At 40.7% G+C, this 112,244-nt stretch overlaps 2 protein-coding genes across 2 annotated transcripts; both read right to left on the reverse strand.

The window, feature by feature from the left end:
- Nucleotides 1-4,591: 4,591 nt before the first annotated feature.
- On the reverse strand, nt 4,592-31,377 carry LOC117511584 (peptidase inhibitor 16-like). The gene is made up of 6 exons (XM_034171568.1): nt 31,116-31,377; nt 28,251-28,401; nt 14,977-15,044; nt 14,718-14,827; nt 10,010-10,101; nt 4,592-6,038 (listed from the first exon to the last, which is right to left on the reverse strand). Exons 1-6 carry the CDS (start codon nt 31,350-31,352, stop codon nt 5,632-5,634), a joined length of 1,065 nt encoding a protein of 354 aa, XP_034027459.1. The 5' UTR covers nt 31,353-31,377; the 3' UTR covers nt 4,592-5,631.
- Nucleotides 31,378-52,467: 21,090 nt separating this feature from the next.
- On the reverse strand, nt 52,468-92,760 carry rfc2 (replication factor C (activator 1) 2). The gene is made up of 6 exons (XM_034171888.1): nt 92,514-92,760; nt 59,740-59,845; nt 58,722-58,823; nt 58,356-58,614; nt 58,029-58,289; nt 52,468-52,669 (listed from the first exon to the last, which is right to left on the reverse strand). The coding sequence occupies exons 1-6, from the start codon at nt 92,734-92,736 to the stop codon at nt 52,559-52,561; spliced, it is 1,062 nt and encodes a 353-aa protein (XP_034027779.1). The 5' UTR covers nt 92,737-92,760; the 3' UTR covers nt 52,468-52,558.
- Nucleotides 92,761-112,244: the final 19,484 nt, after the last annotated feature.

A 112,244-nucleotide genomic window follows, 5' to 3' on the forward strand; every position in this document is an offset into this window, starting at 1 on the left:
TACTCGGCTCAATAGAGCTCTGACTCTTTGTCAGCCTGGCTACAGTGCTGAAAAGAAACCTGGGGTTGTTCTTATTTTCTTCAATTAGTGATGAGTAGTAAGATGTCCTAGCTTTACGGAGGGCTTTTTTATAGAGCAACAGACTCTTTTTCCAGGCTAAGTGAAGATCTTCTAAATTAGTGAGACGCCATTTCCTCTCCAACTTACGGGTTATCTGCTTTAAGCTGCGAGTTTGTGAGTTATGCCACGGAGTCAGGCACTTCTGATTTAAAGCTCTCTTTTTCAGAGGAGCTACAGCATCCAAAGTTGTCTTCAATGAGGATGTAAAACTATTGACGAGATACTCTATCTCACTTACAGAGTTTAGGTAGCTACTCTGCACTGTGTTGGTATATGGCATTAGAGAACATAAAGAAGGAATCATATCCTTAAACGTATGATGTCATAGGGTCACGTTCAGAATAAACCACCAGTTCTATTCCGCTCATGACAGAGATTCCTGAATTCCTCTGTACCTTTAAGAAACAGATTCCTGAGTTTGTCTGCACCTTTAAGAAACAGATTCCTGAGTTTGTCTGTACCTTTAAGAAACAGATTCCTGAGTTTGTCTGCACCTTTAAGAAACAGATTCCTGAGTTTGTCTGTACCTTTAAGATACACTCTCATGAGCACCGCTAGCTTAGCTTATGACAAGCTAAAAGTGGACGCTCTTGTTTTGGCCGAACAACTTTCTACAGTTTCTGGGGATTCTGTGTTAATACGCGCCCGCGGTCGATGTGCTTGATGAATTCCTGCGCAAAAAGTAGTTACCAGATAATTGTGATACATTCCTGTGAGATAATGAGTATATCTCATCTAAATCAATTCTAAAATTTTCCAGTAATAAAATTATGAAGAGAACTGAAGTTTTAAGAGTGGTCATAATAAATATTTAAGAAACTTAAAAGTTTATGAGCATTGTAAACACTGACACGATGGAGTTTGATGCGGAAGAGTTCAGAAAGATTTGATTGGAATGTTTTGATTATCATTTACAGTTGGCGATGAAAGAGTTGGGCATTAACTTTGTGTTAAAGTCAGAACAAGAAGCTGCACTGAAACAGATCTATCTGGGAAGAGACACAATCTGTGTGTTGTCGCTCCAACGAGAGCAGAACACTGAGCAGGGTGGCGAAAGTAGTCCGGTGAGCTCAATCTGTGGGCGCGAAAATCTGTGGGCCATGCAGTCCAATGCCAAAATAGCAGAGATGTCGGTTCAATGAGAGCGGCACACTGAGCACGGTGCCTTTAAGAAACACACTCCAGAGTTCCTCTGCACCTTTAATTTTTTCCTGAGTTTCTCTGCACTTTTAAGAGATTTCTGAGGTCTTCTGCACCTTTTGAAGAGGCTTCAGTTAACTCTCGTCTGCACCCGTATTGACAGAGAAACAGTCTCTCTCTGTCACACACACAAACGCACACATAGAAACAGCATCTCTGTCACACGCACACGCATATGTAGAAACAGTCTCGCACACAGTGGTGGGCACAGCTAACCAAAACGTAGCTTTGATAACCATTAATCACATAACTGAAAAGTTATCTTTTGTGATGCTAAACCAATAAACTGCTAAAAAATTGATCTTTATTACAGATAACCGATAACTGATAACTTTTAGTATTGATTTGGACGTGGCCACATCAGATTACAGTCGGCTTCTGATAAACCATTTTCACTTTAAGCGCTGCAGGGGCTTCTGGGTAAATTCAAGGATCACAAACACAGAAAGAATGCACGAAAAACTAAGGAGTAGAAGTCAGTCCCTTTGGCTGCTCCCTTATTTGCACTCGGGGTCGCCACAGCAAATCCAAGGTGGATCTGCATGTTGAATTGGCACAGGTTTTATGCCGGATGCCCTTCCTGACACAACTCCACATTACATGGAGAAATGTGGCGGGGGTGGGATTTGAACCCGGAACCTTCTGAACTGAAACCAAGCACATTAACCACTTGGCCACCACCCCTGCTACGAAAAACTAATGAGTAAAAAAATACAACTCCAAACACTGTCATCATCTTTCAAAAGCAGTAAAACAGTATTTTAAGTCCCAGTTTATCTCGGTATTAGATACACCATCATTTACAAACTAAAAAGCTGCTGCTTTTTTTCACATGCTTTGATCGTGCAGCTTAAACAACCAAAATACGTCCATTAATGCATTGATTTGCAGAGTAAAATATATGTAGTAAATATAAATTCTTACCTGTTAGTTTCAGTGGGATTCATCTGAAAAAATAATCCACGTAAAGCATCCTGATTATCTAAAACGGTGAAGAGAAGTCCCTCTGTAACACAGCTACACCTTGAGAGCTCCTCTCTCCCACCGAGTCTTGGTGATTAAATTATCCCGTCAGCCACAAAGAAATAACATGCACGCACAGAAACATGATTTTTCCTCTCTCTCTCTCTCTCTCACACACAAACACACAAACACAGTCTCTCTCTCTCTCTCTCTCACACACACACACACAAAAACAGTCTCTCTCTGTCTCTCTCTCTCTCTCTCTCTCTCTCACACACACACACACAAAAACAGTCTCTCTCTGTCTCTCTCTCTCTCTCTCTCTCTCTCTCTCTCTCTCTCTCTCACACACACACACACAAACACAGTCTCTCTCTCTCTCTCTCTCACACACACACACACAAAAACAGTCTCTCTCTGTCTCTCTCTCTCTCTCTCTCTCTCTCTCTCTCTCACACACACACACACAAAAACAGTCTCTCTCTGTCTCTCTCTCTCTCTCTCACACACACACAAACACAGTCTCTCTCTCTCTCTCTCTCTCTCTCTCTCACACACACACACACAAACACAGTCTCTCTCTCTCTCTCTCTCTCTGTCTCTCTCTCTCTCTCTTTCTCTCTCTCTCACACACACACACAGAAACAGTCTCTCTCTTTCTCTCTCACACACACACAGGAGAGAAGCGTCAGTTGTTTTACTTTATTTTGAAATCATTTAAGGAGGACAGCACCATCAGAACTCATTCCTCTACCAACATGCTTTATTGTGAAACATACAGTATATTTAAATGAGGTTTGTTTTTTAAAAACATACATTTCAGTGAAAAATTGAATGTTTATTTTCACTTATTTATAAAGACTAGTTTGGACTCAGTGTCCCATAATGCTGTGGGACAGCTTTGCTTAGTTTAGTTACATTTAAGATAGTACCAAACGTCTACAGTGGTGATGGTGGCTCCACCTACATTTACTCATTGGCTGAATTCAGATCATCCTTTCTGTTTCAGAAAGTTTTTAAATGAATAAATGTTTCCACGGAAGTCGTGACAAGAGATTCAGTGTTTTCTTTCCTGTACCCTTCAACAAAGGAAAGGAGACAAGTCGAGCTCCTCAGTTTTTTGTGAGGTCACCATTTATGGTGAGGCATTGTTCACAAGCTCAAACGATTCAACCCGAAGAAGACGCAGCTGACTGTGTAAATGATTAATTGTGGAACATTTATCTTCCTTGATTCATTTGGGTTTATATCAATAAATCTGATTGGACATTAACTGTTTTTTCTGTCTCCTTTATTTTACCTCCACAGTCGGTGTGATTTGTTTGTTTTTTTTAACCTTTATAAACTGCCTGGAGGGAGCAGTGGGCGGGGCCAATCCTACTTCACGGTGGTTGACCAATGTCACATCGTAACGTACTGGAGGCCAACCTGAGCCACGACCACTTGTCCTTAGTCCTCATGTCTTCATCAGGGCTGAGCAGACGTGGCTTAGGGCCCCTTCACACATAACATGTTGTTGGCTGAAAGACGCAGCAACCGGAAGAACATCTGCGAACAAAAAATGAAATGGGGAACCATGAATCATTCCACCTGCTGTCAGGAGGGACACACAGTCAGACAGGCATGCACAATACCGCGGTGATGATTTTGTACACACTCGTGTTCATATGCATGAACATATTGCGAGCATGTGGAAAGTCGTGCACACAGCAGCGGAGCACAAAATGTAAAAAACACCACAATTTATAATACTTAATTCCTGTTATAAAGAGCGGAATCAGCCTCCGCCTCGACGTACACCAGGAAAAGACGCGGATTACTGTTCTCCCTTTCATGTTTTATATGAATTACCTGATGTGCTCCTCTCACAAAGACATCATCAACAAGGGCTTCAAGATGTACAGATTCCCTTCACATCCGAACAGAAGAAAAATTTGGGAAAATAAAGTCAGCTGTGTGGGATGGAATTGACTTCATCGTGAAAGCTTTGAGATGTAAATTTACCTAAATTGTTGTCATATAAACCAGATATTCAGTCACCAGACAAAATAATCCCAACGTTTTTGTATTGTTTTCCATGTAATAAACACCGATTTTGTACAACGGATTTTTCGCTCACATCAGATAAAATGTCACATCCAATCACAGTGTATTTCCATTAAAAATCCCTAGCAATCTGGACGTGCACAGTAACAGAGGTACAAATTAAAGTTCAGCTCTGACACTCGCCAATTTCAGGAAAGTGGGACCAGAGTCATTTCTGTGATTAAAAGTCCGACCATTTACGATTTTTTCACACCGTGTTCAGACTTGGACCTGCAGCCTGACGTGCGCCTGTTAAATCAGACACAAAAGGCTGTGATTTGACACTTTTCTGCTTTCAGTCCTTCGTCTGCCATCATATTATAATAGTTTTTGCAGCGCGCACACTGATAAATGGATCAAAAAAGTCCTCAACTTTACAGCACAAAATTGGTAAAAGATGAATTTGTACATCTTCCCTTTGATTTGGAGGTGATGATTGTAAAAAGAAAAGCTTGTTGAGGGTCAAATTAGTTCAGAATAAAGTAGAATCCAGAGACGGAGAACTTTAAAACTGCCACACACGTTATTGCATGACACGGAGTTACAAAGCTACAGCTGCATAAATCAGGCTTTAAATTAATTAAATAAATCATCATAAATTGTAAATTCCTGTCAATTTGATAGTTTAACTATTTTTTATATTTATTTTGATACCACCTGCACCTGGATGTGTTGCTGTATGTGGTTAAATTATTTAAAAAATGTTGAAAACAAAAAGGTTCATTCAGTAGTTCAGCGCAGTTGGAACCAAAATGGCGCCATGTTAGCTCCGCCTTTTCTATGTGCCCAGTGAGAGGTGTTGAATGTGTGGCACCTGGAATTTGGCCGACACCTGCCGAGAGGGGGTCGAATGGGCATTTTCTGGGCACTCTCTATCTTTCAGACACTGCACTGTGCGAATGGTTGTGGCAACAGCTGTACGAGGCGTTTGAGGCGGCTCTGATTTTTCACGAATGGCATGCAATTCCTCCTTCATACGCCAGCCGGCTTCAGTCGTGTTATGTGTGAAGGGGTTCTTAGGAAAGGACATAGGAGGTAATTTTTGGGACAATGTAAAGTCAGCCATGGCCTCACGGTCACGGCAGTCATAAGACATAGAATTCTAATTTCAGCCCACAGAGGAAGCACTCGGTCCTCGAACCCGTCCCCAGACACGATGCAGCACTTCCTATCAATTAATGAAAACCTCCACATTTTTACATTTTTAGAAAATGAGTCCCTCAAAAGTCTGAAGGCCTAGAAACCAGTCTGTCCTCATCCTCCTCAAAGCCTCAGGATCAGGACTCCAGTCATTCCAGCTAAAACAAGGGAAGAGGACAACACTGAACCACAACTGGTTTGGAGTTTTTCATCCTGGTTCATTTTTGCTGGCATCTCCCATGCTGCCTCCTTCTCAATCTTCTTCCAGGACAGGGTGGGGAGGTTTGGACGCGGTCTTCCCGGCACAGGCTGTGCTGTGGGTGGAGACGTCTCAGACTTCCCTGAGGAAGAGGAGATGGTGAGAACATTGGGCGCGGCGCTGGGAACATGCTGCAGGAGGGGTTGAGATGGATCAGCTTTGTCCTCCTCCTCCTTCTCCTCAGGCTGGAAGGAGGTGCTGAATGTTGAAGCAGTAACAGTCCCTCCCTCCTCCTCCTCCTCCTCCTCCTCTTCCCCCACAGTGTCAGCCACTAAAATACAGCAGCAGGACATTAAAAGTGTTTCTTTGACATCATGGCACAAAGACACACATGTTGTTCTCACATCATCATAACATCCAGCAGAAACATCCTTCTGAAATCTGTATTCATGACTTCTTCAGCGATGGACACCACCACATACAGATTACTTCATGTCTTTTGAAGGACCTCATTGAGGGGATGCCCTTTATTTCATGTCAAAAGAGGTAGAAAAATGTATGGGGTCATTATTGTAGCAAAGTATTTGCACGTTTATTTTGATCTGTCTGTGTGTGTGTGTGTGTGTGTGTGTGTGTGTGTGTGTGTGTGTGTAACCAGATCCACAAATGTGTAAAAAAAAGAAAAAAAAAATCAGTTTGTGTGTAACCATATCCACAAATGTGCCCCCAAACCGAATCAACGGATGTTCTTTGAGGGTCCAGCCAGACTTAAAATGGAAGGTGTGTCTCCACACATGCTGCACGCACCACTGCGCATATTTGTGGATCTTCCGTGGCAGCAGTGTAGCAAAAGTCATGTGTAAGAACACATCCAATACACACAAACACTGATTTATTTTTTTTTACACATTTGTGGATCTAGTTACACACAAACGGATTGAAATATACATTTGCAAATATTTTTGCATCAGTAATGACCCCATAAACATTCACGCTTTTATCAGCTCGAGGATCGATTAGTGCAGTGCACTTTATGTTGGGATTTCCCAGTCGTCTCTCAAACGGCTTCAGTTGGTTCAAAATGCAGCTGCACGTTTTTTAACAAACACTTCCCGTCGCCAACATATCACTCCAGTTCTTTATTCTCTTCATTGGCTCCCTGTTTCTTTTAGAATTGATTTTAAAATTTTGCTCTTTGTTTTTAAAGCTCTTAACGGTCTTGCCCCTTCTTACTTTTCTGAACTGTTGTGTATTCGTAACACAACCAGGGCCTTAAGGTCTACAGACCAGCTTTTACTGGATGTCCCAAGAACCAGGTGTAAGCACTTGGGTGCTCGAGCTTTTTCTGTTGCTGGGCCTAGACTCTGGAACAAACTTCCCCCTGACATGAGAACCATGACAGACTTTGATCTTTTTAAAGCTCGACTCAAAACTCGTTTGTTCAGACTGGCTTTTGATACTTATTAAGCAGTGATGGTGTTTTTTTTTTTCACTTTATTTTTTGAATGTTAACTGTTTATGTATACTGTCTTTTCCTTGTTTGATTTTAATGGAAAGCACTTTGTGCACCTTGTGTGTTGTAAAAGGGCTTTATAAATAAAATTTGATTGATTGATTTGATAAACGTGACTCAGAGAAGCTGCATAAAGAATCTTGGATCTTGATGATCTTGAGAAAGGACTGGGCCAAGGTTACGAGACTCTTAAGGGCACAGGACAAACAACATGCTGGAAAAAAGTAAGAAAAAAGTAATTATATATATATATATATATATCACCGGCCTCGGAGGATGTTCATTCAGTTGTTTAATTTTGTAGAAAAAAAGCAGATCACAGACATGACACAAAACTAAAGTCATTTCAAATGGCAACTTTCTGGCTTTAAGAAACACTGTAAGAAATCAGGAAAAAAAATTGTGGCAGTCAGTAACGGTTACTTTTTAGACCAAGCAGAGGAAAAAAAAATATGGAATCACTCAATTCTGAGGAAAAAAATTATGGAATCATGAAAAACAAAAGAACGCTCCAACACATCACTAGTATTTTGTTGCACCACCTCTGGCTTTTATAACAGCTTGCAGTCTCTGAGGCATGGACTTAATGAGTGACAAACAGTACTCTTCATCAATCTGGCTCCAACTTTCTCTGATTGCTGTTGCCAGATCAGCTTTGCAGGTTGGAGCCTTGTCATGGACCATTTTCTTCAACTTCCACCAAAGATTTTCAATAGGATTAAGATCCGGACTATTTGCAGGCCATGACATTGACCCTATGTATCTTTTTGCAAGGAATGTTTTCACAGTTTTTGCTCTATGGCAAGATGCATTATCATCTTGAAAAATGATTTCATCATCCCCAAACATCCTTTCAATTGATGGGATAAGAAAAGTGTCCAAAATATCAACGTAAACTTGTGCAATTATTGATGATGTAATGACAGCCATCTCCCCAGTGCCTTTACCTGACATGCAACCCCATATCATCAATTTTTCAAAATTTACATGTTCTCTTCAGGCAGTCATCTTTATAAATCTCATTGGAACGGCACCAAACAAAAGTTCCAGCTTCATCACCTTGCCCAATGCAGATTCGAGATTCATCACTGAATATGACTTTCTTCCAGTCATCCACAGTCCACGATTGCTTTTCCTTAGCCCATTGTAACCTTGTTTTTTTCTGTTTAGGTGTTAATGATGGCTTTCGTTTAGCTTTTCTGTATGTAAATCCAATTTCCTTTAGGCGGTTTCTTACAGTTCGGTCACAGACGTTGACTCCAGTTTCCTTCCATTCGTTCCTCATTTGTTTTGTTGTGCATTTTTGATTTTTGAGACATATTGCTTTAAATTTTCTGTCTTGACGCTTTGATGTCTTCCTTGGTATGTTTGCCTTTAACAACCTTCCCATGTTGTTTGTATTTGATCCAGAATTTAGACACAGCTGACTGTGAACAACCAACATCTTTTGCAACATTGCGTGATGATTTACCCTCTTTTAAGAGTTTGATAATCCTCTCCTTTGTTTCAATTGACATCTCTCATGTTGGAGCCATGATTCATGTCAGTCCACTTGGTGCAACAGCTCTCCAAGGTGTGATCACTCCTTTTTAGATGCAGACTAACGAGCAGATCTGATTTGATGCAGGTGTTAGTTTTGGGGATGAAAATTTACAGGGTGATTCCATAATTCTTTCCTCAGAATTGAGTGATTCCAGATTTTTTCCCTCTGCTTGGTCTAAAAAAATAACCGTTACTGACTGCCACAATTTTTTTTCTTGATTTCTTATAGTGTTTCTTAAAGCCAGAAAGTTGCCATTTGAAATGACTTTAGTTTTGTGTCATGTCTGTGATCTGCTTTTTTTCTACAAAATTAAACAACTGAATGAACATCCTCCGAGGCCGGTGATTCCATAATTTTTGTCAGGGGTTGTATATGAAGCTGAGTATGTCTGCCTGTGATTCGCCTGTTAGTCCTAGAGTGCTTTAATAGAGAGAGTGATTACATGAGGAGTCAAGAAAAAAAAAAAAATGGTCACGTGACTCATGGTGCCATCTTGGGTTCAAAATAGAGTTTGCTGTCAATCTGTTGGCATCTAAATTAGCTATTTTATTTATTTATTTATTCACTGAAAATGTCAGGTTGTTGTGTGTTTGGAGGCACAAAGAGACACAACAAGTGCTTCAAGATGTACAGATTCCCTTCAGATCCGAACAGAAGAAACATGTGGGAAAATAAAGTCAGCCGTGTGGGATGGAAGCGACTTCATCATCAAAGCTTTGAGAAGTAAATTTATTGTTCAGTCCCATGTAGAGTAAAACTCACCTAAACCGTCATCGTATAAACCAGATATTCAGTCACCGGACAAAAAAAGTCCCAAAGTTATTGTATTGTTTTCCATGTAATAAACACCGCATATAACAGATTTTGCATAATGGATTTTTCACACACATCGGATAAAATGTCCCGTCTGATCACAATGTATTTCCATTAAACCCCTCGCATGTGGGACTGGAGACATTTACGTTATTAAAAGTCCGACCATTTATTTTTTTCACACCGTACTCAGACTCGGACCTGCAGCCTGACGCAGCCTGTCAGGCTGCTTCTGCAGTGAAAGCAGCAAAGTTTGCTCTGAGAACTCTGACACAGATAACTGTAGAATCTGGATTTGAATCTGGAACTGGTTTAAAATGGTTTTGATGATACTGGATGGTGGTCATGGCGACGGCAGCCGTCCAATCAAAGATTTGTTTAACTCTGAACATGTGACCATCATAGAGCGATGGAGGGAAAGTGAGTGACGCACCACACAAGTTGTTTTCGCATTTCTGCATGTCCTCAGGACACCTGGAACACGAGTCTCCTTCTTCATACGGCCGTTCACCTTCATAATTCCCCCTGAGCACAGAAGACCATCAACACTCAATGCGACCAAGACTTCACTTCAAGACCTTTCCCTCAGACAACATGGGTCACATGTTGGTCATGTACAACCAAAATCAGAAACAGGCAGGACACTATGGAAAAGCCCCCCCCCCCCAAAAAAGTCAGTGAATCTTACATTTTACTTTGATTATTGTATGGCCTTGCCTTACAATATAAAGCGCCTTGGGGCAACTGTTTGTTGTGATTTGGCGCTATATAAAAAAATTGATTGATTGATTGATTGATTGATGTTTCAAAGTGTTTGATGTTTCACTGCAGACAGAATGAACTCAAGATGTTTCATTTTTTTCTGTTCACCTTCATTTCTTCATCATTTCAGGCCTGAAACACATTTCAGTAAACAGCTGGGACACTAAAACATTTCCCCACAAGACCTCAAAGACGTCTGGACAATGAAGTTATTTTGTCCCGTTCTTCCTGCACACAAGTCTTATGTTGTCCAACAGTACGGGGTTGTCATTATTTTTGTCTCAAAATTCTCCACACAGTTTCTATGGGGACAGGTCAGGACTTTAGTCCAGGACCTGCACCCTCTTCTTCTGCAGCCGTGTCTTTGGAATGTGTACAGAATGTGGTTTTTCATTGTCTTCTTGTAAACATCGTCTTTTCTGCATTAATGCTGCATCACAGAGTGGAAACTAGAGCAATGCGCAGGAGAAGCACAAACCTCCACCAACACTAGTTTCCAATTTCACAAAATTTGACCTTGGAAAATGTTTAAGGTCAAAGTCCTGTTTGAAGTGACTTTTCATAAGATAAATTAGATGTGTTCAAATGTCAGGAGGATGTATTTAGTTCATGCACTTGAATCAAAGCTTTTTTTTTCCTTTCTGGTGTTGTCGGGTTTTCTTTTCTCAAGTTGTTCAGTTTCTGAATTCTTTTTCAGTTAATTTTCACAGAACATTGTTATCTCTGCTGTGCACAATGTGTCGTTGCTTTTTGGCACTTGGTTTCTGATTGATAACTGGAAGACAAACAGGCATAAAACTGGAACCTCCATCCAGTTTTGGTGGTGTAGGTAAATCCAGAACAGAAAAAATGAGAGTGATTGAGGCACTTTTGACTGAGATATAATGCAAAATGTACAATAAATGGGCTTTTCAAGATTAAATTCAAATGTCCACAAAATCCACAATCTGGATCAGATCTGGATCAAAATTTGTCAGGTGATAGTGAGTGTCAGTCTGCACCTCACCTTCAAATATGAGAGTGATTGAGTGATCCAGTAAACAGCATGTGTCTCAAGATGAATCGCTGAGTCATGTGACCAACCTCCAGACTTTGCGTTTGGCTCCTGCCAACTGTTTGGTCACTTGTTTAGTCCCTTCATCTTGTGCAGTTGTCACTTTGGTATTCCCACTTTGCTTGTTGTTGGTGTCCTCCTCCCTGCTCCCTCCCTGGTTGTGGCTTTTTTTTTTTTGGATGCCTGGGTGGGGGGGGTTGTTTCACTTTTGGGGTTTCTTGTCCTTGTCTTGCTGCCTATACTGTTGTTGTTTTCTCCAGTTTGTGTTGGGGGGGCCCTCGATGGGTGCCCCTGTTGTAGTGTGTTCTTCGTCCATGTCTGTGTTCTGTTATTTGTGTTCTTGGTGTTCTGTCCCCTGCCTGTATGTGTGTTCAGCCCTTCATCTATGTTCGTGTGTTTATTGTCATTGTCTTTTGTATGTGCCCTGTTTGTATCATTGTGTTCTCTCCCATGTCTATGTGTCTGTCATCTGTGGGTGTCATCCTGGTGGTCTGTCCCCTGTCAATGTCTGCGGCTGTTTAGTCATCGTCTTTGTGATCTCTCCATTGTCCGTGTTCCTGTGGTTCTTATCATTTATGTTTTTATGTTATGTTCTTTAGTTCATCGGGTTGCATTTGCACTTTGTACACTTTTGAATTTCATGGTTGTTCTTGCCTTTGTGTACTTGGTTTTGTGATTACCTTCTTCGGTTGTGTTGGTTATCTTTGTGTTTTGGTTTTACTCTTCTCCCAGTTTTCTCTTTTGTCACCTTTGGTTTATTCAGTTTAGCATGTGTTTTTTGACCCGATCTCCCCTATTTTCATTCTCACTCCACACCTGACGCTTGTTTGTTGTTGGTTTCCCTGTCTATTTAAGCGCACACCTTTTCCTTGTTTGTTTTGATTTCTCCTGTGTCTCGTGATTGTAAGTACCTCGAGAACCTTTGTCACCTCTAGTTTTGTACCTGAATTGAGGCAGGAGCTCTCAAGACGGCAGCTATTTGGTCTAATTCTCTAATGACACTGTACCACTGTCCCGTCTCCACAGTTCAGAATCAGACCACGGAGCTGCTTTATCAGATTTCATTTGGTGTGATAACAACTTTTTGGATTTTAATGTGTCCAAAACTAAAGAAATGATCATTGACTTCAGACGTAACAGGGATGTGGCCCAGGAGTGTATTATACACAATGAAAAAGTGGAACTTGTCACATCATATAAGTATTTGAGGACTATTTTTGATGACAACCTGAAGTTTGATGTAAACACGGACACCACTGTGAAGTGAGGACAGCAGAGAATTTATCTTCTCTGTAAACTGAATTCTTTGTCTGTCATCCTTTGTCATTTTATCAGTCTTTTATTGAGTCTTTTGTGCTTTTCATTTAGAATAGAATAGAATAGAATAATTCTTTATTGTCCACCGATGTGGAAAATTGTCTTCGGCTCACCAGCACAAAAAAGACAAAAAAAAAAACAAAACACAGTCATAAAACATTCATACAAACACACGAATAAAACAAAAATAAGATACATAAAATACATGGAAGTAAAAGAAGAAATAGAATAAGACCTAGTAAGATAAATAAAACGTACAGTAAGATCTAATAAAATCAAATATCTATCTTCTGGTTTCACAACCTCTCAGTGAAAGACACAAAGAGTCTGAACAACATTGTCAAAATCAAAGATTATCGGAGTGAAACAAAGAGATTTAAACTCTTTCTAGAATCAACATTTCCCGCGGAAGGCTGAAAGCATCTCGTCTTTGTCAGGTCGTGTTCCTTCAGGGGAGTTTTCTTTGCCTCCTTCAGGATGCCGTTATGCTTCACCAGTTTGTAAAACCAGTCGTTTTTTAAAGTCGCTTATCCCTTTGGCAATTCGACTTTAAATTAAATGCTCCGTAGGTCTGGCGTGTTTTTATTTATTGATTTATTTATTCTGGCTACCCATTTTAACTCCTTAAGTCCATTTTAATTTGTTTGTATTAGTTCTATTGTTCTTATATGTTGTTATATGTTATTGTGGTTTTTATGGGCTGCTCAAACTTAATTGCACCTTGTGGGATTAATAAAGTTGTTTGATTGTTTGATTGGCCTCTCTTCACCCTGTACACCTCTGTGTCACATCTAGAAATTCACAGATGGCACAGCCATTGTTGGATACATCAGGGATGACAGAGAGGAGGAGAAGAGGAGCCTAGTGAAGGACTTTGCTGTTTTGTGCCACACAAACCATCTATAGCTCAACACCTCAAAGACAAAGGAGCTGGTCATTAACTTTGGGAAGTCCAGACCAAGTCTGTGACCAGTTCTGATAGAGCAAGCTGAGGTGGAGGCTGTGGATTCCTACAAGCACCTCAGGCTGTGGCTGGACAGTAAACTGGACTAGACAACCCACACCAACCACCTGTACAGGAAGGGACAGAGCAGGCTGGACTTTCTGAGGAGGCTGTAGTTGTTTAACATCTGCGGGAAGCTCCTGTGGATGTTCTACCAGTCTGTAGTGGCCAGCGTCCTCTTTTCCAACGTGGTGTGCTGGGGGGCAGCACATTCAAAAAGGACACATCCAGGCTGGACAAACTGATCAGGCGGGCTGGCTCTGTGGTTGGCATGAAGTTGGACTCTCTGGTGATGGTGGCAGAGCCGAGAACACTGGACAAACTGCAGGACATTATGGACGATGCCAGTCACCGTCTGCACACTGTCATCAGCAACCAGTGGAGCCTCTTCAGCCACAGACTGCTCCTTCCCAAGTGCAGGACCAACAGACTGAAAAACTCCTTTGTCCCTCAGGGCAATCAGACTGGACAACGCCTCACTCACGGGGAGGAGGAGTAACAGGAAGACAGAGGACGGGAAGGAGAGGAACAGTAGTAGCCAGTAATCAGTAGCGATCAGTATGTCTGGTATTTATATTTGCAAACTTTTTCTTTTTTTACTTTCACTTTTGATACTCTGTGTGCTTCTTACCCTGTGTGCTGCTATACAATGCTGCTGGAACCTCAATTTCCCCGAGGGAGTCTTGCCAATGGATCAATAAAGTTCTGTCTAATCTAATCTAACCTGTGCCATCCTTTGGGAATTATTCTGATGTCATCACATGTCCGTTTCACTACCTCTGATGCTCCGTGCACTGTTGTTTATTTATGCACCTCAAAACCGCAGCACTCTGCATTCACGCCCCACAGTCTACGGTCGATGTCACAAGCAACCGCACAGGGCACGTCATCAATGATGTCAGCATAGACAGATCTATAGCCACCACAGTAAAGGAGTACGACCAATACTACAACTAGCATTAGTAGTAGCAGTATTTGTAGTATTACAGCAGCAGTAGTACTTACGCTGGATAGTAGTTGCAGACCAGGAATGAGGTTTTGTCCCAGTCCAACCCTTCCATACTGTTACAGTCATGGGAGGCACAGCCCACTCGGTGTGACCCTGCCCACACCATCTGATACAGAGACGGACCTCAGAAGACACATTCTACTCATCCACGATCTATGAGTGGTATTGATGAGTGTGTGCGTTTGTGTGTGTGTACAAATGTGCATGTGTGGATGTGTGTGTGCATTTGTTTGTGTTTGTGTGTGTGTGTGAGACCTGTGTGTAGTGGCCACACATTCGGTCGTCATCACAGCTGTTGTTGTGGTATTCATAGTCCAGACGTTCTATAAAAAAAAAGAAAAAAGAATAATGAATTAATTAATATAAAACTACAAATGAAACAAAACAAAAAATTCATTCATATAAAAGAGTGTGAAAAGGTTTATTTTAGTGCAGATCACACTTTATATAGTTTCAGGTATTCAAACAAAATGTAAAAAAAAACAAAACTACAAATGTAAACACAAAATATTGTTTGTTTTTTTCTTTTGTTTTCTTAATAAACAAAATAATTATCGATACCAAACTGGCCAGCTGGAAAAAGTACCAAACTGGTACCCGAGTACAGATGGACTCAAGCACGACTCGGTCGGATCATCATTTAAAAAGCAGAGCGACAAGTTCCAAATGACAGAAAGGAGGTCACTCAAACATCCATCTGGGAAGATTTACAAAGTTATTTCTAAGACCCTGGGAGTCCAAATAAAAGCTGAGGGAAGGCTTATCTTGAAACACTGAACCTTTGCAGAAGCGGCCAATCTCCAAAAATCTCTCAGTCTTTAGAATTGAAGAGCCCTGTCTCAGACTTTGACCATCTTAAAACAAACATCTTTGACCATCTTTAAACAAAGACCTTAGAGCATCTTAAAACAAACACCTTAAAACAAACATATTAGACCATCTTAAAAGATTTTAAACATCTCATAGAACATCTTAGAACAAACATCTTAGACCATCTTAAAAGAAACACCCTAGAACATCTTAAAACATCTTAGAACAAGCATCTTAAATCATCTTAAATATCTCAGAACAAACATCGTAAAACAAACATCTTAGACCATCTTAAAACAAACACCTTAGAACAAACGTCTTAGTCAATCGTAGAAAACACACAGGGGTGGGCAACTTGTACCAGAAAGGACCAAGAGGGTGCAGGTTTTCTTTGCAGCCACTGACTACACCAAGTGATTTAGCTGATTAACTGATTCCATCTGCTCAAAGTAATATTAATCAGTGAAATCACCTGGTGGAGTCAGTGGCTGCTAAGAAAACCTGCACTGTAATGGTAAATGGTAAATGGACTGCATTTATATAGCGCTTTTCCATCTGTATCAGACGCTCAAAGCGCTTTACAATAATGCCTCACATTCACCCTGATGTCAGGGTGCTGCCATACAAGGCGCTCACTACACACCGGGAGGAATAGGGGATTAAAGTCCTTGCCCAAGGGCCCTTAGTGATTTACAGTCAGGCGGGGATTTGAACCCATGATCTTCTGGACTCAAGCCCAACACCTTAACCACTAGACCATCACCTCCCCTCCCACTGTCTTGGCCCTTTCTGGAACAAGTTGCCCACCCCTGCCTGAGAACATCTTAAAACAAACACCTTAGAACAAATATCTCGGATCATCTTAACACATCTTAAAACAAACACCTTAGACCATCTTAAACATCTTAGAACATCTAAAAACAAACATGTTAGACCATCTTAAAACAAACATCTTAAACATCACATAGAACATCTTAAAAGAAACATCTTAACCATCTTAGAACAAATATCTTAAAACATCTCATAGACCATCTTAAAACAAGCATGTTAAAACATCATAAACATCTTAGAACAAAACATCTTAAAACATCTAAGAAACAAACAAACACCTTTAAACAAACACCTTAGACCATCTTAAAACAAACATCTTCGACCATCTTAAAACAAACATCTTAGACCATCTAAAAACAAACATCTTAGACCATGTTAAAATAAAAATGTTAGACCATCCTAAACAACTTAGAACATCTTAAACATCTTAGACCATCTTAAAACAAACACCTTAGACCATTTTAGAACAAACACCTTAGATCATCTAAAACAAACATCTTAAACATCTTAGACCGTCTTAAAACAAACACCTTACCTTGAAACAAACATTTTAGGCCATCTTAATACAAACATCTTAGACCATCTTAAACATCTTAAAACCATCTTAAAACAAACATGTTTGACCATCTTAAAACAAACATCTTAAAACATCTTAAGCATTGCATAGAACATCTTAAAACATCTTAAACATCTTAGAACAAACATCTTAAAACATCTCATAGAACATCTTAAAAGAAGCGGCTTAAAACGTCATAAACATCTTATAACAAACATCTTAAAACATCTTAAACATCTCACATAACATCTTAAAACAAACACCTTAAACATCTTAAAATAAAAAACCTTAGAGCATCTTAAAACAAACATCTTAAAACAAACATGTTAGACCATCTAAAACAAATATCTTAAACATTTTAGACCATCTTAATGGTCCCTTCACACATAGTGCAAAGTTTGGACGCGTTTGGACGAAAATGGTGAAACACCGCAAAACAGTTTGAAATAGCACAAAACATTGCACCGACGGGCAGGCGTGCACGAACCCGGTGTGAGAGTTTGTGCACGCACCGGTGTCTTTCGAGCAGGATCAGTGCCAGGTGCAGCACATGGCGCTGCTTATGTGGTATAAATAAATAAAAAAAATATAAACCAGCCAGTACTTGTGGAACCACATCGCGCCGCTTATGTGGTATAAATTAAAAAAAAGAAGAAGAGAAAAACACACCACCCACTGAACGCAAACTTGCACCTTTCAAGAGCTCTGGATTACCAGTCAGCGACATTACCACTGAGCCACGGAGCTGTTCTTTGAAAGCTGTGGGAATCTGCCTCATATCAGGAAGGACATGGAAGTATTCCAAAAAGAATTAAATCCTACACCATATAAAAACACCGCATTTATCAAGCGAGCAATACAAATATGATCAGTCTGTTGGTCGTGATTTGGCGCTATATAAATGAATAAATTATTATTATAAATTATTATTATGACCCTTGGTCACAGACATACAGTTATGAAATGACATGAATGAGAAGCAGTGGGCTCTGATCATGTCCACATGTACTAGTCAGGTGTGTCCAGTTGGCCGCACGTGTGTTCTGCCCGACATGTGTGTCTTGTGGACGGCACGCCACAGCACAGACACAGCGTCATGTGGAACAGAGCTCATGTGGGTGACGTGACGGTCAGACCGCCCGCTGCGTGTTCTGATCTGACGGCCCGTTTCAACCTGGGGGGCTGTCAGTGTCCACTTCGTGCGCACGCTCGCTTGCTGCAGCTTGTCACCACCAAGGTGATATATGTTTTTATTTATGTCCACGTAAATAACAGCAATCAGAGACACGCGCTTCACAGTGGACAGTTGTTAGTCCATAACTGTCCAAACACAGTAGGTCTTGTGTCGCTGGAATGCCCAGAATGACAGATCACCACAGCTGCTTCTCTCGGAAGCCACACCTCCTGTGAGTGGAGTGCACATACCCACGTGTCAGTGTGTGTGTTTGCAAAGTCACACTTGTGGGGAACTTAGACAAATTTTATAGCAGTACGACAGTGATTATCTGCAGTCTGTTGTCGTGCCAAGAGTGGGACTGGTCACACATTTTCTAAGTGCCATGCGAGTGGTGTTAGGTGTTTGTGTGTGTCACCTGGAATTTGGCCGGCATATGCTGCGAGAGGGTGCGATGGGTTCGCACAGCGCACACTTTGTCTTTCAGGCGCTTGTGTGCGCAAATAGTTGTAGCAACAGGTGTATGAGGCGTTGGTGACAGGGATGACATTACATGGTTTGCACACAATTCCTGCATCATGCGCACTAAGTGTGCACTTTATTCGAACTTCGTACTATGTGTGAAGGGGCCCTAAAACAAACATTGTAGACCATGTTAAAACAAACATCTTAAACCATCTAAAACAAACATCTTAAAACAAACATTTTAGACCATCTTAAAAAAAAAACTTCTCAGACAATCTTAAAAATAACATCTTAAACATTTCATAGAACAAACATCTTAAAACATCTTAAACATTTTAGAACAAACATCCTAAAGCAAACATCTTAGACCATGTTAATACAAACATATTAGACCATCTAAAACAAACATCTTAAAACAAACACCTTAGAACAAACACCTTAGAGTATCTTAAAACAAAGACCTTAGAGTATCTTAAAACAAAGACCTTACAACATCTTAAAACAAACATCTTAGACCAGGAGTGGGCAACTTGTTCCAGAAAGGGCCAAGAGGGTGCAGATTTTATTTGCAGCCACTGACTCCACCAGGTGATTTCACTGATTAACTGAACCCCATCTGTTCAAAGTGATATTAATTAACAGATGGGGTTCAGTTAATCAGTGAAATCACCTGGTGGAGTCAGTGGCTGCAAAGAAAACCTGTACCCTCTTGGCCCTTTCTGAAACAAACTGCCCACTCCTGTATTAGACCATCTTAAAACAAACATTTTAGACCATCTTAGAACAAACACCTTAGAACATCTTACTTAGAACAAACATCTTAGACCATCTTAAATTCTATAAACAAGAGTTTTATAAACAAGAAATTATTTGATGTTAAGGCATCTTATCCTAAGAAGTTTTATAATTATATAAGGAAACAGAACACAGTTTGTTCACTTATACCATGTATGAAGGGAACTGATAACTCATTAGCAACTTCTTATCAGGAAAAGGCTGAATTGTTCTCTGGATATTTTGCATCTGTCTTTGTTCAAGATAATGGTGTAATACCAGAATGTAACATAGATTATGATTCAAGATTTGACAAATTCCATTGTGAAGTTAAACCCATGATTAAGATAGTCAAGAAGTTAAAATCCAAGGCCTCACCTGGACTCAATAAGGTCACACCACTTTTCTTGAAAAATATAATAGCAAATATTGCCAAACCATTATGTAATTTGTACAATAAATGTTTAGATCAAGGATATGTACCATCCAACTGGAAGGTTGCTCATATTATACCGATATATAAGAAGGGTGACACCCAGCTGCCTAGTAACTACAGGCCAGTGAATTTAACCTCAGTGTTATGTAAAGTACTTGAAAAGGTGGTTCGACAACAAATGTTAAATTATTTATATGCAAATGGTATTGTCTCGAGTAACCAGCATGGGTTTCTCCCGAAAAAGTCAACTGTTACAAATTTGCTTGAATGCTTCAATGACTGGACTTCAAATTTTGATAAGGAGATCCAAACTGATGTGGTGTATTTGGACTGTTCCAAATGTTTTGATACTGTTGTGCATTCCAAGCTTCTTTTTAAACTTAATAAGTATGGTTTTCATGGATCTGCTCTTAAGTGGATTGACAACTTTCTATCAGATAGAGTTCAACGAATTAAAGATGGTAGTGCATTGTCAGCTTGTAAAAATGTCATTTCTGGAGTGCCCCAAGGCGCGGTCCTTGGGCCATTGCTTTTTTGTTTTTTCAACTGACATAAATTCTGTTATTTTGAATTCTACAGTCAGCATGTATGCTGGTGATACAAAGGTGTATATGCCTGTTGTCTCTGCTTGTGACTGTGAAATGCAATAGGCTGATTTATTGAAAATATTTGAATGGGCCAATGTTTGGCAACTAAAATTGAATGCCAGTAAAACTAAGCATCTTAGAATTGGCAAAGCCAGACATATGTACTCTTACTAGATGGATGGTTGTGTAATTGATACTGTTGAGAGCATCTCTGATGTTGGTGTTACAATACAGTCTGATTTAAAATTTACCAGTCACTGTAGTTCAATTGTTAAAAAAGCACATTTTGAAATAATAAATATTTTTAATACATTCAAGGGCCATGACTACATAAAAGTTATGTCCATTCAATAATGGAATCTTCTAATTGTGCTCTGGTCATCTAGGCTGAAGACCAATGTTGAATTTGTAGAATCTGTTCAATGTTATTCTACGAGAAGATTAGATATTTGTAAAGGGCTTTCATACCCTGAGAGACTTAGTTTGCTTAGTTTAGAATCGCTAGAGTGCAGACGCATGAAAGCGAATTTGTTATTTTACTATAAGGTGCTACATGGGATAACTTATTTAAATATCAGTAACTATATTAAGACGTATCATCGTAGTAGAGGTCATGCCCATAATGTGTACCATTTTTATAGCAGAACTGAAACAAGAAAAAACTTCTGGGCAAATAGACTTGTTGAACTCTGGAATTCTCTAGATAGTAATGTTGTTAGCTGCTTTACTTTTAAGATGTTTAAAAATACTATAAACAAAGTTACATTTTAATGTAGGGGGAGTTACATTTTATATACACCCCTGTTTTTATGTTCCATTTTTATTTAGTTATGGTGGTGAATAAAATGAAATGAATGAATAAAACAAACACCTTAGAACAAACATCTTAGACCATCTTAAAACAAACATCTTCAAAAAAAAAAAAAAAATCTTAGACCATCTTAAAACAAACATCTGAGACCATCTTAGAACAAACACCTCAGAAAATCTAAACACAACCACCTTAGAGCAAACATCTTAGACTATCTTAAAACAAACACCTTAGAACATCTTAAAACAAACATTTCAGACCATCTTAGAACATCTTAAAGGAATATCTTAAGACATCTTAAACATCTCATAGAACATCTTAAAACAAACATCTTAAAACATCTTCAACATTTTAGAACAAACATCTTAGACCATCTTAAAACAAACATCTTAGGCCATGTTAATACAAACATATTAGACCATCTAAAACATCTTAAAACAAACATGTTAGACCATCTCAAAACAAACTTCTTAGAGCATCTTAAAACAAACATCTTAGAACATCTTAAAACAAACATCTTAAGCATCCCATAGAACATCTTAAAACAAACATCTTAAAACATCTTAGAACAAACATCTTAAAACAAATATATTCAACTATCTTAAAAGAAACATCTTAGAACATCTTAAAACAAACACCTTCAAACAAAAATGTTAGACCAGCTTAAAACAAACATCTTAGATCATCTTAAAACAAACATCTTCAAAGAAATATCTTAGACCATCTTAAAACAAACACCTTAGAACATCTTAAAACAAACATTTCAGACCATCTTAGAACATCTTAAAAGGAATATCTTAAGACATCTTAAACATCTCATAGAACATCTTAAAACAAACATCTTAAAACATCTTCAACATTTTAGAACAAACATCTTAGACCATCTTAAAACAAACATCTTAGGCCATGTTAATACAAACATATTAGACCATCTAAAACATCTTAAAACAAACATGTTAGACCATCTCAAAACAAACTTCTTAGAGCATCTTAAAACAAACATCTTAGAACATCTTAAAACAAACATCTTAAGCATCCCATAGAACATCTTAAAACAAACATCTTAAAACATCTTAGAACAAACATCTTAAAACAAATATATTCAACTATCTTAAAAGAAACATCTTAGAACATCTTAAAACAAACACCTTCAAACAAAAATGTTAGACCAGCTTAAAACAAACATCTTAGATCATCTTAAAACAAACATCTTCAAAGAAATATCTTAGACCATCTTAAAACAAACCCCTTAGAACATCTTAAAACAAGCATATTAAAACATCTTCAACATTTTAGAACAAACATCTTACACCATCTTAAAACAAACATCTTAGGCCATGTTAATACAAACATATTAGACCATCTAAACAAACATCTTAAAACAAACATCTTACACCATCTTAAAACAAACATCTTAGGCCATGTTAATACAAACATATTAGACCATCTAAACAAACATCTTAAAACAAACATCTTAGAACATCTTAAAACAAACATATTAGACCATCTAAACAAACATCTTAAAACAAACATCTTAGAACATCTTAAAACAAACATATTAGACCATCTAAACAAACATCTTAAAACAAACATCTTAGAACATCTTAAAACAAACATCTTAAGCATCCCATAGAACATCTTAAAACAAACATCTTAAACACCTCATAGAACATCTTAAAACAAATATCTTCGACTATCTTAAAAGAAACATCTTAGAACATCTTAAAACAAACACCTTCAAACAAAAATGTTAGACAAGCTTAAAACAAACATCTTAGATCATCTTAAAACAAACATCTTCAAAGAAATATCTTAGACCATCTTAAAACAAACCCCTTAGAACATCTTAAAACAAGCATCTTAGAACAACATATTGAAACAAACATGTTAGGCCATCTTAATACAACCCCAATTCCAATGAAGTTGGGACGTTGTGTAAAATGTAAATAAAAACAGAATACAATGATTTGCAAATCCTCTTCAACCTATAGTCTATTGAATACACCACAAAGACAAGCTATTCAATGTTCAAACTGGTAAACTTTATTGTTTTTGTGCAAATATTTGATTATTTTGAAATGGATACCTGTGACACATTTTAAAAAAGCTGGTACAGTGTTATGTTTACCACTGTGTTACATCACCTTTCCTTCTAACAACACTCAATAAGCGTTTGGGAACTGAGAACACTAATTGTTGAAGCTTTGTAGGTGGAATTCTTTCCCATTCTTGCTTGATGTACGACTTCAGTTGTTCAACAGTCCGGGGTCTCTGTTGTCGTATTTTACGCGTCATAATGCACCACACATTTTCAATGGGCAACAGGTCTGGACTGCAGGTGGGCCAGTCTAGTACCCACACTCTTTTACTACAAAGCCACACTTTTGTGACACATGCAGAATTTGGCTTGGCATTGTCTTGCTGAAATAAGCAGGGGCATCCTTGAAAAAGACGTTGCTTGGATGGCAGCACATGTTGCTCCAAAACTTGGATGTACCTTTCAGCATTGATGGTGCCATCACAGATGTGTAAGTTGCCCGTGCCATGGGCAATATCACACCCCCATACCATCACAGATGCTGGCTTTTGAACTTTGCGCTGGTAACAATCTGGATGGTCATTTTCCTCTTTTGTCCAGAGGACGCAACGTCCATGATTTCCAAAAACAATTTGAAATGTGGACTCATCAGACCACAGCACACTTTTCCACTTTGCATCTGCCCATTTCAAATGAGCTGGAGCCCAGAGAAGGTGGCGGTGTTTCTGGACGTTGTTGATGTATGGCTTAAGCTTTGCATGGTAGAGTTTTAACTTACACTTGTAGATGCAGCGACGAACTGTGTTAACTGACGATGGTTTTCTGAAGTGTTCCTGAGCCCACGCAGTAAGATCCTTGACACAATGATATTGGTTTCTAATGCAGTGCCGCTTGAGGGATCGAAGGTCATGGGCATTCAGTGTTGGTTTTCGGCTTTGCCGCTTATGTGTAGAAAGTTCTCCAGATTCTCTGAATTTTCTGATTATATTATGGACTGTAGATGATGAAATCCCTAAATTCCTTGCAACTGAATGTTGAAAAACATTGTTCTTAAACTGCTGGACTATTTCTTCATGCAGTTGTTCACAAAGTGGTGATCCCCATTTTTGCTCATGAACGGCTGAGCCTTTCGGGGATGCTCCTTTTACCTGTTTCCAAGTAGGTGTTCTTTGAGCAGTCATCAACTTTCCAAGTCTTTTGTTGCCCTGTCCCAACTTTTTTGAAATCACGTTTTATGCCTCTTTTTTTTCAGGACAACCTGTACTTTCAAAATATATATGCTATAGTTGTGTTTTCTAAGTTTAATAAAGGTTTACAATCAGAAATAAGAAAGGAAAAAGTAAAGAGGAAATAATTTTCCACACACATTTATTCAAAACACACAGTAAACTATAATAAACTAGTAACATATCACTCCTTAAAACAATCTTTGGTGTGTTACGTGAGATGAATCTGCCCTACGATTGGATTTTGGAAAACCATGTGATGGTGAACCAATTCCCATTGGACACTCGCATTGCTCATGCCATCACACAGCTTCTATGAGGAGTACAAAGATGGTGGATGGTGGCTCGAAAGTCCGTGGAGTTAAGTTTTCAGCAAAAAAGTAAGTTTCTATCTCATATCATGAAAAAGTTATTCATAATTTAGTAAAGCTTGGTCTCAGCCATTGTATCCAGAGGGTTAAACCTTAGATCTTCAGCAAATGTATTTATAAAGAGAAACTGCATGAACTACACAAGTTTTTTTTAGTTTTCTAATACGTTTATTCAATAAGGAGAAACAAATGCTAAATTAAATTATTGTTGTGTCGTAACTTAAATTTTGTTCAGCCTTTGTGACCTGTCTTGATGAAGTTAGATGCAAAAATGTTGAAATTGGCCCTATCCTGCAATGATAAAGAATCCTTTAAAAAATTACTGGATCCGGATCGTGTTCCGGATCATTACCAAAATTTAATGACTTCTAAGTTAGGCCAAGATACACCCCTGGTAAAAATTTCATTTAAATCCATTGAGGATTTTTTGAGTAATCCTACTAACCAACCAACCAACCAACCAACCAACAAACGGACGTGACTGAAAACATAACCTCATTGGCGGAGGTAACAATCATCTTAAAACAAACATCTTAGACCATCTTAAAAAACAAACATCTTAAAGCAGACATCTTAAAGCAAACATGTTAGACCATCTTAAAACAAACATCTTAAAACAAACATCTAAGACATCTTAAAAAACAATCTTAAAGCAGACATCTTAAACATCTTAGGACAAACATCTTAAAACATATTAGAACATCTTAGAGAAAACATCTTAGAACCTTAAAAACACCATAAAACAATTATCTTCAAACATCTTTAAACAAACATCTTAAAACATATGAGAACATCATCGAGTAAACATCTTAGGACACCTTAAAACAAACATCTTAAACATCTTAGTCTTAAACATCTTCAAACATTTCATCCACTGCCACTGAAAAACAGCAACAGAAAATAGATTTGTTTAGTTGTTTTTCATTTTGTTTTAATTAAATCGCAGCATCTCGGTCTGTGTGTGTGTGTTTGTGTGCATCTCTCTGTGTCTGTGTGTATATCTCTGTGTGCTTCTCCATCTGTGTGTGTTTGTGTGCATCTCCGTCTCTGTGTGTCTGTGTGCGTGTTCGTCTATGTGTGTCTCTGTCTGCATCTTTGTCTGTGTGTGTGTGCATCTCCATCTGTGTGTCTCTGCATGCATCTCCGTTTCTGTGTGTCTGTGTGCATCTCCGTCTCTATGTGCATCTCCGTCTCTGTGTGTATCTCCATCTCTGTGTGCGTCTCTGTCTCTGTGTATCTCTGTGTGCGTCTTCGTGTCTGTGTGTCTCTGTCTCTGTGTGCATCTCCATCTCTGTGTCTCTGTGCATCTCCATCTCTGTGTCTCTGTTTGCATCTCCGTCTCTTTGTGTCTCTGCGTGCGTCTGTGTGTCTCTGTGTGCATCTCTGTCTCTGTGTATCTCTGTGTGCGTCTCCGTCTCTTTGTGTCAATGTGTGCATCTACGTCTCTGTGTGCATCTCCATCTTTGTGTGTCTCTGTGTGCGTACCCGTCTCTATGTGTCACTGTGTGTGTCTCCGTCTCTATGTGTCACTGTGTGTGTCTCTGTGTACATCTCCGTCTCTGTGTGTCTCTGTGTGCATCTCTGTCTCTGTGTGTCTCTGCGTGCGTCTGTGTGTCTCTGTGTGCATCTCTGTCTCTGTGTATCTCTGTGTGCGTCTCCGTCTCTTTGTGTCAATGTGTGCATCTACGTCTCTGTGTGCATCTCCATCTTTGTGTGTCTCTGTGTGCGTACCCGTCTCTATGTGTCACTGTGTGTGTCTCCGTCTCTATGTGTCACTGTGTGTGTCTCTGTGTACATCTCCGTCTCTGTGTGTCTCTGTGTGCATCTCTGTCTCTGTGTGTCACTGCGTGTGTCTCCGTCTCTGTGTGTCACTGTGTGTGTCTCTGTGTACATCTCCGTCTCTATGTGTCTCTGTGTACATCTCTGTCTCTATGTGTCACTGTGTGTGTCTCCATCTCTGTGTGTCTCTGTGTGCATCTCTGTCTCTGTGAATCACTGAGCGTCTCTGTGTGCTTCTCCGTCTCTGTGTGCTTCTCCGTCTCTGTGTGTCTCTGTGTGTCTCTGTGTGCTTCTCCGTCTCTGTGTGTCTCTGTGTGCTTCTCCGTCTCTGTGTGTCTCTGTGTGCATATCCGTCTCTATGTGTCACTGTGTGTGTCTCCGTCTCTGTGTGTCACTGTGTGTGTCTCTGTGTACATCTCCGTCTCTGTGTGTCTCTGTGTGCGTCTGTCTCTGTGTGCGTCTGTCTCTGTGTGCGTCTCTGTTTCTTTGTGTCTGTGTGCATCTTTGGCTGTGTGTGCGTCTCCATCTCTGTGTGCATCTCCACCTGTGTGTGTGTTTGTGTACGTCTCAGTCTCTGTGTGTCTCTGTGCTGTGTCTCTGTCTCTGTGTGTCTCTGTGCTGTGTCTCTATTTCTGTGTGTGTCTCCATCTCTGTGTGTCTCCGTCTCTGTGTCTGTATGTCTTTGGCTGTGTGTTTGTGTGCGTCTCTGTCTCTGTCTGTCTCTGTGTGCGTCTCTGTCTCTGTGTCACTGTGTGCGTCTCCGTCTCTGTGTGTCTCTGTGTGCATCTCTGTCTCTGTGTATCACTGTGCGTCTCTGTCTCTGTGCGCTTCTCCGTCTCTGTGCGTCACTGTGTGCATCTCCGTCTCTGTGTGCGTCTGTCTCTGTGTGCATCTCCGTCTCTGTGTGCGTCTCTGTCTCTTTGTGTCTGTGTGCATCTTTGGCTGTGTGTGCATCTCCATCTCTGTGTGCGTCTCCATCTGTGTGTGTGTTTGTGTACGTCTCAGTCTCTGTGTGTCTCTGTGCTGTGTCTCCGTCTCTGTGTGTCTCTGTGCTGTGTCTCCGTCTCTGTGTGTCTCTGTGCTGTGTCTCTATTTCTGTGTGTGTCTCCATCTCTGTGTGTCTCCGTCTCTGTGTGTGTCTCTGTGTCTGTGTGTCTTTGGCTGTGTGTTTGTGTGCGTCTCTGTCTCTGTCTGTCTCTGTGTGTGTCTCTGTCTCTGTGTCACTGTGTGCGTCTCCATCTCTGTGTGTCTCTGTGTGTCTCTGTGTGTCACTGTGTGCCTCTGTGTGTCACTGTGTGTCACTGTGTGTCACTGTGTGCGTCTCCATCTCTGTGTGTCTCTGTGTGTCTCTGTGTGTCTCTGTGTCTCACTGTGTGTCACTGTGTGTCTCTGTGTGTCACTGTGTGCCTCTGTGTGTCACTGTGTGCGTCTCCATCTCTGTGTGTCTGTGTGTCACTGTGTGCCTCTGTGTGTCACTGTGTGCGTCTCTATCTCTGTGTGTCTCTGTGTGTCTCTGTGTGTCACTGTGTGCCTCTGTGTGTCACTGTGTGCGTCTCCATCTCTGTGTGTCTCTGTGTGTCACTGTGTGCATCTCCGTCTCTGTGTGTCACTGTGTGCGTCTTTGTCTCTGTGTGTCTCTGTCGACCCTCCACTGAGGTAAAACAAACTTACCCAGAAACCATTTCTCAAGAGCTTCTCGGAGGTCGAGAGGTCCGGTGCTGGCAAACAGATTTTCTCCAATTTCCTCCAGTTCTGGGTTGTGGTTCCAGATACATTTGGCTGCGTAGCCTTCAGCAATCAGTTTCAGAGCCGGATCCCATTTCTGCAGAGAACCGGAGTGTAAATTAAACACTGTCTCATCACAGGCACTGTATCAGTCCTTTGGGAACCTTCCACAGTAAATACAACAGTTATCTACAAAGTGGACTGGAGGCTGGGATTTATGATGTCACATAGAGCTGGAGGATTTATGATGTCATATACAGCTGGAGGATTTATGATGTCATACACAGAGTTTCAGTCACTGCAGAACACTACACCTATGTTCCGGAGGCTCAAGACCTATTTGTACAGACTTGTTTTTAAATAGTTTTATGTTACTGGTGTTTTTAGTTTCTGTATTTTTTATTTCTGTGTTAAATTCCTGTGCAGCACTTTGCGATTTTATCTTGAAAGGTGCTATACAAATAAACTTTACTTATAAGTACTTACTAGATTTACTATATAGAGCCGTGATGTCAACATACCAGAAATTTAGTACTCTGTACCAAAGCCAGTGAATGATGTGATTCTCGAAACCGAATGCAATATCATGGTGTTAAAAGGGGGAGAGGAGCTTAACCCAACGGTCACAGGGCGTGAGGCGGAGTACACAATGGACAGGACGCCAGTCTGTCACAGGTGAAATTTCAATAAAATTATAGTTTATTTTCAGTTTCAACTGGACATTCATAAACAATATGTGCTCTTTAATCGTGTTTCAGTACCTACAATAAAATCTGAATTCTGCAGATGTGCATTTTCTGTATTTCCTGTGTTTCCTGTTTTTGGGTTTCCTACATTTCCTCATTATTACACAGTAAAATCACTAGTGTTAAATTAACTCTGACAGCGAACATGTGATCCCACTCTGACCACAGTAGGACCATACGTATGTACACTGGCAGTGTTAGTTTTACACTGGTGATTTTACTGTGTACCTCCGCCAACAAAAACTTGAAAATTTGTAAAAATCCCTATCCTTTAGGCAAGAAGTGATTCAATTTTCAAGGACATATGTCAAAGGTCAAAGTCAAGAAAAATCTTTGAATATTGGAAAAAACCCTGTCCTTTAACATTGAACCAATTTTCAAAAATTCATAACCGTCAACAACGATCGGATGTCTTTCATGTTTGAGAGTGTTATGTCGGATGGTATCCTTTATCAACGGACAAAGTTTGATCTGCATCTGATCCAGATTGTAGATTTAGCAGATATTTGATTTTAACATTGAAAAGCCCTTTTGATCTATATTTTGTATTATACTTTATCATATGAAAAGTGACTTCTAACAGGACTTTGACCTTGAAAATTTTTTTAAGGTAAAAATTTGTACAATTGGAAACTCGGGTTGGTGGAGGTTTGCGCTCTCCGAGCACGGTGCTCTAGTTTTGTCTTTCCAACGTCCATTAGTGGAAGTCTGTCAGAAACTCTTGGGTGTCTTTGGCCTTTTCTGGTTGTAGAAAAAGCTTCCACAGATGACCGTGCGAGCTCTCATGTCTGTGACTTTAATGTTCTTGTTGGATTCAGTGCCGCCTTCCAGCCTGAAATTCAAACCATGTGTTTATCAGATCCAGTTCAGTCAGGCTCCACCCTGTCAGCCCACTTTTCTTTGTCTCACCAGGAAAACAAACATTTCAGTTTTGTATTTCAGCTGTAAACAGAGGAGTTCCCCGTCATCTGCCATGAACCCAAACAGACCCACGGTACCATCCTGATGGAACTCAGGTCGCCATTATCTGTCTGCACATAAAGGTGCGCCGTGGGACGCTGCCATGGACACAGTCAGAGTTCTTGTTTGGGAAGACGGACATTGAGACCACTGTCTCACTGACCAGTGGCCAGTGATTGGTTATTGATCAGTGTGCGTGTTTCTGCGGTTCTCAGTGCAGGACTGCAGAGGGCGCTGTTGAGCGTGGGCACTGATGTCTTCGGGTGTTGATCCTTTTCACATATTTTAAATACTGAGTAATTTCAGTGGATTTCCTGCACAGTATCAAAGGGCAAATGAGTGTTTTTGGAACTAAAAACTTTATTTCTTGAAACATGTTATTTATACTCAGTAAAACTTTACCCTTCATCCTCAACATTACAGTTATTAAAATTTTCATAATTAAAGATTCCAATCTAGTTTATTAATTAATCTTCCAGCTTGCATGCTGGTGCGAGTTCCCCCTAAAAACGGCCCCCCTAAAAATTGGTCCGCTCTGCCTCCACTGTGCATGCGTCATTTTGGAGCTCAGCAGCTCATCTGAGACGGACACTCTTCACCCAAAGCGATCAAATGGATTAATGTGATTATTAACCATCAGATGACAAAGTAAAACCTCTTAAATCATTCTAAAGTCAGTTTGAAGCAGAAACGAGGCGATAATAACTGACACTTTGAAATGACCAATGCGCCATGAACGCATCAGCAGCAGCTCGTGTAGCTGTTGGCGCTCTGATTGCATCCTCCATCTTTTATGATGAAATAATGTTCAGTTTATGTGGAAAAGCTTCAGATATCTGTGACTGAGACAGATAATGACTGGAGGCAGTTTGAAGCAGAAACGAGGTGATAATCAGTGAACTGCGGCTGATGACGCATGCGCAGTGACGGCAGGGTGGACCAATTTTTAGGGGGGACCGTTCGGTCGGTGACACCGGCTCAGGGGCGCGGTGACATTTGGACATTTATTCGAGGGCTTGTGTGGCGATGCGCTCTGCAATGATCCCATCAACATGGACACCGCCCTGATGTGACCTTTGACCCCAGCTGAGTGTTTGTTTCTTACCAGCGGCAACATGGCGGAGGCTGCCGGCGTCACCTGCCCTCTGTAGTAGTTATGAAGTTCCACGAGCAGTTCCTCCTCCTGTTCAACGAGAAAGCTCCAGGTTCCAGGAACCACCAGGACCCCAAGCAGCAGCCAAGCCCACAGAGTGATTCCAGAACCGGTCCGGGTCCCAGAGCTGCAGGACATCACTGGGACCGAGGCTCCTGTCTGCATCTCAGAGCGACTCCACTGGTGCATGATGGGAAACAGAGTCCAGGTTCTGTCAGTGTTGGTCCTCATCTAACCGGCTGAGGGTCTGTGAGCGTCTTTAAAGGAAGGAGGTTCCTCTGGTCCCACTGTCCCTCCTCCTCTCTCCTCTTTTCTTCCCCTCCCTTCACTTTCTACAGCTTTCTTTTTATGTGAATCTTTTTGTGTGTAAATAGTCCCGAACACTCATTTTAAAGTGGTGGGGGTCAATTGGGCTGAGACTCTGGACTGCTCGTCCTCTGGCAGCTGAAGACACTTTGAGATGGACTTGTTTTTCAAACGATTCCTATTTTGATCCTGTTTAATATCGTTTGATACATTTTATTTTTCCTGTTTTTGTATGAAGCACTTTGTTATTTTTAGAAATAAATCTTGTGTCCTTGGACAAGACACTTAATCCACGTTGTCTCAGTGAAATGGTGGCTGTGAAATGGTACCATCCTTGGCGGGGGAGTGACTTGCGTCAGACTGATGTCTTATCCAGGAGGGTTTCAGACTCACATCCACTTGACGCTACAGAAGCTGGAGCTCAGCGGCACCACGGGGGCCGTCGAGGACGTCTTACAAGTCAAACAATTACAGAGCTGTCGTTACAAAGTCAGACAGAAATTATGTCAAACCATGGACACACATTCAGTTCCAGTGATGAGCACAGTTCCGCTAATCCGCTAACTGCTAATTAGCGAAGCTAACTTTTAGTTTGTGGATTAGCATTTCAGCTAATTTTGAAAACCATCCGCTGATTAATTAGCTCCCGCTAAATTTAGTTCCACAGACGTTCAGTCAGCTAACATTTGTTTGCTGGCATAGTGAGTAAGACTGAACAATCAAAAACCTTTGTAAACCCTAAAATCAAACATTAATTCCTGTCATTAATTCCTATAGCATGAACGTCCGCAAATCATCAGACGCAAGGGGGTTATTCCCATTCTAATTCAATTCCATCGTTTGCACAGTTTATTTTTCTGTAGGTAATTCAGTCGGCAAGGCTTGCCATCGAGCCGTGGGAGCATCGCCGTGAAACGTGAAAATCCATCATATGTGAAATGGTAATTCTGTATCAGAATCCACATCAGTACTTTCATATGGTAGCTTAAATTCACCCATTTTGGCAGCGTCAGTATGTGACTTTCTCTCGCTCTGAGCTAACAGCTAGCAGTGCTTTGAGCTAACAGCTAGCAGTGCACACAGTGTGTCTCATCGCGTAAATCGACAGTTCCGCGTCCTGACAATACTGCGCATGGAATGATATTTGACAGGAATGACAGCCTGTCAGAACACCGCTCAGGGTCCGGAGTAATACATCCAAATGTGAAATGGTCAAATATTTTGCATCGGTTACCCCAATATTATACAGTCTGAAATCTCACACAATTAACCAATCATATTTGTGAAAAAAATGTAATTGGATTAGAATTACTTTCAACATGCAGCAGTTCACAGTGACGTCATTTTCACTCATGGTCACAACATAACTCGTCACCAAACTAACTACATGCCTTGAATTATAAAAACACAACAAATCTATAACACTAACAACACTCCTAAACTAACATGTACTACAATAATAATTATAAAAAACAAACAAACCCCAAACTCCCATAATGCATTATGATCGATAGTGTGTCTGCTTTAAAGACAGTTTTTACAATTAGATGTGTATTTGTAAATATGTAAGTTTTTCCATTTGATAAAAAAAGCATTTATAAAACTGAAAATTCTGTTTGTGAAGTATCACTCAGCATGATGGCTGTTTTTTACACTCCCATCCAGTAGATGGCAGTGGCTTTTTAACCTGCATTGCTAGATTTTATTCATCCCGCTGAACTTTGCTGGCACTGAAGTTTCAAAACCACACAAGATGAAGAGGCAGGCCAAAGCTTTCCCCCCTGCACGGAACATACACAGCCATTCCTGCGTAATAAATATGCAGCGCAGTGCAACTCTACGCAGGCACGGTGTGAAAGGAGCTTAAAGCTGTAACATAAAATGTGGAAAAATGAAGCGATGTGAATATTTTCTAGATGCACTGTCACATTATTTACATTGCATCACTGCAAGAATAAGGTCATAGTTCTGCCTCCAACATGATTATTTCAATAACAAGCCAGATACTTACATGAATGCCATATCTGCTTAAAGCCCAGAATGTTCTCCATCAAGCAGTATCCTTCCCTTTCTGCACACTGACACCAACACCAGACAAGGTTTTATGTCCCCTCAGTGAAGAAATCAGACATCTTCTCTTGGCACCAACAATGCGCAGCAACTAGCACCTCTGCATAATCAGTCTAACGCCATCCCTTCAGGGGTTCTTTCAGTTTGGGACAAAGGAAAGGATCTGGACTCTCTGTGGTTATGATATGAGCCACTGCAACGCATCCTGTTGACTCTTGTGGATGAGTGTCACTAGGCTGAACAAACCCGCGTCAAGTGTGTGCACAGCTTTTGTAAAATGTCCCGTACACAAGTGTCTCAGTGTTCACCATCCCAGAGACTGGAGAAGGTCAAGGAAATGCCCACGCTTCACCTGGCTGCTGCAGGTAGATGTTTACTTTGGAGAGGTGCAGACAGACCTGCTGTCTGCCTGGGTGGTTGCTGTCCAGTGTAGTGGATATGGTGACGTGCTACAGACCTAAAATCTAGATACTGATGATGCTGCAACTCAATGTCAGTAAGACCCTTCGGCTGCTCCCTTGTTTGCACTCGGGGTCGCCACAGCAGATCTGAGGTGGATCTGCATGTTGATTAGGCACACGTTTTACACTGGATGCCCTTCCTGATGCAACTCAACATTATATGGAGACATGTGGCAGGAGGGCAGAGGCAGAGGGGTTTGAACTGGGAACCTTCCACACTCGAACCAAACGCAACTAACCACTTGGCCACCACCAAGTGTCGTCACTCAGATGTTTCCCTGTTGACTTACTGCTGGTGAATTAATGTCCCCGGGTTATTTATTTCCATCTGACTGATTCTGCTTTTTCTCTCTGTCCGAGGCACTGACAAGATCTTCAATGGATCTTGGCCCTGCACCCCAGGGTGCCAGACTGACCTCAGGATGCCCTCGTCGGGCCCTACCTGTTCTGGAATTGGGCACATAGAGATAAAAGACCCAAGATGGACTGTTTTTTAAATTCAATTAAGGACTCTGTTTTTTCTGTTTCTAAAGAAATTCTTGCAGAGTCTGTAAAACCCTTGTAACTGTTGGAATGGTCTAAGCAGTGGATCACCCCTCTGAGTCTGGCCTGCTTGAGGTTTCTTCCTCAGTATCATCAGAGGAAGTTTTTTTCTTGCCACTGTCCCCTGTGTTCTTGTTCAGGGGGGGTTGGTGATGTTACTCCTGTGAAGCACCATTGTTATGATTTGGCGCTGTATAAATAAAATAAATTGAAATTGAATTGAATTTTAATAATGTAAGCTCTTAATGGGATCAAAGTCATGGTGTGGGGTAAGATAGATTTTTTTTTTTCATATGTTGCAATCAGGGGTGCAGAAAAGGGGAGAATAAGGAGAAGGATTCTAGGGGCCCATGACTGACAGGGGTCCAGAGAGGCCCCTAATACAATTATAATACTGACAAAATAATATGGGGGTGGCCCAGTAAGATTTCTTTTCATGGAGCCCGAAATGCCTGGTTGCAGTAATGTATGAAAATGGAAAAACAGAAATGGGTGTGGCCTATTTCACAAGATCTGGCACACTTCAAAGATGGTCTGGATTTATGAATGTTGATTTGCAATGCGCAGAGTTTTTGGTGAGAAATGCATTTCCTCTATTATAGCGCCACCTGGAGGTGGAAAATGTAAATGCCACAAATGTGATTTGGTGTATATTATCTCTCAGAACTTCAGTTTGATAGGTTGAATGTTGTGAACCTCTTCCACTTTTCTAATTAAAAAAGCAATAGGCCACACCCCCTTTGATAAATCATAATGGGTTTATGTAGTTCAAGTGAGAGCTGTTCCAAGATTACCCAGGTCAAATATGGGGCAATTCTGCTTGGCCAAGTTTGAGATATAAACATTTGTGATTCATGGCACCCACCCTGTTTGAATCAGACTGCCTCTCTGCAGCATTCAACATCAGATCCGTGAGTTTTGTCCAGATCAGAGTCACCGTTGTGAAGATAAGACAAACTGACTGTGTTGGGGGGGGGTTGTCCTCAACATGTCTCACACAGACAGACACGTTCCATCTCACTGACTTTGGATTTCACTGTTTGATCTGTATGCAGTTGTTGAATTTGATCCACTGCGTCTTTATGTGCCTTATTCATAATTAAGTCAGAAGACGTCAACTTGTCCCCAAATAGGACAACTGTCCACATCAACATCATTACAGTCCAAAGGTTCACGGCTGAAGATGCAGCAGTTTGAACAATTGTGGACTCGGTGCCTGGCTTCAAGAATTCTCATCACACTGAGTGGTGTTTGGATCCACATTCTGGTATGTTTGGATGGAATTCCCCTTTAGTGGTTCCATGAACACGCACGGATCCACATCATGTGATCAGTATGAGTGCATGGAGCCACACCCATCATTCTGCTGTCACTGAATCACTGCTAATGGACAACACATGTGGAAGTCCACCCAGACCACACCCACACCCACACCCACACACACACACACACACACACACACACACACACACACACACACACACACAAAGAGGAAAAGTAAGTGCACATAATACACAGTAGTGTGTGTGTGTGTGTGTGTGTGTGTGTAGCCATCAACATCTGTTCTTGGACCAGCAGTGCTGCACGTGTTTTGTGATGATGTCACTTGTATGAGCCACTGACACCTCTGTTGACGCACCAACTGCAAACTGGGATGAAAAACATACTACTCAGAATGCCAGTGATACCGGGGGCCACCTGTCTATGTTCAGGTTATGACTTTCTGCATCCAGGATTGTCAGTGGTCCTGTAGCCTACAGACAGGACTGTTTTTGTCAGGAAACGCCAGAAAAGAAAAAAATTTCCACACTCTGCAGGGGGAACTTTGATGCTGCCTTCCACTGGAGGGCGCTATGCATCAGGAAGGTAATGGAGGGTCGTGACTGGATGATAAGAATGACCATGTTCAGTTTCTACTGGAGGAGCTGAGGTCCATAAAGCTGGAAGTGACCAGATCTTTGTCAAATCTCTATTTTCAATCCGGTTCCTCTTGACAGTCAGCGTAGCAGCGGAGTGGCGGTTTCTGTGGCAGATGGTCAGACGCCTCGGTGAAGGAGACTTTATTCACAGCTCAACTGTGACCATTCATTAACCTCGTGTAGATGTTTCTGGATTCATTTATTTGAAGAACGAAATAACATTTTGTAAGATTGTCATGTGCACATTCTGCTGGTGCACGTGAAGTCTCCATTTACATAAAGAACCGCCCACTGAAGAAATTAATTCAGACCAAAACCTGCTAAATTGTCCCAAGTGCAGAACGAGTTGTTCTTTGTTTTTGGTTGCTTGAGGTCGACACAGTGGATCAGGTGCAGAGCCACACTGGGATTTGGCAGAGTTTTGCACAGGGTGCAGCTGCTGGTGTTTCTCTGCCCCACAGCTGGGGTCAGATGGGATCAAGATGGGATCGGCTCCAGAAAAATGCAAAACCTAAAGGCTGTAAGGTCAGCAGGAAACCAGAGGGACTCTTTGCTGCCCCCTATGGACCAGAACTCACCTCAGTGCTGGTTTTTAGGTTAACTGATGAACATGAGCTTCAATTCTTCTTGGAGATCAGGAAGGACATCTGGTGTAAAACATGTGCCAAATCAATATGTGGATCATAAAGGCCAGAGATCCAGACCGGCGCTGGACTGTGGCTGATCCCAGAGGGACAGAAGCAGCTGAGAGACAGAGAGGACAAAACAACAGCAACACATTTAAACAAATAAAGGAGCTAATTGATTAATAAAAGGTAATTGTTCCTCCCTGAAAGACAGATTAAAAAAGGATCTAATGACAGACATTTGGCATGCAAGGACATGTTTATTCAAATTTGCAATTCATGGATGTTTAAGAGTTATATTGTAGCCTGCCGCCTTTTGATGTCAATTACAATTTCAGGGGTACTTCTAAAATATTAAAAATAACAATAAAATAAAAAGAAATGGCTATTTGTGCAAAATATAGTTGTTTTTGGGGGGTGGGCGCTCTGAGGGGTCTCGCCCTGGAGTAATTCAGTGTAGAACCACCACTAGATTTGGTTCTCACACGTGGTATTGCTGTCACAAATACTGACGTCATGCCTCTTGCTTCGGTGGTCTCTGATTGTTCACTTATCAGGTTTATAGTTTCGCTGCCGTGTTTAGTGGAACAACAACTTTATTTATCACTACAGGAATACATCAACTCCTCAACTACGACTGAACTCAAAGCTAGACTGCCTGATGTCTTAGCTTCACATTTGGAAAATACCCAGTCAGTAGACAGTCTTGTGGATAGTTTAAACTCAGTGCTCAAAACTACACTCGACATGATTGCACCACCTGTCTTAAAACCGCACTCCCCCAAAACACAGTCACCTTGGTTCAATGACTACCTGCGTGACCTCAAGCATAAGGCTAAAGGTCTAGAACGGAAATGGCGTCGTTCAAAATTAGAAGTATTCCACCTTGCGTGGTGTGATGCTATCTTAGACTATAAGCATGCACTACTGGCTACAAAGTGGACCTATTACTCAGATTTGATCAACAAAAACAAGCATAACTCTTGTTCAACACGGCGGCAACACTTATTCATGGACAACCACCTGTAGTTTGTGCTCCTTTTACAGCACAAGATTTCTTGGATTACTTCAAGAAGAAAATAGAAGACATTAGGTTAAACATATCCCAGCATGCCTTAACCCAGCCAGTACACCCTGCTATTGAGGTGGGTGCCATTACTGAGGTATTACCTAGATTTACAGAATTTGATAGTATCTCACTAGGCATGCTGACGAAACTCGTAACGTCTACGCCAAATCACAACAAACAGTTGCCCCAAGGCGCTTTATATTGTAAGGCAAGGCCATACAATAATTATGGAAAAACCCTAACGGTCAAAACGACCCCCTGTGAGCAAGCACTTGGCGACAGTGGGAAGGAAAAACTCCCTTTTAACAGGAAGAAACCTCCAGCAGAACCAGGCTCAGGGAGGGGCAGTCTTCTGCTGGGACTGGTTTGGGCTGAGGGAGAGAACCAGGAAAAAGACATGCTGTGGAGGGGAGCAGAGATCAATCACTAATGATTAAATGCAGAGTGGTGCATACAGAGCAAAAAGAGAAAGAAACACTCTAAAATTCTAGAATTAACAGGAAGCCAATGAAGAGAGGCCAATATGGGTGAGATATGCTCTCTCCTTCTAGTCCCTGTCAGTACTCTAGCTGCAGCATTTTGAATTAATGTCTTTATGTCTGTAAGACAATCCTGCAGTTTAGCTAATTGGTGTGTGTCCTCTGGCTTCATGGATAGATAAAGCTGGGTATCATCTGCGTAACAATGAAAATTTAAGCAATGCTGTCTAATAATACTGCCTAAGGGAAGCATGTATAAAGTGAATAAAATTGGTCCTAGCACAGAACCTTGTGGAACTCCATAATTAACTTTAGTCTGTGAAGAAGATTCCCCATTTACATGAACAAATTGTAATCTATTAGACAAATATGATTCAAACCACCGCAGCGCAGTGCCTTTAATACCTATGGCATGCTCTAATCTCTGTAATAAAATTTTATGGTCAACAGTATCAAAAGCAGCACTGAGGTCTAACAGAACAAGCACAGAGATGAGTCCACTGTCTGAGGCCATAAGAAGATCATTTGTAACCTTCACTAATGCTGTTTCTGTACTATGATGAATTCTAAAACCTGACTGAAACTCTTCAAATAGACCATTCCTCTGCAGATGATCAGTTAGCTGTTTTACAACTACCCTTTCAAGAATTTTTGAGAGAAAAGGAAGGTTGGAGATTGGCCTATAATTAGCTAAGATAGCTGGGTCAAGTGATGGCTTTTTAAGTAATGGTTTAATTACTGCCACCTTAAAAGCCTGTGGTACATAGCCAACTAATAAAGATAGATTGATCAGATTTAAGATCGAAGCATTAATTAATGGTAGGGCTTCCTTGAGCAGCCTGGTAGGAATGGGGTCTAATAGACATGTTGATGGTTTGGAGGAAGTAACTAATGAAAATAACTCAGAACAATCGGAGAGAAAGAGTCTAACCAAATACCGGCATCACTGAAAGCAGCCAAAGATAACAATACGTCTTTGGGATGGTTATGAGTAATTTTTTCTCTAATAGTTAAAATTTTATTAGCAAAGAAAGTCATGAAGTCATTACTAGTTAAAGTTAAAGGAATACTCGGTTCAATAGAGCTCTGACTCTTTGTCAGCCTGGCTACAGTGCTGAAAAGAAACCTGGGGTTGTTCTTATTTTCTTCAATTAGTGATGAGTAGTAAGATGTCCTAGCTTTACGGAGGGCTTTTTTATAGCGCAACAGACTCTTTTTCCAGGCTAAGTGAAGATCTTCTAAATTAGTGAGACGCCATTTCCTCTCCAACTTACGGGTTATCTGCTTTAAGCTGCGAGTTTGTGAGTTATACCACGGAGTCAGGCACTTCTGATTTAAAGCTCTCTTTTTCAGAGGAGCTACAGCATCCAAAGTTGTCTTCAATGAGGATGTAAAACTATTGACGAGATACTCTATCTCACTTACAGAGTTTAGGTAGCTACTCTGCACTGTGTTGGTATATGGCATTAGAGAACATAAAGAAGGAATCATATCCTTAAACCTAGTTACAGCGCTTTCTGAAAGACTTCTAGTGTAATGAAACTTATTCCCCACTGCTGGGTAGTCCATCAGAGTAAATGTAAATGTTATTAAGAAATGATTAGACAGAAGGGAGTTTTCAGGGAATACTGTTAAGTCTTCAATTTCCATACCATAAGTCAGAACAAGATCTAAGATATGATTAAAGTGGTGGGTGGACTCATTTACATTTTGAGCAAAGCCAATTGAGTCTAATAATAGATTAAATGCAGTGTTGAGGCTGTAACCAGGTTTCTGTAAGGCAGAATAAATCAATATGTTGATCAATTATTATATCATTTACTAACACTACTCTACTGGTGGTTGGCTCTCACTGCGGTATTGTATCACTTCCTGTTCCGGAGCACAGCGGTGTTTTGCTGTATCTGTTAGCTGTTTAATGTGCGCAGTTAGATTGATCTAGTTATCTAGATTACGATTTGTTTCCCAGTGTAATCTTTACGTGCCTTAACTAAAGCACTCCTCCTGCTGAATCACCTCTAAATTATTTACACATTATTCACTTTGCGTGTTTTTAGGAATCCGCTAGCTTAGCGTAGCTACTAGCTCTTAGCCGATTTAGCATGGCGGCTTCTCCTGTCTCTCCCGCACTTTTCTGCTCTGGGTGTGAAATGTTTAGTTATTCCTCGGCCTCCTTTAGCAGTAACGGTACTAACGGTACTAATAAGTGTAGCTTATTCGTAGCTTTGGAGGCTAGGCTGGGCGAATTGGAGACTCGGCTCCGCACCGTGGAAAATTCTACAGCTAGCCAGGCCCCTGTAGTCGGTGCGGACCAAGGTAGCTTAGCCGCCATTAGTTACCCCCTGGCAGATCCCGAGCAGCCAGGAAAGCAGGCCGACTGGGTGACTGTGAGGAGGAAGCGTAGCCCTAAACAGAAGCCCCGTGTACACCGCCAACCCGGTCACATCTCTAACCGTTTTTCCCCACTCGACGACACACCCGCCGAGGATCAAACTCTGGTTATTGGCGACTCTGTTTTGAGAAATGTGAAGTTAGCGACACCAGCAACCATAGTCAATTGTCTTCCAGGGGCCAGAGCAGGCGACATTGAAGGAAATTTGAAACTGCTGGCTAAGGCTAAGCGTAAATTTGGTAAGATTGTAATTCACGTCGGCAGTAATGACACCCGGTTACGCCAATCGGAGGTCACTAAAATTAACATTAAATCGGTGTGTAACTTTGCAAAAACAATGTCGGACTCTGTAGTTTTCTCTGGGCCCCTCCCCAATCAGACCGTGAGTGACATGTTTAGCCGCATGTTCTCCTTGAATTGCTGGCTGTCTGAGTGGTGTCCAAAAAATGAGGTGGGCTTCATAGATAATTGGCAAAGCTTCTGGGGAAAACCTGGTCTTGTTAGGAGAGACGGCATCCATCCCACTTTGGATGGAGCAGCTCTCATTTCTAGAAATCTGGCCAATTTTCTTAAATCCTCCAAACCGTGACTATCCAGGGTTGGGACCAGGAAGCAGAGTTGTAGTCTTACACACCTCTCTGCAGCTTCTCTCCCCCTGCCATCCCCTCATTACCCCATCCCCGTAGAGACGGTGCCTGCTCCCAGACTACCAATAACCAGCAAAAATCTATTTAAGCATAAAATTCAAAAAGAAAAAATAATATAGCACCTTCAACTGCACCACAGACTAAAACAGTTAAATGTGGTCTATTAAACATTAGGTCTCTCTCTTCTAAGTCCCTGTTGGTAAATTATATAATAATTGATCAACATATTGATTTATTCTGCCTTACAGAAACCTGGTTACAGCAGGATGAATATGTTAGTTTAAATGAGTCAACACCCCCGAGTCACACTAACTGTCAGAATGCTCGTAGCACGGGCCGAGGCGGAGGATTAGCAGCAATCTTCCATTCCAGCTTATTAATTAATCAAAAACCCAGACATCTTAGTCTTGTCCATCCAAATTGGAAGTCCCAAAAACCAGTTTTATTTGTTATTATCTATCGTCCACCTGGTCGTTACTGTGAGTTTCTCTGTGAATTTTCAGAACTTTTGTTTGACTTAGTGCTTAGCTCAGATAAAATAATTATAGTGGGCGATTTTAACATCCACACAGATGCTGAGAATGACAGCCTCAACACTGCATTTAATCTATTATTAGACTCTATTGGCTTTGCTCAAAAAGTAAATGAGTCCACCCACCACTTTAATCATATCTTAGATCTTGTTCTGACTTATGGTATGGAAATAGAAGACTTAACAGTATTCCCTGAAAACTCCCTTCTGTCTGATCATTTCTTAATAACATTTACATTTACTCTGATGGACTACCCAGCAGTGGGGAATAAGTTTCATTACACTAGAAGTCTTTCAGAAAGCGCTGTAACTAGGTTTAAGGATATGATTCCTTCTTTATGTTCTCTAATGCCATATACCAACACAGTGCAGAGTAGCTACCTAAACTCTGTAAGTGAGATAGAGTATCTCGTCAGTAGTTTTACATCCTCATTGAAGAGAACTTTGGATGCTGTAGCTCCTCTGAAAAAGAGAGCTTTAAATCAGAAGTGCTGCTTTCAGTGATGCCGGTATTTGGTTAGACTCTTTCTCTCCGATTGTTCTGTCTGAGTTATTTTCATTAGTTACTTCATCCAAACCATCAACATGTTTATTAGACCCCATTCCTACCAGGCTGCTCAAGGAAGCCCTACCATTATTTAATGCTTCGATCTTAAATATGATCAATCTATCTTTGTTAGTTGGCTATGTACCACAGGCTTTTAAGGTGGCAGTAATTAAACCATTACTTAAAAAGCCATCACTTGACCCAGCTATCTTAGCTAATTATAGGCCAATCTCCAACCTTCCTTTTCTCTCAAAAATTCTTGAAAGGGTAGTTGTAAAACAGCTAACTGATCATCTGCAGAGGAATGGTCTATTTGAAGAGTTTCAGTCAGGTTTTAGAATTCATCATAGTACAGAAACAGCATTAGTGAAGGTTACAAATGATCTTCTTATGGCCTCAGACAGTGGACTCATCTCTGTGCTTGTTCTGTTAGACCTCAGTGCTGCTTTTGATACTGTTGACCATAAAATTTTATTACAGAGATTAGAGCATGCCATAGGTATTAAAGGCACTGCGCTGCGGTGGTTTGAATCATATTTGTCTAATAGATTACAATTTGTTCATGTAAATGGGGAATCTTCTTCACAGACTAAAGTTAATTATGGAGTTCCACAAGGTTCTGTGCTAGGACCAATTTTATTCACTTTATACATGCTTCCCTTGGGCAGTATTATTGGACGGTATTGCTTAAATTTTCATTGTTATGCAGATGATACCCAGCTTTATCTATCCATGAAGCCAGAGGACACACACCAATTAGCTAAACTGCAGGATTGTCTTACAGACATAAAGACATGGATGACCTCTAATTTCCTGCTTTTAAACTCAGATAAAACTGAAGTTATTGTACTTGGCCCCACAAATCTTAGAAACATGGTGTCTAACCAGATCCTTACTCTGGATGGCATTACCCTGACCTCTAGTAATACTGTGAGAAATCTTGGAGTCATTTTTGATCAGGATATGTCATTCAAAGCGCATATTAAACAAATGTAGGACTGCTTTTTTGCATTTACGCAATATCTCTAAAGTCAGAAAGGTCTTGTCTCAGAGTGATGCTGAAAAACTAATTCATGCATTTGTTTCCTCTAGACTGGACTATTGTAATTCATTATTATCAGGTTGTCCTAAAAGTTCCCTAAAAAGCCTTCAGTTAATTCAAAATGCTGCAGCTAGAGTACTGACGGGGACTGGAAGGAGAGAGCACATCTCACCCGTATTGGCCTCTCTTCATTGGCTTCCTGTTAATTCTAGAATAGAATTTAAAATTCTTCTTCTTACTTATAAGGTTTTGAATAATCAGGTCCCATCTTATCTTAGGGACCTCGTAGTACCATATCACCCCAATAGAGCGCTTCGCTCTCAGACTGCAGGCTTACTTGTAGTTCCTAGGGTTTGTAAGAGTAGAATGGGAGGCAGAGCCTTCAGCTTTCAGGCTCCTCTCCTCTGGAACCAGCTCCCAATTCAGATCAGGGAGACAGACACCCTCTCTACTTTTAAGATTAGGCTTAAAACTTTACTTTTTGCTAAAGCTTATAGTTAGGGCTGGATCAGGTGACCCTGAACCATCCCTTAGTTATGCTGCTATAGACGTAGACTGCTGGGGGGTTCCCATGATGCATTGTTTCTTTCTCTTTTTGCTCTGTATGCACCACTCTGCATTTAATTATTAGTGTTCGATCTCTGCTCCCCTCCACAGCATGTCTTTTTCCTGGTTCTCTCCCTCAGCCCCAACCAGTCCCAGCAGAAGACTGCCCCTCCCTGAGCCTGGTTCTGCTGGAGGTTTCTTCCTGTTAAAAGGGAGTTTTTCCTTCCCACTGTAGCCAAGTGCTTGCTCACAGGGGGTCGTTTTGACCGTTGGGGTTTTACATAATTATTGTATGGCCTTGCCTTACAATATAAAGCGCCTTGGGGCAACTGTTTGTTGTGATTTGGCGCTATATAAAAAAATGTATTGATTGATTAACAGGGACTTAGAAGAGAGAGACCTAATGTTTAATAGACCACATTTAACTGTTTTAGTCTGTGGTGCAGTTGAAGGTGCTATTCAGGGGTGGGCAATCATGTGCCATAAAGGGCCGAGACACTGCAGGTTTTCCGTGCAACCAATCGCCTCAGCAGGTGATTTCATTAATGATCAGGTGTCTCAGCAGGTGATTTCATTGACAACCAGGTGTTTATGTTCAGAGCAGAAGCTCATCAGCAACCCACCTGCTGAGGTGATTGGTTACATGGAAAACCTGCAGTGTCTCGGCCCTCGATGCCCACCCCTGCGCTATATTATTTTTTCTTTTTGAATTTTTATGCTTAAATAGATTTTTGCTGGTTATTGGTGGTCTGGGAGCAGGCACCGTCTTTACGGGGATGGGGTAATGAGGGGATGGTTGGGGGAGAGAAGCTGCAGAGAGGTGTGTAAGACTACAACTCTGCTTCCTGGTCCCAACCCTGGATAGTCACGGTTTGGAAGATTTAAGAAAATTGGCCAGATTTCTAGAAATGAGAGCTGCTCCATCCAAAGTGGGATGGATGCCGTCTCTCCTAACAAGACCAGGTTTTCCCCAGAAGCTTTGCCAATTATCTATGAAGCCCACCTCATTTTTTGGACACCACTCAGACAGCCAGCAATTCAGGGAAAACATGCGGCTAAACATGTCACTCCCAGTCCGATTGGGGAGGGGCCCAGAGAAAACTACAGAGTCCGACATTGTTTTTGCAAAGTTACACACCGATTTAATGTTAATTTTAGTGACGGGGTGTGTCGCCGAGTGGGGAAAAACGGTTAGAAATGTGAACGGGTTGGCGGTGTACACGGGGCTTCTGTTTAGGGCTATGCTTCCTCCTCACAGTCACCCAGTCGGCCTGCTTTCCCGGCTGCTCGGGATCTGCTGGAAGGGAACTAACGGCGGCTAAGCTACCTTGGTCCGCACCGACTACAGGGGCCTGGCTAGCTGTAGAATTTTCCACGGTGCGGAGCCGAGTCTCCAATTTGCCCAGCCTGGCCTCCAAAGCTACGAATAAGCTACACTTATTACAAGTACCATTACTGCTAAAGGAGGCCGAGGAATAACTAAACATTTCACACCCAGAGCAGAAAAGTGCGGGAGAGACAAGAGAAACCGCCATGGTAAACCGGCTAAGAGCTAGTAGCTGCGCTAAGCTAGCGGATTCCTAAAAACACACAAAGTGAATAATGTGTAAATAATTTAGAGGTGATTCAGCAGAGGGAGTGCTTTAGTTAAGGCACGTGAAGATTACACTGTGAAACAAATCGTTATCTAGATCAATCTAACTGTGCAGATTAAACAGCTAACAGATACAGCAAAACACCGCTGTGCTCCGGAACAGGAAGTGATACAATACCGCAGTGAGAGCCAACCACCAGTAGGTCAGTGATCAGATCTATGTGGATCAAAGATCAGCAATCAGGATCTATCCAGATCAAAGATCAGTAATCAAAATTATCTGGATCAAAGGTCAGTGATCAGAATCTAGCCAGATCAAAGCTCAGGAATCAGAAACTATCTGCATCAAAGGTTAGTTGTCAGAATCTTCTGGAGAAAAGCTCAGTAATCATAGTAACTGGGATCATAGCTCACTGATCACAGTCTATCCAGATCAAAGATCAGTGATCAGAATCTATGTGGCACAAAGGCCAAGAATCAGAATCTATCGAGATCAAAGGTCAGGAATCAGAATCTATATGGATCAAAGCTCAGTTGTAAAAATCAATCTGGATCAAATCTCAACCATCAGAATCTAACTGGATCAAAGCTCGGTCATCAGAATCTATCCAAATCAAAGCTCTGGGTTCAGAAACCATCTGCATTAAATGTTAGTTGTAAGAATCTATCTGGATCAAACCTCACTGATCAGGATATCTCCAGACCAATGCTCAAGAATCAGAATCTACCTCAGCTCAGGAATCAGAGACTCTCTGGATCAAAGCTCAGTTATCAGTTAGGGATCAAAGCACAGTAATCACATTAATCAAAATCCATATGCATCAAAGCTCAGTAAACAGAATCTATCTGGATCAAAACTCAGTGATCAAAGGTCAAGGTTGGGTAGGATTGCTTTGAAATGTAATCCAAAAGTAATCAGATTACAAGTAATCCAAATGTATGTACATACATACATGTAATCCACATGTATTCTTTCAAAGTATTTCTACCCACCTTGCCAAAGGTCAATAATCAAAGTGAATCTGGATCAAAGGTCACAAATCAGGATATATCTGGATTAAAGTTCAGTAATCACAGTGTATCCAGATCAAAGCTCAGTATTCAGAATCTTTTAGGACCAAAGCTCAGTGGTCAGAATCAATCTGTATCCAAGGTCAGTGATCAGCATATATCTCAATCAAAGATCAGTGATCAAAATCTATTTCAATCAAAGGTCAATAACCATAATAGATCTGGATCAAAGGTCAGTAAACACAGTAAGTGGGATAAATCAGGATCAAAGCTCAGTAATCAGTTCGGGATCAATCAGAGTCAAACCTCAGCCATCGGAATCTATCTGCATCAAAGCTCAGTGATCAGAATCAATTTGGATCAAAGCTCAGGAATCATAGTAAATTGGATTAATCAGGATCAAAGTTCAGTGATCACAATCTAACAGGATCAAAGCTCTGTCATCAGAATCAATATGGATCAATGGTCAGTGATCAGAAATGATCTGGATCAGAGTTCAGTAATCACAGTAACTGGGATCAATCAAGATTAAAGCTCAGCAATCAGTTAAGGATCAATCAGGATCAAAGCTCAGGAATCAGAATCTATCACGGTCAAAGCTCAACCACGACAGTGTAACATTTCCTGACATAAGATCTAAAGTCTGCTTGTTAAAAATGATATAAGAACAAAATCAGTAACTTAAATGCCAACATGGTGTCATTTAGGAAGCAGAATTAAAAAACAAATTTCAGGATCCAGATTTGTGAAGAACAAAAACTCTGGGAGTTGTGGAAAAGTTTGCTCGAAGACAAACTGTGAGTCAGAGTCACACCCAGGGACAGTGCGAGGGAGGGGGACACAGGAAGCACAGAGGATGAGGAGTCAGGCAGTGATGAGACAGAGAGAAATTACAGGTGGAGACAAAGGACAAGTGAGGGGACAAAGGACAGGTGAGGGGACAAAGGACGTGTGAGGGTACAAAGGGCAGGTGAGGAGACAAAGGAGAGGTGAAGGGACAAAGGACAAGTGAGGGGACAATGGACAGGTGAAGGGACAAAAGGACAGGCAAAGGGACAAAGGATGGCTGAAGGGACAAAGCAGTGAGCAGGTGGGAAAAGAATTTAGGACAACCTAGATCAAGGACAGAAGCTAAGGAGAGAGTGAAGGAAAGAGGAAGAACAAAAAGGAAGTTTCAAAGCAACAAAACAAGAAGTTTTTTAAAAGCAAATTTTACAAAATGAGTAAAAAGATGGGAAGAAAGTGATAACGGAGTCCATCCTGAGGACAGAACAGGGTCTGTCCAAGATTAAATGCCTGTCCACTAAACCTGCTTTGAAGTCATTACAGTGCACGTGCTGCCTCCTGCTGGCAGCTGTTTTCAAACCTGAACTTTCAAACCTGGGTTTCCGGGTGACTTGTCAGGCTAACGACACTAACAAGCAGCCATCGTTACTTACGGAATGACTCCCCCTGCACGGAACCCCAGTCTGATGTGGGTTGCTTCCCCGGTCACAGCTGTGCGGATTATCTGGATTTGAATCCAGGCCCACCCAGTCATTAACCCTGAGCCTAAACCCTGACCCTGAGACACGCTTGCCGTGCACATGAAGTTATGGCTATTTAACACTTGTAGGCCCAGACATTTCCAGTTCTGCTGCTTGCCCCCACCTCTTTACAAAACATGTTAATTCCCCTCAATATGCTAACACTCGGCCCTGCAGCCACACCTGCAGAGGAAAGCCAAACTGCCTGTTTGAAAAGTCTCATCAGTCCAATATACTGTGTGTGCCAGTATGGGCCATCTCTGTGGAAGGAAACCTGTGCCACCAGACTTTGAATTTTTAAGGCTGAATATTTTGATGCTAAACAAATTCAACCTTAGAAATTGTCTAGTTACAGTCCTTCCCTGGTCCATAAATGGTCCCATCAACTTCAAAATTGCATTTTCTGTCTCAGTCCCATTCTCCCCCTGCCTCTCAAAGAGGCTATTTCTTAGGTGTTCTTTGAGTGAGTGTGGGTGTGCGGTGCTGGTAGGTACTCTCAGATGACTGAATAGGCTCATTTATTTAACAAAGGGAGGAGGTTTGTGGCATGCTAAACTTTGGGGGGGATTTTAACTGCAGATTAAAGCCCCTTCCACACAGGGGCCGCTTCGAGTTGTCGTGCGGTGCATGACAACGCCATGTGGAAGCAACCCAGTGCCAAGACGATGTAGCTCAACGCCAGAACAGCACAAGGGACGCAAAGGATGGAGCAAATCGGACACGTGACGGTATGCAGATGGGACACTGTTGACCTCATACTGCTCTCCATACATGTACATATTGTCACGCGTACATATTCTCACACGTGGTGGCATGGTGGATTAGTGGTTATCACTGGTACCTCATAGCTAGAAGGTTGTGGGATTGATTCCCGGCCTTTCTGTGTGGAGTTTGCATGTTCTTCCCGTGTCTGTGTGGATTTCCTCCCACAATCAAAAACATGCCATTATTTAGGTTCTGCTCCTTTCTCTGCCCCTGAAAAGCAGCGTCTTTACATCTAGAGTTGGTCCCCGGGCGCCGGACTGTGGCTGCATACTGCCCCTAGTGGTTGGATTGTGTCTAACTATAATTAGGATGGTTAAATGCAGAGGACACATTTCGTTGTATGTAGGTACAGTTGTATGTAAAACTTTGGGCACCCCTGAAAATTTCCATGAGCTTCCTTTATAAATCATTGGTTGTCTGGATCAGAAATTTCAGTTAAATATATTATTTGTTTCAATAATTGTTGCACACTTTCTGTAAATAGTAGCAACTTCATTTCACTTCTCAGATATCAGTGTGTTCATCTGCTATATGATATATTTAACTGAAATTTCTGATCCAGACAACCAATGATTTATAAAGGAAAATCGTGAAAATGTGCCCAAACTTTTGCATACAACTGTACACCTATTAACATGCTTTACACAAATTTTAGATATATCATTACTAAGTAGCTTATTATGACGATTTTTCATGTGCTTGATTTTTTTTGTGCCCCCCACGCACTTGGTGGCCTACGCGCAGTGTGTGATGAGCGTGTGGAACAACGGCACTGAGTGGAATCCCTGCATACAGACAGGAGTCTGCATCACTAGGATGCAGCAGCTACATGGTGTGGTGCTCCTGGGCCCTTTGGAACAGGTGTGATCCTCCATCTCTGGGTCTGACAGAATGACTTCCTCACCCTGATCAAGAAGTGATGCATTAGGGTTTTCACAACAGCACTTTAATTACACCATGATCCTTCCATCAGCCCCACTACTTCCCACTGGTAACAGCATCACCTCTGTGCTCCAGAAGCCAAGAGAAAACCTGGTACATAACCACAGCCACAATAATAAATTCAGATTAAAATACTGCATTGTTGAACATTTTGTTGTCTGTGCTGAAATGATGGCACTTTTTGGTTCATACTGACCAGCAGTCCAAACACACGTTACATTTTGACTGTTCAGAAAAGGGTCGCAACATGTTGTTAAGCGCAGTTTAGCGTCATCATGATTGTCGGGGCGTCCTTAAGATTGCCGGAAGGGGAAGATCGGGTCCGATATCGGCCTAATTACCTTGCCATGTGAACCAGGCTTGATGTAACGACGCCTCATGGAGCAACTGATTGATGCGTTATGACTCCGCACCGAACATGTTTTTACTATTATTTGATTTCTTTGTGTGACTGACATCATTATTTAAGCATTCAAAAGGTGATTCCTATCGCCACACAACTCCAGCAACGACATAACAAAAAAGTTTTTTTGACAGTTCGTTATTGAAAGAAACCTTGTCTCCCTAAGTGGATAAAGTTGTGATGTAATCACACTTAGGCGCTGTCTAGCTGGATCTTGAAACTTTTTTTTTTTTACACAAATGAGAAAAATGACATTTTACAAACGCACATTTATTTATAAACACAAACACGTTACACTGATTCACTTGTGTTGGTTTTTACATAGAATGAATGAATCAACCAATCAGTATGAGCGGAGGCTTAGTTTACCCATAATCCCTTTGGTGTGTTAATGTTCAAATCTTCAGAATTAGTGCATTATTTTAAAATTAACAGATATGCGTTATATATCACTTTGTACATTTTAAGAGTTTACATTCATGTAGTTATTCTATCTGGAATAATTTTATTTATAAAGCAAACCATAATTCAAACCTACTTTCCATTTCAAAACCTGCCTCATCAATGGACCACTGTATCAGTGTAAATAATGCTTTTGTACAGTAGGAGGCAGAATGCACAAAGACAGAAGTGCTGGGTCATTGACTGGTTTCTGATCACTGTTGGTTCCATTAGAAGCTTTGGTGGTGTTTAAATTCAAAATCAGCTTCTTAGTAGCTGAGAGCGTATGGGAGGCAAACTTTAGAGTTATCGGTTATCTGTGGCTTCTGATAAGGTTTTAGACAGTTTATTGGTTTAGGGTTAAAAAAGATAACTTTTCAGTTAGCTGATTATGGACAAGACGTCCCCACAAAGTCCCACTGTGGAAAAACTACATGTGCTGAACAGGTTTGACAAAGAACACGGTGACTGAAGAGAAACAGAGCAACATTTTGTTCTTTTTGGGTCAAAGTATGTCAGACGACCCCCAAAACTGAATACAAGCCACAGTGAAGCCTGGTGGAGCATCATGATCTGAGATGTTTCTCACAATGTGGTGTTGGGTCTATTGATCACATCCCAGGATCAGGGATCAGTTTGAATACATCACAACACTTGAAGAGGTCACGAAGAGGAAATGTTTCAACAAGATGATCACCCCAAACACACCAAGGAGTCAGCAGCATGTTGGTTCTAGACCAACCAGATTAACGTTATGGAGAGTCCAGTCCAATTCCAGGACCTTAATCCAACAGAACATCTGTGGGGTGACATCAAAAATACTGTTTCTGAGGAAACATGAAGAAACACAGAGGAACTATGGCCTGTCTTCCAAAGGACCTAGACTGGATAGCCTGTCCACTGGGGACAGAAGAGGGTTGATTCCATGAAACACAGACGTGAAGCAGGTCTCAGAAACAGTGTTCATACAACTAAATATGAGTTGAGTCATTCACAGAAAAGAGAAATCTACAAGCATTTTTCATTTTATACAGTAAATGTTGGAGTTTGGAAAAAAAATACATATTGATATTTGAATGAACAGCCTAATATTCACTTTTCTGTAAAGTAAAATTTGATACATTTTTCTTCCTGTTTTGATTTGGAATAGAAGGTTCAGTGTTCAAAAGGTATTTATGTTTATGGAAATCAAAGATGAAGATTCTAAGATTGACTCACTTTTTTAAAACACTATTATTTTGAAAATGATCTGCACACATGCACAAGGGCCACTTTTACACGCTACACCTTTGTCTTCGCATGAACACAGAGACCTTAGCACGACTTTTCCACCTTTTAAAGCTTCACCAGTGGTTCGTGTTGTGTTCTGCCCTTTTATGCACAGCTCGCTTATTACAAGACAAACCACAGGATCCATGTGGACAGTCAAACAAAACCAGGAAACAAATAACATTTATTTATTTTTTTCCTCCCAGGTGAATCCAAAATGAAAAATGAGCAGGACAGGAAGCAAACTGTGCCAATGAGCAGCTGCTCAGCAGACAGCAGGGGGAGCTGTCTTACTGCAGAGTCTCCCCAGTAATCCAGCCATCTGCAGCAAAGAGTTCACACCTTCAGCCACACGCATGTGAGTGTATCCAATCTCCTGAGGACAGAAATTAGGATCAGGATCAGGTTTTGCTGCCAACTACGTGTTCACACAGCAGGAACTAACTTTGAGCAGCTGCAAATACAAGAACCAGCACAAGTGTTAATCAACTACAAATGTACAGTAGGTCAAACTGAGGGATGAGATTTACACAAACATCCAAAAGCAGCGGGAAGGACAGAATTCCAGCTCCTGGGATGAACACCGACTGTTCAAATACAGAAAACATACATACAGAAACATTGTACTGTGGAACAGGATAGACATTATTTAAAGAAAGAAGCACGAGAACCTGCATCATTACGTCAGTGAAAAGACAGAAAGTAGCAGGTGCAAAAACACAGTCCACAGGCGCACATGGGCTGAGTGTGTGTGTGTGTGTGTGTGGGGTTGGGTGAGATCAGGACTTACTGCTCAGACTGAGTCACAGAGGCCAATATGAGAACTATAAAGTGGAGTCCCAATGCTGCCTACTTAAGGCGAATGTCCCACCTAACCGGGCAAAATACTGATGAAGTACCCGGATGTGATGTGTTATCACATGCGTTTTCAATGTGGACCTAAATACGCGAGTCAACACACATGGAAAAAAGCTTGCAAAATACGTGTTAAAATCCCGTTCTTACCTGAATATCAAAGCAGTAAAATTAATTCACACTGTATTATGTAAGTAAAGTATAAAACTTACCCTGACACCCTCACATCCCCAAATATTACTACTGAAAGTTACACGGATCGGATCTGTTCCAGCTGTAATCATTTCATTCCAAAAAAAATACAATAATCAATTCATAATTGAGTGTGGACACAGCACACTTTTACACCCTTATTGACAGAGCTTCATTTGTGAAGTCAGTGGTGTGGGTGCACATGTCTGTGTGTGGATGTGACACAGCGTGGGTCATATAATCAGTGCTGTGAAATGAAAACTGTGAAATCCAAGGGGGGGTGGGCACAGCCCCCATGGAGCTGGGGTTTAGGGCCCGTGGGGCCGCAGAAACCAAATTAATTCTGTATCTAATGATACATTTTCAGCATCTCCTCGAAGAAAAAAAAAAAAAATCTCGACGCACATACAGTAGTGTTCAGAATAATAGTAGTGCTATGTGACTAAAAAGATTAATCCAGGTTTTGAGTATATTTCTTATTGTTACATGGGAAACAAGGTACCAGTAGATTCAGTAGATTCTCACAAATCCAACAAGACCAAGCATTCATGATATGCACACTCTTAAGGCTATGAAATTGGGCTATTAGTAAAAAAAAAGTAGAAAAGGGGGTGTTCACAATAATAGTAGCATCTTGTAGCATGTTGATGCTACAAACTCAAAACAATTATGTTCAAACTGCCTTTTTGTTGTATAACCACAGTTTTTCATGATTTCTTCACATCTGCGAGGCATTAATTTTGTTGGTTTGGAACCAAGATTTTGCTCGTTTAGTAGTGTGCTTGGGGTCATTGTCTTGTTGAAACACCCATTTCAAGGGCATGTCCTCTTCAGCATAAGGCAACATGACCTCTTCAAGTATTTTGACATATCCAAACTGATCCATGATACCTGGTATGCGATATATAGGCCCAACACCATAGTAGGAGAAACATGCCCATATCATGATGCTTGCACCACCATGCTTCACTGTCTTCACTGTGAACTGTGGCTTGAATTCAGAGTTTGGGGGTCGTCTCACAAACTGTCTGCAGCCCTTGGACCCAAAAAGAACAATTTTACTCTCATCAGTCAACAAAATATTCCTTCATTTCTCTTTAGGCCAGTTGATGTGTTCTTTGGCAAATTGTAACCTCTTCTACACGTCTTTTATTTAACAGAAGGACTTTGCGGGGGATTCTTGCAAATAAATTAGCTTCACACAGGCGTCTTTTAACTGTCACAGCACTTACAGATAACTCCAGACTGTCTTTGATCATCATGGCTCACCCATTTGATCATGGCTGATCAATGGGTGAGCCTTTGCCATTCTGGTTATTCTTCTATCCATTTTGATGGTTGTTTTCCATTTTCTTCCACGCGTCTCTGGTTTTGTGTCCATTCTAAAGCACTGGAGATCATTGTAGATGAACAGCCTATAATATTTTGCACCTGCATATGAGTTTTCCCCTCTCCAATCAACTTTTTAATCAAACTACGCTGTTCTTCTGAACAATGTCTTGAATGTCCCATTTTCCTCAGGCTTTCAAAGAGAAAAGCATGTTCAACAGGTGCTGGCTTCATCCTTAAATAGGGGACACCTGATTCACACCTGTTTGTTCCACAAAATTGACGAACTCACTGACTGAATGCCACACTACTATTATTGTGAACACCCCCTTTTCTACTTTTTTTTTTTTTTTACTAATAGCCCAATTTCATAGCCTTAAGAGTGTGCATATCATGAATGCTTGGTCTTGTTGGATTTGTGAGAATCTACTGAATCTACTGGTACCTTGTTTCCCATGTAACAATAAGAAATATACTCAAAACCTGGATTAATCTTTTTAGTCACATAGCACTACTATTATTCTGAACACTACTGTATTTAAATGATCATAGATTCAACCTTTGCTTTGAACTGTTAATGATCATGCTGAAATAACAGAATATGACATGGAAGTAAGACCTGGAAAGATTTTCATTTTATTTGTAAACCAAATTATGGATTAACTCAGAACAATTAAACTACATGAAATTCATGAAGACTGAAAAGACAAAGTATTTCAAAAACCACAGCTAAAGCTTGTAGAATATTTTGAAAATCATGGTTAAATATCAATAACACACCTTATAGTAAAAAGTCACATATTCTTGTGTAAATTCCTGTAAATCCATTCAAACAGTGTATTTTTTCCAATGAACAAAAGTTTAGATGAACCAAAAAAAGTCAGTCTCTTGTCTGAAGCCCTGTTGGAACAGCACAATGTTAATTTTCCAGAGACAAAAAAAAAAAAACAACTTACCGTGTTTCTTGATGGCACAAGATGCATTTCCTATTTCTTTTGTCTTTCAGATGAAGACGAACTTTAAATTCAACCCAGCACCAATTCCATGGATTCTTGTCCTTATTAAACTTTTTCAAACCACCTTACTTGCCATCTTCCCTCTCTCCGACACAGACATGCCGCAAAATTCTTCTTTTCTAAACTTGATGGCTCGTAAAGTATACGATGTCCACATGCTATGTTTACCTTGGAGCCACACAGCATCGCTGTAGCAACCAACCAGACCCGCTTTACAACAACGGTCACAACAGCCACGCTTTGAGAGGGATTTTTCTATGCTGAAGACCTTGCAAGATGTAAAAAAAAAACAAAAAAAACAAAAAAAAAAACGCTTTGTGATAGGCATTTCAAAAACTCAGTGACGATCATGATTACAGAGTAGACACTAACCCCCTCCCAGCAGTGGTTACACATTACCTCTCTCTCTCTCTCTCTGAGACACTTTGGAGACACAAAAACTTTTTTCCGCTTGTGTGCATTTGCTTCCGTTTTGTCAGACCCAACGCCAGAAAAAAAAAATATTAAGAGGACGATGAGTTTATCACAGGGGGCGGGGTCGCCCCCCCCCCAAAATAGTGCGCACCGGAGGAGACGTGCGCTCCTGGAAAGCTTGTGTATTTACACTGCACCGTTGTAAGAGACTGACCAAGAGTGAAGAGTGATGATAGTATTTTTTAAAAATTATTATTTGAAGGTATAGACCCTCGGTCAAGTGATCTCTTGCATACCACAGAGCCGGTGTTCTGTCAAGATGAGGTGCGCCAACTTTCAACACTCTGAGCTGTGATGTACCTTGGCACTGTCCAATAGGAACGACGCGTCGGGCCAAAACACGGAAGACTCGCAGAAACCACTGATCTCTACAAAATGGATTGGACCAATCTGATTGGTGCAGAAACCACTGATCTGTACAAAACATTAACGTGTGACAGGACTGCTCATTTATAGAGCAGTTTTCTGAAAAAAAATCATTGGAAATGTTTTTTTGTTGTTACCTCAAAATTTCTGATTAGTTAAAAAAGTTTAGAACACTTGTAATTAAAATAGGTAAATAAATCAATAAATGGTTTTTTAGAAACCTTTCATCTGTATTAAAACCACCTGTTATTTCAGATTAGATAATTTCTTGTTTAACAAAAGGAACCTCAGACATTTATTTTTAGACAAATAAAATAACATGGAAACTTGTATATTTTTTGAAGTCTGGTAGATTATTTATATCTTATTTCAACCAGAAAAACAAACACTAAATAAATACAAGTGTTTATTATAAATGCAAAAGGAAATAATTTAACGATGACTGCAGTGTGATTGTAAAGTAGGATTTCTGTGACATAAACCTCATGATGTTTATATATATATATATATATATATATATATATATATATATATATATATAGTCATTTAAACCTGTAATTTCGTCAAAATATGTAATTGCCTTTAATGTTATCAGGACGCCCCCTTGTGGCGCCGGGTCCGCGTTTTGTACTATGATCAAGGTAAAATGACAGTGAAAGTGTGTGTTTAGGTGTGTGTTCATGGTGTTTAGGTGTATAGTATTTGTTCATTGGGGGTTCGGTATGGACAGGTGGGTGTGCGTGTTTGGGGGTGGATTTGTCGGGCCAATAGTGGGCTGGTCCAGAGGAAAAATGCCGGGGCCGAAATTTGTTCCCAGTCCGACTCTGGTTAGGTGCAAAATTGAAAAAAATCGTCAGTCTTGACAAACAATTTTAATCACTAATGACAAGTATTTTAACAAGACATCGGTCTAGCAGGGGACAATATCAACTAGACATAAGTGAAAAGTTACTGGTGCGTGTTCTTGGACACCCATGACGAGTGAAACACCTATCGTTTTGCTTTTTTAAAGACGCCTTAAATCTCTTTCTGAGAACAGTATGATATAAGAAGTGCTGATGAAACTTCCTCTCCTCCCTATCAGTCGCACTTTCCACTTAAATGCACATGCTGTGCAGCGCACTACTGATACTACTGTTTAAAAAAAAAATGCCAAAGTACTTTTTATCTGATAACTCCATGAAATAATTGATATAATACTCTATTCCAATAACAATCGATAGCTGCAACCCTAAATGATGTCCTTCTAGTCACTCTGTGTCACAACGAGCGGGAGGAATGAAGCTAACAGTGCAGTAAACGGGCAGTTAACTGCGCCACTGCCAGACCAAAGTGCTCCTGTGATTTGGTCGTCTTGGGACTTACCAACAAGCCGAGGGAAGTTTTCTAGTAGATGAGAAACAGTCAAAGCAAAACTAACATATCACACTGGATGAGGGTCCTAGAATCACAGGGGGTGAGGATGAAGATCCTAGAATCACAAGGGGTGAGGACTGGACTTACCTTGATGAACTCCAGTTTCAGGTACTCCGCCATCTGGTAGGTCTTGCAAACCCTGAAGATGTTTCCAATGATGTCCTCTGGCGAGTACCCCAGCGCCCACAGCTGCTCCACCACCTTGTACGCCTCATCAATTTTACCTTCCACACAGTGTCCCAGCATGCTTTTCACCAGCAGAGGGTGTGGCTCGTCGCACACCTTGAACACGTTCTCGCTGTTGATGTAACCGAAGCCGGAGTGAGTGGACTGAAGGTTGTTCAGCGCCTGGAAACAAACAGCATCAGAGAAAGTTCCTTCTTGCTTTCAGAAGCACCACCAGCCTTCACCTGCCTGTCTCATGTCCCCCTGAGCGGTGAAGATGACGGCCTCCAGCCCATCGTCAGACACAACCAGACCCTCTTGCTCCACCACCTCCTGCAGCCGGGCCAGAATCTGCCCATCGCTCAGCTTGGAGTACCGCAGCACGGCACACCGAGACTGGATGGGCTCAATGATCTTGTCAGATGCGTTACACGCCAAAGCAAAACGAGTTGTCTTTGAATAGATCTCCATAATCCTCCTCAATGCCTGCTGCGCACCATCAGTCATGCTGCAAAGAGAACATAAAGACGTGAAATCTACACTGAACCTCCTCCTTTCTCTGGACCCACTTTAGTCCTTTTAGACTTTAGTCCCCCCCCCACCACCACCACCCACCTGTCGGCTTCATCCAGGATGATGATTTTGTGTCTTCCTTTGGGAAGCGTTATCTTCTGCTGAGCAAACATCTTGATCTTATTCCTCACCACATCGATTCCCCTGCAGACACAGCGACAGCATCACCTCAAGAACAGAAAGTGACCACCCAGCGCACAAAGACTCTCAAGGTCTGTGCTAAATGTCTGTCCAACAAATCTGAATTCATACCATGTCACTGTGAAAACATCAGCTGCGAGAAACATCTCTTCTGCAGTGTCGTGACAGCTCGGACGTGTTGTTATTTCAGCAGCAGAATGATTCTACGCAAAGTTCAGCTTTAAAACGCTATTTCATCATCAGCCATAATCAACCATCCAGAAGCTGCAGCTTATGAACATTTCGGAGTCACTCAATGAAACAAGGTCCTCTGAATTCAGATACATTTGTGTTCCGAGTGGATTACAGGCCTGGATTAATAAGTGGAATAGTTGTGAGTGTGTTGAATGTTTGGTCTCCAAAGTAAAGGATGTTCACTGGATTCTGTGACATGTGACGTGTTTGACCGTAAACTGATAAACAGGCATGTCAGATGGTGCAAACTGTTCTTTTAAAACAATTAAACAATAATTTGCATCCCTTTTTATTGGAGCCGTTTTAACCTTTGACCCCAGTACAAACTGAAATTGACTTTTTTATTTATTCTTAAGTTTTTACTCCATAACATTCCATCACAGATAGTCCAACTATACCTTTTTGGAATCTTTATGATCAGACAAATAATGTGATATATTTTCAATATGATTGGAGCACTTTTAAATATTGACCCCTGTGTAATTTTTTCCATTGACCCTGACCTGGATACAGCTGCCAGCCTGGATGTGTGGGTCATGGTTCACCTCCACTGGATTGTATAAGTGTCATTTAGTCCCCTTAAGAGGTACTGATTGGATCAAAGTTGACTACTGGCTCATGGACTAATCCAGGCTCACCACATCATGTATTTATTCACCATGTTAGACGAGACAGGAGGACTCACCTGTCATTGGAGGCATTCAGTTCCAGCACAGCATCCTTCATGGAGGATCCCAGCAGAGCTCTAGCCAGACAAAGGATGCTGGTGGTCTTTCCTGTTCCTGGAGGACCTGAAACCATTACACACGGTCTAAATGTGCATTTCAATCATTATGAACCTGGAAAAGTAACCACATTCCTGATAGAACGATAATTTTATGGATGAAACACTTCCAGGTGAAAAATCTCAAAGTGTTTTATATAATAAGTAACTTCCTTTGTCTACTCCCTTGTTTTCACTCAGGGTAGGCACAGCAGATGAATTCAGTTATTTTGAGTGATTTTCTTAGCCTTCTGACTGTCACGCTCACGTGGCGAGCGTTGCTAAGTGTGGGATGAGTTAGCTGCCGTCTGAATGTAGATGCCCGCTCTTTTAATTTTCTACTGTGAAACAGGACGTTAAACAGCAAACTTCACTTTCCGCCAGAAGGACATGAACAGGAAGCGATCACGCCTCACAGCAATTCCACTGAAAATAACGGAGAAACAACCTGAACTTCACACGTTTACATAAAACAAACAATAACATTTAAAAACCCAGATCATATACAGTAGTGTTCAGAATAATAGTAGTGCTATGTGACTAAAAAGATTAATCCAGGTTTTGAGTATATTTCTTATTGTTACATGAGAAACAAGGCACCAGTAGATTCAGTAGATTCTCACAAATCCACCAAGACCAAGCATTCATGATATGTACACTCTTAAGGCTATGAAATTGGGCTATTAGTAAAAAAAAGTAGAAAAGGGGGTGTTCACAATAATAGTAGTGTGGCATTTAGTGAGTTTGTCAGGTGTGAATCAGGTGTCCCCTATTTAAGGATGAAGCCAAAACCTGTTGAACATGCTATTCTCTTTGAAAGTCTGATGAAAATGGGACGTTCAAGACATTGTTCAGAAGAACAGCGTAGTTTGATTAAAAAGTTGATTGGAGAGGGGAAAACTTATACGCAGGTGAAAAAAATTATAGGCTGTTCATCTACAGTGATCTCCAATGCTTTAAAATGGACAAAAAAAAAAAAAAAAAAACAGACGCGTGGAAGAAAATGGAAAACAACCATCAAAATGGATAGAAAAATAACCAGAATGGCAAAGGCTCACCCATTGATTAGCTCCAGGATAATCAAAGACAGTCTGGAGTTACCTGTAAGTGCTGTGACAGTTACAAGACGCCTGCGTGAAGCTAATTTATTTGCAAGAATCCCTCACAAAGTCCCTCTGTTAAATAAAAGACGTGCAGAAGAGGTTACAATTTGCCAAAGAACACATCAACTGGCCTAAAGAGAAATGGAGGAATATTTTGTGGACTGATGAGAGTAAAATTGTTCTTTTTGGGTCCAAGGGCTGCAGACAGTTTGTGAGAAGACCCCCAAACTCTGAATTCAAGCCACAGTTCACAGTGAAGACAGTGAAGCATGGTGGTGCAAGCATCATGATATGGGCATGTTTCTCCTACTATGGTGTTGGGCCTATATATCGCATACCAGGTATCATGGATCAGTTTGGATATGTCAAAATACTTGAAGAGGTCATGTTGCCTTATGCTGAAGAGGACATGCCCTTGAAATGGGTGTTTCAACAAGACAATGACCCCAAGCACACTAGTAAACAAGCAAATTCTTGGTTCCAAACCAACAAAATTAATGCGTCACAGATGTGAAGAAATCATAAAAAACTGTGGTTATACAACTAAATACTAGTTTAGTGATTTACAGGATTGATAAAAAAGCAGTTTGAACATAATAGTTTTGAGTTTGTAGCGTCAACAGCAGATGCTACTATTATTGTGAACACCCCCTTTTCTACTTTTTTTTTTTTACTAATAGCCCAATTTCATAGCCTTAAGAGTGTGCATATCATGAATGCTTGGTCTTGTTAGATTTGTGAGAATCTACTGGTACCTTGTTTCCCATGTAACAATGAGAAATATACTCAAAACCTGGATTAATCTTTTTAGTCACATAGCACTACTATTATTCTGAACACTACTGTATTCACCAGAGTTTTAGGCACAATATACAAAGAGTTTTATGTTGTGACGTTAATGCTGTTGTCCGTGTGCAGCGGTTAAAGTGCAGCTTGATCAGAGCAACTCAACGCACTTAATGTTCATGGCATCCTGCAGAGCGGCGAACTCTCCTAAGTGTTATGACATTTTGAAACCTCAATAGGGTGAAAGCGCCTGCACAGCACTGCACGGGGCCTTCTTCTTCTGAGTTTATTGGTGGTTTTCAAACCAACACAGTGCATTACTGCCACCAATAGTTTGGGTCACACAAGGCCTCTACAGGCAGCAAAGTATGAGCTACATGTGGTCAGCTTTTTTGTTTGGCAATGAAACGCAGGGTTCTTCCCAGAAATGTTTAGTATAGCGGTACAGTTGGCAACTACCACTCGAAGCAGTGCACAATGCTTCCACTCGGGGGTCCTCCTCTCCGACCTGGTGTCCTGAAGTCCACAGACAAAAATGAAAATATTTTAGTTTCTGGTCTGACTCTGTGCTGAATTGTTGATTCGTGAAATTAATCTAAAATGTTTGTGTTTCATTGACACACTGTACACGTTAACAATATGAAATCAACTTTTATACAGAAAGACCATTTAAAATGTGGCAAATTACAGACTTTTTTTAAAAACACATTTCCCCTGCATGATTGTCAATTAAAAAATTCTCACCTTGTCCTTGTGATTCAGATTCTGACACCCCTCTATATTGTAAATAAATACATAAAAATAGATAACAAAAGGTCCAGCTTTCCTCCCCGAAAAAAAATGTAAGTGCTAATGACATTCGAAACGTCACTAAATTTGATACTAAAACCCATTTACATAGATTAAGAAGTACTTGCGCCTTAATTCTTGCAAGAAGAATGGAAAGATGGAATGAAGAAAAAAAAAAAACCCAATGAAAAAAACCCCAAAATGATCTGTTAGATCTAAAAAATAAGCCGCAAACAAGGACATGTCACATGTTAGTTAACATCAAAGTATTCATGAGTGTAAGTCTGGCCGCATACCTGCGGTAATACCAGTCGCGGACGTATTTTATTGCTAATTATCCCTCTCACTCCACGAGTCAGCAGGTACATTTCTGGAAAATGCCTGACTCGGCATACCTCGGCGTATGATGTACATTTTAGGAAAAGCAGAAACATCAATGGCCGACAGACAGAGTGAAATGAACACTGCTTTGTCTGATAACAAAGCTTCTGAGCTTTCATTCAAAAGTGAAGGTTAGGATTTACAGAGGATGTACAGACATACAGGGGGCGACACACTTCACCCCGAAACGCTTAACCTTTTCAGGTTTTGGGTCCTAACGTGCTGATGCTGCTGTCTGTGTCACAGGACGCTATGTTAGTCCCACCGTGAATGTGCATGCAGAATGTCTCCACGATACTTGTTTTTACAGGCTGGACACACATGGATTTCTTATATTGGGGAAAAAAGACAGAATAAGTTACTTTCAGGAAATAATGAACTTTCTCTCTAACGTGCCAGAATCCTGAGAGAATGCTGTGAGGAGCTCCATGACACCAGCTGGTGATTGTGCAGCTTCCCCACCGAGCGGGGACTTCTTTGTTGGAGAGGACTTTACACACTGAATCTTGGGGGGAAAAAATTACAAGCTGGTGAGTGCACTGTTCAGTTTTTTTATTTTATTTTGTATTTTGTTCTTTTCAGTGGCGCTGGTAGGCTTTATTTTTCTTTTACTTTGAGAGTCTGTCTTGATGCGAGTCTGTTCTGTAACAAAGCAGCATGCAGTGTCATGCACCGCACTCGCACACACCGTGCACACGGACCTGATCACTCAGATGTATTTAAAATTTTTCACAGTTCTATCGATGACAAGACTTATAAGTGTGCTCAAAGCTGAGCCTCTTGCAGGCGGTTTCTAACAGGTTGTGTTCATGATGCACATGCACCAAGTCACAGGAAAGAGCGGCGAGTGTTTTTACCATGACGGCATTAAAATGAGCAATTATCACTTAAAAACGTGTCATCATAACTAGGGATGGGTACTGATGAGATTTTATCGATACTGATGCCATTATCAATTCCGCCTATTGATCTGATTCTTTATCGATTCCCTTAATACCTCTTGTGAATTTTCTGTGTACTAAAAGTAGACTTTACAGGTTTTCTATGTCAAGAAAATTTTATTGAGTCTTAAAGTGAATAAATACAAAATTGGTCACTGGATCCTAGATCTCTGGGTATAAATAAAATCTGTACATAATAATAACCTTTATTTAACCAGATAAAATCCTATTGAGATCGAGACCTCTTTCACCAGGGTGACCTGGCCAAGAAAAGCAACAGCACACCTCATAATAGACAGGTTAACATCAAGAGAAAGTTAAAAACAAATAACATACAAATCATCTTGGTCATTGTGAATTGTTAACGATATGTCGGAAAGAAAACAGATTAGAATTTAAAGACACAGGCATTGTGCAAAAGAATTCCATTTAAGATCTCTTAAAACAGAGTGGAAGGTGTTCAGAGACGTTAACCCAGACAGTTTCAGTTCAGATTGGAGGACATTCCAATCAGTGGGCACAGAAAAACTGAAAACTTTCTTTCCAGTTTCAGTGCAGACATGAGGTACACAGAAACTTTATATGTTGTTCGAACACACAGTGTAACGACTTTCAGATAAACAGGTCGGAACCAGTACAATAAGAGTCTTGTAAACCAGAGTCAGCCCATGTGTACAACCCCTGGCAATAATTATGGAATCACCGGCCTCGGAGGATGTTCATTCAGTTGTTTAATTTTGTAGAAAAAAAAGCAGATCACAGACATGACACAAAATTAAAGTCATTTCAAATGGCAACTTTCTGGCTTTAAGAAACACTATAAGAAATCAGGAAAAATAATTGTGGCAGTCAGTAACGGTTACTTTTTTAGACCAAGCAGAGGGAAAAAATATGAACTCACTCAATTCTGAGGAATAAATTATGGAATCACCCTGTAAATTTTCATCCCTAAAACTAACACCTGCATCAAATCAGATCTGCTCGTTAGTCTGCATCTAAAAAGGAGTGATCACACCTTGGAGAGCTGTTGCACCAAGTGGACTGACATGAATCATGGCTCCAACACGAGTGATGTCAATTGAAACAAAGGAGAGGATTATCAAACTCTTAAAAGAGGGTAAATCATCACGCAATGTTGCAAAAGATGCTGGTTGTTCACAGTCAGCTGTGTCTAAACTCTGGACCAAATACAAACAACATGGGAAGGTTGTTAAAGGCAAACATACTGGTAGACCAAGGAAGACTGAGTGTCAAGACAGAAAACTTAAAGCAATATGTCTCAAAAATCGAAAATGCACAACAAACAAAATGACAAATGACAAAAACAAATGAGGAACGAATGGGAGGAAACTGGAGTCAACGTCTGTGACCGAACTGTAAGAAACCGCCTAAGGGTGATTCTTTAACTACGGGCATTATTGGCCTTGTAAATGTAATTTCCACCACACCATTGCCTTACAATATAAAGCACCCTGGGGCAACTGTTTCTTGTGATTTGGCGCTATATACATGTGCTCTGATGTCACTGTTTATCTCCATAGAAACTACCCAAAATCTTTCATACAAACTGTTTAGGGACATTACAGTGTTGTGGTGGAAATTACGGCAATAGTGTGGGACAACTACATTTTGTTTAAAAAAAATCACAACAGTTGTATGACATTGAATACCCCAATTATGTTTTGATTATTTTACTGATATTTTATTCAGAGATATTTTAAAACATTAGAAAAAATGTTTCTTTACCATTCATTTTTATCATTGAAGATCAAAAGTCTGGGTGTGGGACAAGCACAAAACTGCAATATTTGCATATAATGATGCTGAAAAAAGGTGAAAAAGTCATCATAGACTACTAGAACAAATTTCTTAACACACTTTCATTGTAAAGATAACAATAAAAGTGTGAAATTTCCCCTTTTTTCTGTTTTTCATACAATATGATCAAAGGACATAATAAGTGCCCGTAGTCTAAGAATCACCCCTAAAGGAAATGGGATTTACATACAGAAAAGCTAAACAAAAGCCATCATTAACACCTAAACAGAAAAAAAACAAGGTTACAATGGGCTAAGGAAAAGCAATCGTGGACTGTAGATGACTGGATGAAAGTCATATTCAGTGATGAATCTCGAATCTGCATTGGGCAAGGTGATGAGCTGGAACTTTTGTTTGGTGCCGTTCCAATGAGATTTATAAAGATGACTGCCTGAAGAGAACATGTAAATTTCCACAGTCATTGATGATATGGGGCTGCATGTCAGGTAAAGGCACTGGGGAGATGGCTGTCATTACATCATCAATAAATGCACAAGTTTACGTTGATATTTTGGACACTTTTCTTATCCCATCAATTGAAAGGATGTTTGGGGATGATGAAATCATTTTTCAAGATGATAATGCATCTTGCCATAGAGCAAAAACTGTGAAAACATTCCTTGCCAAAAGACACATAGGGTCAGTGTCATGGCCTGCAAATAGTCCGGATCTTAATCCAATTGAAAATCTTTGGTGGAAGTTGAAGAAAATGGTCCATGACAAGGCTCCAACCTGCAAAGCTTGATCTGGGGCCAGACTGATGAAGAGTACTGTTTGTCACTCATTAAATCCATGCCTCAGAGACTGCAAGCTGTTATAAAAGCCAGAGGTGGTGCAACAAAATACTAGTGATGTGTTGGAGCGTTCTTTTGTTTTTTATGATTCCATAATTTGTCCTCAGAATTGAGTGATTCCATATTTTTTTCCCTCTGCTTGGTCTAAAAAAGTAACCGTTACTGACTGCCACAATTTTTTTCCTGATTTCTTATAGTGTTTCTTAAAGCCCGAAAGTTGCCATTTGAAATGACTTTAGTTTTGTGTCATGTCTGTGATCTGCTTTTTTTCTACAAAATTAAACAACTGAATGAACATCCTCCGAGGCCGGTGATTCCATAATTTTTGCCAGGGGTTGTATTTCGCCTAACAGACAAAGAGGGCATGCCAGCTTTGGCATACAACTCACAGTGGTGGGTGAGGCGGCTACAACCAGTGATGAACCTCAGGGCATAGTGATATAGTGGGGGTCAGGGACTGTAGACAACTGGTTGAAGCGCAGCTGTATACAACTTCACTGTAGTCCAGTAAGGGCAGGAGGGTAGCAGTTATCAGGAGCTTCCGCCACTTAAGAGGAAATGCAACTTATTTCTATAAAGGAAGCGGAGCTTCATCCTTACTTTGGGGATCAAGTGTTTAAGATGCATTTTAAAAGAAAGCTCTGTGTTAATAGTTAATCCCAAATACTTGTAACTGCTGACTAGTTCAAGTATATTACCTCAAGCAGCTTTGATTAATGGTATGTTCTCCAAGGAAATATGTGACTTTGAGAAAAAACATTATTTTTGATTTCTCTGCATTCAAGACTAGTTTGAATTTCTCCAGACGGCACTGCACTGGGTCAAAAGTGGACTGCAAAAATTCAAATGCCTGTGTCACTGACTTTGAGCAGCAATAGATTATGGTGTCATCAGTGTACAAATGATAGAAGGTGACTGACAGGTTTGCACACAGGTCAGTAGTATAAATTGTGAACAGAATAGATCCAAAACCTGAGCCATGAGGAACACCTTTGTTTACCTCAAGGAAGGAGTTAACCAGTCATCTGGATGCACTGCATCCTACGTGCCAAACAGTCTGCAAACCAAGAGACGTGTAGAAACACAGTGTTTGTAAAGAATTTCTAACAGCAGACTGTGATCCACAGTATCAAATGCCTTTAAAAGATCCAGAAACAATGCGACAGAACTTTTTAGAATACAGTGCCTCAAACACGTTTTAAAATTTTTAGAATAGCAGGAACAGTGCTGCTTCCTGAAACCAGATTGAAAAGGGTTTCAGACATTATTTGATTCTAGGAAGTCCTTCAACTGATCACAGACCAACTTTTTAAACTGTTTTGCCAGAATGCAAAATTTGAAATTGGTCTGTAATTGTTCACCTCCTTTTAGCAGTGGGGTGACAAAAGCCGATTTCCAAATTTGGGGGAGTTTGTTTGTGCTTAGGCTCAAACTGAAGATAATAGTTAGAGGCTCAGCAATAAGATCTACAGCCAATTTTAGAAAAAGTGGAGCCAAACCGTCAGGACCAGCTGATTTTTGGAATCCAATGTCTTCAGCACCTGACAGACCTCAGAAATACACACAGGTTTCAAATGAAATGGACAATCAACAAGAGGACATCTTAAGGTGCGTTTACACATAGGCAAGATGCCTTACGAATGTCACATTTGCGTCATTCTTGGCACATTCCTGACATTGTTAACGTGACTTAACGCATCTGAATAGGTTTCTTAATAGCACATGTTGGTGAGTGATATTCGTGATTTTTGTGGAGCATGTTTTTGGCTGTCAAAAAATCTTTCCCGAATGTCACGCACCACCCTCATTTCGCCTCATGTCGTGGAGGTCGCAACTGAGCATGTTGAACCGTCTTGATTACTGGTGATCCTTAATAGAGCGTGACAGCGTTCTTCTCTGACGTGCGCACAATTAAAGCCTGCTGCACCGCATTCAGTTTCATTGCTGCAGGATGCTGAATAAGGACAGTGATGCCAAGTCGGCTAAAAGTCTCGTTCCAATGCTCCTCAGCGCACTCCTGCAGGTGTTCCACATGCTGCATGTGCCTGATGTTTGGGAAAACAAGTGAGACAAGAGCCGCGTGAAGCCACACGTCTGGCTCTCTCTGTATCCTCCTCCTCTCTGCGCCACTCCGTGGCACAGAGCCCAACGAAGCATGCAGTCACAATGTTTTTCTGCTGGGGCTGTTGAGGAAAAACTAGAGCGATCTGAATTGTTCAGCAGCTGACGGCTGAATGAATATGGGTGTGTGTGTGTGTGTGTGGAGACAATTTGCCTCATTCACAATGTGACAGAACTATCACACGCAACAACGCAGAACATTATTCTTGACCGTGTGTAATGGTTCCTGATAATTCTCCAGCAACATGTGCCATTAATCGTAATGCGTGGTAACAGGTTGCAGCAGTTCCTGACAACACCTGATGCCCCGAATCATCACATTCATGATCAGCGGCCAAGAATGTATACTTCATGGCATTCGTGACTTGTCGTCGTTATGTGTAAATGCAGCATTACTCCGGCTGGTTCACTATTTAGAGCAGTTTTTTTTTTTTTTTTAGGATCAATGCTGAGGGAATCGAACCAATGCCCTGAAATCTGAAATGAAATCTTCATTAAAATAATTTAACATGGCACGTTTATCAGTCTGATTTGTAGAATCTTTGACCACGAAATTGGGCGGCACATTAGGAGACGTAGCACCTGCAGCAGATCTCACAACCTTCCAGAATGTCTTGGGATCTTTTAAATTTACGGTGATTTCGGATCAATAAAATTCAGATTTAGGTTTCTTAATTAAGAAGGTGCATTTGTTGTGGAGCTGACAAAAGTTATCCAGTCAGCCTCTGTTTTAGTTTGTCATGCCTTGGACCAGGCGTTGGTCCCTTTGTTTTAAAAGATTTCTAACTGCGGTAGAAAACCAAGGATTATTCCGCCTATTAATTTTGAATCTACATTATGGAGGCTGTTTATTAATTAGCTTTAATAATTCATCATAAAAACATTTCCAGGCCAACTCAATATCAGCCAGGAGAGATATTCGGTTCCACTTGATAACAGACAGATCACACAAGAAAGCATGCTCACAAAAATGTTTAAAATCTCTTAAATAAAATGCGTGGTTTGGTTTTGGGGAGTTTGGGATTCCCGACTACTGCAGTCGCACAATGGTCACTCAAATCATTTCCCAAAAACACCGTTCTCATAATGTGTGTGTGTGTGTTTGGGGGGGGTTATGATTAAATTGAAGAGCGAGGGATGTTTGACGTTGGGCTGAGTTGGACTGTCTATTAGCCGAATTAAATTCAGTGAGTCACAGACTGATTTTAGGCTGTCTAAGGCTGAAGACAACCGATAATGGTTTAGGTCTCCCGTTAGCACTAGCTCACCATAGTTTAGCCCTGCGATACAGTTATTTAAGGTGCTTAGCACCTGGCAGCAGGTTGAGGGGGGCCTGGAACAGCCCCTGACTATGAGGGACTGTCTCTGCTGGAATTCAAGTTTCAGTGTCAGAAATTTGGAGTGTTTGCTCGTAGATACAGAGGAGAGTCACACTAAACTTGTTTTTTTATATAAATGGCTACACCGGGGTTTTAGGCATAAATGTAACTTTGGGTGTAAAAAAACAAAAACAAACAAAACAAAATCAGGGTGTCCAAAATTTTAGGCCGACCAGCGTTGTGTGTAGCCCCCCGGACTCCTCCCCTCAAAAAATTTTGAAAAAACAGACCCTAAACTATGCATTCTAGTGCATTTTGGAGAATACAAATACTATATCTTGACTTTCGAAATCTGATTAGATGTTGCTTCTTGACAGTAATACATTTTCTTTTCTGACTGACATTATTGTTAATGCAACCTATACCCTTTCTTGCCTTGTTTAAATGTTTTTTTTCTTTGCCGGGTAAATAATGTGATTGCAAAGCATAGTGAGCATTGCTGTTGCGGCTCACGGCTGGGGATTCAGGGGCTGAGACCCCTAAAACTACAGGGTTTTAAACGTCTAAAATGTTCTTGGCAAGCCCTATTTTAACACATTTTGAGTGGTTTTAGATGGATTGAAGGCAAGAATGCACACAAAAAAATTACATTTATGTTGTAATATTTGTCATATCAAAGCTCTTTTTTGAATGTTTCTGTCAAAGTTTAAGTTAATAAAATTTATTCTCCAGACTTTTGAGAAGACCTGGCCTTGAAATGTTATTTTATTTTAAGATTCGATCAACTTTATTTATCCCAAAGGAAGGTTTTGTCAGAGTACAGAAATAGCAAACAGAGGACAGGCAAATATTTTTTTTTTTTTTTTACAATAAGTACAACAAATTTACTCCAAGAGTGAGAGTGAGTATTTTGAGATGTGACGGCCAATTTTAATGGCAAAATAAATAAACAAACCAAGAATCAAGTTTATTTGTAGTTCTAAATATTAAGGTGTTTACTTTTTTCCCTATGACATTCTTTTTTCCTACAGCATTTGTTATGACATCATATTTTCCATCCTGCCTTCACACAGCTCTTTTGCAATCTGCTCACACAGGTTTCCAGAAATGAACTGCTTGGAACAGTCAGTGTGCAGAGAGATATCTGTATTTAGTATGTGACACTGGAGCATCATTGGGCTATTAATTGGTGGCTCTCTGTCACATGTCATTTCAAAATGCCCATGACACTCCTTAGAGTAGCCTCTAATCTCTGCGTAATTATTGGTGACAGTTGGACAGATTTTGGCTCTTTGGAACACAAATGTGCATGTGTTTTATCTTCTTCCAAATCAGGTCATTTATGACATGAGTCCAAGTGCCAGGCTTCAAAACTGTGTATTCCTTTTTCTGAGATGGAGAAAACTTGTCTTTGTTTTCAACTTTCTCAGGAATGAATTTAACCCATTCCTCAGAAGGTACTTCAAGCTGAAAAGCCGACACTCTTTTTGTCCAGGGGAAATGAAACCTGAGTCTAACTTTGTGTCAACAGTACTTTCAGGATCACTTCCCTGATCACTGAATTCCAAAGCTGACCAAATGTTGTGTCTGTTCAACTTCACAAAAGTGTACAGGGCCTTTGCAGACATCTTGCCTTCCAGCTGCTGACTCAGCTCTGTCCAGACAACGGCAGCTGGAGTGGCTATTTTGACATTTTTGATGATGGCCTCTTCTGAAGTGCAGAGAAATACAAGAATTGAATCTCTGTTGACTGATGGCTTTCGGGCATCTAATTAAATAACAATAATAATAAAACAAACCTATGGTTAGCATTGATCAAAAGTGGCCTATATAATCTGCTTGGAGACACAAAACCAATCAGTCTCCAGCAATCGACACACAAATACCTGGGGCTTTTATGCATTTGCAAAAAGTATTACCTGTTGAATTTTGAAAATGTTAGCTATGTTATTATGTACCAACTCTGTACTTTAATTAAAACCTCTGTATTGGACAAGTCCACTTTGTCTTGAAATCCGATGTAACTGAGGGATATAAAAATACCACTGAGATACTAAAATTGTGTAAAAGTCATTGAATTTTTTTCTTCCGTAATACGTGTTGATTCTCTGTGAAAGACTTTTGTGTAGTTTTTAATGGGAGTATAGAATGTTCTTAAAACTGTTCATTTTTCAATAAAGTAAAAAAAAAAAAAACTCTACACACCTAAATAAACCTTGAAGCAATTGCATTTAATGTCTTATGACAGAAATGTGATCGATGACGTAAAGATAAAGCACAGTTCATTATAAATGTAAATCATTTATTAACAAAAAAGCCCTGCAATTTCCAATGGCACCTGAATGCAGCAGCAGCACAGTGCATGTCCCTGCCGTCTTTGTGCAAAAATAGACCAGTTTGGTTCATTTTGGCACAAGTTGGGAGGATGATGACATCATCACTCAAAAATAAAACTTTAATATTTCAGAAACTAAAGCAGCACAAACAAAAATTGTAACAGCACAAATCAGCACAAACGGAGCACTAAAAAAAACAGACCAGTTTGGTTCACTTTGGAGCAAGCTGGGGGATGGTGACCTCTGAATGACCTAAAAATAATCTTTAATATCTCAGAAACGAAAGCAGCACAAACGAAAATTTTAACGGCACAAACGAAGCACTAAAAAATAGACCAGTCTGGTTCATTTTGGCGCAAGCTGGGATGATGACGTCATCAATCAAAAATAAAACTTTTCATATTTCAGAAACTAAAGCAGCACAAGTGAAAATTTTAACAGCACAAATCTGCACAAACAAAGCACTAAGCACTGAGTATGTTTGCTTGGATTTTTTACGTGGATGGGTGGTCAGCTTCACAGAACTGTCGCAGCACTGCTCTTCCTCCAAGCAATTTTGGAAACACGAACTTTCAATTGTAAAATAAACCAATTCCTGAATGTAACAGCAGCGATGGACAGGAGGAGCTTTGGATTATTTAATAAAGGATTTTGACTGTGGGTATTTTTCCCCCGTCTTTTTCTTTGAGCTGCGCTCTGAGCTCCCAGCATTGTGGCCTCAGAACGCTGAGTTGCTGACCGGTGAGCTCTGATGTTTACAATGACTTTGCGATCAGCAGCTGATTTGATGAGAAGGAAACGAGAAACAGAATTCTTATTTCTTTAATTGCAGTGCAGGGCGGTGCCACCCTGCACCGCCAACCATGCTTAGATCCCTGATTATGCACATACACTCAACAAAAATATAAATGCAACACTTTTGGTTTTGCTCCCATTTTGTATGAGATGAACTCAAAGATCTAAAACTTTTTCCACATACACAATATCACCATTTCCCTTAAATATTGTTCACAAACCAGTCTAAATCTGTGATAGTGAGCACTTCTCCTTTGCTGAGATAATCCATCCCACCTCACAGGTGTGCCATACCAAGATGCTGACTAGACACCATGATTAGTGCACAGGTGTGCCTTAGACTGCCCACAATAAAAGGCCACTCTGAAAGGTGCAGTTTTGTTTTATTGGGGGTGATACCAGTCAGTATCTGTGTGACCACCATTTGCCTCATGCAGTGCAACACATCTCCTTCGCATAGGTTGTCAATTGTGGCCTGTGGAATGTTGGTCCACTCCTCTTCAATTGCTGTGCGAAGTTGCTGGATATTGGCAGGAACTGGTACACGCTGTCGTATACGCCGGTCCAGAGCATCCCAAACATGCTCAATGGGTGACATGTCCGGTGAGTATGCCGGCCATGCAAGAACTGGGACATTTTCAGCTTCCAAGAATTGTGTACAGATCCTTGCAACATGGGGCCGTGCATTATCCTGCTGCAACATGAGGTGATGTTCTTGGATGTTGGCACAACAATGGGCTTCAGGATCTCGTCACGGTATCTCTGTGCATTCAAAATGCCATCAATAAAATGCACCTGTGTTCTTCGTCCATAACAGATGCCTGCCCATACCATAACCCCACCGCCACCATGGGCCACTCGATCCACAACACTGACACCAGAAAACCGCTCACCCACACGACGCCACACACGCTGTCTGCCATCTGCCCTGAACAGTGTGAACCGGGATTCATTCGTGAAGAGAACACCTCTCCAACGTGCCAAACACCAGCAAATGTGAGCATTTGCCCACTCAAGTCGGTTACGACGACGAACTGGAGTCAGGTCGAGACCCCGATGAGGACGACGAGCATGCAGATGAGCTTGCCTGAGATGGTTTCTGACAGTTTGTGCAGAAATTCTTTGGTTATGCAAACCGATTGTTTCAGCAGCTGTCCGAGTGGCTGGTCTCAGACGATCTTGGAGGTGAACATGCTGGATGTGGAGGTCCTGGGCTGGTGTGGTTACACGTGGTCTGCGGTTGTGAGGCTGGTTGGATGTACTGCCAAATTCTCTGAAACGCCTTTGGAGACGGCTTATGGTAGAGAAATGAACATTCAATACACGAGGAACAGCTCTGGTTGACATTCCTGCTGTCAGCATGCCAATTGCATGCTCCTTCAAATCTTGCGACATCTGTGGCATTGTGCTGTGTGATAAAACTGCACCTTTCAGAGTGGCCTTTTATTGTGGACAGTCTAAGGCACACCTGTGCACTAATCATGGTGTCTAGTCAGCATCTTGGTATGGCACACCTGTGAGGTGGGATGGATTATCTCAGCAAAGGAGAAGTGCTCACTATCACAGATTTAGACTGGTTTGTGAACAATATTTGAGGGAAATGGTGATATTGTGTATGTGGAAAAAGTTTTAGATCTTTGAGTTCATCTCATACAAAATGGGAGCAAAACCAAAAGTGTTGCGTTTATATTTTTGTTGAGTGTATGTTAGACTGCTTTGAGCAAGCCGTCCACTATTTTTTGGGCCGTGTTTTTTGAAAATTGACTGTCCAAATGAAGACTGGGCGGCTCACTGTCTAAAACTATGGGCTACACTGCCACCTTTCCTTGGATGATCACAGCGGAAAACGTAACTATTGATAGCAATATCGGAATCCGAAACCGATTTGCCCAACCAAGTCTCGGATAACATGAGGATGTCAAGTCCAGTAGTTTGTACCCAGAATTGTACTATATCAATTTTAGGACGCAGACTCCGGACATTCAAATGCAGGATGTCAAAGCCCAATCTGGCTCTTAAACCATCAAGAGTGTCGATATTTTTCAGAGGGCGAGGGACCTGGATTAGGATGAACATTGCAGACAACAGAAGAATAATAAAGCATTTCCTCTTTACATTAGGAATTGAGCCCTTATTGTTGATTTCAGATTTTCAGGTCAATGAGTGAATTTTCTGTGTGTGAAACTGCCCTGTAGAATAGAAGGACACAAAGAAAGTAGGTTCAATCGGTTTACTCCCAGCAGGTAGTAGGACAACAACTGATGCGAAACCACTAAGTCAGTAGCCAATAATGGATGGATGGGGGACGTGCCCCTGCACCCTACCATCACAGTTTAATAATACCGACCCACGCAAAACACATGAAAACAACAGATAATACAATAATTAGATTCATTGTTACTATCTGCTAAATATAAATCAGGGCCAGAAGAAAAATGAGACAAAAAAAATTAATAATTAAACAACTCAAACATATTAGGAGCGCGGCTAACGGCTGTGGTAGCTGTGTTTCGGACCATCCACCGGTACAGGGGTCATTGGATTCTAGATCTCTGGACATAAATAAAAATAAATAAACTGTCGTTTTTGTCTAAAGCATTTTCTTTCAGGTATTAATGAGACAAATTTAACTCCATAACCATGAGCTGAGCTCTTATAGCCGGCTGCGCTGCACGACAACATCAATGTTATTCATAAAGAATGGAGGACGTCTCAGTTTAGGAGAAATGGGGAAAAGAAAAAAAAAAAAAATCGAGCACTTGGATAAAAAAAAAAAAAAAAAAATTACTAAAGCTGAATTTAACAGTTATACCTGACAGAGCAAAAATGATAACCAATTCAACTCCTCTTAAACATGTTTATTGGAAGACGTTGGTGGCATAATTTAACTGGTAGCTACTTCTTTAAAGAAAGAAAAAAAAAGAGTTCATTTAAGTAGCATTGGCATATTCTGGATTAATTGTACAGATGACAAAAAAGATGACCAAAAAAAAAAAAAAAAAAAAAACTTAAAAACATATTGCCATATTAGGCCTGAAAGAAGTTTGTTGGAAGTATTTTACAACCCAATTCCAGTGAAATTGGGACTTTGTGTGAAATGTAAGTAAAAACAGAATACAATGATTTGCAAATCCTCTTCAATCTACACTCAACAAAAATATAAACGCAACACTTTTGGTTTTGCTCCCATTTTGTATGAGATGAACTCAAAAATCTAAAACTTATTCCACATACACAATATCACCATTTCCCTCAAATATTGTTCACAAACCAGTCTAAATCTGTGATAGTGAGCACTTCTCCTTTGCTGAGATAATCCATCCCACCTCACAGGTGTGCCATACCAAGATGCTGTTTAGACACCATGATTAGTGCACAGGTGTGCCTTAGACTGTCCACAATAAAAGGCCACTCTGAAAGGTGCAGTTTTGTTTTATTGGGGGGGGGGGGGGGGGGACCAGTCAGTATCTGGTGTGACCACCATTTGCCTCATGCAGTGCAACACATCTCCTTCGCATAGAGTTGAAGAGAACACCTCTCCAACGTGCCAGACGCCAGCGAATGTGAGCATTTGCCCACTCAAGTCGGTTACAACGACGAACTGGAGTCAGGTCGAGACCCCAATGAGGACGACGAGCATGCAGATGAGCTTCCCTGAGACGGTTTCTGACAGTTTGTGCAGAAATTCTTTGGTTATGCAAACCGATTGTTTCAGCAGCTGTCCGAGTGGCTGGTCTCAGACGATCTTGGAGGTGAACATGCTGGATGTGGAGGTCCTGGGCTGGTGTGGTTACACGTGGTCTGCGGTTGTGAGGCTGGTTGGATGTACTGCCAAATTCTCTGAAACGCCTTTGGAGATGGCTTATGGTAGAGACATGAACATTCAATACACGAGCAACAGCTCTGGTTGACATTCCTGCTGTCAGTATGCCAATTGCACGCTCCCTCAAATCTTGCGGCATCTGTGGCATTGTGCTGTGTGATAAAACTGCACCTTTCAGAGTGGCCTTTTATTGTGGGCAGCCTAAGGCACACCTGTGCACTAATCATGGTGTCTAATCAGCATCTTGATATGGCACACTTGTGAGGTGGGATGGATTATCTCAGCAACGGAGAAGTGCTCACTATCACAGATTTAGACTGGTTTGTGAACAATATTTGAGGGAAATGGTGATATTGTGTATGTGGAAAAAGTTTTAGATCTTTGAGTTCATCTCATACAAAATGGGAGCAAAACCAAAAGTGTTGCGTTTATATTTTTGTTGAGTATATATTCAATTGAATACACCACAAAGACAAGATAATGTTCAAACTGATAAACTTTATTGTTTTTGTGCAAATATTTGCTCATTTTGAAATGAATGTCTGCAACACATTTCAAAAAAGCTGGAACAGTGGTATGTTTACCACTGCGTTACATCACCTTTCCTTCTAACAACACTCAAGCGTTTGGGAACTGAGGACACTAATTGTGTGTCATGATTGGGTATAAAAGGAGCATCCCCAAAAATCTGAGCTGTTCACAAGCAAAGATGGGGCGAGGATCACCACTTTGTGAACAACTGTGTGAAAAAATATTCCAACATTTTAAGAACAATGTTTCTCAACGTTCAATTGCAAGGAATTTAGGGATTCGGGATTCCATCGTCTACAGTCCATAATATAATCAGAACATTCAGAGAATCTGGAGAACTTTCTACACGTAAGCAGCAAGGCCGAAAACCAACACTGAATGCCCGTGACCTTTGATCCCTCAGGCGGCACTGCATAAAAAATGACATTGTGTAAAGGATCTTACTGCATGGGCTTCAGAAAACCACTGCCAGTTAACACAGTTCATCGCTACATCTACAAGTGCAAGTTAAAACTCTACCATGCAAAGTGAAAGCCATACATCAACAACATCCAGAAACTCCAACGCATTCTCTGGGCCCGAGCTCATTTGAAATGGACAGACACAAAGTGGAAAAGTGTGCTGTGGTCTGATGAGTCCACATTTCAAATTGTTTTTGGAAATCATGGATGTCATGTCCTCTGGACAAAAGAGGAAAAAGACCATCCAGATTGTTACCAGTGCTAAGTTCAAAAGCCAGCATCTGCGATGGCATGGGCAACTTACATATCTGTGATGGCACCATCAATGGTTATTTCAGCAAGACAATGCCAAGCCACATTCTGCACGTGTTACATCAGCATGGCTTAAGACTGGCCTACCTGCAGTCCAGACCTGTCGCCCATTGAAAATATGTGGTGCATTATGAAGCACAAAATACGACAACAGAGACCCCGGACTGTTGGACAACTAAAGTTGTACAACAAGCAAGAATGGGAAAGAATTCCACCTACAAAGCTTCAACAATTAGTGTCCTCATTTATTGAGTGTTGTTAGAAGGAAAGATGATGTAACACAGTGGTAAACATACCACTGTCCCAGCTTTTTTAAAACCAACGCTAGCTTGCTACGGAGCTCATAAATAAGTCCTGTGTACAATGTTGTAATGACTGCAAGCTGTCGCTATTATGATTATTTACCAATGTTCATACACAAAAACGTTGGATCGACTTTACCCATCATTAATTAACATTGTCACTGAACTTGAACAGGTGTTAACCGATTAAAAGGTGTTTGATTTATGATATTCTAGATTTTAATTTGTAGTTAACAGATAAATAAAATCAACTGTAGCATCTCCAAACTCCCACAATTCTGTGTTCTCTCTTTACGATTATTTCACAGCTTGTTTAACACCTCCTTGACATATGTAACAGGGGAAAAAACCCCCGTATCTCTTAGTTTACTACAGATTAAGTGGCGTGAACACACAGATCTGAGCGGTGAGATTGTTTTAAAAAAAAACAAAAAAAACTATATGCAAATAAATGTGATTAATTTAGATAAACTCATCACAGACCTTGTCATCAACCACATTTTTTTAAATCACCAGACAACACTAGTAATTAAAATATGTATGCTGTGTGCGTTTGTTTCAGATGGTTCTGTTGTCGCAGAGTCGCCATCATGAATCGTCTGTCTGAGTGTTCAACCGAGAATCTGAATGGTGGGATTTTACTGTTCCCAACTTCACCCACGCGTAGTGGTTGAATAACTTCAGGATGTCAGAAGAAACGCTGACCTTCCTGTGTAACAAACTTCAGCCAGTTATAGAGTGGCAAGACACGACCTTCTGCAGATGTGTGCCCCTGAAGAAGCGAGTGGCTATTGGCACGGTGGAAGCTTGCTACCGGCTCCGAGTATCGGACCACTGCACATCTTTTTGGTGTCAGCGTCACAACTGTGTCAGCGCTGCAGGAGTTTTGTGTTGCAGCAGAGACTTTATTGGTGCCAGAAGAAATCCATTTCCCAGGTGAGCAGAAATTAAGAGAAATGGCTGCCTACTTTGAGAACAGGTGGGGACTCCAACAGTGTGTTGGTGCTATCGATGGATTACTAAAGAGACCTGTCCTGAGACTGTCCACACTGTGAGAGTTAGCCACAGAAGGAAACTGCTTACGATCTCACACCAGAAACATTGGTGGGTTGACTGCTGGCTACTACATCCTTGGAGACTCAGCATATCCCTTACAGAACTGGCTCCTGAAACCATTCCACGATACTGGACGGCTTACAGTGGAACAACAATTGTTTAACAAAAAATTCAGTAGAGCACGGGTGATTGTGGAAAATGCTTTTGGCAGGCTGAAAGGAAGGTGGCGTTGCATCCTGAAAAGGAATGACTGTGATCTCAAACTAATAAAATCAATGGTGATGACTTGTGCTTTACACAACTTGAGAAAATTATGGAGACATATGACATGGAGTGGGACACAACTGCTGCAGCAGTGGTACAGGGGGCAGAGGAGGGTGGCAGAGATGTAGTACCTACTGTCAAATTCAGAAATTTTGCCTGTCTTGCGACCTGAATCCCACTGATTAAACTTGCATTTTTTGCAGAAATGTCTGGAATTTTGTGTTACATATGACTTTAAAAGGTTACCAAGATTTGCTGACACATAAATGCTTAAAGATTGAAAAGCTGTTTATGCATAATCCAATTAGTATGATTAAAAAACAAACAAACAAACAAACAAAAAAAAATCACAAATGTATTGAGGCCATAAATGTAAATGGAGGCAAATATTGATAATACAACTGGTTGGCCAAAATCTCTGAATAAATTTCTTCTTTTTGTGTCAGACTGTCACATCTCGTTAAACCCTAACCCCAGTATAGCCGGGAATTCATTGATGTAATGGTGCTATCACTGGTTAGCACCATTGTTGAGTATTTTGTTTTGGTTAAATACTATTTGGTAAACCTCAGTTTGGACATGATTTCATCAGCATCATTGCAAAGATTCATCCAGGTGCTGTGTGCATTGGCTTCTTTAGTGTGAAGTTATAACAGATGAAAAATTCTTATGGATGAACAATCACTGCTTCAAATCATCAATGACAAATATTTGCACTGTTCACTCATTATGTAACAAAATTATGACACAATCACACAATTTATTCAAACAAATGAGCAAATAAAATAAGTGCAACACAGCAAACTATATACAAAATTTACATGTTCTACACTGGGTCCAGTCCAGACTGATGGGTCACTCATGCCGTTGGCGTATTGCCTGGACAAGGTCACCCAGCACTTGAAGGAGTCCTTGATTAAACACAGCTTCGGTCAGTTGTGCTTCACGGGCCTCATCCAGGATCAACCGGATATGTTCTTCGTGCCCGGTTTAGCTCCTGTTGTGCGACAGAGTTAGCCTCGATCTGACTCATCATGGTCAGATAGTCTTGGTACAGGCTCCTTTTTCTCTTGCCTACAGAAAAATGAAAGTAGAAATGGGATGTGATTACAAAAAAAATCAATTAAAGAAGATATGGAGGACATACATTTGGAGCTGGAAGCTACAGGATGAGAAACTTACACATGGGCCGTGTGCTGGATGTGGAAGCAGAACCTGCTGACGGTGAGGGCCTTGAGGCTGGTGACGGGGTCGGGGCTGATGTCAGGATGGAGTAGGCTGGGGAGTCATCCTCAAGGATGGTGGCTGAACCCTCCTCATTTAAGGAAGGTGAATCTTGAACAAAGTACACACACAACTGAAGTACAAGCACAACACGACATGGCAAAATGCAAACACACACACACACACACTGCACAAAATATAAACTATAACAGTAATGACACTAGTTTAGTCAGAGGCAGACGTTGATATGCTGACTTTAACTTTTTTTTCCAGAATACTTTTATGCAGAGCACAGCTAGCTATAGTTAGCAGGTAGCTCACAGACAACACGCGCTATGGTGTTCCGACCATTGGGTTAAGTAACGTTAAACATTCTATTAAACTGTGCTTTCAAGCAGACTAAAAATAAGTAAATAAACGTACCGTCACCGTCCTCCACCATCGCCTCCAGCAAAGCCGTGGCAGAGTCAACGCCAACCTCTGTCCCGTTGCTCGCCAGTTGGTGCCCATAAATGGCGTCCATTTGGTCGAACCATTTCCACCTTTTTATGGTTAGACCCACTCTGTCCATTGTGGTCGTTAATTGCCCTGTCATTGGTTTCAGCTTTTTTAGTTTTTCGCGGCATTGTTGCGATGTCCGTAGGTTTCTGTGAGCAGCCAACAGCTTGGAGAGCTCCTGAAATATTTTTTCATTTCGGGTGGCTCCATCTAGCTGTCTGTGTATGTTGTTCTCTGCCACTAAAGACAGAAACGTCTACATCTCATTGACAGACCACGGGGTAATTTTGCAAACGTTAGTCATCTTATTATTACTCGTACAATGAAAGGCAAATGCTAGTGAAAAAAATGGCGGGTTTGATTGTGTCGGGTGCAGTCGGACATCGCACTTGTGACTCACACTCTCTGACCAATCAGTGGCCGGCAGTCTGATGACATCACATTTTAGTACTGGCTAGGCTCGCTTGGAACTAGGGTTGTCCCAAACAATTATTTTTTTAAACGATTAATCTAGCGATTATTTTATCGATGCATCGATTAATCTAACGATTAATTTTTTGATTCGATTCGATTAACGATTATTTCACCATTACTTCACTAATATAACCATTTATACATGTTGATTTAAATGTCTGAATGAAAAAAAAAAGAAAAAAAAAAAAACGCAAATTCCTTAACATTGCAAAACCCAAAATTACCCCCCAACACCACCTGCACAACCATGTTTGAATTCTAGAAGCTCTGAAATGCAATCTGGGACTATTCCAGACGATAAACTGGAGTGCAGCATCCATTTAGGTGAGAAAAAAAAAAAAAAAAAAAAACTTTCCTTATTCAAATTCATTCCAGTAGTATTCTGCTCTCACTAGAATGCAAGAGTTTTCTAGCTTGGCAGATAGTTCTGGAGGAAATCACTGAAGAAATTAACACATTGAAAATATGGTTTGACCGAAACAAACTGTCATTAAACTTAAATAAGACAGGGATGAAATGGAGGTGTAAGAGTCACTAGGTGTTCACAGGAAACATTTATTTCTGTATGTATGTATGTATTTATTTATTTATGTATGTTCATTGTTAGTTGGTTTTCTGTTTTCTGTTGTGTTTCTATTCAGGTTCTTTTTGTCTCTTTCTCTAAAATTGTATATAATAAGTATATATTGTATATAATAATTAGATTATTAATATATAAACAAAAATAAATTTAAAAAATATTACAATTTGAAAACAAATGCACCCGAACGTGATGACAGCTGCAACTGCTCAACGCTTTTAACATTGAAAATGCCATAGACACGCTAACGCGTTAGCATCGCTCCCGTTTTTAAGTTATAAAATACATCTATCAACTGTTTCAGAAGACCATAACAGGTCGGTTTAACATAAAAAAGGTAAATAATACTCACAGACGTACGCTCTTTAGGGTTTTAGCGAGGGAAAATTAAGTTAAGGAAAGAAAGAATAAACGAAGCAATAGGTCGAAGCACTGTTTCAATCTGCGAACCACTGCTTCGATTGGTTCAAAGTTCAAAGCAAAGCTGCAGAAAAGTTGATTATGGACCCGCTGCAGGGTCCGTAATCAATGTAGAGAAATTATCATTTTCCTGACAAACACCCCCCAAAATAACGGCCACTCTGAAGGACCAATAACAGAATCGTTAAGCAAAAAGCTTATTGATGTCAGTGGATCGAATAATTTCTTAACGATACCCGAAAGGAACTGGTTCTCGATACCCATCCCTAAGCGTAACGTTATCATTTCAGACATTCAGTAAATGACTACATAATTACACAGAAAATCAACAGTAGCCTAAAACACTAGGTGTAGACAACATATTGTAAGGCACGTGCTTTGCTTTTTAGAAACTCAGAAGAACCACTCGCTGCACTGCTACCACGACTCTCCGGGGCCACCATCTTTGTTGATGATCCGCCGACGTGTCAGCATGCAAATTTTGCGTCGACATATTTTTTATTGCCCCACCTCTACTGGGAACCGCTTCTGAGCAGGTACCAAAAAAAAAAAAAAAAAAAAAAAAAAAAACACTAGAGCCCGACCGATATTATCGGCCGGCCGATCGGCCAATATAAGCCCTTTTCAAAGTACTCACTATCTGCCTAAATTTTGCCGATAGAACGCCGATAATTTCTCAGAAACATAACAGTTAATGAAATAATGTTTGTGTCAGCAATGTAAAATGTCCCTGCACCGTTTGTCCAGTAGACGGAGCTCTGACTCCATTCAACTGAGAGCTGCTTACACCCCTGCTTAAATGTGTTCATCACCGGCCCCGTAGTTCACATCACACTGCACTGATCGGCTGACAAAAGCATACAAGTAAGTTTATAAGGATGTTTGGAATAACTCTGCGATTACATTTCTCCCGTTTCAGTTCAACTCAGTTTGATTAACTAAGTTTATGTAGTAATGTGTCAAATGTGCTTCACTGCGTCGGTCATGCTTTTTATTAAGCCCACATTAGACCTTATTTCTAGCATGAAAAACTTTCGTTTACTGCTAAGAGGTTGAAACATTCTGATTCACTGGTCGTCCGGAAGGGTTCTGGGAATTACTGCCATTCACCATTAACCCTCTGGGGTCGACGCTGTCGTATACCACGGCTGGGACCAAGCTTTACTAAATTGTAAAAACTTTTTAATAATATGAGATAGAAACTTACTTTTTTTTTTTCTCTTAAAAGTTAACCCCGCAGACCTTCGATCTGCCGTCAGCCATCTTGGTACTCCTCATAGAAGCATGCGCAATGTGAGTGTCCAATTGGAATTGATTCTCCGTCACATGGTTTTCCAAAATCCAGTCGTAGGGCAGATTTACCTCATGTGATATGGCAAAGATCATTTTCAGGAGTGATATCTTACTAGTTGGCCCATTTGAATAGCCCCCTAACTGCTCCAATTGCATTTTTTAAACTTGAAAATTCTTCTCTGTTATAAAGTTAATCAATATGAGGACAAAGCTTCAGCTTTTAGCTCATACCTTTTTTGTTAAGGGTCCAAAAAAAGAACATTTTATTCATTAAAAAGAAAAAATAATAATAATAATAATATTGGCTGATTTATCGGCTATCGGGAAATCAGCTGATTTATCGATTATCTGCATTTTTTTCATCCAAATATCGTTATAGGCATCGGCCTAAAAAAAAAATCCATATCGGTCGGGCTCTAAAAAGCACCTGGTAGGTACTAACCCTAATGGAAAAGCAAAAAAAATGAGTAGAGTTGAGCCGAGTAGTGCTACTTTTGTGTAGTGGAAAAGTGGCTTTAGTGATTTTACGGTCATCCTGGGATTTGAACCGAGGATCCTCTGGTCTCAAGCCCAACAGCTTAACCACTGGACCATCACCTCCCCTACCATCACACAAAACTCCAGTGTGGAACGAAGAACGATTCTCGTTTCTTGCACGCAACAGCACAAGAGTCCCAGTTAGTGACTTTAATCAGCACAACGGTGACTCACGACTGACATCTTTAAATGGCTTGGAGGGGGGTTAATGAAGAAATTGCAGACCTGCTGCTTCAAGCTGCAAAAGCAGCAGAAAAAAATGCAGAGATCATTCTCTGATCATCGGACTTCTTGTAACGCTTGCGTTTTCTCGTGGTTTGTGTTGTCTGGATGTAAACAGGATAAAATAAAGAACTGAAGTTCTATGTGAAATTTCCCCACAAAAATGGGATTGCGAGCAGTCAGATTCCCACCAAGTTGCACGCTAAAATATCGTAAGATGACGCCACAGTATAGCGGTGCTGGATGGCAGTATAATGGCAGACCACTGTTATTCCATTGCCTGGGGAGAACCCTGAAACGCATTGATCAGCGGACGCCAATCACCTACTTTTTCATAGAAATCGGCCAATTGATCGGAGCACCACTACTTTTAATGTTATTCATGAATTTTTAAGTGCCAATGTAATGTGGAGTTACGTGATGAAGAGCATCCAACGTAAAACCTGTGCCAATTCAACATGCAGATCCACCTCGGATTTGCCGTGGTGACCCTGAGTGCAAACAAGGGAGCAGCCGAAGGGACTTTTTAAAAAGGACTTTTTTTTTTTGTGTTTTACCTGCTATGATGATGTTTCAATGTTATTTTTACATTTTAAAGTGTATTTTTTTTCATGTTTTACCTGCTATGATGCTTTAATGCTATTTATACAATTAAAAAGGACATTTTTTCATGTTTTACCTGCTATGATGTTGCAATGTTATTTTTACATTTTAAAGTGTATTTTTTCATGTTTTACCTGCTATGATGATGCTTTAATGCTATTTATACATTTAAAAAGGACATTTTTTCATGTTTTACCTGCTATGATGATGTTTCAATGTTATTTTTACATTTTAAAGTGTACTTTTTCATGTTTTACCTGCTATGATGATGCTTTAATGCTATTTATACATTTTAAAAGGACATTTTTTTCATGTTTTACTTGCTATGATGATGTTTCAATGTTATTTTTGCATGTTAAAGTGTATTTTTTTATGTTTTACCTGCTATGATGATGCTTTAATGCTATTATACATTTTAAAAGGACATTTTTTCATGTTTTACCTGTTATGATGATGTTTCAATGTTATTTTTACATTTAAAGTGTATTTTTCATGTTGTACCTGTTATGATATTTTAATGCTATTTATACATTTTAAAAGGACATTTTGATGACAGCAAACTGGAAGTACACTTTTGTCATCGCAAACAGGAAGTACACAAGAAGCATGATGGGAAAGACCGAGATCCATGATGGGAGAAATATTTCCTGCAAATACATAGAAAAGACGTTTCATCGTCACGCCGGACACCAGCAAAAGGCTGGTGTAGGAATACACTGAACCAGTCGCATTCCCGCCATAACTGTATAGCTTGGATCAACAAAGTAGTTCGGAAAAGAATCCACCCAAAATCTGACTTTCTTCTTCACGGTTAATGGCGGTTGGCAACCAGCTTACACAGAGCATTATCGCCACCAACTGGACTCGAGTGTAAGCCAGGAGGCAAACATCCACAAAATAAAATGAGAAAGAACAAAAAGAATAGGTAGTAGACTTACAGCCTGTGCAGTAATCCTGTATTCTTCAGATAGTCGCAAAAGTAATCGAAGCAAATGAAATCTGACTATGTAATGGATTAGCTTCTTAAAAAGGAGGACAAGTCTCGTTTCTTGCTCGCAACAAGTCAAGAGTCCCAGTTCGTGACTTTAATTAGCACAAATGTGAGTTACGATTGACATCTTTAAATGGCTTTGAGGGGGGGTTAATGAAGAAATTGCGGACCTGATGCTGGAAGCAAAGCAGAGAATTAGCGAACACTGGGTCGAAGTGCTGCTTCGTTGCTTCAAGCAGACTGCAGTCTGTAATCAACATAGAGAAATGATAATTTTCCAGATAAAAACATCCTCAAAAACAACAGCTGCTCTGGTGTCCCGAACTGCATTCAATGGGCATCGGAAAAAAAATCGTTGCAAACAGGCAGTGACCAATCCATCGCGATTCAACAGTCAGTTGAATCGATGCACACTGAATTTTTCAAACTCAGGAGGCTTTATGTGGATAATTTTTCTTCAGGATCATGTGATGATGAATTCCACTGAAACAGGTAAGACCTTATTATTTACTCTATGTGTGAATTTATTCCGCATGATGGATTGCAGCTTTCAGCCAGTCAATGGACAGCATTGATGGACATATTTTGACTTGTGAGTAAATTACACGAAAGCCTGTAAAAATCCATAAATTTGCCACATCACTGTTTAAACCGCAGTGTTCAAAACATATGAAAAAGTAGCGGCTTATAGTCCAGAAATTATGGAGCATGAAACTCCCCCGTTGAGAGGCTGACATCACGCTGTTGTAAAGGGGTAGCGGGTATCGTAGTATCTGAGAAGTTTTATGATTGCAAGTACAAGTACATGAATATGGGATCGGTGCATCACTACGATATACATGTTGTCAGTAACACAGACAGGAGAATATATCTTTTGTTGTGTAAACATCACTTTTTTTTAATGAAATCATTAACCGCTAAATAAAATTATTAAAATAATATTGCCCAATTGAATCTTTTTACAGTATTTCAATCAAACAACTTTAATATTTTTCGAGAGAAAAATGATGCTCGTCAAAGGCTTTGCCTTCATTACAATACATTTTAAAAGCACATTTTTGAGTGTTTTACCTGCTATTCCGATGTTTTAAGGTTATTTGTACATTTTTAAAAGCACATTTTTGAGCATTTTACCTGCTATGCCGATGCTTTAAGGCTCTTTGTACATTTTTAAAAGGCAAGTTATAGTTTGCCGGATATGGCAAACACGCACCTATCGATATTTGACCAGATGTCCTTGCTGATTGGCTAGTTTAAATTACATCATCATAGAGTTTATTTCAGCATGGTGGCGCCCTCGGCAAAGTTGAACTGGACGATATTTCGCAGTACGCATCACTGGCAAAATGGCGGTTTGCGCTGTTTTGCCGGCCGTCTAAATTTATTCACGACGGAACGGCCGCGGTCGGGCAGGAATTTAAAGGCAATCAGAGTTTAAGACCTCCTTATTTCACATTCATGATAGTAGCTCATGAAAATTGGCATATTTTACCATTCACTATTTTCAGGGGTGGACTGATCGAAGGTTTTGCAGACATGACACAGAGAAAAAACAGGATTTTTACACGTGCTGACGTGGACTTCTGTATTTTCGTTTTTATTTTGTCTTGAATTTGCAGGTTTTGTTTATCATCCCCACCTTACACAGAAAATTACCAAGACTGCAAAAATTATTTCCACCATGCCCAAAACTATGCCACGTTTTTGAGCTGCTTTTAGTGTCCGAGAATCCCCCGAGCTATTTCCACTGCGTAGGGAAAAGCGCAGGTGAAAATAATTTTCATCACACAGTGGAAATAATTTTGGGCAGGGCTATGCCACGTTTTTGAGCTGCTTTTAGCATCCGAGAATCCCTCGAGCTGCTTTTAGCATCCGAGAATCCCTCCGGCAGTAGGTGATTTTCTGTTCAGATTCAAAAGACTTCATGGCACACAAAATGGTATTTAAGGATGAAAAATTAGCACCAACACTCAATGCCAAGGGCATCGCAACACTCAATGCTGAGGACGCCACCATGTTGAAATACCCTCTATGATGACGTCATGTGAACTAGCCAATCAGCGAGGAGATCAAACATTGCTAGGTGTGTGTTTGCAGTATCCGGCAAAATTTACACTTCGTTTTTGAAAGCACATTTCTGTGTTTTACCTGCTATGCTGATGTTTTAATGGTATTTGTACATTTTAAAAGCACATTTTTGGGTGTTTTACCTGCTATGCTGATGTTTTAAGGCTATTTGTACATTTTAAAAGCACATTTTTTGGGTGTTTTACCTGCTATGCTGATGTTTTAAGGCTATTTGTACATTTTAAAAGCACATTTTTTTTTGGGTGTTTTACCTGCTATGCTGATGTTTTAAGGCTATTTGTACATTTTAAAAGCACATTTTTGGGTGTTTTACCTACTATGCTGATGTTTTAAGGCTAATTATTCATTTTAAAAAGACATTTTTAAGTGTTTTACCTGCTATGCTGGTGTTTTAAGTTTATTTATATATTTTAAAAGAATATTTTCCCATATTTTACCTGCTATGTTGATGTATTAAGTTTATTTTTCCTTATGACCTCATTAAAACCTGCTGATCCCACCGAGATCCTTAGTGTGGGTCTCATTAACATCAGATCATTGTCTCTGAAGTCACTGCTGGTGAATGACTTAATTGTGGATCATCGTCTGGATATGCTTGGATTATGTGAAACCTGGATTAAATCCACAGTTGTCCTTCCTCTGAATGAGGCCTGCCCACTAGAGTACACTTTTAGTCACGTTTCACGTGATGTGAAGAAAGCCGGGGGTGTTGCTTTTATTTATAAATCCAGGTTTACTTTAGTAACTGTTGGGGGTCAGAAATATAATTCATTTGAGCATATGATTCTCCATTATGCCCATGATGCTAAGTACTCTCAAGGTCATAAAACTGGAAATCAGCTATGTTATATTGTCACTGTCTACAGGCCTCCTGACCCATATTCTGATTTTTTAGATGAATTTGGTGCGTTCATCTCTAGTCTTTCAACTAGTGTTGACAACATTTTGATTATTGGTGACTTTAACATTCATATAAATAAGCTCTCTGATCCCCTCGGTAAATCATTTATGGAAATCATGGATGCACTAGCATTTCGGCAGTTCATTCATGGTTCAACACATATCAGTGGTAATACTCTGGATTTGGTTCTTGCACATGGCCTTGCTGTCACAAATATCGACATCCTGCCTCTTGCATCAGCGGTCTCTGACCACTCGCTTGTTAGGTTTACAATTACGCTGCCGCGTTTAGTGGAGCAACAACCTTGCCTATCATTGCGGCAACAAATTAAACCTTCAACTTTGACTGAACTCGAAGTGAGACTACCTGAAATCCTAACTTCAAGCTTGATGAAATTTCAGTCAGTAGACAGTCTTGCAGATAGCCTGAATTTAGTGCTAAAAACCACACTTGATAAGATTGCACCTCCTCTATTAAAGCCACGCCTTCCCAAAGCACAGACACCCTGGTTCAATAGTTATTTGCGTGACCTTCGGAAGAAGGCTAGAGGGTTGGAACGGAAATGGCGTAGTTCCAAACTAGAGGTGTTTCACCTTGCGTGGCGTGAAACTATTTTAGATTATAAGCATGCTTTATTGGCTACGAAGCAGGCGTATTATTCTGAATTGATCAACAAAAACAAGCTTAACTCAAAGTTTTCATTTGATATGGTGGCATTTCTTATTCATGGACAGCCACCTGTTGGTCGTTCTCCTTTTTCAGCACAGGACTTTCTGGACTATTTCGAAAAGAAAATAGAAGATATTAGGTTAAGCACATCTCAGCATACTTTGGTTTAATCATTGTATCCAGCTACTGAGCTGGGGACTACTACTGAGGTGCTACCTAGATTCACGGAATTTAACAGTATCTCACAAGGTGTGCTGACGAAACTCATGATGTCTACTAGAAGCACAAGTTGTTTATTTGATCCTATACCAACAAAATTGTTTAAGGATCTTTGGCCCATTCTTGGGCCAACTGTGCTGGAAATTGTTAACCTTTCTTTAAACTCTGGATCTGTTCCAAATTGTTTTAAATCTGCAGTGGTTAAGCCACTACTCAAGAAATCTAATATTGGTCCTGGTGAATTGAAAAATTATAGGCCGATATCAAATCTATCATTCTGCTCTAAAATTCTGGAAAAGGTGGTTTCACGGCAGCTTGTGGACTATCTTACTGAGAATGACCTTTTTGAGCCACTGCAGTCTGCTTTTAGAAGACATCACTCCACAGAAACAGCACTTATTAAAGTAGTTAATGATCTTCTGCGAGCAATGGACTCGGATACTACTACAGCACTGGTGTTGTTGGATCTCAGTGCTGCGTTTGACACAGTTGATTATCATATTCTACTTGATAGGCTAGAAAACTGTTTCAGGATTACTGGAACTGCTCTTGTGTGGCTGACGTCTTATCTGTCTGGTCATTCCCATTGTGTTTTGTGCAATGACACTACCTCTACTTTAAGGGCATGAAGTTCGGGGTTCTGCAGGGATCCGTAGGGATCCGTTCTGGGTCTCTTGCTTTTTTCCCTGTATATGGCACCCCTTGGGAACATTTTGCGGCGTTTCGGGGTTGCTTTTCATTGTTATGCTGATGATACTCAGTTGTATATGCCGATAGCTGCTGGAAATCCTGTCCACATAAAATCTTTACAGGACTGTCTCGCAGCAGTGAGAAGTTGGATGTCTAGCAACTTTCTACTTTTGAACTCTGATAAGACTGAAATGATGGTTCTTGGCCCAGCAAGACATCGGCACCAATTTGGTCAGCTGGCGCTTAGCCTAGGTTCATGTGTTATACATCATACTGACAAAGTGAGGAACCTTGGGGTAATCTTTGATCCTACGTTGTCCTTTGACCTCCACATTAGGGACATTACGAGGACTGCTTTCTTTCATCTGAGAAATATAGCAAAGATTCGCCCCATCCTGTCTATGGCTGATGCTGAGACTCTGATTCACGCATTTGTCTCTTCTAGATTGGATTATTGTAATGCTTTATTCTCTGGCCTGCCGCAGTCTAGCATTCGAGGACTTCAGTTGGTGCAGAATGCTGCTGCCAGAATTTTGACACAAAGTAGAAGGTTTGACCACATTACTCCCATTCTGGCATCCCTTCATTGGCTACCGGTTTCTGCCAGATTGGATTTTAAAGTTTTATTGTTGGTTTATAAAATTGTTCATGGACTGGCACCTTCCTACTTGGCGAACTTGGTTAAGCCCTACGTACCTGCGAGACCTTTGCGTTCGCAGGGCTTCTGTGTGTTCCGAGGATGAACAAAAAGTCTGTGGGGTACAGACCCTTCTCCTACCGTGGTCCGGCTCTTTGGAATGATCTACCTGCTGTTATTCGGCAGTCTGACACGGTGGAGATTTTTAAATCAAGACTGAAGACCCACTTTTTTTTTAGACTGTCTTATCATTAATGTTTTAATCTGTTTGTATTTGCTTTGTAATTTCTTTTTATTCTACTGTGTTTTATCTTTTAACTGTGCTTTTCTTGCTTTAAATTTTGAATTTAGATTAATTTGTGTTGTTGTGAATTATGTGAAGCGCCTTGGGGTGACTTTGTCATGATTTGGCGCTATATAAATTAATAAATTGATTGAAATTGATTTATATATTTTAAAAGGAGATTTTGAGTGTTTTTCCTGCTATGGTGATGTTTTAAGGCTATTTAAATATTTTTAAAGGACATCTTAGTGTTTTGCCTGTTATGTTGACGTTTTAAGGTTATTTATAAAGTTAAAAAAATTTCTGAGTGTTTTTCCTGCTATGGTGATGTTTTAAGGCTATTTAAATATTTTTAAAGGACATCTTTGTGTTTTACCTGTTATGTTGACGTTTTAAGGTTATTTATAAAGTTAAAAAAAATTCTGAGTGTTTTACCTGCTATGATGATGTTTGGGACGTTTCCCTCTCGGGCGAAAACCTCCAGTCGACTAACAGTCTCTTCGTTTCCCACGATGTGGTTAAGCTGCTGCGGTCGGTATTTTTCCACCCACGGCAGCTCGTATCCACTCCCGGAGCTTTTAGACGGCGGCTGCGCGGTCTCTGTGTCCATCTTTTGTGCGCTTTCTGCCACTTTGTGCTCGCTGAGGATTTCTGCCATGTCTGCCACAGCTCATCCGAGCGCGGGAACGCTGCTTCTTCTTCTTCGTTCAATGAGCTTCCGGCGGGCTGTTCACTGAAAAACGTCATGCTGCCCCCCACAGGACAATGAAATGTTTCTTATTAGCGGTCTATTTACGCATCATAAACTTACATCTGAAAGTATTTCAAAGAAGTTGCAACTGTGAAGAAGGTGTGAAGTGAAGACGAAAAATTTTGTTAAACACAAGAGGTAATGCTGACGCCTTCTCTATAAGGAACTTTTTTTGTTTTTTGTGTATCTCCTTTTTTGTGACATTGTGTTTTGTTCGTTTGTCTGTTGTATTTGTTGAAATAAAGTTTTTGGAAGAAAAAAAAAATGCTTCTTCTTCTGTGACGTTTAATGGCATCTTGCAATCTTACTGCATTACCGCCATCTACTGGACGGAGGTGTGATCACTTTGGGATGTCAATGAACGTCTAAATAAAAACAAAGAAACAACAACAAAAAAAACCTAAAGTCTCCTCGCAAATTGAGTTTTCTTCGTAAAATCTATAACTGCGTTGGCTGTGAATTGTGTACCAGGTAAACTAAGCAAGTTGCTCAATGAAACAGAGTTCTTTGTTACCCTCTTAAGTTCCTCGCTCTCTGCAGAGTTTCTAGCTACATGTCAGGAGCACATGCTTTACTGTTTCCGCCTCTCTGCAGTATGGACGCATCCCCGTCTCATGCTTCCCTATTATGAGAAGACCGCTGTTCAGTGCTGTGTCCTATACTTAACCTGGTGAACCAGGTGTCCTCCTGGCGGGTGAATGCACTGGATTTTTTAACCATTACCATTTGTCAAATACTGTATAGATGCTGGCCTTCTCCCCCTTATCCCATTTATCTTGCTCAAGTATCTGAGTACCGTCTTTGATAACTGCTTTGAATTCTGACTTACTAAGTGGGACCTGCACCTCTACTTGCTCTGCAGCAAGTGCCTGTTTCGCCAGCTTGTCTGCCTTCTCATTGCCTGCAATGCCGATATGAGCTGGAACCAAAGTTAAATGTAAAATGAGTTTTAACTGAGTCAATCTAAAAATCAACTGAAAAATTTAATCTAGAAGATCATGTCGACATCCAGAATTCCCAGTCTGGATGCTCATTAAAGAGGACATAGAATCTGTACAAATCACAAATTTATATTGCTTAACTTCTTCCAGCCACTGTAGTGCAATAATAATGTCCATCAGTTCTGCAGAGAATATTGAGAGGTGATCTGAGGTCCTTTTCTGAATTGAAATATTATATTTTGGAATGTATACACCCACCCCTGTTTGACCTGCTGGGTCTTTGGATGCATTTGTGTATATCTGTACTGCATCATCATACAAGATATCTAAATACTGTTGAACAGAAAAGGTTGTCTTAGCTATGTTTTTTTGTCTCCAGGTTAATTACAGGTGAGCAGAAGAACCAAGGTGGAATTGCGCTTAAATTGACAGTGTTATTGCAAGGCATTGTACTGATTCCCATATCATCTGCCTCTGTAATGCTGTTCCAAAACTAGAAGTCACAGTGCACCCATATTCCCAGCAATCCTCTAACACCTGCTTTGTAGGATGTGTAGCCTCATGCCCTTGTAAATGTGCCCAGTAAGCTAGTGAGAGTTTCAACCTTCTAAGATTTAAAGGCATCTCCCCTACCTCTACTTGTAGGGCTGGAACTGGCGATGTTCTGAAGGCTCCACAACACAGTGAAGAGCTTTGGCCTGCACCCTGTCCAGTTCAGGTAACACAGGTTTTGCTGCAGATTTATAATCTACAACCCCTGGCAATAATTATGGAATCACCGGCCTCGGAGGATGTTCATTCAGTTGTTTAATTTTGTAGAAAAAAAGCAGATCACAGACATGACACAAAGCTAAAGTCATTTCAAATGGCAACTTTCTGGCTTTAAGAAACACTATAAGAAATCAGGAAAAAAAAATTGTGGCAGTCAGTAACGGTTACTTTTTAGACCAAGCAGAGGGAAAAAAATACGGACTCACTCAATTCTGAGGAATAAATTATGGAATCACCCTGTAAATTTTCAGCCCCAAAACTAACACCTGCATCAAATCAGATCTGCTCGTTAGTAGTGATCACACCTTGGAGAGCTGTTGCACCAAGTGGACTGACATGAATCATGGCTCCAACACGAGAGATGTCAATTGAAACAAGAGGGTAAATCATCACGCAATGTTGCAAAAGATGTTGGTTGTTCACAGTCAGCTGTGTCTAAACTCTGGACCAAATACAAACAACATGGGAAGGTTGTTAAAGGCAAACATACTGGTAGACCAAGGAAGACATCAAAGCGTCAAGACAGAAAACTTAAAGCAATATGTCTCAAAAATCGAAAATGCACAACAAAACAAATGAGGAACGAATGGAAGGAAACTGGAGTCAACGTCTGTGACCGAACTGTAAGAAACCGCCTAAAGGAAATGGGATTTACATACAGACAAGCTAAACGAAAGCCATCATTAACACCTAAACAGAAAAAAACAAGGTTACAATGGGCTAAGGAAAAGCAATCGTGGACTGTGGATGACTGGATGAAAGTCATATTCAGTGATGAATCTTGAATCTGCATTGGGCAAGGTGATAACGCTGGAACTTTTGTTTGGTGCCGTTCCAATGAAATTTATAAAGATGACTGCCTGAAGAGAACATGTAAATTTCCACAGTCATTGATGATATGGGGCTGCATGTCAGGTAAAGGCACTGGGGAGATGGCTGTCATTACACCATCAATAAATGCACAAGTTTACGTTGATATTTTGGACACTTTTCTTATCCCATCAATTGAAAGGATGTTTGGGGATGATGAAATCATTTTTCAAGATGATAATGCATCTTGCCATAGAGCAAAAACTGTGAAAACGTTCCTTGCAAAAAGACACATAGGGTCAATGTCATGGCCAAGCTGTTATAAAAGCCAGAGGTGGTGCAACAAAATACTAGTGATGTGTTGGAGCGTTCTTTTGTTTTTCATGATTCCATAATTTTTTCCTCAGAATTGAGTGATTCCATATTTTTTTCCCTCTGCTTGGTCTAAAAAAGTAACCGTTACTGACTGCCACAATTTTTTTTTCCTGATTTCTTATAGTGTTTCCTAAAGCCAGAAAGTTGCCATTTGAAATTACTTTAGTTTTGTGTCATGTCTGTGATCTGCTTTTTTTCTACAAAATTAAACAACTGAATGAACATCCTCCGAGGCCGGTGATTCCATAATTTTTGCCAGGGGTTGTATACATCCATAATCAAGAATCGACCAGATTACAGCAATTTAAATTCTGATTGCTGATTGCTTTTTAACACTTGTCTGAAATTTTTCAGACGAGTTCCAAAAGTGAGCTTGCTATCCAACCACACACCAAGATATCCCAGTTCCTTAACCTGTTTAAGAGATCCTCCATATAACTTGAGGTCCTATTATGGGGTTTACACTTTTCTTAGTAAAACAAACAAATTGAATTTTCTCCACTGAAAAGCGGAAACCCCCAGTCAAATAACCCATTGTTGAACTTGGTTATTGCTATTTGCATCCTTTTCTGCAGGTTATCAATATTAGGGCCCTTAACCCACAGTGCCCTGTCATCAGTGTATAACACTCTGTTAACCCTCTGATTCACTCCATCAAAACATCATTAATCATAATATTGAACAAAATTGGACTGCATCAGTGGTGGGCACACTTCCGATAATCCGATAACATAATTATTGAAGATAATGTTTTCATTATCAGATTATCTTTTTAGATAAATTCAAAAACCATCATCGGACTAATATCTTCCAATGAATTACCATCCGATAAACTTTTAGACCGATAACGTACTAAACTAAGCTCAACCGTGAAAAACATTTTTTAAAACTGTTAAAGCTGTTGAAACCTACCTGTTAAAAGTTTCCTAATAAGCATGTTGTTCTACTCTCTGCAATAAGAAGCACTTTATCGTCTGTAAACAAAGGAGAACTGGTGACCAAAAAAAAAAAAAAGAAGTCATTTTCTTTAACCCCATACTAATATAATCGCAATGTCACCAAGTCATCCAGAGGCATACATGTTTAACTTATGGTTCAAATTTTAACCACTCATTTTAGACAAGTTATTTAAAATTATTATCATGTCAGATATGTTTTCGTTTTAAAGTAATGTGCTCATTTTTAGGGTTTTGTGAGCACATGCTGTGCCAGGCAGCAATGCATTATGGGTATCATAAGGTAATCTCAGATGTTCACGACAGGACAAATGCATTTCAGACACTCTGTTCAGGGTCCACAGATAACAGCATTAAACTCTAGTGCCTAAAACTCTCGTGAATATATTCTCTGGGTTTATAGACGTTAGTGTATTTGCGTTTGTTAAATTCCACGCATCTTAAATGTAGCAGACACGGATTATCTGGAATTTTGTTTGACATTTTTTTCAAGGCCGCTACTGCCATCTACTGGCCAGGAGTGTTCATGGCAGTATTAAACATCTGGGTACATGGCTGCTCTCAAAGTGTTGGTATTGTCCATTGTCCACGCGCTTTTTGTGTGCATATATGTTAACGTTGTAAGATATTCGGTTTTACAAATACCCAACAACGTGTGTACATGGCCTTATGTCTGTGAAAGGCACTATATAATAAATTTACTTACTTACTAATATGAGTGCACGTTTACAACATCATAAAAGTTTAAAACATGCAATTGCGATGACACTTCCAGGGCTCCGTAAAAATGCCTATTTTTACAAATAAAATGGAATATTTTACAAAAGCACATTTATCTTTAAACCAACACACGACACACGTCACATTAACGTGTTGGTTTACATAATGGATTACTGAACCAATCACTGTTTAGCACTTTTACCCAGAATGCTTTGAGGTCTGTGTTTGTTACAAAACCTCAGAATTAGTGCCTTATTCAACATTAAAAGATATATGTTATATTTTAACTTTGTACAAATGACAGAATTGACATTAATGGAGTTATTCTATCAGTATTTTCAAAAAACCATAAGTTAGTATGACTTTATTTTTCAAGACCTCCGCCTGAGCGGAGTGTTGAAATTTATAGAGAGGGAGCCTTATGGCTGTTGGTAGTGTGACATTGTTGTGAGAGTGTTGTTAGTGTGCCATTGTTGAGAGTGTTGTTGCAAACAAGAGCTTTCAGCAGGAACAGAATGTTGAAAGAAAAATGATTATGATTAGTAAAGAGTTCATTTCGTGGGTGTTCTCAGGATTTGTCTGTGCTGCTTCCTGCCAAGGGCAGCATGGTCAAACATTCTTGCTAATTCTTTAGGTCTTTTACCGCTTTTGATGCTTTCAAAAGCAATCATGTTAAAAATCAATTTCAGCTCTTTAGTATCTGCAAATGTCCCATAGACAATACCGGAATTTATCGGTTATCGATTATCTGTAACTTCCGATACATTTTTGGGTGGTTTATCGGTTTATCTTTATCAAAGATAACTTTTCAGTTATCTTATTATCTGTTATCAAAGTTAATTTTTTGGTTATCTGTGCCCACCACTGGACTGCATACACTTCCCTGTGGTGCACCATTCTCTATTGCATATGTACTGGATGTCTCTGACCCCACCCTGACCTCTATAGTTCTACTCGTTAAAAAATGTTTGATCCAGTTAAACATTTTGCCACCTATGTCCATTTTATTTAACTTCAGTAAAAGTCCTTCTTTCTATAATGTGTCATAAGCTTTTTCTATATCGAAAAAGGTTGCCAAAACAGATTCTTTGTTGACCTGTGCTTTACATACTTCTTTCTCTAGGCTAACCACAGGATCCATAGCAGTTCTTCCTTCACGGAACTCACTCCGGTAAGGTGTGATCAACTTTCTGCTTTCTAGTTTGTACACTAACCTCTTAGTAATCATCCTCTCCATCAATTTGCATGTTAGATGCCAAGGCTATGGGTCTGTAGCTTTTGACATCTGTCTTATCTTTGCCTGGTTTCCCTAAAGGAACTATCATGGAATGTTTCCACCTAGAGGGCAGCCTTCCTTGCTCCCAAATTTTGTTATATAAAATCACAATCGCAGTTTTCGCCACATCAGATAATTCCTCAATCATTTTATAGCAAATCCCACCTTTCCCAGGTAAAGTATTCTTAACACCTATTAGTGCTCTCTTTAATTCAAACAAAGTCAAATCTGCATCTAATGAGCTCTCACCCACAACTTTCATCCCCAGCAATTCTTTATTGTCTTCAATGGTCTTAACTGTATTAGCTAACTCCTCATTGGAGAGATTTTGTGAGCCATGTATCTTAACAAAAGATCTCACAAGCAACACAGCTCTTATCCTACTGGTTACTGCCTCTGTGCCATTATCCTAAAGAATTAGCAATGAAAAGTCCCTTCTATCACCCATCTTTCTGACCATTCCCCGTATGTCCTTAACTTTTATTCCTGACCCAATGTTACTACAGAAGTCTCTCCAGTACTTCCTTTTAGCCTCTCTTATAATCCTTTTGCGCTCTTTTATATTCCATTAAATGAATGATTAGCCTTAACACTTTAAAGGGCTTTATTCCTGTTTCTCACAGCCTCTCTACACTCATCAGACCACCATGGCACCATTTTCCTCTTCTTGGATCCAGATGTTTTACCTATTGTCTCTTCCGCTGTTTCATGTATTATACTGACGATCATAGTATTCCATTCCTCAATATCAGCACTCAGGGTAGACATGCCTTCAGTGAGCTTGCTACTAGCCTTAAAATTATACAACTCCCAGTTGGCCTCTCTCATCTTCCATCTTGGAATCCAGTTGTCTTCAACACGTACATTTTGGTTCCTTATCTTTATCCAGACAAGGTAGTGATCACTACCCACTGCATCAGCGCTACTCACATCCCATGTGCAGGTACCTGCTAGTTGTCATGAAACAAAAGTAAGATCTAATGCTGACTCTGCACCATGAGCTGCATCGTACCTAGTGCCTCTTCCATCATTCAGACACACTAACACATTCTCTTCCAAAGTCCTCAGTGATATACCCCTTTCTGTCTGTTTTAGCCCCCCCCCCCCCCAACCCCCACAGAGTACTAATCTCCACTTATTATAACTTTGGAATTCTCCACACCACCTACATCATCTAACATTTCTCTAGTTAGTTTTTGACAAGGATTATAAAAATTAATTATTCTGACTTTTGTTTTATTTACCTACACCTCAGTTATGTCTACTTCAAGCTCTTCAGTACAGTTGACGGCTCTATAAGTGATCCCTTGTTGGACAAATGTGATAACTCCACCACCTGCAGCTTGGGTTCTGTCTTTACGCACCGTTGTGTAGCCATACATGATCAAATCAAGAGAGGGTTTTAACCAAGACTCCTGAATGCAGATAATGTGAGGTTTATCTTGTTGCTCCTGAATGTGTAGTTTAAGTTGTTGCCCATTGGTAATGAGGCTCCTGGCATTCCACTGTAAAATGTTTAACATCCTGTATCTCCAGCACATGTTGACTCTGAGTCTGATATCCCTGTTATAGGTTTTTTCAGTTGATGAGCTATACTGACAGCTCTTTCACATCCAAGTATTTTTCTGTTGCTTTTGCTATGATCTTAGTTCTCTCTGTTCGGCTGCTTGTTTGGGCAGAACAGTTGATGATTTCCATAAATGCTACAAACTTTCTCTTTTCCACTATAAGTGTATCTTTAGAAACACTGCAGCAACTATGTGCGCTCTGAAGTGGGGGTTGAGTCACAAGTGCTGTCCTACTGCTGTTATCAGATTTCACTTTCCTAACTGCCTCAGCATAAGTCAACTTTTCTTTTACCTTCACATTCTGAACTTGAACCGCTCTTGTATGCACCTCACAGCCTTTATAGGCAGCACTATGCTCTCCTCCACAGTTGCAGTATTTAATCTTTGCCCATCTCTCACATTTCCCATAATCATGTTCTCCCCCGCATTTAGCACGATGGAGTTTGCCATTGCAGGCTGCTGCTATATGTCTGAAATGCTGGCATCTAAAGCCCAGGTAGTTTGTCTTCCTCAAGAGTCACAGAACAGACAGGCTAGGCCCCCGAATGCCATCTCTTTTGAACTCTTTAACTTTAGTTACTCACACTCCGTTGACATTGACCCTAATTTACTCTTCAGTTATGTCGGTTGACACTCCAGATATCACACCCATGACCTTCCCTCTTTCTTTCCCTATCTGTGGCTTAACCGCCTTCCCAAGCAATGAGTTACAGTTCATCAATCCATGCTGCTGATCCATCTCTACAGATAACCAGTAAGTTCCCATCTTGTAAAGTTCTAACAAATGGTACATCACCTACCAGCTTGTAGATAGCGTCGCTAACCTTCAAGGGATTCAGTGTGCAAGGAGATTGAAATCGCAAAATTACGTTAAACTTAGACATTTGTTTTTCCTCCCTCTTTTCACTATCGGATGTTCCTCTCTCCTCTCTAGCTTTTCTTGCTTCTCCGCTCTACTGTCATCCATAGTGCATTGCCCACACTGTCAGCATCCAACTCATCTACCTCAGTCTCACTTCCTCCTTCCGCCTCACTTACTTCTGGATCACACCTCAGTCCTCCAGACTCAGCCATTGGCTCCCGCAATGAAATGCTGCTCATTTTCTCCCCTTAAATATGAAATAATGAAACTCGCATAAAATGGATTCAGGTGGACAACCGAATTTACTCATTATAATCGAAATCCACTACATGTATAAAACAGACAGTCCATTATGTCTTAAAGGACAAAATCCACTCTGTGTATAAAATGGAAAAAAATCCATTATATGTATAAAATGGACGATCATCATATTCTACTCAATAGGCTGGAGAATCATTTCAGGATTACTGGGAGTGCCCTTGCATGGTTGACATCATACCTAACCAGTCATTTTCACTGTTTTGTACAACACTACCTCTAACCTTAGTGACATGAAATTTGGGATTCCACAGGGTTCTGTCATAGGCCTCCTCCTTTTCTCCCTTTATGTAGTTCCCCTTGGGCACATTTTGCGGCATTTTGGGATTACCTTTCATTGCTATGGTGATATCTGGTGGTAATCTCATCCACACAAAATCCTTAGAAGATTGACCTCCACATTAGAGATATTACGAGGACTGCTTTCTTCCACCTGCAAAATATAGCGAAGATTCGTCCCATCCTGTCTATGGCTGATGCTGAGACCCTGATTCATGTGTTTATCTCTTCTAGATTGGACTACTGCAATGTTCTATTTTCTGGTTTACCGCAGTCCAGCATTAGGGGTCTCCAATTGGTTCAAAATGCTGCTACCAGACTTTTAAATGGACTGCATTTATATAGCACTTTTCCATTTGCATCAGAAGCTCAAAGCGCTTTACAATAATGCCTCACATTCACCCCAATGTCAGGGTGCTGCCATACAAGCCGCTCACAAGGAGCAATAGGGGATTAAGGACCTTGCCCAAGGGCCCTTAGTGATTTTCCAGTCAGGTGAGGGTTTGAACCGAGGATCTTCTGGTCTCAAGCCCAACACCTTAACCACTAGACCATCACCTCCCCCTCATCTCTCCACTTTTGACAGGAAGCACAAAGTTTGACCACATTAGACCCATTTTGCCGAATCTTCACTGGCTTCCTGTCCCTGTGAGATCAGATTTTAAGGTTTTGCTACTAGTCTATAAAATTGTTCACGGACTGGCACCTCCCTACTTAGCTGACCTAATTAAACCCTATGTACTGGCCCAGGCTTTGCGTTCTCAGGGTACAGGACTACTTTGTGTCCTTAGGGTGAATAAAAAGTCTACAGGTCACAGAGCTTTATCATGCCCCTGTTCTGTGGAATGATCTCCCTGCATCAATAAATCAGTCAGATTCTGTGGAGACTTTCAAGTCCAGACTTAAGATGCACTTATTTTCCTTTTCGTATGGCTAGCAAACTGGCATAGTATGTTTCTATGCTTTTTACTCTTTTAAAATCATTTTATTAGGAAACAGAGCATACCGCAGCCTCAACTTTGTCTAAATTCTGGGTCTTATAGTGAAGCTTAGGCCTAGTGGTTGGCGATCACCTTAGTATTTCTTGTTGCTTAATGCTGACAAATTATACTGTATTTGTTGTCTTTCTGCCACCTGATTGTTTTTTTTTCCTCTCTGTTTGAGGTGTGGCTCCATCCAGAAATGGGAGTGGGTGTCTTCTTCTGCAGGCCTCCTGTCCTGTGCACCAGCATGGACTCACAAAGTTTCCTGTATATTTATATTATCAATTGTGTTGGTAGCATGGCCCAAGCACAGGGTCGCCCCGCTTGAGTCTGGTCTGCGTGAGGTTTCTTCCTCAAATCATCAGAGGGAGTTTCTCCTTATCACTGTCGCCTGTGTGCTTGCTCTGGGGGTTGGTAACGTTAGACCTTAATTGTGTGAAGCGCCTTGAAGCAGTTTTGTTGTGATTTGGTGCAATATAAATGAAATAAATTGAATTGGACAAAATCGGCTTTATGTATAAAATGGACAAAATCCGTTAAATGTATAAAACGGACAAAATCTGTTATATTTATGTAATTAATTTTGTTACAGTCAGGAGGTGCCGAACGATCTATGGGGAATCCCCAGCACCAGTTAGGTTTATATATTTCCTTGATTAAAAGTCTGACCTTGAATCCGGACCTACCTCATTTAGTAACCAGGTCAAAACTTTGAAAAAAAAATAAATGCCTGCCTTATGGCCCGGTTACACGGCATACGATTCCTCAATGAAGGGAAAAAAAGTCACAAACCATTCAGAAAAGGTGGACGAAAGAGCTTTATCACCGAATAGCCTGCGAATCAAGAGCGCAAAAGGGACGAAAGAGGAACAAAATGAAACCGAAGCTAGCGTTGACCTCAGCGCTTTAAACGAAACGCACCTGGAGCCACTGCTGAAGCAGTGTGTGTCTGCATCTCTGCATTCCAGGACTCAGTGCTGGGACTGATCTCTGTAGTGCCTGAGTCCTGGAGAAGCTGTAAACAGAAGCGTGTGATCCCACCCACTGTGGAGATCTGTGCACAATTCGATGGATCCACCTGCTCTGGTTCCTCGTCCAGAACAAAAGAAGGATCATCTCCTTCATCATCGTCAGAATCCTCACTGTCTGGTTCAGACTCTGACGACGCGCTGCATGCTCCATCTTGCTCCAATTAAAAAAAAATTAAAAACTGAAGCGCTTGCTCAACATTCATAAGACGCCTCATTTTTTACAAAAAAAAAAAAAAAACACCACCACACTAACCACACACACTAAATACTCCACTAAAATTATACACACTGCAAAAATGCCAAATATTTCTCAAATCTCTCAAATATCAAAACTCTAATCGCTGCCTTGTACACCTGAAATGCACGCATACAAGACAGAGTGAGAGAGAGAGAGAGAGAGAGATAGCGATGTTGGTCTCTGCCTTTTTTTTTCAAAACCCTGGTGTTTCTGATTACGGGCACTGTGGCTGTGTGATCATGCAGTCAGCCACATGCACGCACGCACGCGGGTTTGAATATCAGTTCGGATCACGCACGCACAGGTGCTGTGTACGTGAATCAGTCACACACACACGTGCTTCAGCTAGTCTCCAGCTGATTCACTGATTCATGCATCCAGTGTTTGGATATGTTGGAGTGCACGCGCACAAAAGGACTGCCTCATACATGATTTAGCGACTCAAATGTTCAAAAAACAATGCAGCTATTTGCGATCACACTGGGTTTTCTGTTTTTATATGTCACACCTCGGTGGATCAAAGCTGTTCACACGCGAATGCCTGCTGCTGCTGGTAGTTTTTCCACACTTGACAGTCCCGCGTCTGCAAACTGCCGCCTGGTTTGCACAAACAGAGGCGCAATTCACTCTGAGAGATCACAGCAGACAACATGAAATATTATTAAGCCCCTTTCACACCGGGCCTGCTTCAAGTTGCATATGCTGCATATCTAATAAAGCAGGAATGGCTGCATCAGCTGCACACAGCAGAGGGGCAGAGAAGCTTGAGGAGGTGAGAGCGCAGAGGAGCTGCAGGCAGACTGAGCTGCAGCCAGACTGTGTGTGCTCTGATTTCTCTTCCAGTTTATATTTCTTCTTGTGCAGCATTGCAAGTCTGCACTCTGATTTCTGTTATGTTCATCATTCTTCCTGCAACCGCGGAGCTGCAGTATGTACAATTTCAGTATTGGGCACAGTTAACCAAAAAGTTAGTTTTGATAACTGCTGATCAGCTAACTGAAAAGTTATCTTTTATAAAGCTAAACCGATAAACCACACAAAATTTTATTGGATGCTCCAGCTAACCAATAACTTTCAGTATTATCACTTTACCGGGGCGTTGCTGGGCCGGTATCTTAGATTTACATCGACGGTACCTGGCTATACCTGCCAAATGACAAATGACGTCATAGCGCGCAGCCCAAGAACTGTCCGCAAAGATGAAAATGCGAGAAGTGTGTTTTGGTCCCAATATGGATATTCCGGATGATTTTCTCATGGATAGTACGACAATGAACAGCAGCTAAAGCAGCCAGCTTGATGAGGATGCACTGGCTAAATTGGAGAGCAGCGCACGCCAGCTAGCCGACACGACAAAAGTTAAGTGAGACAACTTTTTATGCACGCATTACGTGTTGTGTATCTCAGTAAAAAGTGATAATAATGCAAATAACATGCTGTTGTCGTGCGGCATGCATGGATTTTTTGAGTCCCTCCATTCACGCCCAGTCGCCCGCAATGACATATCGTCTAACTCGGGCGAATATCTGAACGTCATGAACGTCGGGCCTCTGAAAATGAATACCGCCTTCCAAAAGCATGTTATTGTATTAGTATTGTCTCCAGTACACTCTCAGCTACTGTTTTGAAACACAAGGTTCGGTCAGATCGGCACACAGAAATGATCACACAGACTGCATTTTGCTAGAATAAAAAGGTGTATATTTATTCCCCACAAAAGCAGTTACATCAAACACAAGTGGTTGCAGCGCATTTTTCTCTTACCGTGACGCCTTTAAGGTGGAGAGCCAACACCTTCAGCAGAGTGCGCCTGTCAACCGGCTGGGCGTTCGTACGTTAACCCGCAGCAGACTCTGTTGAAGCATGGTTCTACTCCCTCTTTTCTAGTGTGTCCGCGAAGGGAGGGTGAGTGGCCAACTCAACCTCCCTGGCGCACATAATTTCTTTAATCAACAGGCATCTGAAAGTTATTTCAAAGATATAATAAAAGCAGTTCTTCACTCCCAGTTCAGAATGATCCCAGCATGCTTCACTCCCAGTCGTTAGTGGCTACGAAAACAAAGTCGTGCTATCAGTGTAATAATAAGTACATCCAGCTCTTCGCTCCCAGTTCAGACTGACCCCAGAGTGCTAAAACAAAATTAAACAACAAATACATTCTCAGGGTTACGTTAAGACAGGTGCAAAACAGCACAACAACATTTATTATACATTCCACTCTTGGTGTTTTGCACCAGTCAATTTATGTAACCAGCAACAGATTCAGGTAAGGCTGGGCTCCAGCCTATTCCAACGATTATGTCCTGCCATAGCATTTCCCACATTTCTTCTAGTGATTCACAAACAAAATTTTGAGTAATATAGTCGTGATTATACCTGTCATGAATTAACAGTGTCAGTTTCATCGCATTCGTTGAAATATTACCCATTCCACCTCTCGCCTTAAACGTATAACATAGATACATGTAAAAGTGTTACAAAAAGTCATCACACATATTGCTATAATTAATAGTATCAAAGGTGGCACTAAGGTACTCCTGGCAGTGACAGACATCCCTGAAAAGATATCCCACCAATGATGTGCTGATGCTTGCTGTACTAATTTTGCCACATGTTTTACCTGGTCACTAGCTATCAATGTAGACACCATGAGACTGGAGATGTTGGACGTATGTGACTCTATTAATTGCTGAATTTCCGTAGATTGTTCCAATGCGCATTTGAAACGCTCCAGGGAAAGACTCCATGGGGAATGCAATACATCCCATTGTACCGAAGTCAGCCGACTTGATACAGAATAATTAGTCAAACGATACGTCCGGTCTCCCCAATGCCATAAGTGCACATTGTTCAGGCAGCCAGTAAACGGAACCGAAGGTACTTGTGAATTATTTTTCATTGTTGCAACACACAGAGTATGTGGGCCGATCTGCCACAACATTTCTCTTGGTGTTTCCCTAGTCCAGTCACAAAGTACAACCTCTGAGTCGGTTAGACATGGATTGGCATATCCCGTTTGCAGCACACAGGCCATACCTTTATCTGTTTTGTCACACATTTTGGTATCAAAAGTCATATTAGTTTTTGGTTCTAACCACTCTCCATCCATATGCAAGAACCAATAACCATTAGCCGTTATCACAGGTAACACTTGATATTTACAAACAACCTTTGGTTGTGTCACATTGTACTGGGTCCAATACCCAGTACATACTGTTTCATTACATTGTGTATATTCTGGATGTAGCTTTAACCATAAGGTGTTGCTAATGTTCCAAATCTTTCTCCAATCATGATAGTTCCCCGTTGTAACTATACGCTGAAATCTTTCTCTTTGAGCTTCAGCATGAAGAGTTTGTATAGCACATGCTGTCCAATTTCCCATATGATATATTAAATGTTTCATTCCATAATGCCAATTGCCATTTGAAATTCTTTTGCCACAAATTAGTCCTACCAATGCTGTGGGCATCCACTCTCCAACCTGATGAACTACTTGGGACGAGTATTTCCCAGTGTTTGATAACATTGTTCTGGTTACCTCATTATCTACTGTATTCGACACCCCCAGGACAGTTCCTGTTCCTCCTAATAGAGTGTCATACCACGCCCTTCGACGTCTTCTGCAAATTGGAATTTTTGGAAAGGTAACTTGCCAATATACCTTTGTCTTCACTGTTGCTTGTGGCACAAGTAAAATTGTCCTGTTGACTTGTTTTAGTGAGATTTCTCCAGACGAGCTCCACTCGTGGTTGGACTTCTCTCACTTGATGTCCTTCCGTCATTCCCCAACAACCGGAGACCATGGCACCACCTACAAGGAGGAGTATGACCCAGCAGCCGACACCTCCAATCCCGGGGCTTCCACTGGTTGCCATAGCGACGCCCGCCTCTTGTGGTCCTCGATCGCCCGATCAGCAACTCCCAGCAGGGCATCAATCCGAGCCTAGACAACACAAGTGTAACTACGGGTAGAATGACAACGATTAGTCTTCTCTTACATAACACTTTGATACAGGCACATTTACCCATTTTTCTTCACCCTGATAGAGTATACTAACAGTTGCATCATTCCCTTGAGCTATAATTTCTGCCGCCTTAGGCGGTCCGTTAGGTTGTTTCACCCAAACTTTGGCACCTGCTTGATCTGAGGCCTGTACCAACCCCATTTCACAAGGTTTAATGATTAATTGAGCAATTTTGTCCCCTTTGTTCAATATCAGGGGTTGTTCTCCAAACAATCTACAAACCACTCCAATCTCACCTTGATAATCTGCATCTATCACCCCGGCCTGAATAGTCAGCCCTTTAAGTGATAGACCACTGCGTGGCAGGATGTGCCCATATGTGCCCTTCGGACACTGTAGGCCTAGCCCTATTTTTACCACTTGAATTTGATCAGGTACCAATGTGACAGTAGTCAATGTTCTTAAGTCTAGTCCTGCTGAGCCTGGAGTTGCTCTGACAGGTAGTTCCGCTTGTGGATCAATTTTCCACATTTTGATGCTTTCTGTAGTATGCTCTATCATTTCTCCTGAAATCATTCTTATCAAGGGTGTGGATCCTGACCCTAAAGGTCGATTGTTCAGCTGATCCACAGCAGTGGTCAAATCCTGTTTCCATTGTCGCATAGTGCGATCTTTTGACAGCTTCCGTAGGGTCTCTTTAAGAAGCCCGTTCATTCGCTCTATTAACCCCGCCGCTTGCGGGTAATAGGGAATATGATAAATCCATTCAACATGATGTTCTTTGGCCCACTCTTTCACTTTATTTCCTGTAAAGTGAGTGCCATTATCAGTTTGAATCTGTACTGGCAAACCATAATACTGCTGTATTATTTTTAAACACTTAAGTGTGGCCATTTGATTTGCAAATTTACATGGATGCACTACCAAGACCCCAGAAAATGTATCTACAGCAGTGCATGCATGTCTACATCCCTTAGACATGGGCAGTGGTCCAATAAAATCTAACTGCCAAATTTGACCAGGACTTTTTCCACGATTTAACTGCCCATGCAAATGTTGAGGAACACCCTTCCGGTGGTGTTGACATTGTTCACACTCAGTGATTGCTGTTTTCACATCATCCAATTTTAGATCAATACCTCGATCTCTGGCCCATTTTAGGGTACCTTGAACCCCCCAATGTCCTGCTTTGACATGAGCCCATCTAGCCAATCCTGGGCTGGATTGTCTTAATTCAATCATTACTTTTACTAATTGATCTGCAGCTTTATTATATAAAGCTTCTGAGTCTTGTCCATTAGTGTGTGCATCTACATGCATCACAGTAATAGGAATTGTTTTAGCCTTTTCCCAAATGTCTTCCCACAATTCTCTTCCCCAAACAAACTCTTCTTTTTTTTTGAGGTACTGGAAAGTTAGCTATTCTCTCTTTAGCTTTTTGTGTGATTTCCCTCTCTCCTTTATTCCAAACTATTCCTAAGAATTTCACTGTTTGAGCTGGTCCCTGAATCTTTGCTGGATTAATTTCCCAGCCAAATGATTTCATATGAGTCACTAATTTCGGTAGATATTCCACTACTTCTGCTTCTGTATCTCCTTGAAGCATAATGTCATCAATGTAATGTGAGATCATCATTCTCATTGGAACCTGGAACTGTTCCAAATGCTCCGCCACCACTCTATGACAAATAGTGGGACTGTGTAAATATCCTTGTGGCAATCTTGTGAATGTATATTGCCGTCCTTCCCACGTAAATGTAAACTGTTCCATCCTATCCTCTGGGATTGGTATGGTAAAGAATGCATTAGCCAAATCTATAACATCATACCACGTACCACTATGATGTTGCACTCGTTCAATTATACTCACAGCATCAGGTACAGCTGAAGTCAAAGCCGGTGTATGTTTATTTAGACCTCTAAAGTCTACAGTCATTCTCCATGTACCATCCGATTTACGGACTGGCCACAATGGATTATTCCATTTTGTTGTCACTGGTTTCAAAACTCCTGCCTCCAAGTAGTCTTTTATGGTTGCAGTAATTTCTGCTTGTCCTCCAGGAATACGATATTGTTTCTGATTAATCACACATGTAGCCTCTGGAATGGGAAAAGGTTCATTTTTACTTTTCCCACCAGAATCATTCTTACGTTTGCTATCCCAAATTGAAATTTACCCTGTTCTAAATGCAAAGTCATTCCAGCTAAAATATCCATGCCAATTATCCATTCATTAATTGGAGTCACTATTACAGTGTACACTTTAATTGGCATATTTCCAATTTTAAGCGGTATCGATATATTTTTTCCATACACCAATTGTCCACCTAATCCAGTTAAAGGAACCACCGGTCCCTTCATTTTCTCTGGATTACCGTGAATTAGTGAGGCCTCCGCTCCTGTGTCCACTAAAGCCGAGGTGACTTGAACTGATTTTTTTCCAAAATATTTCCAATCGCACATGAGGTCTGATATCACTTGTGAACCATTGTTTTAATTCTCGGCGGGCCACAAGAGTTTGACCATCATCCTAATCTTCCTCGCAAGGGTCAAAGCTCCAAGAACGCCTTTCTTTATTTTTCCCCTTCTTTTTGTCTTTCTTTCCTTTCCGGACTGCAGCTATTTGCACCAGATCATCATCAAAGTCCTCCTCCTCCTCCTCCTGTAGGGGAGGGGCACTAGGTTTCACTCCTTTCTTTTCTCCCTGCACAATTTCTTTCAACAATGAGGCCAATTCAAACATATCAGGGCGCATCCCTGACACACAAGTCACTTTCAATCCTTTTTGTTTACATTTTTCAGCCAAGAAGGAAGTTGGTACACCGTCTATTTCTTCGGCTTGAATTTCCAATTGCTTCACTTGTTGTTCTAATCTTGTCACCTTTTGTGATTTAGCACATTCTGATGAGCGGACTGTATCTAAAGTTAAAACCCGCTCTTTCCAGGCTTCTGCACAAATCCACATCATTTCATGAATACCTCCCAACGGAGCTTTCTCTTTAACCTCCACCCGTTTTAACATTTCACATAAAACTGGCGGAGTCGCGGTGGGAATCGCTCCAGTCCACGGCCCAGGGCGTCCCCCACGTCGCCGTAGAAGCTGGCCTATTTCCTTAAAAGTGATCCCATCCCACCCCGGGACCACTTCTTCCTGCTGAGATGCCACCTCCGCATCTCTCTTTCCCAATCTAAAGCAAGACTCCTGCTGAGATGCCACCTCCGCATCTCTCTTTCCCAATCTAAAGCAAGACATTTCTGTGTGTAGTCTGAGCGTAACCGTATCCTGCCGACAACGCCAAAAATGTTTTGAAACACAAGGTTCGGTCAGATCGGCACACAGAAATGATCACACAGACTGCATTTTGCTAGAATAAAAAGGCGTATATTTATTCCCCACAAAAGCAGTTACATCAAACACAAGTGGTTGCAGCCCATTTTTCTCTTACCGTGACGCCTTTAAGGTGGAGAGCCAACACCTTCAGCAGAGTGCGCCTGTCAACCGGCTGGGCGTTCGTACGTTAACCCGCAGCAGACTCTGTTGAAGCATGGTTCTACTCCCTCTTTTCTAGTGTGTCCGCGAAGGGAGGGTGAGTGGCCAACTCAACCTCCCTGGCGCACATAATTTCTTTAATCAACAGGCATCTGAAAGTTATTTCAAAGATATAATAAAAGCAGTTCTTCACTCCCAGTTCAGAATGATCCCAGCATGCTTCACTCCCAGTCGTTAGTGGCTACGAAAACAAAGTCGTGCTATCAGTGTAATAATAAGTACATCCAGCTCTTCGCTCCCAGTTCAGACTGACCCCAGAGTGCTAAAACAAAATTAAACAACAAATACATTCTCAGGGTTACGTTAAGACAGGTGCAAAACAGCACAACAACATTTATTATACAGCTACTAACAAGCCAATTTTGAGTTTTAACACCACGATCACAAACCCAAACAATGAGTCATCACTTCTGTCTTTGTGCACCGTGCCCTCTGCTGGAAGCTCCTGTTTGCTATGTATTTTGCAATAGTGAAGCAGTTGAGAGGCGTCAAGCTCAACTCTACTCCAGCAAAAGGAGCCTGACTGCCACACTGCCACAAAAAAAAGTTATTATTCCTTAAAAACATACAGTAGTCCTGCTGTGAGGCAGAGGTCTTGGAAAATAAAGCAGTTTTGACTTATGGTTTTGATTTATAAATCAAATTAATCCAGACAGAATAACTCCATTAATGACAATTCTATCATTTGTACAAAGTTAAAATATAACACATATCTTTTAATTTTACACAATGCATTAATTCAGAAGTTTTGTAACAAACACTGATTGAT

This window comes from Thalassophryne amazonica, chromosome 6 (assembly GCF_902500255.1).
Source record: "Thalassophryne amazonica chromosome 6, fThaAma1.1, whole genome shotgun sequence".
Lineage (NCBI taxonomy): Eukaryota > Metazoa > Chordata > Actinopteri > Batrachoidiformes > Batrachoididae > Thalassophryne > Thalassophryne amazonica.

Excerpts from the sequence above, each read along its gene's own strand:
- LOC117511584 (XM_034171568.1), bottom strand. The coding sequence starts at position 31,352 with ATGCACCAGTGGAGTCGCTCTGAGATGCAGACAGGAGCCTCGGTCCCA. Across the intron at positions 28,402-31,115 it reads CCTCCGCCATGTTGCCGCTG|AAATGGGATCCGGCTCTGAA; the intron begins GTAAGAAACAAA and ends GGTTCTCTGCAG. Across the intron at positions 6,039-10,009 it reads ATGCGAAAACAACTTGTGTG|TGGCTGACACTGTGGGGGAA; the intron begins GTGCGTCACTCA and ends GCTGTATTTTAG.
- rfc2 (XM_034171888.1), bottom strand. The coding sequence starts at position 92,736 with ATGGCAGAAATCCTCAGCGAGCACAAAGTGGCAGAAAGCGCACAAAAG. Across the intron at positions 58,824-59,739 it reads CTGAATGCCTCCAATGACAG|GGGAATCGATGTGGTGAGGA; the intron begins GTGAGTCCTCCT and ends CTGTGTCTGCAG. Across the intron at positions 58,290-58,355 it reads CTCAGGGGGACATGAGACAG|GCGCTGAACAACCTTCAGTC; the intron begins GCAGGTGAAGGC and ends GTTTGTTTCCAG.